Source organism: Panthera leo, chromosome B3, assembly GCF_018350215.1.
Source record: "Panthera leo isolate Ple1 chromosome B3, P.leo_Ple1_pat1.1, whole genome shotgun sequence".
Classification (NCBI taxonomy): Eukaryota; Metazoa; Chordata; class Mammalia; order Carnivora; family Felidae; genus Panthera; species Panthera leo.
This window is the reverse complement of record NC_056684.1, coordinates 102253796-102397974: the sequence shown is the minus strand read 5'-3', so window position 1 is coordinate 102397974 and position 144179 is coordinate 102253796. Positions and strand designations below refer to the sequence as shown.

Here is a 144179-nt window from a genome sequence, read left to right as displayed (position 1 = left end):
AAAAAAAAAAAATGAAATGAAATTGGACCCCTACCTTACAGCATACACAAAGTTCAACTCAAAATGGGTTAAAGACTTAAATTTAAGACCTAAAACTGTAAAACTTCTCCAAGAAAGTATAGAGGAAAAGCTCCTTGACATTGGTCTTGGTAATGATTTCTTGGTATCATACCAAAAACACAGGCAACAAAAGCAGAAGTAAATAAGTCAGACTACATCAAACTGAAAAGTTTCTGTACAGCAAAGGAAGCAATCAACAGACTGAAGAGACAACCTACAGAATAGGAGGAAATATTTGCAAATCATGTGTCTAAAAGCGGGTTAATTTTTTTTTTTTTACGTTTTTGTTTTGTTTCATTTTTTGAGAGAGAGAGTACATGAGCAGGGGAGGAGCAGAGAAAGAGGAAGAAAGAGAATCCCAACCAGGCTCCACACTGTCAGTGCAGAGCCCAACCCAGGGCTCAATCTCACAAACCATTGAGATCATGACCTGAGCCAAGATCAAGAGTCAAACACTTAACCAATTGAGCCACCAAGGTACCTAAAAGAGAGTTAATTTTTAAACATCCATTTTAAGTCTCATTCAAGGCCTCAATAGTCACGGACACATGAAGTATCTTCTTGTAAGTGGTGCAAGTGCATCCAGAACAACGTGGAGCCCACACAACATGGACCCAACATAACACTGACTGGTCAGGGTCCTGTTGCTACTGGGTGGAGTCTCCTGGCACCCAGTGGCCCCAGATCTCTGACCTGGGCTAAGATACAAGAAGTATGACCACAGTGGGGAAGGGAAAAAATAATAGAGGAAGTCCTTGACTTTGAGATGTGAAAAAAAGGGAACCAACCATATTTTTCTCTTGTGCACACAAGCACATCAGAGCATTCTAGAACTGCCATTCCTAAAATTAAACAGAAACCTTTGTTTGGAGATCAGCTCCAATGTGCCCATTAGATCTCAGTTCAGAGCCTCTTCTGCCTGTTTCCCCTTCAGAAGTCTCATAATGCATGGCCCCGGGGCCCATAGCCTTGTATCATGTTTTTGGTTTTTTTGTTTGTTTATCTGTTTGTTTATCTTTATCAGATTGAAGAATGATGCTAAACAACAATACTACCCAAGAGTGTGGGTATGGTTGGAAAGATTAGTGAAAGGTTTGTATTTTGGTTTGTGGCTCTAGTCATTGCTTGCCTCTCAAGCCGCCCGTTTCAATTCAAATTAAGCAGTGCTTCTCAGACTTGTGTGTGCCAACATGCTGTACGTGCAGCTGCTGCCTTCCGTCCATCACAGCTTAACTTAACCCACTCCAAGTTCCAGGTCAGCATTTCCTGATTGCATTCCTTGTCCCTGTCATGCTTCGAGCTGCCCTACTTCTAGCCATTCATCACCTAGCAATTGTCGCTGTTAGTTATCTCTCTCACATGACCAGTCCTGCAAAGTGTGCCAGACGGGGATGCCAGTGGGCTGCTGCAAGCCAGAATGTTGCCTGGGATTTGTTAGTGATCTTAACTATCATAGATAAATGTCACTGGCAAAAATCTCTGTTGAAGCTAAATGAAATACCCAGCACACTGAAGACCTATCTCCTTGTCTACAAAGTTAGAAAAGCATCCTTGATTCCATGCTTGGGCTGCCACAAGCTTGAGAAGATCCTTTAGTTCTGCTGTTACCTAAGTCTTAGGGTCATTGCAAGAACTGAATAAGTTAATTATATAAAGCAGTTAGAACAATGCCTATCACTGTAAGAGTCTTGTGTGTTTGTTATTGCTATTTTTCTGCTCACTCTGCTTAGTATGCTTACGTTGACAACTTCAGATCATTTATTTATTCCTTCAATCAATATGTACTGAGTACCTATGATGTTCTAGGTACTGTGGACAGTGATCCATTTCCTTTGTGGCAAGCCTTGGCATGGTCGTCTAGAAACCCCTTTGTACTCACAGCTGTGCAACTATGGAAACAATAAGACCTCAGAGAAGAAACTGCTGACCAGAGTGCCTAGGAAGACAAATCCCTAGGTAGCTTCTTTTGATTTCCATGCTCCAAGAATAGCCTAGGCACACAGAGAAGGGCATCTACTCGAACAGATACTCTTCCCCTCTCCCCACTTCCGCATTCACCCAGAAACTCTGAAATATTCTCAAGCAGGAGAGGAGGTTGGAGAGAGGACAGGAGCAGATAAAGAGGGAGGTATAAAGGAACCCTGCAAACTGCTAAGGTTATCTTTTTAGCCAATATGGCAAGCTGAAGGTGCAAAATAGAATTAAATTGATTTAGAGAAAAGTATTAGGGTAAAGCATATGAAATTGCTGATATTTGATAATTTTTAACCTAAAACACATCAGTTTCATATGGTTCATCCTGTAGAAGGTGCAATATTTCTTGTGCTTCCTGAGTTTGTAAAACAGTCATATCTGCCACACCTGTTTTAAATTGTTTACCTTGGAAAAGCTCAGGTATAAGAAATCATCATCATGAGAATTGGGCCTCAAATTGAAACATGAATACAAATCTGGGCTGTGTTAGAAATTTGATGAATGAGATCTCAGAAGCCCAGATAACAACATGTGGAAGGCTTATTTATTCTATTTAATAAACCAACATCAACTGATTGGATTATCTTACTTTAGTTCACCTTCTAGCTGGATCCTAGTAATGCTCCTTCACAAAATGGGTTTACTAAGATTTGGGGTCTCTAGAACTTCTCAGGGACCAGGGTAAATGATGGGCTATATTCCTTGCCAACGTTATTTATCCTTATTAATTCTTTACGTATATTCTTATCTGGTTGGATCCAGAGTTTAGATTACATATTTTTTAGAGGGTGACTCTCTACATCACCAAGAGTATTAACATTCCACTTAAAATGAACTCCAAAACATGTTCCACACATCTTAAAAATAGGTTTACTCAGGCAGTATGCCCAGTGGTCCTGCTGATCTGTCTCTTGCTTCAACGGTGTTTGGATGGAACAAACCCAGGGATGCCTCTTCTACCAGCCCCCGACCACCAACCAACCTTTTTTTCCAGTCAGAACCTTATCAGAGCCATCTTCTTAGCCACCCTCTACCTCCAGAACCAGCCAACATCCTATTTTGAGCTTAGCTCTTTATTACAGATCAACCATGAACTCCCAGATTCATCAGAATTATTCCATCCAGGTGGAGGCCACTGTCAGCTGCCTGGTCAACATGCATCTGAATACCTCCTACACCTACCTCTCTCTGGGCTTCTTTTTTGAGCACCGTGATGTGACTCTGGAGGGCGTGGGCCCCTTTGTCCTCGGGTTGGCTGAGAAGGGTTGAGGGCACTGAACTTCTCTTGAAGATGCCAAACCAGCATGGCAACCATGTCCTCTCTTCCAGAAGGTACAGAAACTGTCCAAAGATGAGTAGGGTAAAACCCTGGATGGCATGGAAGCTGCCCTGGTTCTGGAGAAGAACCTGAACTAGGTCCTTTTGGATCTGCATATCTTGGATTCTGCCCACGCAGACCCCCATCTTTGTGACTTCCTGAAAAACCACTTCCTAGATGAGAAGGTGAAGCACATCAAGAAGATGGGGACCACCTGATTCACCTCCGCAGGCTGACTGCCTCTAGGCTGGGCTGGATGAAGATCTCTTCCGAAGGCTCACCTTCAAGCACAACTAGGAGCCTCTGAAGACCAGCAGCCTTTGAGAGGCCCCTCAGGCATCCCCCAGGTGCCAGGGCTTGTGCCAGAGCCTCTCCCTGCAGCCACTAGGCAGATTTTTAACCACCCTGGAGCTCTCTCCCAAGCTGTGGACCAAATGGAAACAATAAAGTTTTTGCAGACACACACACACACAACAAAAACAGGTATATGCAATGTCCCAGCAAATTCTCCATGTAGGAATTTACTTGAAGAATATAATTAAAGACATACAAAAAGACATAGGTTTAAAGATTGTGTAAGAGAACAACTGGCACACTCAAACTAGGATAATTCAAGTGGGATTGATTTACAAAGAAATGGAGGAGCTGTAGGAAAACACAGGGGATGGTGCAGGTACCCAGGGCTTGTGGAGGGGCAGAACTGTCACTGTCCCTAGGCCCAGAGGAAAAGGACAAGGGAAGGACTGGTTATGAGAACTGGGAAGAGAGAATTGGCCACCTTGAGAATGTATCCTTCAGCTGAGGAGCACAGCCAGCTCTAGGAGACCTCACAAGGAAGGAGCCAGGGACTAATACCCTGATCTCACTCTTGGCCTTTTCTCCAGTCTCTTGAAAGAACTCTGTGTTGGCTGAACCTGACTGGAAGCCAGAGGGCAAAGGAACCAGTGAATGTTCTCCCTAAAGGAGAGCAGATGGGGAAGAGTAGAAAGTGGATCTAGTGGAATAAATGAGATAATCTGGCATAAAGATGTTCATTGCAGCACTGTTCACAGTAACGTAAGATTGAAAGGAGCATAAATGTCCCAGAAGACTAGGGGGAAAGTTGAACAATTTAAGGTATGTATACCAAATGAAGTGCTATGGAACCATTGTAAATATTGATCCAGAGCTCACAAAATAACCCATACAATGTGCTTTACCTTTTGTTTTAAAAATTATATATGGACACAGGTATGTGTTCTTCTATATATGCATACACAATACATGCACACACATTCATAGAAGAAAAGAGGTTTAGAGTGTATACATCAATATGTAAATGGTAGTTATCAGAGGGAGAATAGGGTTATAGGTAATTTTATCTAGGATTTGTTTTTTGTTTTTGTTTTGTTTTGTTTTGAGCAAGGCAAGTTTAATATAAAGAATTATTAACTATGGCAGAAGACTGGAGTAACAAGGAGTCATCTGGTAAGAAATGAAGAGAGCTGTAAAGAATATAAGCGGTACAGATACGAGGGGCAGCCACAACCCCCAGGTCTAAGAAGGCCCAAGGACCCTCCCCACCAAGAGCTGAGAAGATCTGTCAGAGAGGGTGTGGCCATGGGTTGGCAGGGAATTCACTGTGCTACGGTGTGGTCCAAACTTGCTCAAAATCTGCTCCCTAGGGTGCTAGGAAGAACTACTAATGGGAGGTGTCTTACCAGAACCATTCTGTTGCAAAACCACTGGAAGAGTAGGGTAGGTCTGTTGGGGAAAGTTTCTGGAACAAGGAGGGAAAATATCTTGTGTCTACTATGAAAGCTCCCTGTACTGGTCAAATTTAACATGTGTCAACTGGCAAAGGGAAAATATATAAGGACCCATCTCCATTTTTGCAGAATGGGGAATAAAGTTTGAATTTGAGGTTGAAAAGCAATAAATTGGTAACTGGCATTCACTCCAAACCTACCACTGGCATGTGAATACACGCAGATATGAGTATGGTTTTATAACCTGCTATTTTCTTGCAATAAATGCTGTGGGCATCTTTTCTTGTTAATAAATATAGATGTGCATCAATGTTTTTAATTATTAAATAGTATATATACACTTTGTTTTATATAACTGATTCCCTACTGGTAAACATCTAAATTGTATCTTATTTTTACTATTCCAAGCAATGCAGTGTTGAACTTCTTTATATGATTATTTTCTCACAATAAATTCAAGAAGTTGAGTCATTGGATTAACATTTCTGTGTTAAATTGGTAAGGGTACCTGTTGGGTACGTTATTTATTTGATTTAGCACAAAAAAAAAAAAAAAAAAAGCATTTTTCATTGTATGCATTTCTCCAGAATGTATGAAAAAATGCCACTTAAAACATCTGATCTGGTATCCAAGTCAAACAAGGTCAAACACCCGTGTGGTTCCAGAAAGAATTTCTCTGAGAGCTAGGTAGACTGGCCAAGAAAGCTAATTGTTAAAGATAGCACTCATTCTGGCTCTTCACTAAAACAGCATATAGGATCTTTTTTATTTTACTTTATTTGAGAGAGAGAAGACAAGTGGGGAAAGGGTGAGAAGGAGGGAGAGAGAGAGAAAGAGAGAGAGAGAGAAGATCTTAAGCAGCCTCCACACACAGTAAGCAGCCCGATAGGGGGCTCGATCCCACAACCCTGGGATCACGACCTGAGCTGAAATCAAGAGTCAGATGCTCAACCAACTAAGTCACCCAGGTGCCCCTAAAATAGTATATAGGATCTTTTAAATTAATAAACTGAAATTTTTAGATCAGTTTTATTTAGGTTCACACCAAATTGAGCAAAAGTACAGAGAATTCTCATTTACCCCCTGCCTCCCCCACATGCACAAACTCCCCTACTCTAACAACCCTCACCACAGTGGTACATTTTTTACAGTTGATGAACCTACATTGACACGTCATTATCACTCAAAGTTTATAGTTTACATTAGTGTACATTATATTCAGTCTTGGTGTTGTGCATTTTATGGGTTTTGACAAATGTATCTACCATTGTGATATACAGAATATTTTCACTGCCCTGAAAATCCTCTGTGTTTGACCTATTTATTCTTCCCTCCCCCCAACCCCTGGAGACCATTAATCATTTTATTGTCTCCATAGTTTTGTCTTTTCCAGAATGTCATATAGTTGGAATCACACAATGCATAGCCTTTTCAGAGTGGCTTCTTTCACTCAGTAACACGTATTTAATTCTCCTCCATGACTCTTCATGGCTTGATAGTACATTTCTTTTCAGCACTGAATAATATCCCATTGTCTGTATGTACAGTTTATCTATGTTGGTTGCTTCCAAGTTTGGGCAATTATGAATAAAGCTTCTATAAACACCCATGTACAGGTTTTTGTCTAGACATAAGTTTTCAATTAAGTTGGGTGAATACAAAGGCATGTGATTGTTGGATCATAAGAGAATGTTTAGTTTTGTAAGAAACTGCCAACCTGTCTCCCAGAGGGTCTGTATTATTTTGCATTCCTACCACCAATAAATGAGAGTTCCCATTGCTCCACACCACCAGTTAGTGTGGTCAGTGTTTTGGATTTGGGACATTCTGATAAGTATGTATTCCTATCTTGTTTCAATTTGTAATTCTGTAATGATGTACAATGTTGAACATCTTTTCATATGCTGTTATCATCTGTACATCTTCTTTGGTGAGGTGTCTGTTAAGATCTGTTGCCCATTTTTAAATTGGGTTGCTTGTTTTCTCGTTGAGTTTTAACAGCTCTTTGTATAGTTTGAATAACAGTCCTTTGTTGATGTATCTTTTGAAATATTTTCTCCTAGTTTGCAGCTTGTTTTCTTATTCTCTTGCCGGAGTCTTACACTGAGCAGAAGTTTTTAATTTTAATGAAGTCCAGCTTATCAGTTATTTCCTTCATGGACCACCCCTTTGGTGTTGTATCTAAAAAATATTATCACCTAAAATCATTTAGGCTTCTTCCTATATTATTTTGCAGGAGTTTCAGAGCTCTGCAGTTTACATTTAGGTCTGGATCCATTTTGTGTTAATTTTCGTAAAGGATATAAGGTCTGTGTCTAGATTAATTTCTTTTGCATGTAGATGTCTAGTTGTTCTAGCACCATTTGTTGAAAAGACTATCTTTGCTCCATTGTATTGCCCCTGCTCCTTTGGCAAATATCAGTTGATGATATTTATGTGGGCCTATTATTGGGCTCCCTATTCTGTTCCACTCATCTATTTGTCTATTCTTTTACCAACACACACTGTCATATTACTATAGCTTTATCATAAGTCTTGAAGTTGGATAGTGTCAGTCCTCCAATTTTGTTCTCTTTCAACATGGTGTTGGCTGTTCCAGGTCTTTTGTCTCTGCATATAAACTTTACAATTAGCTTGTCTGTATCCACGAATAATTTGCTGGGATTTTTATTGGAGTTGCAGTGAATCTGTAGATCAAGTTGGGAAGAACTGACCTCTCGACAATATCAACTTTTCCTATCCATGTACATTAAATATCTTATTTAGCTCTTATTTGATATTTTTCATCAGTTTTATAGTTTTCCTCATAAATACCTTATACATATTTTGTTACAGTTAGCCCTGAGTATTTCATTTTTGGGGGTGCTCATGTAGAGATAACATATCTTATTTTCCAAATTATATTGTTCATTGCTCATATATAAGAAAGTAACTGACTTTTATATATTAACTTTGTACCCTGCCACTTTGCTGTAATTGCTTATTAGTTCCAGTATGGTTTTTTTGTTGATTAAATTTCCAGCAGAATAAAATGGGGCTATTTTACTCCTATTCTCCAGCAAATATCCCTGCCAACTTTATTGACTACACTATCTGGATAACCGTATGCAACCTTCTCATTAAATATTTCTTCTTTACAGAGTTCTTCCCTAGTTCCTAGAGCAGTTTAAGAACCCTCATTTTATGTTCTTATAGATACTTGTTTTTATCATAATACTAATGCTTTACTTTCATTACTAATTAAAATTCTTTCTGCCTATCTGCAGTGTAAAGTTCTTGGAAATCAAGGACTTTGTCTTCCCTGTTCATCACTGATACATAGTATAGACCCTCAATGCATGTTTGTTGAAGAATGAATAGATGATTGTATCCTCCCTTCCAATCACTACGAAAAAGCTGAATTATTCTTTATTTATCATACAGACTCGAACTAGGAAACTGAAACCAGTTAAGTATTTAAAGCAGATGGAACTTACTACGGTGAATGGAAACATAGGAGATAGAAGAGGTCAAGAAGACCACCAGGAAATATAAGTTACCCCAGGTATTTGCAACAGTAGGAAGGTCTGAGGATTCTCAGGCTGGAGGGACAGTAGGAAGAACTGATATTATAGAAACTAGGGGCTCCAGTTCTGTAGGTCAGAAGTCCAAGTAAGAGTCTTGTGTTTAGAATCTCACCAGGCCAAAATCGTGGGGTCAGCAGGACTGCAGTTGATTGCAGGAGTTCTGAAGACGAATCTGCTTCCAAGCTCACTGAGATTGTTGGCAGAATTCAATTCCATGTGGATGTAGGATTGATGTCCTTGTGTCCTTGCTGAGTGTCAAACAGGGATGATTCTCAACATGGCTGCCTCCATGTCTCATGGCCCCCTGCCTCTATCTTCGAAGCCAGCAATGGCGGATCAAGTCTTTCTCATGTTTCAACCTCTCAGACTTCCCCTTCTGACTCATTTCTCCTGTTCCCAGTAAGAAAACGTTCTCTTTATTTTAAGTAGCGCTTTGAGCCCAACGCTGAGCTCAACACAGAGCCCAACACGGAGCCCATCGCAGAGCTTAATCTCATGACTCTGAGATCAAGAGTCAGATGCTTAACCAACTGAGCCACCAAGACATACCTGGAAATGTTCTCTTTTTAAGGGCTTCTGTGATTAGAGAGAATCCCTTTGGGTAATCAGGACAATCTCCCCATCTCAGGTCCATAACCTTAATCATATCTACAGAGTCCCTTATGCCATGTCTCATTTAACATTTTCACAGGTTCTGGGGATTAGGAAATGGACATCTTTGGAGCATCATTATTTTTCCTCCCATTGGCCAAACTCGGCTAAAACTCAGCTAAATTGATATAAGGGCCTAGGAAGTAGGCCTGCAGAGCAGAAGAATAAGTAATAGATTTGAAAGTAAACAGGCTTAGGTTCACCGTATTTCAAGATAATAACATTTTTTTCTTCACCAACTAGGGCTGGCTTAGTAGATAATTGGCCAGCTTTCTAGTTGCTGTCCAAAACAACGAATTAATCCCATTTACTATAAAACAAGACAAAACAAAACAGTGATAACACATCCTGCAATGAGATTAATTCAAACGATGCAATTGTCAATTGGCTTCCATAATCCTTCCAACTCTGTTTCTGAAATGGAGGTCAGTTAAAATTCTTATCTTCTGCAGAGAAATGTGGAAATGAGGGATAGGTCAGGCAGGGAAATGGCAGACAATTCCAGCCTTAAGCGCAGAGGTTGAAAGCAAGTCCCTGGGTGTACAGTATATTCTTGGCTCAATCTCTCTAGAGCAGGCCATCAAGATAAGTGCCAACTAACAGAGATTCCTGGAACCTTTGCTGCTGTCCCAGAAGACTCAGCCAACCACAGGCCCCAGAACTGTCTCCAGCAATGTCAATAAACTGCCACCAGTTAATATCAAACTCCAGCAGGGACCAGGATAGCACAGTTATGCTCCTAAACTTGTCCACCACCCTACAGTCATTTCATTGACTGAATAACAAGACTCTGCATTTTATACAGTTTAAGTTTCTGCACTCCACAAGCCAGAGAGGGATTATTTACAGTGTTACACTATTATTTTTAGTAAACATCCTCCCACATTTTCTTGCTTCTCATTAGTAACTCTGTATGGCAACAATACCTCAAAGGGAATAGCAACTCTGTTTTTTTTATTTTTTAATGTTTATTTATTTTTGAGAGACAGAGAGAGTCGGAGCATGAGCAGGGGAGGAACAAAGACAGAGGGAGACTCGGAATCCAAAGCAGGCTCCAGGCTCTGAGCTGTCAGCACAGAGCCTGACGTTGGGCTCGAACCCATGAACCATGAGATCATGACCTGAGCTGAAGTCAGACACTCAACTGACTGAGCCACCCAGGTGCCCTGGGAACATCAACTTTAAACTTTGTGAAAGCAAGGGAAAAACTGTTGCCAGTGATAGGACCAGCTCAGGAATGAGAACACTGTCGTCACACACCTTACCAGTGTTGTGAGGAGGAGCTCGACCACAAACACCCAGTTCCCCTCTGAGTGGAAACCTTTCTCAAGGGTCACACCACTGAAGAGAATCTGCTCTGGTCCGATTTTCATTTGTGCTGCCCCAACTCTACCGTGCCTTATCTGTCTCGTCCTACTCAGGTCAATAGTACGGTGTCACTTTCTCCTATTTTTGGTCTTTTGCATGAAGACTCAGTCTTTCTTTTATGTGGTTATTTAAAATTCACCTTAAGGACACTTCTTGAAGAAGTTTGTTTCCTCCAATACTCTGTACAAATGCAGACCTCTGTTACCAAATGCCCTAGGAATGATGCTTCTCTCCGTTCTCCTGGCCAAGGAGATTTCTCTTCCCTCTAGAATGACTTCTCTGCCTTCTCTCTTCAGTCACCTGAAGAATATGCTCTCATATTACCAGCCATCAAAGGGTTAACTTTCCTTTCATGAAAAGAGAAACTTTCTGATTGAGGTCTGAGCTGAAAACCAATGCCTCTTAGGGCAGGAACTTGTGTTATATGATCTTTAAAATCAATGCTTTGACATTTTTCCTAGCTGCTAAATCTTGGTTCTTTTTTAAATTTTATTTTAAAATTTACACACAGTAATATTTATTCTCTTTGTTGTACAGGTCTATGAATTTTGACAAATAGAGTGCATAACCACCACAGTTAACATTCAGAGTGGTTCCATAATCCCAAAAAAACTCCTTGATGCTGCATCTTTGCAATCAACCTCTCCCAACCCCTAACAACTACTGATCTGTTCTCAGTCCTTATAGTTTTGCCTTTTCAAGATCATTATATAAATGACATCTTATAGCCTGTTGAGTGGTTTCTTTCACTAAGCACAATGCATTTGAAAGTTATTCATGTTGTGTATATCAATAGTTCACTCCTTTGTGTGGTATTCCATTGTGTGGGTATTCTTTTCCTGTGCCTGCTGTAACAAATTACCATGGACTTGGTGGCTTAAAGCAAACAAATGTACTCTCCCATATCTCTGGAGTCCACAAGTCTGAAATCAGTATCCCTGGGCGTAAGTCAAGGGAGAGGCAGGACCTTTGTAGGCTTCAGGGAAGAAGACTTGCCTGGCCTCTTCCAGCCCCAGGTGGCTTCTAGCAATCCGTGGTTTATGGCCACATCACTCCAGTCTCTGGTTTTGTGGTTGCAGTACCTTTTCTTAGGTCTATCTGGAGTCAAATCTCCTTTCACCTCTCTCTTATGAGAATACACTGAATCCCCCCATCTCAAGACATTTAATCACATCTGCAGTTCTCTTTTTGCTACATAAGGTAACATTCAGAGGGTCCACATTTTAGGACATGGATACCCTGAGGGGTGCCATTATTCAACCTTTGACATATGGTTATGCCACAAATTATCTATTCAGTTGCCCATTCGAGGACATTTAGGTCATTTCCAGTTTGGGACAATTAAAACTAAAGCTGCTATAAATATTTGCATGAAGGGTTTTGTGGGAACATAGGTTTTCATTTTTCTTGGGTAAATACCTAAAAGTGGGGTTGCTGAGTCAAATCTTAATAGATGTTCAAGTTTATAAGAAACGGTCAAATTACTTCGAAAGTGGTTGTACCATTTCACATTCCCACCAGCAGTATGTGAGAGTTCCAATTCCTCCACTTCTTATCAGCACTTGGTATTGTCAGTTTTCCTGATTTTAGTCATTCTAGTAGGTGTTTAGTTGTATTTCCTTGTGGTTTTAATTTGTACTTCCCTAATGACAGTGATGGTGAGCATTTTTTCATGTGTTGAAATGTTAACGTTACATCATTTCATGCCCTCTCTCTGTTGGCTGCATTTTTACTTAGCTCTGTAAGTGTACTTTAGTAATGATGTAGAAATAATTAACCACTTAATAGGCAAAAATCTTAGAATTATTAACGCTTCATGAAATTAAAACTACCGAGTAATTTTCAGTGTAGAGGAATAGTAACCATCAAAGTGAAACAATACAGCAACCAAAAGCAAGCAACTGACCACAAAATGGGCAGAAGTCTGAAATAGATATTTTTCCAAAAAAGACATACAAGAGAGGTAAGTGTGCTGCAGGTGGGCCGGGTGGGGGGACAGGGGACAAAACAAAAAAGAAAAGAAAAAAATAAGACATAGAGATGTCCAACAAGAACATGAAGAGATGTTCAATATCACTAATTATTAGGGAAATGAAAATCAAAACCACAATGAAATATCATCTTGCACCTATTAGAATGGCTATTATCAAAAAGACAAGAAATAACTAGTGTTGGAGAAGATCTAGAGAAAAAGAAACCTTTGCAGATTGTATGTGGAATTTTAAATTGGTACAGTCACCAAGGAAAATGGTATGGAGATTCTCCAAAAATTTAAGATTAGAACTACTGTATGATCCAGCAATTCCACTACTGAGTATCCAAAGAATAAGAAAACACTGATTCAAAAAGACACATACGCCCCTATGTTCATTGCAACATCATTTACAACACACGCACACGCGCGCGCGCGCACACACACACACACACACACACACACACACACACAATGGAATACTACTCAGGCATAAAAAAGAATGAGATCTTGCCTTTTGCAACAACATGGATGGAGCTTGAGGGTATTAGGCTAAGTGAAAAAAAGTCAGAAGGAGAAACACAAATATTGTATGATTTCATTCACATGTGGAATCTTAAAAACAAAAATGAACAAACAAAGCAAAACAAACTCAGATGTAGAGAACAGATTGCTGGTTGGACAAAAGGGATAAAGGGAATCAATTGTAGGGTGATGGATGATAGCTAGACTTTTGGGGTGACCATTTTGTAGTACATACAAATACTGAATAATAATGTTGTATGCCTGAAACTTACATAATTTTTTTAACTGAGTCAATACAATATTCACAAAATATACCCAAGGTGCATGGTTAGTATGAGATGATTAGCAAGATGATTGATAAAGAGTATGTCTATAATACACATGTGGGGTTTTTTTCATCTTTATGAACCCGTTTGCATTAAGAATCTGTAGTGACTAAAATAATTCAGGAGTGTTTCCTTTGAAAAAGTGGGTGTGATATGATACATCTACCTCAGGAAGTCCATATAATTAGGTCTTCAGGGCATGCATGGATGTGAAGTCTAACAAATAAATTTGCTTTAAAGTAAGTTTCTTAACCTGGGAAAGACTTCCTCTGAAACTGCCAGAAACTCCAAATATCATCAGGGCCTGCTGAGGGACCTGGATAATAATAAGAGCCATTTGAATACAAATCAATCTTCTATGGAATGCCAAAACTCTCATTGACTAGTTCATGCATAAAATATGCATTCATGTTTCCAGTAGCTTCAGGATAAATATCCTGTGCCAGAGAAATAAAAGAGACAAGGCAACTACTTCAGGAGCCTTGGAAGATAGGGGAAGTGAAGATCTCAGTACAAAGGACTCAAGTGTAGAACTGCATTCTCTTTAAAGAATTACAAGAGTAGTTAGTTAGCAAGAATAGTAGAGGAAATGGTGTCCCAGTATCCTGGTCACATATGTTAGTGAGAATAATAATTACAATAACTATCTTTTATTACATGATTACATGTTTACACCATTATGCCAGACACTATTGTAAATACTTGGCATAAATTCATTCATTTAGTCCTTATGACCACCCTAAGAGTAGATATTATCTTCACCTCCTTATAGGAATGAGGCAACTGATACATAAAGAGGCAAGGTCACAATGAAGGATTAATAGTCAAATGAAGGTAGATAGTCTCCATTACATCAGATGACAGCTGTCCAGGAGATGATACTGTGTCTCCTGAGCCTGGATGATGACCAGCCTGACCTGTAGAGCTTTTTGAAATTATGATTCTCACGCCCCAGCCCCAGAGTTCTAGTTAATTGTTCTGGAATCTGCATTGCTTTTGCAGGTTTCCCAGGCGATTCTGAGCATAAGCTGAGTTACCAATATCGAGTCAGTTTCCCATTGGTAATTTAGCAATGCCTTTTTGCTGGTTTCAAACCACTCAGCCACTCAGCAGAGAGATCATACACTTTCCAAGGATCGTTATTAAGTTCCTCATCATGGTGATGAGGGTTTAAGACAGCACATATTCCAGATCTTAGATAAGTACTTTGTCAAAGGCAGGCTACTATTTTCTTTTAAAAGTTTGAAATATTATGAGTAAGAGTCAGTATTTGTATTTGACTCTCACATCATACTTCTCATATCTGAGCTCATATTCATTGAAAATTTATTTTCAGTGTTATCCATATTATACATCTATAATTTATTCCTATGGTAAGACTCATATTCTCATATTTATTCTAATGTTATGTTTCTATCCCAGACCTTGAACCCCCGACCTGAATATCAAATGGCATACTGGATGTTTCTTCCTGGACAAAGAGGCTCTGATTGAACTTGCCTGAAACAGATCTCTACACACCACACCCCAACCAAACCTGTTGCTTCTTCTGCATTCCCTTTCTTGGCAATTGGCCCCACCACCTGCTCAGTAATGCAAGCCAGATGCTAGGAGTCATTTGGACTCTACTCTGTCTCCCACTTGCCACAACCAACAATCACCTACATCTCATGGCCTCTCCATTCCCCTTGCCACTGTGTCACTTTGTGTCCTATCACCTCTTGCCTGTACACAGCAGTGGTCTTCCAGCTCCCTATCTTGGGGCTACCTTTCTGCTTTCTCTTTTTCTTTCTTTTTATTGGACAAAGTGTATACTTTTGGATCCAAGCTTACATGTTTTTTCAAGTTTATTTATTTATTTTGAGAGAGAGCGAGCAAGCGAGCAGGGAAATAGCAGAGAGAGAGGGAGAGAGAGAATCCCAAGCAGGCTTCGCATTGCCAGTGCAGAGCCTGACTTGGGGCTCAAACTCAGGAACTGTGAGGTCATGACCTGAGCTGAAACCAAGAGTCTGATGTTTAACCGACTGAGCCACCCAGGCACCCCCAAGTTTAAATTTTTTTAATGTTATATGTCTGAGTACAGAGAATAAGCAACTGTGTTCTGACTACTAATTTTATCCAAATCTCAACATTGTCATATTTGCCCTTTTATTTAGAGAAATGAAGATACACAGCTACAGATATAGATATAAATGTAGCTATAAATACAGATACCTAAGCCCACCTTCATTAGCCTGCCCCCATGCCCAAGTCCCTCCTTCACTAGCACATGTCATGAATTTGCTATAGTCATGTATACTTTATGCTTTCTCTAGATATTTATGAACTGATAAACAATTTAGAGCTTTGCTCTGTAGGATTTTAACATTTACTAAAATGACCTCATGCTATATATTCTCTCTGCAGCTCGCTTATTTCACTAGATTTTATTTTTCCTTCCTGTTGACACATGTTGCCCTAATTCATTCACTTTAACTAGCATATGGTATACATTCTGTGACTACACCACAATTTATTTATTTATTTATTCTCTGTTGAAGGCCGTTTAGGAATTTTGCCGCTGCAAACAGTGCAGCACGGCTGTCTTTGAACAGATGTTTGAGAGGCTCTCTAGGCTATATTCTCAGGAGTGGCATTACTTTCCTGCTCTCCTGAGCTAGGGAGACAAATCATTTCCTGCCTCCCTTTCTGTAATCTACACTGCTGCCGGAGTGATTTTTCTGAAATGCAAATCTGCACACCCGCCATTCCTCGATAAGACTTTCAAGGCTCCCATATCCTGGCCCTGCCTCCTTTGCCAGCCTTCTCTCCCACTCCCCACCCCAGATGCCCAGCCAGGGTCCCTCAGAATGACTCTCCGCTTCCCCTCTCCCACCCCCTTGCCCAATCTTCTCTCTTTCCAAGACGGCCCCATCCTTACCCCACACCCTCCGTCTTTCCTACCAGGAAATAATCTACTTGCTCTTCTAGGTCACCAACTCACTGAAACCTGCCCTCACCTGCCAGTGGTCACCGGTTTGAATCCCAGTTCCTCTACTTACTAACTCGGGTAAATCTTTCAACTTCCCTGAGCTCAGTTTTCTCATCTACCAAATGAAGATAATAATGCCTACCTCATATGCCTACCCTCAAATTTGATCCTCAATATAGAGCATTTCATTCATATAGTCTTTGACAATCAATGTTTTCTTCTGTTCATTTGTCATTTTTTAGAATTATTTCTTTTTGTTGCTGTTATTTATTTTTTACATAGATGCCCCCTCCCACCCCCAACTACTAGCACTCTGGGACCATGTCTAATTCACATTTATATCACCACCAGCACAGGGCCTGGTATAGAAAAGGCACACAATAGGGGCGCCTAGGTGGCTTAGTCAGTTAAACATCCGACTCATGGTTTCAGCTCAGGTCATGATCTCACGGTTCATGAGTTCAAACCCCACATCATGCTCCATGCTGTCAGTGCAGAGTCTTCTTGGGATTCTCTCTCCCCACCCCCTGGCCCTCCCCTGCTTGTTCTCTCTCTCTCTCTCTCTCTCTCTCTCTCTCCCGCTCTCTCTCTCAAAATAAATAAACTTTAAAAATGAAAAAAAGGAACACAATTTTTTAATATTTATTTTGAGAGAGAGACAGAGAGAGCGTGAGTGGGAGAGGGTCAGAGAGAGAGAGAATCCCAAGCACGCTCCACACTCTCAGTGTAGAGCCCTACCCAGGGCTTGATCCCATGAAGCATGAGATCATGACCCGAGCCAAAATCTAGAGCCAGACACTTAACTGACTGAACCACCCAAGAATCCCAGCACACAATAAATGTTAAGTGAATAAATAAATGAGTCTTTGGGCTCTCAGAGCTGCTAGAAACAAACAAACAAAAGATGTTTAATACTTTGTCATACATGGTATCTTATTTCCACCAAAAAATGCAAACTCTCATGACATAATTTTTGTTTTCTTTTCACTACCACAGCTTTTTACAAAAGCTCCCTGCCCCATTTCCTAGTGTTGGTAATGATTTATGCAAGCTGATCGGTAAATAGTATTAAAAGAATTTATTTTGTCACTTGGTTGTTGCCCAGGGAAAGGGTTTGCTATAAAAGAAAACAAAACCCCCAAAGCGTCATGGTTCCTTTGGTTTTGTTGCTTACTTACAATCTTATTGAGGCATGAATTAGTACTGAGAATTAAAATTTTTTTTTTAAAAAATGACAGTTTCCAAAAGCCACAGTTCTGTGAATGTAAATTCAACATTAGATAATACAAATACAGATGCTTCTGACCTAGAAGGGAGAGTGACTGGAAAGGAGGTATGGGGACAAGGAGATGACACTATTTCCACTTCCTTCCTCTGTCTCAAACTTCTTCAGCACTTAGAAATACACCTCACAATGGGATCCCCTAGGGCTTCTCAAACATTCTGTACGGCCAAGACCAGCATCTTCCCTTGGTTTCTGCTCAGTTGCCCTGCCCTGGCTGTGCTGCTGTCTTCCCACATACAGTGGCTCTCTCTGCATCCTTGGGTAGTGGGAGCTCCTTCCTCAAGCTGGTTCCTATTCTCTGCATACCCTACACCACCCCTCACAGTCATCCTGCCTCATAGAGACAGCTCTCCTGAAGCAGATTGCCACTCTAACTTCTGAAATTCGAATTTAATTAGACAGCCTGTTTTTAAAAAAATTTTTTTAATGTTTATTTTTGAGACAGAGAGAGACAGAGCATGAACAGGGGAGGGGCAGAGAGAGAGGGAGACACAGAATCCGAAACAGGCTCCAGGCTCTGAGCTGTCAGCACAGAGCCCAACGCGGGGCTCGAACTCACGGACCGTGAGATTATGACCTGAGCCGAAGTCAGGCGCTTAACCGACCAAGCCACCCAGGTGCCCCAGACGTCCTGTTTTTAATTGCTAATTCTGGTAACCCTAAACTGAGGGAGATCTCTTAATCCCAATAAATCCTACCCCAGCCCTAGGGTAGACCCAGTTCTAAATCACTCAGGATCTTCTCACCCCCCGCCTTGGTTCATGATTGGTCTCATATTGGTTTACTATCCAGTTATGATCAGTGAGATGAGGGTAAATCTACTGAGAAGAAATGCCTTATGAGAAAACCCTATACTTTTTCCTCTTCTTTCTGCTTTGAAAACAACAATCAGAGGTATAATAGTCATCTTTTCAGTAAGAGTCAACAAACATAAGGAAAAAGAATCACTAAATCCCGTGGTTCTCAAAGTGTGAGGTCCTCCAAGGACCTCAGGTTCCCTCAGGCCCTTTCAGGGGATTCTCAAGGTCATCTCTTTTCCAACTACATACCTGTGTGAGACCTGATTTCCCTCCTATACTCCAACCAAATGACCGACAAATTGACTGCAGAAGATCAGAGAAGCTACTTGTTCTTTATTAAGCCAGAGATTAAAGAAATTTGCAAAACAATGTGAATCTTCTGGCTGATTTTCTTTTTGTTTTGAAAGTATAGTTATTTTTCATAAAAAATATGTCAGTATGTAATGGGCTTATCATTATTTTCAAATGAATTAGTAAATAACTTTTTTAATTCATAAGTTCTCTTTCATGGTAAATATCAGGATATAACCCACATAAACAAAAGCCTTTGGGGGAGCTTCAATAATTAAAAAATATTTTTTTAATGTTTATTTATTTTTGAGAGAGAGAGACAGAGTGCGAGCAGGGGAGGGGCAGAGAAGGAGAGAGACACAGAATCCGAAACAGGCTTCAGGCTCTGAGTCGTCAGCACAGAGTCTGATGTGGGGTTCAAACCCATGAACCATGAGATCATGACCCGAGCCAAAGTTGGATACTTAACCATCTGAGTCACCTAGGTGCCTCATTAATTTTTAATAATGTAAAGAGGTTCTGGACCCAAAAGTCTGATGTCCACTGACCCAAACAGTGGTCCAACAACAACGTAAGCTGCTCAGCCAATGTCATTAGCCATAAACCTCTGGATTCTTTACAGTGAGGAAAATGAACCCCTATTTGTTTGACTCCTCTAATAAGGAGCTGATCACAACTTCAAATGATTTATGAGCTAACTCAATAATGAGTAGTCATTGATGAGGCATTATTTAAAACTGGTCAATTGAAAAGACAGTTTTAATCACTCATGGTTATTGATTAGTAATAAAATGAGGTAATAAAACAACAAGGTCACAATCATGTAAAATATGATTTACAGAAAGAAAGAACTGGAAAAATAGAAACCTTTCAAAGGCAAAAAAGGGTAACTGTAGAAGATTGGCCTCAGGATTTTCACTGACAGTTTCCCCACCTCCCGGGAAGTATCTCTGTAATAAATATTCAGTATTTACATTAAATACATAGTATGAAACACAGAATAATAAAACAAAGCATGTATCCCATAGTCCTGACCTAGGGAATTTACCTTGAAGGCTTTTAACATCTTATTTAGATTCTTTGATCTTGAAGCTTCTTAATTATGGTTAGTACATTTGTGCTCTTTTTTCAATTGCATTTGACTCTCTGAGCTCCTTAATTTTGACACATAATAATTACCTTATTGTAAAATACCTGTGGCTTCTCTTAAGCTCTCACCCTTTACACCTGTACCTTTGTTCACCGAGTATCCATTTACACAGTATTAGCAACACTTAAGTGTTGCCAAATAGTTACATGAAATATTCTTGATTCTTCTCCATTTTAAGAACAAAGGTCTAAGTTCCTGTCACTTCAACAACAGCCCCCCCAAAAAAGAAAAAAGAAAGCAAATACCTATAGTGCACATGCAGTTAGCAGTATTAAAGTTAATGTAAGATATAAATCTGGTCTCTATTTTCATGAAACTACTCATTAAGGTTTTTGGGCATAGAGAGAAGGATAAAAAATCTTGCGTTCAGCATTGCTATGCTTTCAAAAAACAGCTAACAGTACGATCTTCTGCCTTAGGCCATTAAACTGATAGACGTAAACCACTGTCAATGTGTTTTTACAGCTCCATGTTTGTTCTGGAAGGAACATACAACTATTGCATTCAAACTCTGCAAATGCTTACAGGTAAAATGTGGCAAATCTGGCATTATGTGAAAATGGTTGACTAGCTTTTTCTATTCAGAAAGCTCTATAGTCTTCAAGGACTGGGTTTTGGGTTTTTTTTTAATGTTTATTTTTGAGGGAGAGAGAGAGAGAGAGAGAGAGAGAGAGAGAGAGTGGGGGATGGCAGAGAGAGAGGAAGACATAAACTGAAGCAGGCTTCAGTTTCCGGGCTGTCAGCACAGAGCCCTACGCAGGGCTCGAACCCAGGAACCGTGAGATCATGACTTGAACTGAAGTCAGGCACTTGACCAACTGAGCCACCCAGGCACACCCTCCCCCCACCTTTTTTTCTTCAAGGACTGGCTTTAAAAGAGGAATTAATGGCTGCCTTTATTTCACATTCTAAAAGAATTTTCATAGAGAAGTCACACATCTTCCCATGTACTAATAAGAAAGTTTGGCAAAGCTGGACTTTTAAAAACTTGTCTCTTTTAAAAATTGCAGTAAAATACACATAACAAAACTTATCATCTCAACCATTTTTGAGTGTGCAGTTTAGCAGTGTTAAGTATATTCATGTTGTTGTGCGACCAATCTCCTGAACTTTTGCATCTTACAAAACTGAACCTCTACACTCATCGAACAATAACAACCCGTTTTCCCCTTCCCCCAAGCCTCTAGCAACCACCATTCTGCTTTCTAGGAGTTTGATTATTCTAGACACCTCACAGAAACCAAATCATACATTACAATTTTGTGACTTGGTTTTTTTAGCATAATGTCCCCAAGGTTCATGCACATCGTAGTATGTGTCAGAATTTCTTTCCATTTAAAAAACTTCAATCTTCTATTGTATTGTTGTAAAGCCCGATTTCGGGCTACTTTGGCATCAATGAGAAGGAAGAGAGAAATACTGTTTTGAAGCAGTGCTCTCGTAATCAACTTTTAAGTAAACTATGCAAATATGTACATGTACAGGGTATGTGTGTACATTATAATGAACACTTATCGAATAATGAAGTAAAGAGATACTCAGAAGCAACCTTTAATACTTTATATATTTTTTGAAGATCTAATTGGCTTTATTAAACAATGGATGAATCGGACAGCACTTCATCTGGCAAGTGGAGAGGCACTCCCCAAACTTTAATACTTTAAATAATGCAAGGATTTGCTATGTGGAGAGGAGAGACACTAAAAACCTGAAGCATCCCATCACAGACATGTCCCATCACCTCCCCAAAAGGGCAGTATAGAGACTGCGTTTTTTCTGCCCATAGGTGGCCAACCAAGAATGGAGGTCTTGGTAACCCTGCTTCCTCTACAGACTTCCTTTTCTGTAAAGTTTATATGGAGGAGAGTGGTCTCAGGGTTCCAACAGAGTTATTAAGGGACACCTGTGTTTCCAAAACTTATCAGCAATTCATAGCTTTGTGCATAATTAGTCCATTAGCATGTTCAGGATATGAAAAAGAAAATTCATCAGATGATCAATTATGAATTGTTAGATTGAATTCTGTGCAATTGCCAATATTTTACTATTTTGACATACAAAAACAGCCCTTCCACATCGTTCAGCTTAATAAAATCCTACTTCTTATTTTCTTCATCTATCAGAGAATTAATGAAAAATGCGTGTTATTGTAAAACAAAAATCTTAACTAAGCAACAGAATCAGGACACCTGGTTTGCATCCTGGCTCTGTCTCTTTGTGATGTGTGGACTTGGGCAGTCCTAACCTTCCTGGGCCTACTCACAGGTACAATGCAGGTAAGAATTCCACTCTCCGAGGGTGGGGAGGTGAGATAAGATACTTCAAGTGCTTTTTTTTTTCTTTTTTTTTTTTTTTTTGCCTTTTTTTATTTGAGAGAGAGAGAGAGCGAAAGCAGGGGAGAGGGACAGAGGGAGAGACAGAGAGAATCTCAGTCTCCAAGCTCACAGTGGAGCCAAGGTGGGGCTCAATCCCATGACCCTGGTGGGATCATGACCTGAGCCGAAATCAAGAGTCTGATGCTCAACCGAGTGAGCCACCCAAGATACTTCAAGTGCTTAGCAGAGTGCCTGGCACTTAGTAAGCTCTCAATTAGTGCTATGATAGCAACAAAAATCTAAAAAGTTTCACAGATGATGGCTCCTATAAGGTAAGGTAATTTTGAATATGAGGACTGGACTCCATTTTGCTACTCTAAGCGGAGAGACTCTGAAATCGCCGCAAAGCACAGCAACGACCACAAAACTCGCAGTGAGTTCCCAGCACATACCCCAGCACCTACCGCTCTCCTCTCTGGAGCACATGTCCTCCAGAGATGGAAGTGCCAGAATGGCCTCTCAATGCTGATTTTTGTGTACTTCCGTGAGAGAATGCCCTAGACTGTAAGGACGAAATGACTCTCAGTTGCGGTTTTTCCACTTTCTGCCTCTCTGGAAATCAGCTGGCTTCTGCTTGCTCCATTTACTGTGTACCAGCCAATACAAAATGAAATGCTCATGTTGTAATTTAAAAATTAAGCGTATCCCAGAGGATAGCCACGCGGGATGCACATCAGTATTTTAACAAATGATCTGCGAGTCCAATCACAGGAATGGTTTAGAATTAATCTGCTCCTCACTGCTCAAAGGCCTCAAGCCCTCTCAGAAGTCAGAACTTGTCAAATGAGGAAATGAAGAAACTGCATCACATTCAGCTAACTGCTTCATTTGTGGTATAGGGCAGGGCTAAATTTTCTCACTGAGGCCCTTTGTGTTAGCTTAGCACTCATATTAGTATATTACAGGACTATGGAGGCAGGGTGCCACAGTCATTAAGGAGAAGAGTCTCTCTAATGGGCCTGGGTTTGATTTGGCCTCGCCACTTACTAGCTGTGTGATGCTTTGAGAGTTATTTGACCTTTCTCTGCCTCTATTTCCTTAGATGTAAATTAGAGAAAATAATGGAACCTATCTCATTATTGGCTGTTGGCAGGATGAAATGACTATATTCAAAGCACTTAGAAAAGTGCTGACAAACAGCAAGTATATTACAGGTGTTTACTCCTATTGTTGCTCCTTTCTCATTTACACTTTTAATGTGGAGACAGATCCAGCTATATATAATGTAAGTTTTTAATATTTCTTTTTTTTTTTTTTTTTAAGTAGGCTTCAGGCCCAGTGCAGAGCCCAACATGGGGTTTGAACTCACGACCCTAAAATCAAGACCTGAGCTGAGATCAAGAGTCAGATGCTTGGGGCACCTGGGTGGCTCAGTCAGTTAAGTGTCCAACTCTTGATTTCAGCTCAGGTCATGATCTCACGGTCCTGGGATAGAGCTCTACCCACAGTGCACAGTTTGTTTAAGATTCTCTCTGCCTCGTCCTCTGCCCCTCCCCCACTCACATTCTCCCTCTCTCTCTGTGTCAAAAAAATAAAAAAGAAAAAGAATTTCATTCCTTTTTACAATTTTTTAAAAATGTTTATTTATTTTTGAGAGAAAGAGAGACAGAGCATGAGTGGGGCAGGAGCAGAGAGAGAGGGAGACACAGAATCCAAAGCAGGCTCCAGGCTGTCAGCACAGAGCCAGATGTGGGGCTGCAACTCGTGAACCGTGACATCATGATCTGAGCTGAAGTCGGACACTTAACTGACTGAGCCACCCAGGCGCCCCAGAATTTCATTCCTTTTTATGGCTAAATAATATTCCATTGAGTGTATGTACCATATTTTGTTCATTCATCTCTTGATGGATGTTTACATTAATTAATTCCATCTTTTGGCTACTGTGAATACTACTGCGTTAAACATTGATGTACAAGTATCTGTTTGAGTACTTGTGTCAATTGTTTGGAGTGTCTGCCTAGAAGAAGTGTAATTCCTGGGCTATGTGGTAATTGTATATTTCATTTTTTGAGGAGCTGCCTGCCATACTGGTTTCCACAGTGGCTATAATACAATTTTACCTTCCTGCCAACAATGCATAAGTGTTCCAATTTCTCCACATCTTTGCCGACACTTACTATTTTCTTCTTTAAAAAATGTTTATAACATGGGGCACTTGGGTGGCTCAGTCAGTTAAGTGTCCAACTTCAGGTCAGGTGATAATCTCACGGTCTGTGAGTTCAAGCCCCATGTGGGGCTCTGTGCTAACAGCTCAGAGCCTGGAGCCTGCGTTGGAGTCTGTGTCTCCCTCTCTCTCTCTCTCTCTCTCTCTGCACCTCCTCTGCTCACACTCTGTCTCTCTCGCTCTCTCAAAAATAAATAAACATTAATAAAATAAAATTAAAAATAAATTTTTAACAGCCATCCATTAGGATGTGAAGTGGTATGTCTTTGTAGTTTTGGTTTGCATTTTCCTAATGGTTTGCTGACCTTGAGCATCTTTTCATGTGCTTATTGGCCATTTGTATATCTTCTTTGGTAATTTTTTACATACAGATTTCTTAAGTATTACCCCTAAGTAATATTAATGAGATTTAATCTATTACCATACAGTAAGTTCCTTTTACTAGGCCTACTACACCATATGTATGCCTGACATAGTTAATAACAACCCCAGCAAGGTGCTGTATTCTATTCCTCACTCAGCCAATTATGATTGAGATGGCCAAGATGACAATGGTAAGGAAGTCTCTTGAGTGGAGGGAGTCAAAAGGGGAATTTTCCGGGCGGCCCAAGACTGAAACTTGTTCTCTTCCTGCTAAAACTGTTCCAGTTGCCATAGCCCTTGCAGAAGGCGATTGATGGCTGCCAGAATTCAGGGGCATTTCTTGGCAGCTGTAGCAAGGGTTTTGCAGAATTAGAGTCACATGTATTATAACAAGAGCCTTAAAAATACAGTTCTTGGGTACGCTGCACTTTAAATCTGCACTCTGAGCCATTTCACACAGGGGAAAAAAGGATTCCCTGCAAGGAGGGCTGCTGCTCTGACAATAGAAAGTGATGCAATCATCACTGGATACAGAATAGATCTGAAGACAGGTACAGGCAGATCTGAAGACAAACAGACAAGAGAATGGCTCAGAACCAAGGCAGATACATTTCCCTTAGCCACAGCTGCCTTAAGGTCTCACCAATATCTAAAGGATACAGGACTCCAGATTAATTTCTTCATAAATTTATTTATCAAATATGAACATGCACCTACTATGTGACAGATGCTGTTTTAGGCTCACAGTGGTGAACAAAACAATTCCTTAAAATCTTAGCACTTACATTTTATTGGAAGAGGTAGAAAATAAATGAGCAAAAATATATGCTTGAGGGCGCCTGGGTGGCTCAGTCAGTTGAGCATCTGACTTCAGTTCGGGTCATGATCTCATGGTCCATAAGTCCGAGCCCCGCATCAGGCTCTGTGCTGACAGCTAGGAGCCTGGAGCCTGCTTCAGATTCTGTGTCTCCCTCTCTCTCTCTCTGCCCCTGCCCACTCATGCTCTGTGTCTCTCTCTCAAAAATAAATAAACGTTAAAAAAATGAAGAAAAAACCATATGTTTCAGCTGGAGATAAGTACTATGCAGAAAATAGAAAAAATTAGAGTCATATTTAATTATATCTGTAAATTATAACTCTATACATACTGTATAGTTATACCTAAGCTATATACGCACATAGATTATTTCATAATATGGATTCAATAATCTCAACTAATCTTCCTCTTATCTTTCAGAGCCCTAACTAAAGACTGTCTACCAGTATTAAAGAGAATAATCTGAACCCGAAAGAGCCAGCCTATGCCCACAACATGTGTGCCAAGCAAGCAACCCTCTCAGAATGGAGCCTGATATGAAAAATAATCAAGTAGAAGATGCACTGCTAAGCGAGAAAGGAACAATTTGAAAATAAAAGAGTCGGTTAAGCGTCTGACTTTGGCTCAGATCATGATCTCATGGTTTGAGCCCCATGCTGGGCTCAGTGCTGACAACTCAGAGCCTGGACCCTGCTTTAGATTCTGTATCTCCCTCTCTCTCTGCCCCTCCCCTGCTTACGCTCTGTCTCTCTCTCAAAAATAAACATTTAAAAAAAATTTTTTTAAATAGTAAAAAAGAAAATAAAAGAGTCAAGGGGTGCCTGGGTGGCTCAGTTGGTTAAGCATCCAACTTTGGCTCTGGTCACGATCTCACGGTTCTGTGGGTCTGAGCCCCGTGTCGGGCTCTGTGCTGACGGCTCAGAGCCTGGAACCTGCTTTGGATTCTGTGTCTCCCTCTCTCTCTGCCCCTCCCCTTCTTACGCTCTGTCTCTTTCTCTCTCAAAAATAAATAAACATTTTTAAAAAAGAAAATAAAAGAGCCAAGAAAATGAGAAGACTAGCCATTGACAGAGAGAAAATATTTGCAAAAGACACATCTGATAAAGGGTTATTATCCAAAATGTACAAAGAATTCTTAAAACCCAACAATAAGAAAACAAACAGCCTGATGTTAAAAATTAACAAAAGACCTCACCAGACACCCTACCAAAGAAGATATACCAATGGCAAGTAAGCCTATGAAAAGATGCTCCACATCATGTCATCAGAGAAAAGTAAATTAAAACAACAATGAGATATCACTACTGTGTAGGAAAAACTCAATTCTCTTCCTGTGTGTCTGTTTTCCTCTCGTACTACTGCCACACTCACAACACTGACATCAGGTGTGTATTGGGGGGGGGGGGTGTTTTCCCAACTAGGCAATTCTCTGTGACACCAGCCGAAAGTCCTACAATTGAACTCAAATATGACACTATTTCTCTGGAAACAACATCAGCTCCCACAGCACCACCTCCCCCCAACTTCAGATTCCAATTGCCAAGATTGGATTTTCACCTGTGCTTCTGATCCATTGGCTATAGACCAGAGGTTCTCGCCACTCCCTCTTTGGGTTCAATTAGCTTGCTAGAGCAGTTCACGGAACTCAGGAAAAAATTTACTTACTGTTTGCCAGTTTATTATAAGAGGATATGATAAAGGATACAGATGAACATCCAGGTGGAAGAGATTCATAGGTTAAGGAATGTGGGAAGAGGAGTGGAATGTCTTCTTGGGGTACCACTCTATTCACACCTCCGTGTGTTCACCATCCTGGAAGCTCTTTAACCCACACACTTTTGGGGTTTTTATGGAGCCTTCCTCACTTAGGCATGATTGGTCATTAACTCCATTTCCAGCCCTTCTCTCCTCTCTGCAGAAGGGGGGATTGTGCTGAAAATCACAATCTTCTAATATGGCTTGACCTTTCTGGCGACCACCTCCCTTCCAGAAACCCACCAAGAGTTGCCTCACTAAAACAAAAGATGCTCCTATCACCCAGGAAACACCAAGGGATTTAGAAGGCTAGTATCAGGAATGGGGATAAAAGAGCAAATATTAGAACAAAAAGTGCTCCTAGTGCTCTTATTACTTAGGAAATTACAAGGGTTTTCAAAGCTTGGTGCCAGGAACTGGCATGTGTATATATACATATGCATATATACATGTGTGTATATATATACACACATGTATATATACATATGCATATATACATGTGTGTATATATATACATATATGCATATGTGTGTGTGTGTGTGTGTGTGTGTGTATTCCCTCCCCATTAGATCACAGCTATATACCTATCAGGATGGCCAAAATCCAAAACACTGACAGCACCAAATGCTGTCAAGGATGTGAGCAACAGGAACAGAAATCTAGTGGGAATGAAAAAATAGTACAGCTACTTTGGGAGATAGTTTGGCAGTTTCTTACAAAACTAAACATACTCTTACCATAAGATCCAGCAATCGCATTCCTTGGTATTTACCCAAATGAACTGAAAAACTTATGTCCACACAAAAATCTGCACATGGATGTTTATAGCAGCTTTTTTCATAATTGCTGAAACTTGGAAGCAACCAAGATGTTCTTTACCAGGTGAGTGGATAAATAAACTGGTGCGTCCAAACAATGGGACATTATTCAGTGCAAAAAAAAAAAAAAAATAGCTATCAAGCCTTAAAAAGACATGGAGAAAACTTAAATGCATATCACTAAGTGAAAGAAGCCAATCTGAAAAGACTACATACTGTATGATTCCAACTCTCTGACATTCTGGAAAAGGCAAAACTAAGGAGAGAATAAAAAGATCAGTGATTGGCAGGGGTTAGGGGAAAGGGAGGGATAAATAAGCAGATAAATAAGGGGAAAAAGCCAGAAGATTTTTTAGGGCAATGAAACTATTCCATATGTATGCACTACAATGGTGCATACATGTCATTACACATTTGTCAAAACCTGTAGAATGTACAACACCAAGAGTGAACCCTGATGTAACTCTGGGTGATAATGATGTATAAATGTAGGTTCATCAATTGTAACAAATGTACCACTTCAGTGGGGGATGTTGATAGTGAGGGAGGTTATGGGACAGGAGGGAAGAGGTGTATGGGAACTCTCAGTACTTTCCACTCAATTTTGCTATGAACCTGAATTTGCTCTAAAAAATAAAGTTTGCTAACAAATAACAATGACAACACAGTGCCTGAATTCCTGACCAGCATACATAGAACATTTGAGATTTCCCCAGAAATGCACTCCTGAATATGCTGACAAAGAACTCAGAGAGAGAGGCAAATAATGTGTTTAACTGATTGGCAACAAGGATCATACAATAACGAATACCCTCTGCCACTCTCTGTGCAGCAAAGACTGTTCTAAAAGCTTTACATTAAGTCTTCATGAACAGCCGATGAGGTAGATAGATAGTCACATAGCAATTATCTAAAGTAAAATTTCACTTAAAAACCAGTACTGAGATTAACACACTGTTGTTAAGGATGGAAGAAACAGACTCTGCCATGCCTAATAGGCTCCACTTTCCCAAAAGGCTGTTTGACACTATATGATCAATATTTCACACCCCTTGGCCCAACAGGTCTTGTTCTAAGAATGAATCTTACTAATATACTCACACTTAATTACAAAGGATATGTGTATAAGGATATTCATTGTAGCGCTATTTATAGTAGACAAACTGTATATACCTACCAAAATGGCTAAGATAAAAACAACTGACCATACGAAATGCAGGCGAGCATGCATGTATTGTTGGTGAGGAAACAGAGTGGTATAGTCACTTTGGAAACCAGGTGGAGAATTGCTAAGTCAAACATAAACTTGCATAGAACCCAGTAATCCCACTTCTATATGTTTATCGAAGAGAAATAAAAACATGTCCACGTAAACACCAGCATGCAATAGTAGCAAATTTATTCATAATTGCCCCAAACTGGAAATAACCCAATGTCTTATGATTGGTGAATGGATAAAAAAAATTGTGGTATATCCATACAATGGAATATAACTCAGTAATAAAAGGAACCAACCATTGATACATGCACAGATAAATCTCAGTTGTGTTGTGCTCAATGAAATAAATCAGACTCAAAGGCTACACCCTAAATGATTCCATTTATGTGATATTTTGGAAAAGGCAAAATATAACAACAGAAAGCAGATGAGTGGTTGCTAGGGACTGGGGATGAATGCAGGGGACTGTCTACAAAGCTGCCCTAAGGAGCTTCTAGAGTGATGAAACTCTGATACATCTACCAAATTCATAGTGTTGTGAACATAAAAGGGAAAATTCACTGCATGTATTACCTCAATCATCTTGACTTTAAAAAAAAAATACTGGAAATATCAGTATCTTCAGTGAGGGATTAAGTAAATTATGGTATAGACATAAATAAAAGATTGTGGCCCTTCTAAAGAAGACGGAGTTCTAAACATATATGTAAATAATTACCAAGGTGGGTAGATTAGAAATGTTTAAAAGCACAGTCCATTAGACAGTGTAGTATGTTACTAACAGCTTAAAGAAAGGGGAAAAACTAGGGGTACCTGGGTGGCCCAGTCAGTTAAGGGTCTGACTCTTGATTTCAGCTCAGGTCATAATCTCACCATTCGTGGGATTGAGTCCCACGTTGGGCTCTGTGCTGACAGTGCGGAACCTGCTTGGGATTCTCTCTCTCCCTCTACTCTGCCCCTCCCCCATTCATTCTCTCTCACTCTCTCTCTCTCTCTAAAAATAAATAAACATTTTTTAAAAAGAAAGGGAAAAACTAAGGTTCTGTTTGCATATAGGTAGGATACCTCCGAAAAGATATATAGGAAAGTACACACAAAAATTGCCCCTGGAGAGGAGGACTGGGTAACCAGAAGTCAGTGGTCAGACAGAGACTTACTTTTTAATCCATAGACTAATTTAAAGTTTTTTCTTATGTGCATGAAAATTTTAAATTTAAATTAATTTTTTTTTTCATTTACTATGCACCACCCAGCTGAGTGCACATGCAGCTTGATGGTGCCTCCTCTTGGCCCCATTGAGTATTTCTTTCTTGTTGCCTGGGGCCTCTCTGGGACACACTCCAGAAGCTACCTGTAGGAGTCCTCTCAGCCATGTTGGCATGCTTCATTCTGGAAATGTGAGGGACTTAACACGGCCCCAAATGAAGGAGTGGTGGGAGCCAGTGACTCATCCACATCTGCGGTAGACATTTCTGAGGTATGGTCCACAGAATTCTGTAGCGGGTCTCTACTGGGATTGAGCCCCAGTCGCCCCGAGTAGGAACCGGCTCACTAACTCACCATTGCATTCGTTTTGTCTCCTACCTTACTTATTTCATTCTTAGAAGAAACTCCCCTCCCCACTCCAGCTTCCTGGAATTCTTCCCCAGATGAACTACTTGCATACAAAATATGTAAATAAATAATACACATGGAATAATCTCACATTTGTTTTAAATTATAATTAGAATTCGTTAATCTTAGCATGTGCATAGAGAGAAGAAAATTAACAGACTTGGCAGATTTGCCATGTGGTTCAGATTGAAGGCTCTGGAATCAGGGTGGCTGGTTTGAATCCTAGCTCTGGCATTTTCTGGCTGTGACCATGAACAAGTTAACCTCTCTATACTTCCACTCCTTTATCTGTAAAATGGGGAGACTAATAGCATTTCTCTCACATGGCTGTCTGAGTGTTACACCTGAAGATGCATGTAAATCACTTAGAGCTCAATAAACAAACACATAAATAAGCAAATACATGTTAGTTAATACGATTTTCCATTTTCTTAAGGAAGGTAGTCATTAAGGGGACTATATATGTCTGCAATACAAATATTTTATAGCATGAACGTTTTTTGTAATTAAAAATTTTTTTTATAATTAAAAAAAATTTTTTTATAATTAAAAAAAAACACTTAAAGAGTAGGGAGGGGCTATGCAAAGTGTATTCCTGTTTGGGTCTCCCCTCTGTTCTAACCTTTGCTGCTTAAAAATTGGCCTGCAGAAGAGCTGCAGCTTTTCCGGGAGTTTGTTAGAAGTGTGGAATTTAGGGGTGTCTGGGTAGCTCAGTGGGTTAAGCATCCGACTCTGGGTTTCAGCTCAGGGCATGATCTCACAGTTCGTGAGTTCAAGCCCTACATTGGGCTGATGGTGCAGAGCCTGCTTGGGATTCTCTGTCTCTCTCTCTCTTTGCCTCTCTCTCTCTCTCTCTCTTTCTCTCTCTCTCTCTCTCAAAAATAAATAAATAAACACACACACAAAAAAAAAGAAACGTAGAATTCAGAACACAGCCCAGACCTCCTAATCAGAAGCTACTCATGACCCAGGTTATTTGGCCCAAGTTATTTGAAGCATAACAACATTCTCTATGACCCTGTGACCACAAAAGAGTCAAACCATGATTTTACTACATGGAATTCACATTATTTAACAAATTATGAGATGAAATAACACCTTATTTAGTTCTCTCTCTCTCTTGCTCTCTCTCTTTTCTTTTTTTTAACACAAGCTGGGGTTACAGCCTATATTTATCTTCAAATAAAATGTTGAGGGGCACCTGGGTGGCTCAGTTGATTAAGCATCCAACTCTTGATCTCAGCTTAGGTCTTGATCTCAGGATCGTGAGTTCAATCTCCATGTTGGGCTCCACGCTGGTGGAGCCTACTAATTAACTAACTAACTAAATAAATAAATGAATAAATAAAATGTTGAACCAAATAATAGCTTTGAAATTAGAAACAGTATCATTGTTTAGACCTATAGATGTTTTAACTCTTACTGGATATCATTTTTCCAAAATTTTATTTTTCTGACTGAATTAACTTTTAGAAACTCTAAAATGGGGGTGCCTGGGTGGCTCAGTCAGTTGAGTGTCTAACTCTTGATTTCAACTCAGGTCATGATCTCATGGTTTGTGAGTTCAAGCCCCTCATCAGGGTCTGTGCTGACAACACGGAGCCTACTTGACATTCTCTCTCTCTCTCTCTCTCTCTCTGCGCCCCCCTTTTGCTCTCTCTATCTCTCAAAATAAATAAATAAATAATTTAAAAATATATTAAAAAATAAAAATAAAAAAAGAAACTCTAGAACATATTTTGGTGATCATTTTAAGTGCATTGCATAGAAGTTACCAGAATTCAAATGTTCTTGAAAGTCAACAATCATCCCAATAAAATTTTCATTTCCATTTTATATAAAATTATGTTGAATACATAATGTGTTTCTATTTTTATTTTAAAAATATATTTTGAATGTAGATGTGTGTTTGTAGGTGAGTACACTGTGTTCACCATGTGAAAAAGTCTTGTAAGATGTATGTTTTAAACTTGGCCCCCAAGGGACTCCTGGGTGGCTCTGTCAGTTAAGCATCCAACTTTAGTTCAGGTCACAATCTCACGGTTCGTAGGTTCAAGCCCTGTATCGGGCTCTGAGCTGACAGCTCAGAGCCTGGAGCCTGCTTCAGATTCTGTGTCTCCCTCTCTCTCTGCCCCTCCCCTGCTCACACTCTCTCTGTCCCTCAAAAATGAATAAACATAAAAATTTTTTAAATAGGTAAATAAACTTGACCCCCAAATCTTTGTTATTTTTCCCATTGATGGTGGGGTCCCCTTTCTCTTGAATCTGGGTGAGCTTATGGTTGTTTTGACCAATAGAGTATAGAAGAAGTGACACTATGTGGCTTCTGATGTTAACTCATAAATAGTCATGGATCTTCTGCCTGGTTGTCTTAGAATGCTCACTCTCCAGAAGTTCACTCTTTTTCTAAAAAAATTTTTATTTATTTTAAGTAGGCTCCATACCCAATGTGGGGCTCAAACTCACAACCCTGAGATCAAAAGTCACATGCTCCACTAACTTAAGCCAGCCAGGCACCTCCAGAAGTTTTCTCTTCTCAGAACCCCCTACCATGCTGTGAAAAGCCCAAACCACACACACACATAGCAAGGAGGTTGAATTTCGATGCACAGACTCCAGTCAGAACCCCAGCCAAGTCCAGCCTCCAGTCCCAGCACAATCAGCAGACCTGTGACTGAAGAAGTCACCAGATGATTCCAGTCCCTGCTAGTGAGTCACCAGCAGTTCTCTCAGCTGAGGCCCAGGAGCAGAGACAGCCACTCCACAGTCCTCTGTCTGAATTCCTGAATTCCACACAGAATCCACATGCATCATAAAACGTTTTATGCCACTAGGTTTGGGGTGGATAATTATATGCAGAATAAACAACTAAACAACAGATGACTAAATGCCAAAGTATAATAATGGGATTGAAATAGCTTTCTTCTTTATATTTTCAACTTCTCTGTGTATATATATATGTATATATATATATATATATATATAGGCCAAACAACGTTTTATAAAGAATCTCAGGAATAATTACAGAAATACTCAGAGGCCTGCTCTCTCCAAGCTTGCCTTCAGCTCCTTATTCAAGGTCTCTATCCAAGAGAAATTCCAGAAAGAAAACTCCAAAGAGAAACTCTGAAACTCCAAACTAAGAATGGAAAAACGTGAAGATCAATCATTGGATTGCATAAATGACCTCGAAGTTGTTGTTTTTACCCACATTGAATTTACTTTCTCTTTTCTTAAAAACCCAAATGATAAAGTTTATTTCTTCCCAATTTTGAAGAATACCTAAGAGTTGTTGAGATGAGTGATTCCTACTGCTCAGATAGCAAGAAGAAAATTACAAACGTACGTTTGGCATAGTAAAGGCCACCAATTAATTATACAAACAAGTTGGAACAAGCTCAAATTATGTGAAGAATGTGTACAAGCCCGTAAACTGACTTTAATTACTACCCAAGCTATGCAAAGAGGGGAATTAGTGGATCAGGTTTGAAGCAAGAGCTTGGTAGATTTTTTATATTTAAAAATAACTTACACTTGGTAAGTCCTTAACAATTTAAAGATCACTTTCAGATAGGCCATCACGGTAAGCCTCCCAACAACCCCAGTATTAGGAGAGACATTTTAGAAACTTTTAGAAACTGGGAGTGGCCCGAGGTCATATAGCAAGTAAATGGCAGCAGTTATCAAACTCGAGTAATCTGACTCCAGGGAAGAAAACGCTTTTCATCAGATTTTCCTGTGAACACACTCTTCTTTCCACAGCATCTCCAGATGTAGGAATCCACCAACGGGGAAGGGAACATTTTCTGCTCCCCAGTGTGTGGGCTGAAATTAAAACCCCATGTATTGTAAGTCAGTCAGGGTCCTGGTCAAAAGTATAAGAAAATGACTTTGGCTGACTTAAGAAACGAAATCTATTGAAAGACATTGGGCATCTCCTGGACAATTTGGGATTTATACTCATACTGGCACAGGGACCATAACACTGCAACTCACACCCCATCCCACTGACACTGGACATCGGACATTGTTGCCAGAGACACTGTTCCTGCACTCCTAAAGGCTGCCAGACAACATTCTGCTGGATTCCTTCTTCACACCATTATTTTCGTTTCAAAGTCTGGGGTGTGTGTCCTGATTGATTGGTGCGGTGCCTCTGCTCTGGCTGCAAGAGGCTCAAAAAGGGCACTTCTGGGATTTTCAGCTTCTAGAGTGAAAGCCTGACTCTGCCTCACAAGGATGCAGATTTGTCTGTAACAGGAAGTTCAGAGGATGGAAAGACAAAAGAAATCAGTGGCCTCTGCCCATGGTGAGGACCTCCTATTCCCTTCAGAAGGAAATTGGAGTTGGTGTGGATGTTGCACCCAAGTGAACCTGCTAACACTTTGTTTGTGCAAACAATGACTAGATAATAAATTAATGGCTATGTGATTTCATTTTCTTTCTTTTTTTTTAATTTAAAAGAAAAATTTTTAATGCTTAATTATTTTTGAGAGAGAAAGAGATAGAGTGCAAGCGGGGGGGGGGGGAGGCAGAGAGAGAGGGAGACACAGAATCCGAAGAAGGCTCTGAGCTGTCAGCACAGAGCCCGACACAGGGCTGGAACCCACGAACCGTGAGATCATGACCTGAGCTGAAGTCGGACACTTAACCGATGGAGCCACCCAGGCTCCCCTAAATTTTTTTTTTTTTTAATTTGAGAGAGAAAGGGAGATCGAGTGAATGAGCAGGGGAGAAGGGCAGAGGGAGAGAGAAAGAAAGAGAGAGAATTTTAAGCAGTCTCCATGCTCAGCACGGAGCTTGACACAGTCTTGATCCCATGACCCTGGGTTCATAGCCTGAGCTGAAATCAAGAGTCGGATGCTCAACCAACTGAACCACCCAGGAGCCCCAATATGATTTTATTTTCAATGGACAAATAATAACATGTCAGTTTTAAAAATGTTTTAAGATGTTTACTTATTTATTTTGAGAAAGAGCATGCACAAGCAGAGGAGGAGCAGAGAGAGAAGGATGGAGAGAATCCCAAGCTGGCTCCAAACTGTCAGCACACAGCAGTCATGGAGCTTAATCCCGTGAGCCGTGAGATCATGACCTGAGCCGAAACCAAGAGTAAGCTGCTCAACCCTCTGAATCATCCACACACCCCTTAACATGTAATTTTAAAAAATTTTTTAAGTTTATTTATTTATTTTGAGACAGACAGAGACGGCGCAGGTGGGGGAGGGGCAGAGAGGGGCAGAGAGAGACAGAGAGAGACAGAGAGAGACAGAGAGAGAGAATCCCAGACAGGCTCCATGCTGCCATCACAGAGCCTGATGTGGGAGTCAAACCCATGAAACCGCGACATCACAAGCTGAGCTGAAACCAAGAGTCCAATGCTCAACCAACTGAGCCATCCAAGCACCCCAACTTGTAATTTTTTAAACATCATCCATCAGGCATCTTCAGGGGCAGGTTTACTATATAAAGGTAAAGAAGGATAAGCTTTGAGGCTCTCACAGGGGCCCTTTCCAAAGTCTTTTATGTAATTCCGTTTTTGCAATTTTGTATTCTTAAAAAGAGACCTACAAATTGTATAAGCTTCTGGCCTGACAAAACCTGGATCCGCCTCCAAGAACTCTACTAGGTACTTTATGTACATTAGCTCTAATTTGCACAACTACACAAGGTAGGTAATAAGGTTAGACAATTTATCACCATTTGTGATCACCTGCCACACACACACACACACACACACACACGCACCCTCTTTTTTAAAGAGGTTCCTTTGTTTTTTTTTTAAAGAGGGAGGTTCCTTTGTTTGCCGAGGTTGTCCAGTTCAACTATATTTCCCAGCCTCCCTTGCAGTTATGTGACTCAACCAGCTTTTGCTGCATAACAAATAACCCTAAAACTTGGCGGCTTAAAATAATGTGGCACACATGGAGAGGCACCACTCAGATTCTTCTCCAAGTGAAGACTCACTGCTTGACAGGAAGAAGTAGAGTTACTTGGCAACTTTCAAACAGTCATTCTCATCTCAGGTTGGTACCGATCCAGTGACAGAGCAAGGTTGTGGTCCAGCCATTTCAATCCAGTTCGAGACTTGGCTAATGGACAATCTTTACTTTGGAACTCCTTGATGGAGATGTGTCGGGAACATCACGCTCTGATGGCCACCCCCAGCCAAACCCTGCTTCCTACCCTTTCCCTCTCACAGACATTTTGTATGTCAATTTCATCTCAGCATCTGCTTCCTAGAGAACCCAACTTTCAGCAACCATTTACTGAGTTCGTAATTCTGTGGGCCATCAGTTTGGGCCAGGGTCAGCTGGGAGGGCTCATCGCTGTTCCACATGGTCTCTTGTCCTCCAGCTGGGCTGCTTGGACTCACTCACTTGTTCACGTGGCGGCTGGAGAAGATTACAAGGGAGAAAATAGAACCCTTGAAGTCTAGGCTCTGAACGGCTTCAATAATACCAAAATCTACTAGCAAAAATAAGTCACAAGTCCAAGCCAGATTCAAGAGGAACAGAAATAAACTCTACCTCTTGATCAGAGGAACTGCAGAGTCATACGTTCATGCAGAATGATGAATTGTAGACAATTTGCAAACTGCCACTTTTGGTGTAGTCAAGTGATTAAGCTGTCACCAGTAAAATGTTAGCAGAAATGAAATGTGCAAGACTAGGTCTTCCGACACAGAGCTCTCCCTCCTCCACATTCTCTTCTCCTTTCCCTCCAACTGGAATCCATCCGATTTTATTACGCATGGCATGTGATATCAATGCAGAGCAAAGTATTAGGAAGAACCTGGGTTCTTGAATATCCTGCCCTGCTGAACAGGATCATTTACATCCTAGCTGTTAAGGGACAGAGATGGGGGCGGGGAGGGAGGTGCACAGACATACAGACAGATAGAGAGGCAACTTTTAGACCACTGCTTTGGAGTATCTTGTGAATACCCCAACTAATGCATATGAAAATTGATGTAGGCACTGAAATGTGGTGGAAAGTAAAAATGTTTAGGAGGACTTTCAGAGAGCCTTACTGTATGTTGTGTAACATAATCCCCTTATTCTTTCCTAAGTAACCTTCATTCAAGGTCTTCATTACTTTTCAATGCAGATTTTCACTCTCCCACCCCAATAAATGTCAACCTACTGACCTTAAGAAAGCCCAGGTCAATGAACAAGGACTATTTGCACTTTTACTCCGTTTTCAGTCAGGGACACTGAAGTTACATAGCAAATAGCTGCTAAAAACAGTATTCCAATATTGACTTATGAGATCTCAAACCCACTTCCCACCTGAACAGTTATTAGCTTTATTTTTCCCTTGTAAGTATAACAGAGGTTTTATTTTCTGTGTTGTCATCTTTAGAGTGGGTAGAGAAGCCTCTCATTCTGTCCAATGCCAGGTAGTGGTCCACAGGGATGCATTACAGAAATGTGACCAGGTCTCCAAGACTAATATTCTCTTTGGAGAAAGAGATGTAAGAGAACTCAGCCAAGCATCCTTTTGCCAAAATTACTCTTAGATAAAATTATGACTCACTTGGAATCTTTATTAATTAATTCAATGAGGGAACAGCCAGACTGATGCCATCTATGCAGTATGACAAAGGTGGTTCATGCTTCAGCCACAGATCAGAAAGGAATAAAAGCAGGTTTAAAAGTAGCAAAACACTTTAGCAGTCTCTCAGTCTTTTGCCAGGGTCTTCGCTTCTGCCCAAAACTGTAATACATTTAACAGTATTTGCATATCCCTTTGAGCAATATATTTATATGTGTGTGTGTGTGTGTGTGTGTGTGTGTGTGTGTGCATACATGCAAAGGATTATCTGGAAAATATAACATTTTATAACTGTACTACTAGCTCAAGTATTTGTATCTTATTTAGTATCTTATTTAGTATCTTATACTTTTCTGCAACTGAGCAGGAGGGAAAAAAAATCTAATGCCTGGCACTAAATTTTGCTTTCCGGTTCCCAATAACAGTTTTAAATCTCAGGGCTTAAACAGCAAGGGATTCAAAAAGAAATTTATATGCATAATTAACTACATAACTGATTACACTTGCCTGAATATCACTTGATTGGTTTAGTGTTTCTTGAGTGTAAGTTTCCAAGCAATAGTACATTTGGTGAATTGGAACAGGAATAAATAATGATAAGAAATTTACCAACGGCTAAATAAAAATAAGATTTTGCAAACATCTTCATATAATTCAAAACTATGTCCACAGAAGTAACTCTGTTGTATATTTCACGTAAAACATTCCAAGTTACAATGCTGTTGGAATTTCGCACAGGCAAATACTGAAAGTTAGTGGCTCTTCACTAAAACTTGAAGCTGGGAGGAGCTTCACACAGCATCTAGTCCAGCTCGTTGTCGTATTAAAGATGAAGCAACTGACTCCCAGAGAGGATTATCAATGATTTCAAGATTGTTATCTTTTTGCCCACCTTTATAAATCATCCCTCTATCCTTAGTGCGTGTATTTGAGCATTTTCCTAATTAAGTATTGATATAAAGAAGATGTGAAATGAACACTAGATGCAAAAATGATCTCAGAATCATAAATAAAACTATCTCCCTATATCGTTAAAGAGTATTTAATACAATGTTCTTTCCACATACAGGGTTTTATCTCTGCCTGGCACGTAGTGGAGTCTCCGTATCATTTGAATCAGCAAATTCTTCCAGCCTAAAGACAAAAGCAAAGAAAAACAAATTCACCCAGCATCCACCTGCGGGTTCCTTGTGGAGAGCTCTTTCTTTCCACCCCACCTGGCCAGTGCTGCTGTTCTACAAGTCTCCATCTGAACATCACTCCCCAGGAAAGCCTTTGCCTCCCTCAATCTCCAGTCACAAAACTGGGGTATTTGTAGTTGTACTTATTCTTCACAGCCTCGATCAGAATTTCATCTTGAATTATGCATGTAAATATACATTTCATGGGTCTTTTTGCCACAAAATCAAAAATTTCTTATCCTTTACCATTGTACCTCTAATCCCTGGCACTCACATTGCTTCATAATAATGTCTCTGTAAACCTGTGCCCAATATGTGAATAAAAGAATGAGCGCATGAGCAAATGAACAAGCAAACAACCGTGTGGCAAAATCACATTTGGCTAGACAGACCTACAAAAGAATATACAATTTGTCTTTCCTTGAGTTGTTTAAAATGAGATAGGGAAGGAAGTAAAGAAACCAATCATGACGGACACCTGAAACTCAAGAGTTCCAGCTCAGAGGCAAATACAGGCAAAATTATAGCAAGGAAATAAAGTCGTGCCAAAGAAACATATTCAGGAAAATGGCTATGGCAGTACTTTTAAAAAAACATGGTAAACCTGCCATTTCCCACAATAAACAGGAGCAGTTGACCCTTCAAGCAGCCCCAACAGTACTGAAGTAGCAACAGCATCTTGCCCATGAACACATCTTGCACATCCGTTCCCTGAATGCACAAAGGGTAGTCAGTCTTATGCACGCTTTTCTTCATCCTTCTGTGTTGGCAACTGTTATGTAAGGATTGAGGAGGGGGCAAGGACTGTCTTACCACAATTTTAAAATGAGATTCAAGAGTCTTAAGGCAAAATGTTCTTGAAAATCCTTCATAGCGACTCAACCTTCTCATTGAACAACCAGCCAAAACGAACTCAAATTCATGGCTGTCTCTATCAAAATAAGTGAGGCAAGAAATTAGAACTAGCTGTTCAAAATGAAGTCAAAAGCTTCAAAAGCAAAAAGGAGGGATGTCTGGATGGCTCAGTTGGTTGAACATCTGACTTCAGCTCAGGTCATGATCTCACGGCTCGGTTCGTGAGTTCGAGTCCTGCATCAGCTCACTGCTGTCAGTGCCAAAGCTATCCCACTCCCTCTCTGCTCCTCCCCCGCTCTTCCTCTCTTTCTCTCTCTCTCAAAAATGAACATTTTTTTAAAAAGCAAAAAGGAGAGGGGCGCCTGGGTGGCTCGGTCGGTTAAGCGTCCGACTTCAGCTCAGGTCATGATCTCAGGGTCCATGAGTTCGAGCCCCGCGTCGGGCTCTGTGATGACAGCTCAGAGCCTGGAGCCTGTTTCAGATTCTGTGTCTCCCTCTCTCTCTGCCCCTCCCCTGTTCATGCTCTGTCTCTCTGTCTCAAAAATAAATAAACGTTAAAAAAAAATTAAAAAAGAACTAATGAAAAAAAATAAAATCTTTAAAAAAAAAAAAGCAAAAAGATGTAAACCCAAAATTAAAGGCTGTGACATTAAACAAAGAAAGCAAAAGTGGGCTATACTTTCATGAATTATAAGAAGAAACTAAAGGAAGTGGCATACAATGGTTTATGTACACTGTTTAACATGCATCTTGCAACTGGAAGAATCACGTTCTAAGGAAGAAACATGTACCAAATGAAGCTTTTAGCATCAAAGCCCAAAGCAGATTCATTATAGCAAGGTTTCTGGACACAAGGATCAAAGACAGAATCCCCAAAGAAGTAAGGTTTAGGGGACTCCTTATATGAATAAAATGAGTATATCACAAGAGACATAAAATAAAAAAGATGAATATGGTAGTGATAACCTTCTGAGGAATGTGATATAGTGGAAAAAGTTTGGCTGTCGATGCTCAAGGTACTTAGTGTAGTGAAATTAAGAGGGAAGAGGAAAAACCAAAATGAAACAGCTGGCAAGGAGGCAAAATGAAACCAAATGTACATGAGTAGTCACTATAGCTATATTTGGGTCTACATGATACCTCTGGGCTTCTGGCTTAAGTTTTATGAAAACCCTGTGGATAAAGATCTTGATTCAGAAACATGACATTCCTTCATGGTTGAAAGTTGATTTGTGTGTGTGTTTTCCAATGCTTTGTAAGCCATCGAGCATTTACTGACCTAGGATAGATAGCCAAAAAGATAATCTTCTAAAAAGGTAATTTATTGGGGAGCCGTCCATTAAGCATTGAACTCTTGATTTCAGCTCAGGTCATGATCTCACTGTTTGTGGGTTCAAGACTTGCGTTGAGATTCTCTCTCCCTCTCTCTCTGCCCCCTCCAACCTCACTCATGCATACACTTGCACGCATGTGCACTCTCTAAAAAAAAATTTTTTTTTAACGTTTATTTATTTTTGAGACAGAGAGAGACAGAGCATGAACAGGGGAGGGGCAGAGAGAGAGGGAGACACAGAATCGGAAACAGGCTCCAGGCTCTGAGCCATCAGCCCAGAGCCTGACGCAGGGCTCGAACTCACGGACCTCGAGATCCTGACCTGAGCCGAAGTCGGACGCTTAACCGACTGAGCCACCCAGGCGCCCCTGTGCACTCTCTCTAAAAAAAAAAAATAAATAAACATTTTTTTAAAGGTAATTTACCTTTCTTGAGATTCAAATTTAGAAGTCCCCACTGCTAATACTTTGATTCAGAAAAAATAACAGTATCTAACAATAAACCAATAGTTTAGTTAGAAGAAATTGTTTCAGAATTTTAAATGCTTAGAGTGGAACAATAGTGGTTTAGACCAGTGCTCCTCAAACTATCTGTGATAAGGATTTCTCTAATCTGTTGCAGATTGATACTTTTGTAAAATACAAAAAAAAAATTAGAAAAATAAAATGAGAAACAAAGACATACTACCCACAAGAGAAACATCAGACAAATCTCAATTAAGGGACATTCTGTAAATAACTGACCGGTTCTCCTCAAAACTATCAAGGCCATCAAAAATAAGAAAAGTCTGAAAAACTGTCACAGCCAATAAGAGCCTGAAGAGGCATGACAACTAAATGTAATGTGGCATCCTGGATGGGATTCTGGAACACAAGAAGGACCAACAAAACAGAAAAGTTCAGACTAAGGAAATCTGAATAAAATATGGAGTTTATTAACAATGATATATCAATATTGGTTCATTAATTGTAACACATGTACCACACTAAAGTTGTGATGTTAATAATAGGTAAACTGAGATGGAAATGCTCTGTACTACTTCATAGTTTTTCTGTAAATCTAAAACTGTTCTAAAATAAAAAATACACTTAAATTTTTAAAAATTCAGAGACGTGCAAAGTACAAGCTCCCCAATTTTTAAGTTATTACATTCAACAGACATAAATGTTGTTGAATCTCTAAGTGCTGTAAAAAGTTTCTAAGTTCTTACTCTCAACTTCTGGACTTATTTCATTATAGACTGATAATGAACAGTTCATGGACTGGCACTAGCCTAATATGGACCACACTTTGAGCAGCACTGGTCTAGACCAGTGCTTCCCAAATACCATGGTGGAATTTTCACGGGGTATACAGCTAATGAGAAAAACTAGGATAGTGAATTAATTTTTCCACAATGCTAATATAATTTGAGGTAGAAGATCATCTCATACCCTGAGATTATCTCCTTTTCACATATTTAGAGTTCTACTGTTCCCACATATTTGTGCGTGTGTTTGTGTGCGTGTGTGCACGCGTGCACATGCACGCGAAACAATGGAGAGAGTAGGGGTTAGTTGTTTTTGTTTCGATCCCTTTGACTACAGATTATTGAAGAGTGGCCAAAACAATAAACATAGTTATCATTTTTCATAAAAGAAGCCTGCACTTAAAGGACTTCCAAGGTTGAGAAATCCAGGTGCTATGATCCCAACACAATTCCTTTCATCTTTGCACTGTGCTTTCCTCAGTGTGTTGTCTGTTCCTTTACACTGGTTTTCCTCGTGGTCCCAAGATGGCTGCCATAGTTCATCCATGAGAACAACATGTTCAAAAAAAAACAAAACAAAACAAAAAAAAAGGCTGCCAGTGATGATTTACAGTGAAACTAAAGAAGCTTAAGCTTTAGAACCCTTCACTTCCACAGGCTCTTTCAAAGGCCCTGGAAAACACCCTTGGAATGCCATCACATGGTAATATATTTTTGTAAGCTATAAAAAAGCAAAACAATGTTATGAACTTTTTCTTAAAGAGGGCCCCCCAAATTGTATAAATTTCAAGACCTATAAGCTGGATCCTACCCTAAAGAGCATTTTTTCCTTCCTGTATCTCTCTTTTTAAGAGTAAAAAAAATCTTGGGGTGCCTGAGTGGCTCAGTAGCTTGAGCATCCCACTCTTGAGTTTGGCTCAGGTCATGGTCCTAAGGTCCTGAGATCAAGCCCCTCCTCCAGCTCTGCGCTGCCTGTGGAGCCTGCTTAGGATTCTCTCTCTCTCCCTCTGCCCCTCTCCCCTGCTTGCACTCTCTCTCTCTCTCTCTCTCTCAAAAAAAAAAAAAATCTTTCCCAGAACTTGTGTGTTATATCTCATTGGCTAAGACTAAGCCAAGTCTCACTCATAGACAAATCATTGACAAAGGTTGGGGTTACATAATCAGCCTATACTAATCAAGATTCACTTCTTCCTTCAGGGGAGGAGCCCAATTTAACTTGAAGCTGCTGGCTATGAGATACCTGAACAAAATTGGGATCCTGAAAACAAGGAGGAGAAGCATGAGTAACTTTTGTGGTTTTCCCAGTCAGAGCTCTTTTACATGCAACTTTCTTCACCTGAGAAATCATGTCTTACATCTGTGAGGCTCCTTACTCCTTCTATAGCTCCCAGAAACCTGGGGATTTCTCTGGCAATCTCTGCAAGGCCCTTGTCACCCCTCGAGGATATTCTGGATATTCTGTCAGATAGTGTGTGAGATAGGTACCCATACCTCTTTCTCTTTTTTCACATCTACGTCTTGGGAAACATGCGGTCAGTCTTGGCTCCATTAAACTTTTGTTCACAACTAGTCAGCTCCACCATCATCCTTTAGATTTCTGGAACAGAGTTTGTCTCACTAGCCTTGGGTTGAGAGGAATCCACCCACTAGCTCCGCTCTTTGGTAGCCGTTGGGGAATGCTCATCATAACTCTTTCTCAACCTGTCTATACTCTGTGTGGGTGAAGTGTTGAAGAGCCATTTAACCCTGTGCTAGGCTCCACTATTTCAGTATAAATTAATCAAACTAAATAAAATTAAAAATTCTGTCACACTAGCCATATGTCATGTTCTCAATAGCGACATGTGACTAGTGGCCACCACAGTGGAAAGCACAGACAGAACATTTTCATCATTATAGAAGGTTCTATTGGCTCTTGAACACAAACTTTAAAGTGTCTGCATGGTGGTCTCAGAATTTTTGGTATCTGAAACTTATCATACCTTAAAGCCTCAACAAAACCTAACAAACTTCCACATACACTTAAAATGTGAGACATATTAATTAATTAAATATAGCTTTGTCATGAATCTTGTTTCATGCATAATAATCATTGTATTCTTAAAATTGTAAATACGTTACAAGGACTACTTCTATCAGTTTATTTCAGCAATCACACACATGCACGCACACACACACCCTACTTTTCCATTTCTCTGGAGAGCTCTGACTAATACAAGCTCCCTTGGTGACCTCTGGGAAGGTAGACCCCATGCCCTGCTGTACAGCATTTGTCCAGGTCTGGAAGTGACAGGATGAACCAGGACTCCCAGGCACAAGGCGGGGTTGGTCTGGAGGCAGGATAGCAGCACGGAGAGTGACTCAACTTTCAGTGAGAGGCTAGTCAGACCCAAGAAGCAGAACCAAGTGGACCACAATGAAGTTGGGTGGCTTTGGCTGTGGCTAAGGTAAAATAAGGGTTACCTTATAACTGAGGGTTCCGATGTGACATCTAAGGAAATCTCAGGAGGAGCAAAACATATGTCTGATAATGACATATCTAGACTAACTAACTTCAGGTGTTAAGTCAAGTAGCCAGATTGTCAATGTTGAGAAAAAAATAGCAGGATTTGTTTTAGAAGACTGAATTATATACAATTGGCTCACCTGCTAAAGCCTTAAATGTTCACTAACTCTCGATTCTTCAGACCTTTAGGAGATAAATCAACGATGTATTATTTGGCATATTGTAACTCATATTCAAAAGCTGCAACAGGGGCACCTGGGTGGCTCAGTCAGTTAAGCATCCGGCTTCGCTTCAGGTCATGATCTCGTGGTTCACAAGTTCAAGCCCCTCGTCAGGCTCTGTGATGACAGCTCAGAGCCTGGAGCCTGCTTCAGGTTCTGTGTCTCCCTCTGTCTCTGCTCCTCCCCCGCTCGCACTCTCTCTCACTCAAAAATACATAAACTTTTTTTAAATTAAAAAAGCTGCAACAGTGAAACCATCACTTTCAGATTTGTGATGGTCAGATTCTACTGTGACCAAAGAATGAACAAAGAATCCATTTACCCTCTCTCTTAATCCAATACATTCAAATTTCATTTTTTTTGCATGTGAAATGCTACAGTGTTAGCATCTGAGGCAGTCCTAAAAATAGTTTTCTATTTCTACATGACAGACCACTCCAAAACCTAAAGGCGCAAAACAACAATAATCAGCTGGGGCTGGCCCTGGGACACCTGGGTTCTCCACATGGCCAGTTTAAGAAGGAGCATTTCAAAGGGATAGAAGTGGAAACTAAAAGGCTTCGTTAGGCCTAGGATCACACTCTTCTGTCTAAACCAAGTCATAGGCCACCCCAGACTTAGTATGGTAGGCAGAATTTCAAGATGCCTCCTATGATCTCTGCCTCTGGGATTGCTCCCGTGGTGATGTTACGTGGAAACATAACACCATTTGTTACACGGCAAAGGGATTTGATTAAGCTTACTAATCAATTGACCTGAAGATAGAGCTATTATCCAGGTGGGCCTGACCTAATCACATAATCCCTTTAAAAGCAGAGATTTTTCTCTGGCTGACAGCAGCAGGGCCTGTTAGAGAGATCAGAAGTGTGAGCGCAGTTCCGTGAAGGGGAGGTTCTCCATTGCTGAGGTGGTGGGGACACATTACAAGGACCTGAGGGTGGCATCTAGGAGCTAAGAGTGGTCCCTAGACGATAGCTGGTAAGACAGGGGGATGTCAGTCCCGCAACCAGAATGAAATAAATTCTGCCAACATCCCACGGGAGATGGGAAATGGATCTTTCTCTGGTCAAACCAGAGAGGATACAGCTGGCCCCACCTTGATTTCAGCCCTGCGAGACTCAGAGCAGAGGCCCCAGCTGAAATGCTCAGGACTATTGACACAAGGAAACTGGGAGATAATAAATGTGTGTTGTTTTAAGCTGCAGTTTGTGGTAATTTGTTACACAGCAAGAGAAAACTAATACAGAGGGGACAGAGGTTAGAACAGAGCTCGCCTCCTGGGGAGAGCAGGGGCAAAGATTATCGCAAATGGCTGTGGGATGGAGATGCTGTTGTTTGAGAGCAGGGGGTCCACGTCAATCCAGATAATAGCTAGGATTATCTGAAATAAAAACCAACACCCACTGCTATTCTCGGCCACCTATGGTTGTGAGTTTGGGTTTTCTAATTGAGTAGAAATAGAGAAGAAACCAATGTGACCAAGAGCTAAAGTTATCCATTGTCATGCTGGCTTGACAAAAATTGCGTACAACAGAAATCCTCTCACACATATGAAATGATCACCATACATTTTGAATATTATTTTTTATTTTATTAGCGAGCAATCCTTAAAAATTTTTCACCTGAAATGTTCATTCAACAAGCGTGCTAAACACTGGTAAGGGGCCCAAGGAGGCGTAAAGCGTAAGAAAGACTGCCTTATGCATGTCTATAAAATAATCACAGAGAAAATGGTCTCATGTAGCATTATGAATTGTAAGATTTTAAATATCAACTCACTGCTGAGGGTCCTTAAAGCCAGAGGCTTTGCCGTACCAATAACTAATATATCTCACAAGAGCTTAATACTCATTCACAGCGAGGTTATGCATTCATTAAAGGCAATTAGAGACACAAGTCATCGCCATTATATTTATTCTCCTAGAGATCTCAAATGGCATTCATGTGCCAAAATCTAAAAACGTACCCTGCCACTAAATGCATAAGGTCAATAGATAATTCATAGAAATTAGAATAAAAAATCTCTATCCCTAAAATTCACAGAAAATTGGCTTTGGGGTTGGGCATAATGATCAGAATAATGATTGACATGCATTGAGTGGTTACTGAGTTCTACGAGCCACGCTAAGCACGTAATTCCGCTCTAACCTCATTACAGGCACACCTTGTTTTCTTGTGCTTCGCTGTTTCGCACTCCACAGATACTGCATTTTGGAAGATTTGTTGCAACTCTGCACCGAGTAAGTTATCAGCGTCATTTTTCCAAATGCATGTGCTCACTTTGTGTCTCCGTTCAACTCTTTGGTAATTCGCATAGTATTTCAAACTTTTTCACTCTTATATTTGTTATGGTGATCTGCAACCAGCGTTTCCGACTCACTGAAAGCTCAGATAATGATTAGCGTTTTCTTTCTTTAGCAATGAAGTATTTTTTAATTTAGCTATATACGTTGTCTTTCTTGACATCCCGTTGCACACTTAATAGACTACAGTATAATGTAAACAGTTTTTATATGCGCTGGGAAACCAAAACATTCATTTGAGTCTCTTTATTGCTACATTTACTTTATCTGTGGTGGTCTGGAACTGAACCTGGAACATCTCCCAGGAACGTCTGTACTACTGTCTTAGTTTTAGTCCATTCTGGCCCTTTTAACAGAAATACCATAGACTGGGTAGCTTATAAACAACAGAAATTTCGTTCTCACAGTTGTGGAGGCTACAAGTCTGAGATGAGAGTGCTATGCACAAGGTCAAGTTCTGGTGACCCCCCTCGTGGGTTGCAGACTGCTGACTTCTAGTTGTACCCTCACATGGCAGAGAGCAGAGACAGAAAGCAAGCTCTCCCATGACTCTTCTGAGGGCACTAATCCTCTGTTAGATGACCTCATCTAGCAACCTCCTACAGGCCTCATTTCCTAATACCATCACATTACGGGGTAGGGTTTCAACATAGGAATTTGACGGGGATGAAAACATTCAGTCCACAACAACTACCCTGAACTATAGGAATCATTGTTCCCAGTTAACTGATGAGAAATATGAGCAAAAGACATTGAGTAACTTGCCCTGGGCCCGTGATGGTGCTGTAGTTCCAATCTGAGTATGTGCAGGAAAGATTCCATGGTCTGTTGGAAACAAAGGGCCTCCAGAAAGGGCTGGAAGTGATACCTCCATTGGAAGTAAAAAGATAAACTCAGAGAAGGGAGAAAATAGGCAAATCAGCAAGAATTCTGCAATTGTGATTCATAGACATCTGGGGTAGAGATCATTTACCTGATCATGAAAGAAAAGGACAGCTCCTGGAACGTCAGCAAGTGCGTCAGAGGTCACAGTGAGATTAGTGAAATGACTTTTCAGGCATCAAAAACTAACAGGCAGATTTTCACATCTAAACTTGAACAGCAAGCAGAACAGAGAGAAAAAGAGGGCTGAGTTTATAGTTTATTTCAATTAAATATATTGCTCTTAAATTCTGTCATAAAGATTGCATTTCAGATTTCAGTTCTCTTGAATTCAGAGAGGAGGGGTTATACCAACTCAGTCATAGACATAAGATTGTTTAAATGAAACAATTGGGGCAAATTTGTACTGATAGGGGAAAATACAAGAATTTCTTCCCATTTGTAATTCCTAGGGATGCTGACACCAAACCTTGCTATGGCTGATGCAAGAACATACTCTCAGAAGACTGATGGAAAGTTCCAAATGTAGCACAAGGGATGGCCACCTTTTTTTAAGTGTTTTTTTTTAATGTTTATTTATTTATTTTAGAGAGAGAGATCACGTACACCTGTACATGAGAGGGGGCAGGGCAGAGAAAGAGGGAGAAAGAGTCCCAAGCAGGCTCCACGTGGAGCCTGATGCAGGGCTCAGTCTCATGACTGTGGGATCATGACCTGAGCTGAAACCAAGAGTCACACACTTAATGGACTGAGTCACCCAGGAGCTCCAGATGGCCACTTTTATTAGCAAAGATGAAAAAGAGAATTTAAAACAGAGTTCTATTGAACTTTTATCACCTGGGGTAAGTTCAGTTATGTCAGCTGACCTAGACAGAGCTCACCATAAACTCAACAGTTACCTTAAATTGGCTACATTTGTTTATATAAATATTTAATGGATGAGATCACAAAATACTTTGCTGATATATTCTACTACCTACCACAAGCTTCTGAAATTAATCATTTAGTGAATCCCACAGAACTAATAAGTGTTTCTGTTCATTCAGTTCTCTAGAAGAGTTTGCACTGAATGTTTGTTAGAGGTTGTCCTCAATATTATCTGAACCTGTTGTTTTCTTTTTGAGAATTTCATTTAAAATAAAAAAATCCATATGTTTCAAGGAATCCTCATGGGTTTTTTTGTTTGTTTGTTGTTGCTGTTTTTAGTTAACTTTGGTAAATTCATTTTTTGTAGACATTTGTTTTTATTTGTTTTAAAATTTGTCATGAAGTGTTTTTCCTGAATTTCCTTCTAATCACTATATTTCCTTGGGTTGTATCCCATTTATTATTCCCAATATGGTATTTTGTGTACTCTCTTGCCCTTTTAAAGTTTATTTATTTATTTTGAGAGAGAGTGAGGAAAGGGCAGAGAGAGAGGGAGAGAGAGAATCCCACAGAGCCTGATGCAGTGCTTGAACTCATGAACCATGAGATCATGACCTGAGCCGAAACCAAGAGTCAGATATTTAACTGACTGAGCCACCCAGGTGCCCTTTTCTCTTTTTTAAACTAATTTTCCAGAGGCATATTAATTTTATTAGTTATGTCAAAATTTTGCACTTCTTAATCCTTTTTAAACTTTGCTTTCTATTTCATTAATTTCTACTCTATTCCTGATTACTTCCATACCTCTACTATTACTGGGTTTATTCTATCATTACTTTTATAACTTTTCAAATAGCTTCTTAATTTATTAGTTTTTGGTCTTTTGGCTTTTTTAAATTATCAATTTAAAACTATAAAATTTCCCTCTATTCATTGCTGTACCCGAGTCTCCAAAATTGTTATATGTAGCATTTGTTTTTATTTTTCACGTCTACATTTTTTTCAATTTCCCATTATGATTTCCTCTTTGACCTGTGAATTATTTAGAAGTACATTTAAAATTTGCTAGCATATAGGATTTTCAGGGTCATATTTTTACAAAGTGATCTGAATTTTAATTGCATTGTGGTCAAAAATTGTGGTTCCAATTCTCTAAGATGTATTACTACTTGAATTGTGGACTATTAAGTAGTCAAATTTCATAAGGTTCTGTGTGGCATGAAAAGAATGTGCATTCTCCAACTGTTTTATGGGGTTTTATATATGTCCATTAGATTGAGCTTGTTAATTGTCTTATTCATAACTTATCTTTACAGATATTTTCATCTACTGTGTCTATTTATTACTGGGTAAGTGAGCTAAAATCTCCCGCTATAATAGGGGATTTATCTATTTCTTTTTGTAGTTCTATTAATTTTTGACTTATATATTGCAAAGCTGTGTTATTAAGTGCATATAAATTTAGAATTGATATAAACATCCTTCTGGTTAATTTATGCATGTGTGTAATATATATTATATACATACATACATACATACATATGAATGCATATACATAGTCACACACATATATATACTTGTGGTAGCCAGCTTCCAAGATAACCCTTATGATCCCTCCCTTCTGATATTCACACCCTGTGTAGTCTCTTCCCACACTATACCAGGATTTATCTACATGACCAACCAAATATAGGAGAAGTGATAGTAGATCATTTCTGAAATTAAATTGTGAAAGAATGTGGTTTCCATTTTGGATGCTCTCTTGTTCTCGCTCTCTTTCTTTCTCTTTTTCTCACATCTCATTCTCTGTGGGGAGCATTCTGCCATGTGCTAGCAGCCTTATGGAGAGACTCATGTGGGAGGAAACTGAAGCCTCCAGTGAATAGTCAGCAAAGAACTGAGACCCGCCAGCAATCATGACAGTGAGTTTGGGATGGGATTCTCCAGCCCCACTCCAGCCTTGAGATGATTGCAACCTCATGGGACGCTCTGATCTAAAACCTCCCAGGTAAAGCATTCCTGGATTCCTAATGTCATCTTTAAACAGGGAAATACTACAATTCCAAACAAGCATCATGAAAAATACTTGCCAACCCCTTTCAAATTTGAACAGAAATGATGGTGAACACTGACAGCCTTGCACCTCAGGCAACATATATGTACTTCTGAGAATAAATGATAGTTTCAAAGAGTCTTTAATTAAAGCACCAAGATGGAGGGATATGAGGAACCCATGGGAGAAGCAGTAAGTGCCCTTAGGGAGACACCAATTCTGCACTGAAAAGCTATCCCTGAGGAGGGATGGCTGAAGGAGAAACCCTGATAGCAATAATTTGTATTATCTATAATCTTGTCTGGTAGTTGAGAGAGAGTTTAAGAGATTTTCCAGAGGTGGTTTAAGGGACTTACTATATACCATACTACCCTCCTGAATGCCAAATATGAAGAGTATATGAATGCTTAGGAAAGAGGAAGTCATCATTATAGGAAGCTGAAGACTGCCCAACTTCACTGTTCACTTCATACCTCAACTAGCTTCTCCCTGTTGGTATCAGAAATAAACCATCCAGGGGCCCCTGGATAGCTCAGCTGGTTAACATCCGACTTCGGCTCAGGTCATGTTCTCACTGTGTGAGTTTGAGCCCCACATCGGGCTCTCTGTTGTCAGCATAGAGCCTGCTTCAGATACTCTGTCCCCTCTCACTGCCCCTCCTCTGCTCACTCTCTCTCAAAAATAAATAAACATTAAAAATATTAAAAAAAAAAAAAACCATCCAGGCTTTATGCATATATACTGTAGGAAGAAAGTAAAAAAGAATAAAAGAATGTAATCAACCTACAGGTAAAGAATATAGAGGGGCGCCTGGGTGGCTCAGTCAGTTAAGCGGCCGACTTCAGCTCAGGTCACGATCTCGCAGTCCATGAGTTCGAGCCCCGCGTCAGGCTCTGGGCTGATGGCTCAGAGCCTGGAGCCTGCTTCCAATTCTGTGTCTCCCTCTCTCTCTGCCCCTCCCCCATTCATGCTCTGTCTCTCTCTGTCTCAAAAATAAATAAAACGTTAAAAAAAATAAAAAAAAAATAAAAAAAAAAATAATATAGATGTAAGAGGAATTATCCAAGATAATAGGAACAGTTCAAAAAACAATAAAGGTAAAAGGCAAGTCAGACAGCCCTGAGGGGAGCAGAGCCCGGGGGAAAACACTGGAATAGATATAGAAAACCATGACTAAAAACACTACATGAGAAATGAAAATGGAAATAACACAATCAAAAACACAGTAAAGGACATAATTGACAGACTTTTTCAAAACCCCAGAAAGATATGGGAAGGGGCAATGATACAAAATATACTGGAAATGATAGACACTGAAGTCAAAGGAGATCTAACAGACACATAATTGATATTCCTGAAGAATAAAACCAAATGAGTTTTTAATTTTTTCCCCAAAAAGTGACAGGAGAAAATTATTCCAAAATAAACGTTTGAATCTTCGGACAAAAAGCCATAACATGACCTAGGATGCCCAAATCAAAATATATCCTAATGAAAGGAAAAGGACCAATCTCAACAGAGAAAAGCAAAAGTTATATACAAAGCAAAAAAGAAAAAGTTACACACAAGAGAGAAAAATATGGTGGGCCTCAGACACACCACAAAATCATCTACTTCAGAAGGCAGTAGAACAATGCCTAGGGGGTTCTGCAGCAAAATGTGACCTAGAAATTTGTATTCAGCACATTTGCTCTTCATACAAAGGCAAAAGATAGACACTCTCCAGCATGAGAGAACTGAAACAAAACAACACCTACATGCTCTTCTTGAGAAAGAAAAAAAAAAAATGTTGATGACAAAATTCAGTCATCCAAGAGAGGGCAGAATCAAAACAAAGCCTTCATAAATAAAGGGGCCCATGTAAAATGACTGGTAGTGAGTATAGACTCTGATGACAGACTATGTGGGCTTGAATCACATCTCTTTGTGACCTAGGATAAGTTATTTAAGTTCTCTGTACGTGAGTCTCCTCATTGTAAAATGGGAACAATAGTCTGATTTAAGTCCTAGGGTTTTCTAAGACTTCATTTGGCCCATGTATGTAATGTACTTAGAACAGTGCTGGGTGCAGAAAAAGAGCCATGAGCTCTTTTATGTATAAGCTAGTATTTCATTTTAGAAATAAGGCTAAACAACCATGAGGGCTGTTGCTACAAATCAGAATGTTGGGTGTCTTACAGAATTCCTGAGAAGGCTGCAATGTTAACAATGTTAACAGCTTCATAGCTAAGAACATCCAGAAGAATGCAAGTCTGGTCTGGTGACGACAGGCCCACTGCAGCAGCCAAGCACCAGAACTGGTCCATTACAAACCAAACACGAAGAGATGCACTTCTATGTGAGTGCTACTCTGCTATCCCAGCGGGAGGAAGGAAAGTTTCTTCCTCACCCTGGCAACAGCCCCGCCAATGAGAGACAGTCACAGCTCAGCCAATGAGAAGCCACTATACTTAGAACTCTAGTTTACCCCAATAGATTTTTTGTTTGTACCTTCCCAACTACCCGCCTCTCCTGTATAAAAGAGCTTGTTTCTCTATTGTTGTATGGGCTTTCCCAGCTTGCTTATCTCCGGTTGCAATTCTCTGCTATTCTTGGATAAACCCATTTTTGCTAGTAAAATAAACTGTTTTATTTTCAAGGTTAAAAGTTTATTTTCAAAGTGACATCAATAACATGTCCATACTTGAGGTGCAAGAGAAAATGGGAGGTATCTGTACTTCTAACTTTGTAGAGGCAAGTGGGCTCTGTCTTCTACCCAGAGTCATGTGGAAGAGAATTCCCCAAGCAACCTGAAAGAATGATATGTCTCCTCTACAGTAAAATAAGAATAACACTTGGATTAAGAACACGCCAAAAAAAAAAAAAAAAAAAAAAAAAAAAAAGAGAGAGAGAGAAAGAGAAAGAAAGAAAGAAAGAACATTCAGGTGTGCCTGGGTGGCTCAGTCAATTGAGCATTGGACTCTCAATTTCTGCTCAGCTCATGATCTCAGGGTCATGGGATCAAGCCCTGCATTGGCTCCATGCTGAGTGTGGAGCCTCCTTGGGATTCTCTCTCTCTCTCTATTCCTCTGCCCGTCACCCATGCTCATGTGCTCTCTTTCACTCTAAAAAAAAAAAAAGCATGTGAAGGATATACAGAACACCTGGGAGCAAATGCTCTGCAACTGTGGCCAAGTTAATTAAGCTCTAGGAGCCTCAGTTTCATTTGTAAATGGAGATAATAATAGTACCACTCTCAGTGCTGTCGTGAAGATTAAATGATTTAATTCATTAAGTGAGTTAATTCAAGTGCTCAGTAAATGTTAGATATGAAAAGAATTAGTCTTCTTCTTTACATTCCACTCCTTCACTGCCCAATATCAACATACACCTTTTTTCCACATACTTGTAGTCCCCAAAGTGTTCTTACCTAACAAAATTAAAGTATCCTTATGGAAGCAAAAATATATTCATTCCTTCTTTAAAGTCTCAGAGCCTAAACCATTGCCAGGTCCAGTTTTAAGTACAGGATGTCTGGGAGATATCTATTTCTCTTTTGTTCCATCACAGCCCTTATTAATAGCCTATAGCATGCAAACTAAAATTTAAAGTTAACTGCCTCCCATTTGCCCTGTAAGTACCTGTAAGGGGAAAGTGGAGAAGAAAGGGAAATTGAAGTACATAAACATATCCGTGACATAGCAGAGGAGAAAACACGTGTTCCTGAAATTGTTCTTACTTCTGCAATGTTGTATAAATACCATAGTTGGTATTTTTTATTTATTTCTTGTGTTCCCTTGGCTTTCTACCAGCCAGCTATCTACCAGCATCTCAGCTGGCCTTTTTTTTTTTTTTTTTTTTTTTGGTGATGAAGTGAACCAGACCTTAATTTCTGCAGGATCCAAGCCTTTTACCGTCCAGTTTCTGTCGAGTTACTGTAGCGTTGCACTGACTGGTACCATGGGCAGTGGCAGTGGCAGCACAGGAGGAAGCCCGCTGGTTCCCCTGAGCCCCACGGGTAGCCCTTCTCCCCTTCACCGTGAGCCAGGTGTGCTGATTGGATTATCTGGAAGCAGATACTGAGGTAGAGCCTGGGGTGCAAGGTGTTTGTTTAGGGGATCAACACCCGTGATGTTAAGAGAGCAGAAGCAGAACTGAGCCCAAGAATCACACTGCAGCACAAACCTAATGCCAGCCTGGTGGGGAGCTCTGGAAAGAGCATTGCCACACAGCTCTGTCACCGGCTATTCCAGGAACGATGTGGCCACAGGCGAGCTGGCTCTCTGCTGATAGTTGGGAGGACCTGATAGTTGGAAGCTGTCTGCTAACTATACTGCTCCTAGCACGGTGGCAAGTTTTTCCTTCAGAGAAGGCTGGGGGCTCATGTCCTTGTTTTCCACAGCAATTCCATTTCTCTTCAGGAGGCGGGCACAATCATCCCATAAATGTTATAAACGGTCTTTTTTTTTTTTGGTCTGTTTGCTCAGTGGCATGTGGAAACCTCACCTTCCAATCCATTAGAGCCATTGTTGTGTCTGTTGGTAGAAGCATTCCTCCCCGTGGGCATGAGGCAAATCACTGAGCTTTGAAGATAGGCAATGAGAATTTTCCAGTTGGGTCATTGCGTGTAATGGTCAAAGGTGCCTCCTCGATCCCTTTGTCATTTGGAGCATACAGCTCCAATATTGTAGTTTTAGGAAAACAGATGGACGTGCTTACATTATAGATGTGTCCATCTGTGTTTAAGCCAAATTGTGGCAAACTGAATTGTGTTTTAAAAACATTCAGGGAGCTTATAATGTACAGGAAATTGTTCTGCAAAAAGAATATTATTTTTATTAATCACCCTCTAACTTCCCTTTTCCATTTCTCTCTACCTCCAGCAAAAAGAATACATTTTTTCAATTAACTTGTTTGATACTGAGTTTTAAAAATAATACACGCCTGCACTGTTAACCACAATGTAATATCCCATAACGTTTCCTGGAAATAGTGGTTTCTTACTCCTAATGAGATAACTAGGGCTTATGAAATTATCCCAGCAGGAGGTAATAGAAATGTGAATGTTAAAACCTTTCCATTAACGAATGAGAAAAATTAAATAAAAGTTCCCATCAAAGGGCCCAAGCACTTAATCTCATTAAGAGAAATTCACAGTAGCCTGAAGAGTTAAGTGGAGATATGTGCATGATGACAGTTGACTACCCTGGAAAATGGAGTGTTTTGGAGCTTCAGGAGTAAAATGAGTAAATGTCTTAGAATCATTATGATTTGACTTGAATTTTAATATACTGTGGTTATTAAACAGACTTTAAATTCCCCTTACCTTGGTAAATTCTGTTTTTGCGATGTTCTGTAGTGTTTGTACATTAATTCAACACTTCAGATCAAGGGCTTATAAAATACTGCCCTTCCCCCACGATGCTCACGATCTCATGGGCATACAGAAAAGTAAATAAAAAATTATGATGGTGCCCTAATAGAGGTATGCACAAGATTGCCTGAAGGCGAGCCACGGAGGGTAGTCAGGAAAAGGGGCGCATGGACTTATCACTCAAGCCAGACTGTGAGGCTGTGTAGGAATTACCAAGAACCTGCTTCATTTGTTCCTTCAACTGTAAGAATGCTCCTTCAGCTCGCCCTGTGGGAAATAAGAGTTCAGCTGTCTTTCACCCCTACCTTGTTGTCTGCCACTCCCTCGAGAAGCTCCTACTGTAATTTTGGTTAGATCAACTTCCGTATTTACATCATAGTCACAACATAAAGGCCATTCGTAGTTGAGCCGTTTGGCATATCAAAACTTTTCCTTATTATTTCTCTCTCCTCATTTGCTTGATTTTCAGCCGAAAATTCTGTTTGAGTCTCTGAATCTCCCCTCCACATGTGATATATCAGGTTTCGGATTGATTGCCTTTTCATCTCTCCTGGAGTCTTATGATCTGTTCCCAATCCAAACCCATTGCCCTCCATGCCGGGGCCAGCAGCACAGATTGCAGTGGGCCACAAACTGGGATTTCCCATCATGCCCAGGCTGAGGGTTCCACGTTCTCTCTCCTGGGTTCCCTATGCCAGTTCCTTCTCTCTTCACTTACCCCCTCATGTTGCGAGGCACATCTCCTGTCATCTCAAAAACGTGTGTATAGGAAGTAAAATTGCTGAGACCTCTCACGCTTGGAGAGAGGACTGGGGAGCAAAAGTTGGATTAGAGAGGAGCATGAGGACACTTTGGGGTGAGATGGATGTCTTCGTTATCTTGTTTGTAGTAATGGTTTCATAGTTGTACATATACAGGCAGAATTCATCAAATTGTGTGCTGTATATTTTATGTCAATTATATCTCAATCATGCTGCAAGAAAATAAAAAGCATATAAAATTCAAAAAACTTTAAACTTGTATTGTCAGCAAGTCTGTGACAAAACAGATGTCGTCCTGTTCCAGAGCGCAGGAGGGAATACTAATGTACAATCTCTGTGGGGAGGAATTTGACAATATCTAGCCAAACTGCAAATGTATTTAACCTTTGGCTCAGTAATTCCACTTCTAAGAATCTGTACCAAACATACCCTGGCAGAAATGTGAAATGATGCCCACAAAACTCTTCATTGAAGCACTATTTTGAGCAGCAAAAGACTGGAATCAATCTAAATGTCCATCTGCAGAATATTGATAAATGATGGTACAGCTACATAATGAAGCACTACTCAGTAGTAGAGAAATCAAGAAAGTCTCAACATCTTGCCATGGAATGAACAGGATGTATTATGAAGTGAAGATATCAAGTTATGAAACACTGAGGATATTGTTACTTTTTGGTCCTGGAAATTCTCTATATCTTGATCTGGGTGGTAGCTACACAGGGTGTATGAATATGCAAAACTTCATTGAGCTGTGTACATTTAAGACTAGTGCACACTGCCATCTGTATATTAAAATCTCAATTTAAAATTTACAAAAAATAGATGAGAGCAGATTGAGTAGAGTGGGAGAAAAGGAAATGGAAACAGCAAGATTTTTGGCCACGAAGAGGAAGCACTAGCTGGAACAGAATAGAATGTTGAATATAATTTCCTCCTTCCCTCTGTCCCTCCCTCCCTCCTTTCTTCCTTCTTTCCTTCCTTCCTTCCTCCCTCCTTTCCTTGCTCTCCTCCTTCCTTCCTCCCTCCCTTCCTTCCTGTAATGGGAAAGACTCAAGCAAATGTAAAAGCTGATGGCTGATGAGCAAGACCAGTTGAAAAGTAAGACTGACTGTATATAAGAAAAAGAAAGTAGGGGCACCTGGGTGGCTCAGTCAGTTAAGTGTGGGACTCTTGATTTCGGCTCAGGTCGTGATCTCACAGTTGTGAGATGGAGCCCCACCATTAGGCCTCATGCTGAGCATGGAGCCTGTTTGAGATTCTCTCTCTCCCTCTCTCCCTCTGCCCCTCTGGCCCTCTCCCCTGCTCGCACTTTCTCTCTCAAAAAGAAAAAAAAAAGTATAATTGATAGCATAAGGTCCTTGGAAAGTTGGGAGGGTGTGGGAATGGAAGTACAAGTGGAGGGATTGTCCTTTGATGGAGGAGAAACATATCCACCATCCCAACAGGGGAAAAGGAGTCTCGAATGAGGGCAGCTGTAGGAGGTGCAGGACTGGGCACACCAGGCACACTGTGCTCTGTAAAGGAGCTAGGCCGGTAGGGCATGCAGTGGGAATGGAGAGAGGTGGTTATACAAACCAGAAAGTAAGAAGAGTTTAAAGTAGTATCACAAGAAGGTGGGAGAGTAAGAAGTGTGTTGACAGGAAATACGGTGGGATTATCAGATATTAGGGGCCTATTTGAGGTTCATGATCCTATAGCTTTCTCCAGCAGGGCTCAGAGGAAGCAGAAAGCTGGATTCATCCACAGTTGGGGTTTTCCAGCTGAGTACAAGTAAGAGATAAGGGGGTTTAGATAACTGGCCAAGCGTGATACTAAAATGATGAATCATTCAGTCTAAGGTGGTTAAACAGGGAAGTAAAGAAATCAGAGGGCTACTGATTAAAAATAAACAGAGGTGCTGAAAGGATTGGAGTTTCAGTTAGGTTGGAAGGTGGTTGCAGTGGGACTGGTTGAAAGCTGTGAGTCAGCGTTTCCCAGTGTGTGCTGAAGAGTTTTATCAGATAAATGGCTCAGGCACTAATAATGCATCATTAAGATTCTGAGATGTCTTACATCACAGAAACCTGTTTACCGTGTTTAACCAAGAACTCCCTGAACCCTTGAATTACTAAACCTTTCTCCGTGTAACATCTATTAACATTTTTCTAAGCCAGTGGCTCTTCCAAACATCCTTTAGCAAGGATGCTTTGTAGGTCCCATGCTGAAACTCTCACATTAATGGGATGAAGTGAATAATTCACACAGCATGTGATCATTGTTTTTATATCTGCCTTAATGTATTTCAATATGAAAAGATGATTTTCCTGTTATAAGTATGTATAAGAGTACAACATATTTCTAAAAGGTTGAGAGGGCTGTGGCTCAGGAGGCGGTACTGTTGGGTTTATCTTATTCCACTGTGAAGGTAAATAAAAGACAACACTATTTGGGTGCCTGGGTGGTTCAGTTGGTTGAGTGACTGACTTTGGCTCAGGTTATGATCTCACGGTTTGTGGGTTCAAGCCCCACATCGGGCTCTGTGCTGAACGCTTGTTTGGAGCCTGGAGCCTTCTTCAGGCTTCTTCTTCTTCCTGGGTCTTCTCTCTCTGCCCCTCCCTGCTTGTGCTCTGTCTCACTCTGTCTCTCAAAAATAAATAAATGTAAAAAAAAAAAAAAAAAAAAAAGACAACACTATTGTGTTGGATAATTAGAGTCCAGATTTAACCACTAAGATCACTATCTTGGTCTGTGTTAATAGACCTAATTTTGACCGTTAAGCAGCCTTCTGTTAAAACGAATTACATCCCAGCTGCAGAAAAGATATTGAATAAGAAAGATCCTGATGTTAATGTGTATTTCTATTCTTTAAACCTCATAATAAGATTTCTACCATATATAGTAAGAAGAATAAAGAATAGCCATTAAAATTTGATAAATAGAAAAGGTCTCCATTTTCCTTCACTTCATTTCTGCGACGTTTAAGAACATTAAAGAAGGAGGTATCTGATGTGAACTGAATTCACGTCTTTGCTCTCCATTCCTGAGGGAAGATTACTCTTGCCTACGTCACTGACATTAGCCTTGGCCAATGAAATGTGAGTGGAAGTGACAAGCATTACTTAAAAGTAGCTTTAAGAGTCAGCGCATGGTTCAACAGGATCTATTTCCTTCTGCCACTAGGCCAGCAATGTTCCGGATACAGGCTGCTCTGCCAGCCTGTCTCCCTGAATAAAGGTGACACAGCAGAGCTTCTGCTGACCCTAAAGGACATGTGACATCAGCAAGAAGTACCAAGATTCAAGGGTCGTTCATGACCACAGTATAACCCAGTTCGTGCTGACTGATACAGAAATCACATTCCCCACACTCTGTTCATTTCCCCAAACTGGCAACTGTTAGTGAACAGAGAAAGAAGCCATCACCAGAAGCATAAACTCCCTCCACACAATGTCTACAAGTGTGGTGGCACATGGGCTTCATTCCTCATGTCAACTCTACTGGACTCCTAACAATGACCTGAATCAATTCCATAGAGAAGGACTCTGAAGCCGTGTCCTTTCCCAGCAGAAAAAAGGTTATCACATTTATCAGTATGTTTTGTAGTGGAAGGAAGAATAATAAGCTGTCCATCCCTCACCTGTGAGTCACAGCCTATGTTCACCTTTATTTCTGTTTTTTTTTTTTTTTTCTCATTTTGGTTGGGAAGCACTTTTTAATGCACTCAGATATAAATAGAAACTAGTTGACAAAAATATTTAGATCAATAAATAATTTCATTTCATTTACCGATGAAGGGAATAAAAAAATGTTCCTATCAGAGCTGGCCACAGAATTTCCCCTCAGCCAGAGAAGTGTCTTTGTGAGAAACATCTCAAATGGGGCTTTTAGTTATCAGGATGGTCCTGTATAGGCCAAGTCTGGAGGGTTTGTGGAGAGAGGAAAATAGTTAAACTGTTTTGCTTCAGAAACGCACAGTAATTTTTGGAGTTATAACTGGATGAAACAGGAAGAAGCAAGGAGAGGTCCAAGAAGAACATCGGAAGGGATCCAGCAACATGGCAGGAGGCTGGGGGAAGAGGACCCCAGGAAGTTCCCCAGAGGATGGAATGGCTGAGGAACTTTTAAAACCAAGATGGTTAAGGAGTGCCTGGGTGGCTGAGTTGGTTAGGCATCCTACTCTTGATTTCAGCTCAGGTCATGATCTCACAGTCATGGGGTCATGGGATCAAGCCCTGCATTGGGCTCTGCACTGATGGTGCAGAGCCTGCTTGGGATTCTCTCTCCCCCTCTCAGCCCCTTCCCTGCTCACGTTCTCCTTACTCTCTCTTCTCTCTCACACACAAGCATTAAAAAAAACAAAACCTGAGATGATTAAATATTCAGTTGCGAGTGTTTTGCCTTTCCATTCTGTCAGGTAACACCCCTGGCCCTGACACACACACACTGTTATGGATTGAACTGTATCCCCTCCAAATTCACATGCTCAAGTCCTAACACCTCTGACCTCAGAATGTGACCTTATTTGGAAATAGGGTTGTAGCAACGAAGACAAGGTTACACTGGAAAAGGGTGGGCCCCTGTTCACATATGACTAGCGTCCTTCTAAAAAAGAAGAAATTTGGATACAGACCCACACACAGGGAAAACACTCTGTGTAGAGAGGAATTATATTGCCATAAACCAAGGAACTACCAGAAGCTAAGAGAGAGGCTGCAAATGAATCCTTCCCTCCTGCCTTCAGAGGAAGCATGGCCCTGCTGACCCCTTGACCTCAGACTTCTGGCTTCTAGACCTGTGGGACAGTAAGTTGCTTTTTAGTCCATTCTGTGTTACTTCGTTATAACAGCCCTAGGAAGCCACGTGCACAGGCATGCGTGTACACACACACACACACACACATATTCCATGGCCCAAATCCTCAGTGAAGTCTGAAGCACACACAGCCACAAATACTGGCATAATGGGGCCTGAGGGTTTGTTAGGAGTCCAGTGAGCAGATACTATCTGCAGAAGGAACAGGGTGTGCAGGAGGCAGAACACAGAGGCCAAGAAAGCAGTGCAGAGACTAGTGGCAGAGGGAACACAGACTCCTTCTATACACCTCACCAGCTAGAATTCTCAGAGCTATTGGAAAGTATCTGGGCATAAGGGCTGGGCATTTGAGACAATTTTTACTAAATCACAAAGGACCAGAGGAGCTCAGCAAGCTGGGGAAGTTAGAAACATCTAGTGGCTGACATCTGGCTCACACGACTAATGATGTCAAGTAGGTGTCTCTGGTTCACCGTCAGTGAGTAGCATAAAAGTCACGAGCGATTGAAAGAAAGTGGCTCATTGCACCATCCCTGAAAAAGAAAGCAGCCCCTGCCACAGTCCAGGCTGCCCTGTCCTTGGCCTAATGCTCATTATCTCCTGTGCAGCGATAACAAGTTTGCTGCTTTGTGGGCTTTAGAGGTAAGGGGGAGAGATGAGCTTGGTTTAATGCCTGCTGACTCATAAGACACAGGGGCCCTGCCCTGCCTCTGATGCAACGTGTGCACTTGATTTGGGGACGATTTCCGTTTCTTCCCTAGCAGGGAGAGGTTGCTAAGGAAGGCCAGCTAAGCATCAGAGATGGAGACCTAAGAACCCTGTCTCTGCCACCAGGGAGGATGTGAAAGAAGAAGGAGCAGGTACATTCCCTGCTAGGTTTTAGCTCCCCTTCTAGCTCCTCTCCAGGCCAGCAAGCTGCTGAAAAGCATTAGAGCTGCTGCTGATTCCTATCAGACAGGAATTACACCGAGCACAGCCAGCCTTAACGAAAGGCTGCTCATCCTACGTTAGGCATTAATTGGATGCAAAGGTGAGTCAACAACTTTGCCTTCTGCTCCTCAGGCAGAGTGCAGTCCAGAAGGGACGGAAACAAGGAGATACAGGACAAGGTTAAATAAAACTCAGGCCAAACTGGGCGAACATGACATGGTGCAGGCATTCAGAAGAAAAACTCTCTTCACTGTGTCTTGGGAGATCAAGGAGGGCTCCACATAGAAGGTGGCCTCTGAAGGGTAGGAAGAATTTCCAGGGCAGAAAATCTGGAAATGATATTTCCAGCTGAGGGAATGGTAAGAGCAATGATAACCCAGTGCTTAGTCAGAGCCTGGAAGAAAGAATAGTTTGGAAACTAAAGATGAGGAGTTTTGTTTTGTATTTTGCTCCTTTTTTTTTTTTTTTTTTTTTTTTTTGTTAATTCCATGCTCAGGAATTGCACTTTATTCTGTCCCCAGTGAGGAAAGTAATGCAGATTTTATAAGGTAATCTGTGTTCTAGAAATGTGTCTGCAATTTACAGATGCAATCAATAATTAACGCCCCCATTGTATGCCCAGCATTCTGCCAGGCACCGCGAGGCCAAAAGGAAAACTGAACTCCCTACTCTAAGAGGCTATAGTCAATTAAAGAGAGAATGCACAGACCCAGAATCAGAAAGAAAGCTGGGAGCAACACCACAGAAGCAAACTGGCTGCAGGAACTCAGTGATGGAAAGCAGACCAGGAGAGGCTTAGTGACGTGGGGCTGAGCCACAAGCAAAGTTTAGGATTGAATTGCAGAGAGAAGGGAGAAGTACCTCCTGGGAGTGAGCAGGAGAAAGGTGGGACAAATGCAGCATGAAGAGAGGTGGGGTTAGAGTGGTAGGCCTTGGGTCCTGAGGATATCGGCCTGGGTCTGGAAACTAGAGAGTTGGAACAGGGGTCCTAGCGTCACCGGTATTGCAGGCAGTACCACTGTGATGCTGTATCCAGGCCATTTCTTTTCCCTGAACCAACATAGAGATCAAGGCTACATAAGAGGACCCATTTTATTCATCCTTTCCAATACAATGACACCTAGAGATGCAACCAGACAACTGCAGACTGTAACCTGATGCTAAAACACACTTTAGTTTCCTTTGGGAAACAGCCCAAGTTTATCAGCCTAGAAAATTCTCAAACATTCTTGAAGCCCATGTCCAGGAAGTGCTAGGTCAGTGCCTGGGCTCTAGGAGGGACCAGGGAGACATGATGATCCAAAATCATGTCACAAAGTGAAAAGGCAGCATGCATCAGGGAAATCCTGCACATATGCCAGAAACTGAATTCTACCATTTTAGTAGCACTGACAAAAAATAATCTCCTACGTAGGAGGCAGTGTGGTATCTGGGAAAGTCCCAAGGTTGAATCCTGGCAGCACCACTCACCGTGTGACCTAATTGCTTTGAGCTTTAATTTTATCATCTGTAAAAAGAGGATAATAGCACCCGCCTCATGGTTCTGACATGAAGAAGAAATGAGATAACATAGGCAAAGCGCCTCGCACGATAAGTAAGCCCTGGGTAAAGGCTGGTTCCTCTTCTTCCCCTTTCATTCGTTCCGGATTCTAAAGCCAGATGAAGAGAGTGTGATTTGGGGAAACTATCGAAAGGAATATGATGCTAATGAGAGTTGAAGGTTCAGACCACATTAAAGGTCTTCAGGGCACTGGCAATGTCCAACTTCTGACATGACTGGAAGATTTGTATCTGTTCCAGATGTCACAGCTTGATCAATGCCGCCTCTACATTACCCTTAGCATCAAATGTTAAGACGGGATCTGTAACAGAATGCTGGAGTGAGGCCAGCGCGGCAGCCCTGAAACCCTGCCTCCTGTGCCCAGCTCAGGCAGAACAGGAGCCAAGAAGAGGTGACTAAGGGTACTGAAGCCGTTTCTAAAGGCATAGCTCACATAGGAGGAACAGGGCAGAGAAGGCAAAAGAAAGGTTCCCTAAGATTCCAGGAAAGAAAGTCGTCTACATGGAGCACAGCTTGACTGCCAGAAAGCCAGGACAAGTTAATAATCCAACTTGACAGGCAGCCAAAAGACTTAGGATAGCTCATTTAAAGTGTGGGTGTTCGGCATCCCCAGAAGACAAAGATGCATAAACAATAGCAGGTAAAATATGAATCAAGCTACTTAGCAGGAGTCAGATTGAGAATCTGCTGATTGCCAAGTGTCTTAGATTCCTACAGGATACTTTCCCTCTGTCCCTTCTCTTCATTCCCACTGCCCTTGCGCTAATTCAGGCCCACATTACCTCCTGCCAGCTCAGGGACACCTTGATTCTCTAAATATACAGCACTCATCAAGTTCCTTATTGCTCATCAAGGAAAATCTATCTAGATTTCCTAACCTGACATTCAAAGCCTCCATCATGTGACCTTCGCCTCAGAAAGCTATCTCCCTTTCAGGGTCCTTGTGCTTCAGGCAAACCAAAACAGACACTCAAACCTCCGTATTTTTTCGTTTTGCTGTCTTTGCTCGAGCCAGCGTTTCGGAGCAGTTCTCGCACACCCTCACATCCCCAGGGCTGCCATAACAAATTACCACACACTGGGTGGCTTAAAACAATAGAAATTAATTTTCTCACGGTCCTGGAAGCCACAAGTCCAAAACCAAGGTTCTGGCAAGGTTGGTTCTTGCAGGAGGCGCTGAGAGAGAATTTGTTCCCTGCCTCGCTCGTAGTTTTCGATGCCTGCCTGTATCCTTGGCATTTCTCGGCTTAGAGCTGTCAATCTCTGCCCTCCAGCTTCATGTGGCCTTCTCTTTGTGTGTCTGAGCCTGGCATCTCCCTCTGTCCTTCTTTTATAAGGACACCTATCATTGGCTTTAGGCCCCACCCTCTGTCCATGGCGACCTCATTTTGAGTTCCTTAACATAATTACATCTACAATAACTTTTTCAAATAAGGTCACATTCACAGGTTTGGGGAGGGCGTGTCTTTTGGAGGGGCCACAATTCAACGCCCTACACCCTTCAAGACTTTGTTTCTCCTACCTCCTCTGGAAGTATGCCCTGATGCCCATGCAGAGGAAGTGATCTTTCCCTCCCATAAACTACCAGGACATTGAACTGAATTCTGCTTGGTGTTATTGTGTGTTTGTATGTAGGGCTCACCTTTGCGTGTGTTGCCTAACCTCCCCAGGCCTCAGTCCCCTCATCTTTGAAACTGAGATGATCATTACACCTACTTACAGCATTGTTTTGATAAAAAAGGGGTTTCAAGGAACTTGAAGAGTACCTGGGGTAAGTAAATCATCACTGAGTGCCGTTATTATCACTATTATTGTTGCTATCGTCTTCCTTACCATGTTGTAAGTTGCTTATAAAGACTGGCATCTCTGGGGCACCTGGGTGGTTCAGTCAGTTAAGCATCCAACTCTTGGTTTCAGCTCAGGTCATAATCTCACAGTTCGGGGGTTTGAGCCCCACATCGGGCTCTGTGGTGACAGCACGAAGCCTGCTTGAGATTCTGTCTCCTTCTCCCTCTTCTCCTCGCCTGCTCACTCTCTATCTCACTCTCTCTCTCAAAAATAAATAAATAAACATTAAAAAGAAAAAAGACTGAAAACTCTGCATCGTTTATGGTGTCTAAGGAGGGTCTTGCACAGAGTATTGGATGAGTGACCATGGTGTGGGGGGATGACAGATAAGTTGTTTTGAAATGAAATGCTCAACGCAGACACCTGTCTGGAAATGTTCCAAAGGGAGTGAGCCCCCTGCCCAATTCTCTGTCAGCAGTGGTATCGTCCCCAAAGACAGAGAGTCTCTTCTTGGTCACTGCTAAGACATTTCTGCCAACAGTTCCTGCCTCAGACTTACACGAAGCACAACTTGCAGAGACACCACTCAGTGGCCTTTCTGAGGAAGCACAGCATATCCAAAGGAGAATTCATTTTCACAAGGAACATCGTTTGCAGATTTGTCATCATGGTAATTATATTTTATTATTCCCATTATACCTCTTAGCATTAACTTCACTCTGAAATAGAAAGAAAAAAAGGGTGGAGGAGGGGCTGACTCCTGGTTTAAGGGAAGAGTGACTCAGTGGCCCTAGGGAGCCTTCTCTCAGGAATTGGGTAGGTGTGCTGACTCACCTCAGCCTCCAGCTTGCTCCCAAAGGTTGCTCCCCTCGAGGGCCTCTCAGGGGCTGTGGAAGCTTTCAGTGCAACTGCACCCACAGCATTCTGTCCCCCACATAATCCCAGGGGCTACCTTATAAAGTTGCCTCCTACAGTCTCTTGACGTATGGTTCTGACTTTTGTTTTAGAATCCTCTGAAGTTTTCCAGAAGATTTTCACTATTACAAATGAGGGCTAAAAGTCACCCCCACGTGGCTGCAGATAATATTCTAGCAACCCCACCACACTGACCAGGCACTGTACTCCGTGCTCTACTGATTATCTCTCATGTAATACTTACCATGACTTTAGGGTTAGCTCCATTTCACAGGGGGAGAAAGTGATGTTAACAGATGTCAAGTAACCTGCCTAGAGTCACAATCCTTGTGCGTGATTAGGCAAAGATTTGAACAAAGTTCTAACTCTCAAATTCTGGCTCTTAACACACTGTACTCCCTGCCTCCTAATATGCACCTGCTCAACAGGAAAGACAGATTTTCTCTCTCCACAACTGCAAAAATGAGGCCCACTTGACACGGAAGTGCTGAATGAAAATAACAGTCTCCTTGCATTTCCCAGGTTAGAAACATAGAGGCCGAGCGTGCACAGATGAGCAAACAGTCGCGATCTCGGAAGTTTACTTTTTTACCTAATAAATGTAAACGTGTTCCAAGTTTCCTGAGAATGCCTATCAGAATTAAGATTTTAAATGTTAATCCTCGGGGTGGGGAAGACGGTATTGGAAATTCACTCCCAACTTGACTCTAATTATGTAGAATACAAGTACAGGCACGTACAAAGTTTAGTTCGGTGAGAAGACTGAAGCCGAAATCCGTATATGTACTTTGCTGAGCAAATTCTGTAAAACCTGAGCTGTTGTGCATGGCAGGGGGCCGACAGTTGTCCTCTGGGATTGGACTGCCCTGGATGAATTCAGTTTGACAAATGGTAAAGCAACTCTCTTCTGCCCAGACTCAGTGCTGATGGACTCCGTTCCATTTTCATGGAACTGCCAAAAGTGTGCCCATAAATAATCCTTCTTATTTACAATATGCTTTTAAAAATAACGTGTTCTTTATTGTAGAAACCCTCTAACGGTAGACGTCCATACAGAGAGAAAAGAATAAGGATTCATCAAAACGAGAAAAGGAACTTGTGAAATTTTAATTCTTGGCTTTAATTTTACATGAGATTGAGCCATTTTCCTGGGAAAATGACAATACAGCTGGTCTCTTTTACATTCGGTGCACAGTACCACCTGAGAAGAAATGCACTAGTGTCATTAAGGGGGAACAGTGGTGACGTTATCATTCAAGATTTTCAGGGGACTGAGATCGGTGAGCTGCGGCTGGGGTGACTAAGAAGGCTGTTTGTGACAATGCTTCATCACCTCCTTGATTAAGCCATCACACAGGCTTCTTCCCAAACGCTGGCATTGATGCTGCGTATCCAACGAGAAGGGGAAGGCTGGGTTATTGTGGGATCTTTTTATTTCAAATGATGACCGAAAGGATAAAAAGTCACTAAGTTTTGACCTCAAAATGACCTTCAAGCAATGCTCTGGTGCACTTTCATATTCTCGTGTATAACATCCCTGTTAGGAAACTTACAGCTCAATGTAGAGATTAATTGCAATGAACCTCCACAGCTCCTAAGACAAAAAGAAGGCTCCATCTAGAAAAATTGCCACAGATCAAAAATGTTCTCTCCTAACATGGCTTCAAGAAACCTAAAAACATTTATGAAAATCCTTGTTTTTCAGATTTTTCCTAGGTAGCAAAATTGCTTCTCACATATAACACCCATCAAGATAGCATGAATGTGGATTACTGAACAAGCACTTTCGGTTGGTTTAGCCACAGTTAGGTTGAATCTCCTTGTATAAATATGTGCAAATGCATTTGCGTTAATTGGTACAGTGACTAATCCTATATTTTGGAAGTATCCCTTGGTCTTCTGCCACAGAGAAATATCCACTTTTTATTTTAACTGCTAGGGGATGCATGGACCCCTTTGTTACCTGATTCCAAAAGTTGTTTGCTCCCCAACCAGAAGATAATCTACAGAGAGAAAAGAACGCCCCCTAGTGAAACAATGTTTCCCAACATCCCTTCAGCCCTGAAATTCCATCTTCTTCCTGTCAGAGAATAAATAATCTGGCCCCAATAGGGGCGATTGCATTGTATTTTTTTTTAATTTTTTTTAACGTTTATTTATTTTTGAGACAGAGAGAGACAGAGCATGAACGGGGGAGGGGCAGAGAGAGAGAGGGAGACACAGAATCGGAAGCAGGCTCCAGGCTCTGAGCCATCAGCCCAGAGCCCCACGCGAGGCTCGAACCCACGGACCGCGAGATCGTGACCTGAGCTGAAGTCGGACACTTAACCGACTGAGCCACCCAGGCGCCCCTGCATTGTATTTTTTTATGTTTATTTATTTATTTTGAGAGAGAGAGAGAGGATGAGCGGAGAAGGGGCAGAGAGAGATGGAGACAGAGAATCCCAAAGCAGGATCCATCCAACCTGTCAGCACAGAGCACTGCACAGGGCGCCAACTCACAAACTGTGAGATCATGACCTGAGCTGAAACCAAGAGTCAGACGATTTTACCCACCGAGTCACCCAGGCACCCAAAAGGGCGATTGCATTTTAGAGGCCCAGTGCTCTTGATTGTTTGACAGATGAGATGAATTTATTGGCTCCAAAATGTTTTTAAATTCCAAAACTAAATTAGTAAATCTGATTAAATGTCTGCAAAATGGGACATATCAACTGGTCATAAGCAATTCAACTCTTAGAGATTTATAAATTACATTTAATGTGGGATATTGGTTCATTTTAATATTTTCAATAATGAAGGACAGGGCCTATTAAAATAAGAGTTAAAGGCCTACTCTCCAGAGTTGACCTCTCTTAAATACTCTTCATAGCTGTTGGCATGAGCCATCTAAGTCTTGACATTACTCTCTTGAAGACGTTAAAAACAATACTTTAGTGGCACCTGGGTGGCTCAGTCAGTTAAGCCTCCAACTTCAGCGCAGGTCATGATAACACAGTTCGTGGGTTCGAGCCCCTCATCAGGCTCTGTGCTGACAGCTCGGAGCCTAGAGCCTGCTTCAGATTTTGTGTCTTCCTCTCTCTCCACACCTCCCCCACTCACACTCTTTCTCTCTCAAAAATAAATAAACATTAAACAAATTTTTTTTAAAAACAATAATTCAGGGGTGCCTGTTTGGCTCAGTCAGTTGGATGACCAACTCTTAATTTCAGCTCAGGTCATGATCTCGCAGTTTGTGAGTTCAAGCCCTTCATCAGGCTCTGCCCTGACATTTGGAGCCTACTTGCAATTCTCCTTCTGTCTCTGCCCCTCCCATGCATGCAGTCTCTCTCTCTCTCTCTTTCTCTCTCTCTCTCTCTCAAAATAAATAAACTTAAAAAAATTAAAACAAACAACAAAACAGTATTTTATACTTTCAGAGTGCTTGCTAAAAGCTTACACATACGCCCATTAATTCATTTAATGTTCACAACAGTAAATTAAGAAAGAATAACTTGAATAAGGTTATTTTGTTTTCCTTTTTCTTTTTTTTGCCAAGGTAAAAAATATAAAAATCTGAAGAAAAAAATCAGAATCAAGCAGATCAACAAACACAGTTCAAATGAAACAAACTACTAATTTGAAATGGCATATGTAGACTTTGGTGGGGAACAACACAGCATGAGGCTCAAGAGTCAAATACTCTGAACAGGAGCTGTGTTACCAGGGACAAGTTACCTCCCTTCTCTGTGCCTCTGTATCTTCAACTGTAAGTGGGGATAAAAGAGTACTTACCTAAAAAGAGTGTGGTAATGTTTAAATGTGTTCATGTCTGAAACACTAATAGTGTTTGGCACATAATAAGAGTTCAGTGAGTGCTAGCATTTAATTATTATTTAATCAAACCATATCAATCTTTGATTCTCAGAAATACAATTTAAGATTTTGGATAAATTAACCCTCAGTGAAACAACTAAAAACATCCACCCAACAGTCATGCCTGTTTTATTCTAAAACTTTATTCAGAAGCAATTTCAAACTTAGAAAAAGTTACAAAAATAAAAGTGGTACAAGAACACTCATGTACTTCTTACCCAAATTTGCTTATTGTTAACATTGTATTCATTTGCTTTACCATTTACCACTGCAGATCACTGCAAATCTGTGTCCCTACTTCTCATTTATAATTTATGATGTATCACAAGTTTTGTGGCTTAAAACAACACCATGTATAAGTCCACAGTTGTATAGGTCAGAAGTCTGGGCCCAGCATTACTGGATTCTCTGCTCAGGGCTTCCAGGGCTGAAATGAAGATCTTGACCAGGATGAATTCCTTTCAGGGATTCCTTTCTTTCTTGTTGGCCAAATTCAGTTCCTTGCAGCTAGAGGAGGAGATCTCCATTTCCTTGCTGGCTGTCAACTCTGGGCCACTCTCAGCTCATACAGGTCACCCACCTTCATTGAGACATATCTCCAGTCATCTCCAGAGCCAGAAACGGAGAACCTCCCTCATAGTAAAACCTTCTCAAGCTTTGAGTCTCCCACACTCCTAGTTCCTTATAAAGTCTCACCTGATTGGGACAGGCTCACCCAGGATAGTCTTTCTTCAAGTTGACTGATTTAGGACCTTAATTAGATCTGCAAAATCCCTTCACAGTGGCACAGTAGATTGGTGTTTGAATAACTGGGAGAAACTGTATGCATCAGGGGGTGGGAATTTGGGGAGCCATCTCAGAAGTCTGCCTACCACATATGATGAGACCCTTTATAATTCTATGTATTAGTTTGCTACGGCTGTCATAGCAAAATAGCACCGACTGAGTGGCTTAAGCAACAGAAATCAACTCTCCCACAGTTCTGGAAGCTGGACATCCAAGATCAAGGTGTCAGCAGCATGTTTGGTTTCCTGAGGCCTCTCTCTTCAGCTTGTAGATAGCTGCCTTCTCACCATGTCCTCACATGGCATTTTTCTCTGTGCACATGCATCCCTGGTGTCTCTCTTCTTATAAGGACAACAGTCATGTTGGATTAGGGCTTTGACATATGACTCTGAGGGAGAACACGATTCATTACATAAGAGTCTAATAACAAAACCAAGAGCTAGTATTTCAGCTACAAGACAGGTATCGTGCCAAACATTTTTTGTAGGCATAATTGTAACAAAATTACATGCCATTATAAACCACTATATAAAATTCAACTTTATCAAAACGTTTCCTATATTCTTGATTAGAAATTCCGTAAGATTTCTATTGTGATCTGATAGAGCCATAATGTGCTTCGCATGCTCCATTTTTTTTCAATATATGAAATTTATTGTCAAATTGGTTTCCATACAACACCCAGTGCTCATCCCAAAAGGTGCCCTCCTCAATACCCATCACCCACCCTCCCCTCCCTCTCACCCCCCATCAACCCTCAGTTTGTTCTCAGTTTTTAAGAGTCTCTTATGCTTTGGCTCTCTCCCACTCTAACCTCTTTTTTTTTTTTTTTTCCTTCCCCTCCTCCCCTCCGCCTCCTCCCCTTCTCCCTTTCCTTCCCCTCCTGGGTTTCTGTTAAGTTTCTCAGGATCCACCTAAGAGTGAAACCATATGGTGTCTGTCTTTCTCTGTATGGCTTATTTCACTTAGCATCACACTCTCCAGTTCCATCCCCGTTGCTACAAAGGGCCGTATTTCGTTCTTTCTCATTGCCATGTAGTACTCCATTGTGTATATAAACCACAATTTCTTTATCCATTCATCAGTTGATGGACATTTAGGCTCTTTCCATAATTTGGCTATTGTTGACAGTGCTGCTATAAACATTGGGGTACAAGTTCGCATGCTCCATTTTGAGGGCAGTTTCATTCACCAATGAATTTTGTTGATCATCTATGAGCTTGGTACAGAGACACAAAGATGAGCAATTAAAATTCCTGCTCTCAGAGAGTATAGTCGAACAGGAAAGACATATTTTGTGTGTGTCTCCTGCACATTTTGAAATATCTTACATAGAAAGTGTCAATTCTATTTATAGAACCATCCTACACATGAAGTTCTTATGAAAGCTGAAGCATTGAAGATTAATGATTTCAGGAAAGGAAACTCTGGGGGGGCGCCTGGGTGGCACAGTCGGGGCTTCTGACTCTTGACTTCCGCTCAGGTCATGATCTCGTGGTTGGTGAGTTAGAGCCCCACATGGGGCTCCTTACTGGCAGTGAGGAGCCTGCTTGAGATTCTCTCTCTCTCTCTCTCTCTCTCTCTCTCTCTTCTCTCTCAAAATAAATAAATAAACTTAAAAAGAGAAAGGAAAATCCGAATATTTGATTTTTGTATTATTTTCTTGAGCTGCCTCAAACTACAGCAGCAATTCAGTGTATGTAGCTTTATTTTTTAATTCCAGTAGAGTTGACACACAGTGTTGCATTAGTTTCAAACTGTATGTAGTTGTAGGCTGAATTCTGTGAGTGGAGAAAAAAACACCTGGGATTTGAGGGTGAAAAGCAATCATAACATAAAAGTACTGCACCTGATTGGGTAAGCATGTTTGAAATTCCACTTGCTCTGTTCGGGAGAGAAAAAGACATCCCTTAAAAAGAGGGGTGGGGATATCCTTTGTTTTCTCATTGGCCAACGTGTTCACCTTTTTTTTTTTTTTTCACAATGCTTTTTATTAAAAACTGTTTTAAGATAGGTAAAACTAAATTCATGCAATTCACAATACTTCTTGACAGTCTAATACACATACGGGCACTAAACACATTATTCATAAATTGATCACTCCCTGTCTCAGTCCTTCAGCACAGAATCCTGAGGATTACAGGGATACTAGTTGATTTCTATCTATCTATCTACCTATCTATCTATTTATTACATTTAAATCCAAGTCAGTTAACATACAGTGCAGTCTGGGTTTCAGGAGTAGAACCCCGGGATTCATCTTACATATGTCACCCAGTCAGTGCTCATCCCTAAAAAATGCCCTCCTTAATAATGCCCATCTCCCATTCAGCCCACCACCCCCGCCCCCACCTCCCTTCCAGCAACCCTCATGTGTTCTGGAACCCTAATGTGTTCTCTGTATTTAAGAGCCCCTTATGGGGCCTCCTTCTCTGTTTTTGTCTTATTTTTCCTTCCCTTCCCTTCCCTTATGTTCAAAGCTTCACATCCTTTGCTGCTAACACGGAGACCTCTGCCCTTTGGAGGGCAAGGCAGCCCTTGGCAGGTACTGGAGGAAATCTCCAGATTTGCAGGCCAAGCGGCTTCTCAGCTGTAGGCGGAGTGCGGTGATTGCACCCAGGCGAGGGCCCCTTCCCTGCGGTCTCCTCGCACGCTCCCCTCTCTCCCTTTCTTCTAGTGACCCGTGGGCAGGCGGCTGAGTTCGGGTGCCCTCTCTGGCTCTTCACATGGCTCCCACGGTCTGCAGCGGCTTGGACCGGGTGGAGGCGGAGGCCCAGGGGAGGGACCTGAGGGGCCCCTGCCCAGCCCCTTCACGCCCCGACCCCCAGCTCGGCCCCGCCTCGCCATTTGCGCCCGCGGGGCTGATAAATGGCCTGTGCGCCACGCGCGCTCAGTCGGGCTCAGCTGCAGCTCAACTCGCCTGGGCGCTTCCCCCTTCCCGCCTCTCAGCTCTCCTAACGGTGGGGCCTCCACCCATGGAGGAGGAGCAGACGTACCTGGAGCTCTACCTGGACCAGTGCACCGCCCAGGTGAGCCCGGAAGCTGCCGCCACTGTCCCAGAGGACAAAGCGCGTCCCCGCCGGGTTGCTGAGCGCCCAGTCCCCAGCCCAGAGGGTTTTGCCTTAATGAAGGCTTAATGAAGAACTCCTAGCGACCGTAAGAGGTGGGCTTGATTGTCCTCCTCTTTATGTTGAAAAATAGAAGCTTCCAGAGGGGGAATAACTTGCCACGGTTGCCAACCAGAAGTGGAACCTGGCATAGTGTGACTCCGGAGCCATGGTTCGATGGCCCCATCACGGTTATAAAGACGCAGACACGGAGAGTTTGCTTCTGTGTCTCCAGTAGCGACCCCTGGTTCCAAACTGTCTCTGCTAGGACAAACGTACGCGGGAAGCGTTGATAGTACACTTTCAAGGGGGTAGCAGCCTTGGATGCTAAGAACAGGCCTCAAAAAAACAGCCTCGAGGTGGCTAGGGGTGGAGTTGGTGGTCAGCGGAGTGGGGGGTGGGGGACAGACAAGGGTGGCCAAACTTGAATTGGAAACACCTGTGGCTTCTTTCAGTTCGCAGTTAAGTTTTTGGTTTTGTTTTTTTTTTTTTTATGGAAGGCATCTAGGTTTTTAAATTAAAAAAAAAATGTTTATTTCTGAGACAGAGCCTGAGTGGGGGAGGGGCAGAGAGAGAGAGGGAGACACAGAATCAGAAGCAGGCTCCAGGCTCTGAGCTGTCAGCACAGAGCCCGACTCTGGGCTTGAACTCAAGAGCAGTGAGATCATGACCTGAGCCGAAGTTGGTTGCTTAACCGACTGAGCCACCCAGGCGCCCCTAATTTTTTTTTATTGAAGAAAAGAGAGCAAGGAATCTTCAAAAAGAAAGGCAAAAGGGCAACTTTCGGGGGCAGGGGGATTTTTAAAAAGAAGACAATTAGCACTGAGGTAGAAGTAGTGAAGCCTCAGCGTTTCACATAGCAAATGAAAGCCCATGCTAGAAAGAGGAGTTGATGGTTCTGCAAAGACAGTGTAACAAAACATTTCTTCTGATGCAAGGCCAAAGATGCCGTGAATATGCTGTAAGTACATCCTCTAAAGTGTGTTCCTAGGGTAAACTTGAAAGGAGGCTGTCAAGCTTCCATTGCCATAAAACATCCTCCTTGGATATCCTGTTGGCATTGCCTCAGGAAGCTGGGTTGCCTGGGTGGGAGCTTCCTCCCAGCTAAAATGCCTTGAGGGAAGAAGGAGGGGAGGGAGACCCCAGAGTGTTGCAGACAGTAGTGCTTTGGTGTAAACTGGCTGATGAGATAGATCCTTTCCAGCTAGTAAAGGAGAGGCCAATAAAACAATGGGGAGGAATCCAGGCCATTGTCCCCACCTCACTTTTCTTAAAGTCCACCTGTGGGTGAGGGTAAATGGGGAGAATTACATAATTCAAAATGAAACATAGTGCAAAATCTTATTTCAAGAGAATGACTGCATTCTTCTAAACAAGTGTTTTCTTTGAACAATTAGCCACCCCTGCCATCTGCTGGACTTAGAGTAACAGAACAATTCAGTAGGATCTAACCAGTTTGTTAGCTCGAGGTAGCTTTGTCACCAAGAAGATCCAACATGAGACGTTCATGAGTGTTCATTTATTATAAGTCTGATCTTCTAACGGATGAGGTTATCCTGCAAGCAGTGCTCAAAGTCTAGAATGTAGGTCTGCAACTTGGGCGAAGCAGGTGGCAATGTATGTATCAAGGTAATCGATTCTTTTCCATAAAAGAGCCCATGAATTTTACATTAGCTGTTTCCTTCAGTTGCACACCTCATTCCCTCAGTTGATATTAATAGAGGTTGAACAGCCTTCCCTGGGCTGGAAATACAATACATTGATTTAAACTATTCTTGTCATTTAAATTTCAATAACTGTTTTCCTATTGTAAATTCATGAAACTAGAACATTTACTCATCTCTCCTTTGACTAGAAGGAATAACCTTAGGTCTTCAGTGGAGTATTGATTAGCACTCACTACTCCATCTTAAACTTTGTTCACTTTTCTCTTTGAAATAGGAATTTAAAACTCTAAAAAATACTTAAATTAACTAAAGTTTATAATCAACTTACGGCATACAGTAAATCTATTCAAAGTACATACAAGTTTTAAAAATTATTTTGTCCATTGAGGCATTTTATTTACACGTATATATTACATCTCTAGAAAAAGAATCCCAGGACTTTCCCTCCTGTGTGTTTTCGTCTGTCTTCTTCATGGTCCATGATGCCAGCTGAGGTTGTCAGTACAGTGAAACCAAGCTCTTTTCTACAAGCTGGTGGGATGGGAGGAGGTCATTCTGCCATTTTTCTAGATCTGTGAGTTGTCAAATCTGGGGCTGATCTCTCCACGCTTGTTTAACCTGCCTGTGAGGTTCACAACAATTTTCCCAGCTCTGGGATCATCAATGATTTCAAATTCGCCGATGTAACCATACTTCATCATCATAGTTAGGAACTGGTTGAGGACTTTGGAACATGGCCTAATAAGGACCTGGTGTTTGCCTCTCCTCTTTTCAACATTGTTCATGCTCTTGAGAGTTTCTGCTAGGACATTCATGCACACCATTATGGAGGCACAGAAAGAGGACTCAGAGTACACACAATTTAGAGTATGATTGCTGTTTCCTTTATTATAAAATTACAGTGGTAACTTCCTACGGATCTAATGTAGGAAAAATATTTTATGAAAAATGCTGTCTCTGCATTTTAAGATCTACTTTCCTGTTTCTGTTAAGTGTGCTATAACTCTGTAATATAACTTAGTGATACCTTATGGAAGGAGGCTTGGAATGACTAGAAGCTATCTTGGATTGCTTTGCATCTTGAACTTGCTGCCTGCTAGCTGTAGTGGTATCCTTTTGGTGTGACGTGCTATTCTGTTTCTTGCATTTTGTTTTGGAAATGGCCTAGGATGATCTTGCTGCACCTAGGTCACCGCTGCTCAGCCCAGTTGTACCTGATGATGGGTACATACCTAATACATCCAATTCAGAGACTGTGTTTAATGCACATCTTCAAGAAGTCAAAGGAGCATCTGGCCATTTCTCATCTGTGGATCTTAGCTTCCTACCAGATGAACTTACCCAAGAAAGTAAAGACCAGAGTGTTATTAGAAGCAAGCAGGACATCGAAGAAAATGGTAAAACTCAAAGTCAGCAAAGTAGGTTGTCATTACCCAGAGAACAGGACATTGGTCTGGGGTTAATCAGTGACAGCACTTTGTCAAAGTCCCATTCACAAGCATACCCTGGTGATGCTGACTCAGACCAGCCCTCTCCTGAGAAACCAAACTCCACGCCTCTGATGTCCATAACTCCCATGACACCAGTGACCCCTGTTTCAGAATGTTCTGGAATTGTGCCTCAACTACAGTAAGTTGTTTGTGTGTGTGTGTGTGTGTGTGTGTGTTTAATGGGTGAGCTCCTGGTTATACCGTTTATGTTCTTGAATGTGAGGACAACTAATTTCAGAATAACAGTGTGGGGAAGAGAATTTTAGATTTAATTATTCTTTTTTAAAATATTTTTTTAATTTATTTTTGAGAGAGGGAGAGACAGAGTGTGAGCAGGGGAGGGGCAGAGAGAAAGGGAGACACAGAATCCGAAGGAGGCTGAGCTGTCAGCACAGAGCCCCATGCGGGGTTCAAACTCACAAACCATGAGATCATGACCTGAGCCAAAGTCGGGCACTCAACCGACTGAGCCACCCAAGTGCCTTATTAATTATTCTTTTATCAGTTTTTAATGGATTGTGTCTTTGACAGTTTGATTATCTGTTAAATGAAGTACCAATTCTTGATCTCCTAAGAGAGGGTTAAGAGTTAGTATATACATTCTTAAGGATTATATTGTTTATACTAGAGCACTGTAATTGCTGAGAATTGTGGTTGGGGTAGGATAAACACAAAGAATATAAAGATGTAAAATTGGATTCAACTTGCAAATTGATTTAGGATTATGCTTGCTATTTTGAGACATGGTTTTGAAAAAGATTTAAAGCTTGCTTTTATTCAGCTAGTCACGACATTACAGAAAAAACTATTTTAGTACTTCACTTTGGAATTTTTACATTTTACTAGAGTTCTTCATGATACGATGTATTTCACATTGAGAATAATTCTAGGAAGTTGCTAATAGATACTTATGAGATGAGGAAGTTAATACATTTTAATTTTTTTACTTCTTGTGTCTGATGTAATTTTCTTTTTTTTCCATTTTTTTTTAACGTTTATTTACTTTTGAGACAGAGAGAGACAGAGCATGAATGGGGGAGGGTCAGAGAGAGAGGGAGACACAGAATCTGAAACAGGCTCCAGGCTCTGAGCTGTCAGCACAGAGCCCGACGCGGGGCTCGAACTCATGGACCGCGAGATCATGACCTGAGCCGAAGTCGGACGCTTAGCTGACTGAGCCACCCAACCGCCCCTCTGATGTAATTTTCTAAGTTGACTTCTTTCTTCAGGAATATAGTTTCCACTGTAAACCTGGCCTGTAAATTGGATCTGAAGAAAATAGCTTTGCATGCAAAAAATGCAGAGTATAACCCAAAGGTAAGATTTCTCGGTATTTCATTCAACAATTAGCTTCTGTTTAGATTTACTTCAGTGCTTGCTTTGGCAGTACATATACTAGATTTACTTCATATGATCATGTTATTGACTCATTCCTTTGGTATTGTTTTTTTATTAAAAAATTTTTTTTCAATTACATTTATTTATTTTTGAGAGACAGCATGAACGGGGGAGGGGCAGAGAGAGAGGGAGACACTGAATCCAAAGCAGGCTCCAGGCTCTGAGCTGTCTGCACAGAGCCTGACACGGGACTCGAACCCATGAACTGTGAGATCATGACCTGAACCAAAGTCGGACACGTAACCTACTGAGCCACCCAGGAGCCCCGTTTTGTTATTGTTTTTAAAACAGGAAAAAAATTGTTAGTGCAGAACTGTTGACAACTCAAGGGATTAATTGCCTCATTGTCTGTTTTGAAGTTATAAAAAATAACCTCATTCCCTGTGCTGAGTAAAGCAGTGGTTGAGCGGTTCCTAAAAGTTAAGATTTTTCCCTTGTCATTCAAACAGATTTTTCAGTATGACCACTTTGAGCCTGCAAGGATGCTAACTTTCTTAAAATGCCATCATATTTCTGGAAATAGTTTTTTCTAAATGTTGTTCCACCTACCTGACACGTACTTTTCCTATTACAATTTCTCTTGTTTGAGAAAGCTGAATTGTTTAAAGTGTGAAGTTCAAGCTTCTACTTACTCCAGTAGGAGTCAGGGATTTCTTTTCCCTCAAAGTTTAATAAAGTCTACTCTTTGTTGTGTCCTGCCAAGGCGAGGCATCCGATTTTTAATGGCCTATCAACCTAAGAAGTAGGTTTGTTCATTCAGTCAACACTTAGTAATTTGCTGGTCTCTGTACTTATGAGTACAGAGTAAGATCTGGTGCCTACTGGGGAGAAGTTCACCATCCTGGGTGGTGGAGGATTTATGGCGTATCTAACGCCGTACAGAAGTTCCTACATAGAAGGCCGTACAGAGTTCCTACAGAGGAACCCAGTGGACCTTGTGAGCATCAGCTATGTATGGATTAAGTTGTTTTTACTGTTTTGGTAGTGTTCTTGCTGACATCTGAGTTTAAATGTACTTCAATACTACCCAGATATTTCCTTTTCCCCTTTCATGTAGGGGGCTATGATGAGCACAGAAACACAATGATAAGCTAGGATTCGTACGGCTGCATCCATGATTGACCACACTATTAAGTCAGCATATTTAAGCATATTTTATTGCCCATCATGCTCAGTGCTCCCTCATTTTATTTTTGTGTATAAGATCTATCCAAACTTGGACTTGATAGCCAGAGAAATTCTGGCTTGGCACTTGAGCTATCTTAAGATAGCTCACCTTAAGGTGAGGGCATCACCTTAAATGTTGGAAAACATTCACAAGATTCAATCGGCTCTGTGTGGTGCTGACTCGGGGTTCTTTCACTCTCTGTCAACACTTCAAATCTGAAATTTCTAGTCCCACCTTGGTTCTGTGGAGGAGCTCTGACCCAGGGAACCTGCAGTCTTGCATACTACCCACCCCGGTTTCCTTCCTGGCTTAATGGGGGAAGATGAGAGCAGGAGAAGGGAGTGCGTGTGTAGGACCAGAAGGAGGAGCAGGTCTTTGGTGACATGTCAGTGTGGCAGCCCTCCCTTGCATCAGTACCACCTGAAGGGCTTGCCCATGCTGCTCATGTGGGGGAACCGCACTTCGAGAACTACTATGGTAGGCAAGAACTTGACAAATATATATATTATATATATATATTTATATATATACTAGTGGCTACTAGTATATTATAGAGTCTTGGCAAGCCTGTAACATACCTCATACTTCTCCCCCTCCCCAAATATTCTTTGAAAGAAGAAGGAAGTATTTCAAGGTAAAAAAACACAGCATCCAATTAGTCATGGTTTTAAATCTCAACCTTACCATTCCCTGTGTAATGCTGGAAGCTGAATAACCACTTAGTTTCCCTGTGCACTAAATGGTGATAATCATGGACTCAGTTGAGATCTAGCATGAGGATAAAGGTGACAAAACTTTTAAACCTCTTAGCATTGGGCTTGAAATATAACAGGCATTCAAATTTTAGCTCTATTGTTATTATTCTTACCTGTTTTTTCTAAGTACATTTTAGAATCATGATTGTTTTTGTTAGCATTAGCGCGGGGAGAATAGACCCAGACATTTTTTCCCTTTCCCATCCAGAATCAGTTTATTCAAGACCGATTTCATGTCCGGCTCAGCTTTTCAATTGGAATAGTGTTATATCCTGGCAGAGGCTAATTGTTCTTTTGACTTTTGTGTATAGAGGTTTGCTGCTGTCATAATGAGGATCCGAGAGCCCAGGACCACAGCCCTCATATTTAGCTCTGGGAAAATGGTCTGCACGGGAGCCAAAAGGTATGCGGAACCACCTTCACTGTTATCAGACAAATAGTTCCGTATGTAAAACAAGGAAGGATAGTATTCATGTTCTAAAACACATAGTAGGAACAAAATACTTTGCTAAAGAGTTAAGTTCATGAAATGCCACGTAATACTGACTTAGGTGTCATTTTGCAGTTCCCCTGTTAAAACTGAAGGGACTTAGCTAGGCTGCTAGAACTTGTTCTTAAGGTGCATTTAAAAACTATAGTGGGGTGCCTGAGTGGGTCAGTTGGTTGGGCAACCGACTTCAGCTCAGGTCATGACCTCACAGTTTGTGAGTTCGAGCCCTGCGTCAGGCTCTGTGCTGACAGCTCAGCCGGGAGCCTGCTTTGGATTCTGTGTCTCTCTCTACCCCTCCCCTGCTCACACTCTGGGTCTCTCTGTCTCTCAATAATAAATAAATGTTTAAAAAAAATTAAAAAAAAACTATCGTGGTGACAAAGCCTGTTATAAGCCTGGGGAAGTAGTTATTGTATATTTTCCTCATTGCATATAAATGGAAAGAACTTTTTAAAGGAGGTAAATTAGGCACTTCTTGACCATTAGCTTGAGCATTAGCTCAGGAGGCAACTCTTAAAAGGCTTGTTTTTTTCTTGGATCTCCTGCAGAGGCAGCCCTGTACTGATATAGATCCTTTCATCATGAAACTATGGTAGGAGCTGCTTTTCCCTCTAAGTGTTAGAAGATGAGTAGTAAATTGTCCACCTGAAAGGTTGTATGAATTTCTCCTCACTCTAGAGATGCATCAAGTATTCATTTTCTTCAAACAACACTGGGTGTTAATATTTTTTATATTTGTGTTTTTTATGTTATTTATATTAAATTTTATTATAATTGTTATTAAATATATATTTATATGTTTATATTATATATAATATATATATAATATATAAACTGGTACAGTTGACACAATGTTACATTAGTTTCAGGTGATTCAGCAAGTTTATACCTAATGCTATGTTCACCATACCATGTTACCATCTGTTCCCATACAACGCTGTTACAAGGCCATTGATTATATTCCTTATACTGTGCCTTTAATTCCTCTGACTTATTCATTCCATAACTGGGAGGCTGTGTCTCCCACTTCCCTTCACTCATTTTTCCCATCCCTCAAACCCCCTCCCCTCGGGCAACCATTGGTTTGTGCTCTGTGTTTCTAGGTCTGCCTCTGCTTTTTATTAATTTTTTTAAGATTCCACACATAAATGAAATCATATGGTATTTGTCTTTGTCATATGGTATTTATTTCACTTAGCATAATACCCTCTAGGACCATCCATGATCTCTCAAATGGCATGATCTCATCCTTTGTTATGGTTGCATAATCTGTTGATTTGTATACCACATCTTCCTTATCTCTCTATCAATGGACACTTTGGTTGCTTCCATATCTTGACTATTGTAAATAATACTGCAGTAAACATGGGGGTACATTTATCTTTTCAAATTAGTGTTTTTGTTTTCTTTGGGTAAATACCCAATAGTGGAATTATTGGATCGTATGGAATTTCTATTTTTAATTTTTTGAGGACCCTCTATTCTGTTTTCCACAATGGCTGCACCAGTTTACATTCTCACCAACAGCGCACAAGGGTTCTTTTTCCTCCACATCCTCACCAACACTTGTTATTTCTTGTCCTTTTAATTTTAGCCATTCCAACAGGTGTAAGGTGATGTTTCATTGTGGCTTTGCTGTGTTATTTCCCTGATGATGGGTGATGTTGAGTATCTTTTCGTGTGTCAATTGGTCATCTGTGTGTCGTCTTTGGGAAAATGTCTGTTCAGGTCCTCTGCCCATTTTTTAAACAGATTTTTTATATATTTTTTTGGTGTTGAGTTGTAGAAGTTCTTTATATATTTTGGATATTAACCCCTTATCAGATATATCATTTGCAAATATCTTCTTTTATTCAGTAGACTGCCTTTTGGTTTGTTGATGGTTTCCTTATTGTGCAAAAGTTTTTAAAAATTTTTTTAAACATTTATTTATTATTGAGAGACAGAGAGAGACAGACCATGAGCAGGGGAGGGGCAGAGAGAGAGGGAGACACAGAATACGAAGCAGGCTCCGGGCTCTGAACTATCGGCACAGAGCCTGATGTAGGGCTCAAACTCACGAACCATGAGATCGTGACCCGAGCCAAAGTCAGATGCCCAACCGACTGAGCTACCCAGGCACCCCTGTGCAAAAGTTTTTACTTTGTAGTCCCAATGGTTTCTTTTTGCTTTTGTTTCCCTTTAGGAGACTGATCTAGAAAAATGCTGCTATGGCTGATGTCAGAGAAATTACTGCCTGTGTTCTCTTCTATATTTTTTATGGTTTCAGGTCTTGAATTTAGATCTTTAATCAATTTGAGTTTATTTTTGTGTAGGGTGTTAAAAAGTGGTCCAGTTTCTTTTTCTTTTCTTTTTTTTCCTTTCATGTAGCTATCCAGTTTTCCCAGCATTATTTATTGAAGAAACTTTATTTGCCCTGTTGTATACTCTTGACTCCTATAATCTATGACTCCTTGTCATAGATTAATTGGCCATGTATTTGTGGGTTTATTTCTAGGCTCTTTGTCCATTGATCTAAATGTCTGTTTTTTGTGCTGTTTTTGTGTTTTGATTACTACATATTTGTAGTTTATCTTCAAATCTGAAATTGTGATGCCTCTAGCTTTGTTTTTTTTTGTTTTTCTCAAGATTGCTTTGGCTATTTGGGGTCTTTTGTGGTTCCATACAAATTTCAATAGTATTCTAGTTTTGTGAAAAATGTTGGTATTCTGATAGGGATTGCATTGAATCTATAAATTGGTTTGGGTAACAGGGACATTTTAACAATATTCTTTCAATCAATGAGCATGGAATTTTTATCCATTGGTTTGTGTCACCTTCAGTTTCTTTCATCGGTGTTTATAGTTTTCAGAGTACAGGTCTTTCACCTCTTTGGTTAAGTTTATTCCTAGGTATTTTATTCTTTTTGGTGCAGTTTTAGGTAGAGTTGTTTTCTTAATTTCTCCTTCTACTTTTTTTTTATTAGTGTACAGATACACTACCAATTTCTTGGTGTTAATTTTGTATCCTGCTACTTTACTGAATTCATTGATTACTTCTAGTAGTTGTTTGGTGGATATTAAATATAGTATCATGTCATCTGCACATGATGACAGTTTGGCTTCTTTACTAGTATGAATACCTCTTATTTCTTGTCTGATTGCTTTGTTTAGGACTTTCAGTATTATGTTGAATAAAAGTGGTAAGAATGGACATCCTTGGCTTGTTCCTGATCTTCGTGGGAAAGCTCTCAGTTTTTCACCACTGAGTGTGATGTTAGCTGTGGGTTTTTCATATATGGCCTTTATTAGGTTGAGGTATGGTCCCCTAATCCCACTTCGTTGAGAGTGTTTTTTATCAAAAATGGATGTTGAATTTCGTCACTGGTTTTTTTCAGCATCTGTTGAGATGATCATATGATTTTTATCCTTCATTTTGTTGATGTCATGTGTCACGTTGATTGATTTGTAAATATTGAATGCTTCTTACATCCCCAGAATTAATCCCATTTGATCATCATGCATGATCTGATTAATGCACTGTTATATATGGTATGCTAATATTTTGTTGAGGATTTTTGTATCTATGTGACAAATCTATTCTTAATCCACATTTTCCCCTACCTGTTTTTACCTGTTCTTTATATGTATCTGGGTAAATTTCTGGGCTGTCTCTTCTGTTGATCCATGTATTCTTGGACCTAGAAGTCTCCCATTAAAAAATTTTTTTTTTTAATCTTTATTTATTTTTGGGAGAGAGAGTGTGAGTGGGGGAGGAACAGCAGGAGGGAGACTCAGAATCCAAAGCAATCTCCAGGCTCTGAGCTGTCAGCACAGAGCCCAACACAAGGCCCGAGCCCATGAATTGTGAATTCATGACCTGAGCCAAAGTTGGACAGTTAACCAACTGAGCCAGCCAGGCACCCCCATAAATCTCCCCTTTTTAGGTCCTTATTGGACAACTCTGCAAGGTATCTGCAAGGATGTTCATTTCAGCATTGTTTAAAAGGGGGGGGGGAGACAAATACCTGATAATCTTTGATTAGATCATTAAATTATATTTAGCTATTAAAACATACACATTTTGAGTTGGAAGGATGTCACATTGTGTTACGCTGTAGGGGAACAGGAAACTAAATTGTAAGTTTATTATCCAACTTTCACTTTAAAGTATGCTTATATTACACACACTTTCATGAGTATCTTTCCCTATCTGAATTTATTTGGTTGCCAAAATCTAATGGTGAAAATTCAGATAGTGAGTTCAGATAATGAGATACTTCTTCCCCAAATCTATTTGGTTCTTGAGTCTTGAACAGAGATTTGTGAAATTTTGGTTAGTCTAAGAGCTATCAGAATTATCTCCAAAAATTTATCCAAACCTCTTCTCTTTAGTCGTAATTATTGGAGTTTGCTAGTGAAGGTTACCTGTATTTGCACAGGGAAAGTACACAAACGTCAAATTTAATCAGTGGTTATCACTGACAATTTAATCAGTGTCACCACGACTGGTTCTTACTCTATTTTCTAATGTTTGTACAAGAACATGTATGTAGACTTTAACCATAAGTTGTTTGGGAATTTCTATGTCCTATTGACAGCTGATTTCCAACAAAACTACAGGGCTCCCCAAACTCTTAAATTTTGACCTTATAAACATCAGCACTATGGGAAACATCAGCAATACAGCCAGTTAGGCAAATGTATGTTTTCAAAATTGAGACTGTATTTATTTCCTTGCTAACTTGGAGACACGGCCTTGGCAGGGACATCTCAGGAGGTAGAAGTGGGTGAGGAGAAGAAATGTGGAGTGAAATATGTGATGTAATTAATACACTTAAGAGGGGCAGTGTTGTGAAGGCTCTAGATAGGAAAGAGAATGGAGTGCTTCCTTTGGTCCAAATGTTCAATCTGGCTCTTCCAGGTGCTTCTGATTTTCAACATAAAGATGAGGGTGGAGTTCACATGGTTCACCCACCAGGTTTCCATTCTGTTTGACAACCCCTGCTGAGACTCCTTGTTTTGTTTTGCCAATGACCAATGAAAAGCACGTAATGAAAAATAAAGCCTCACTTCTCAAGACTTGACACTCTCTGACGTGGATTTCAGGCTGGAGCAGGACAAACACTTAGAAGAATATGGCCACAAAGTGGAATAAATTTCTTCCTTTCTCATTGGGGTGTGAGTTGAGTGATAATTCTGTGAGAAAGCCTGAGCAAAATCTGTTAGGTTTTGAGGTATTTTTGTGCTAAAAAAAAAAAACCAAAAACAAACAAATTATATATAATTTGTCTCATAAAGAACCTGGTCCTGATATCTTGTCTTTGCTACCCAATTGGCATACCTCTTACTTCATGTTGATTTTTTTTTTTTTCTTTTTGTATGCATGTATCCGAATTTTTGTTGCTGTTGTTCCCATCTACAGGACACAAACTTTTAGACCAGATGGATGGTTCTCAAACTTGACTGAGCATTAGAATCTGGAGGGCTTGTTAAAACATAGACTGCTGGGCCCCAACCCCAGAGTGCTTGAGGCTGGGACCTGAGGCTTTGCATTTCTAACAAGGTGCTGATTCTGCTACAGGTCTGAGGACACACTCTGAAACCAGTGAAATAGTTAATTTTATCTTCTAGCATTTAAAACAATTAGAAGAGAAAAATAGGGGCACCTGGGTGGCTCAATTGGTTAAGTGTCCCACTTCAGTTCAGGTCATGATCTCGAAGTCCCTGGGTTCAAGCCCTGCATTGGGCTCTGTGTTCACCGCTCAGAGCCTGGAGCCTGCTTCAGATTCTGTGTCTCCCTCTGTCTGTGCTCCTCCCCTGTTCATGCTCTGTCTCTCTCTCTCTCTCTCTCTCTCCCTCAAAAATAAATAAAGATTTAAAAAATAATTAAAAAGAGAGAAATACCCTATATGTGTAAGATGACAAATGAAGATGGAAATGTGTTTCTGAATTTGGTTTTTACTGGGTGCTAGGGACAAAAGTAGGGGAGGTTGGTCCTTGTCCTCAGCATCTATAGGTGTGTAGTATACATTGAAAGACCAACATGGTACAGATGCTAAAGATACAATCAGGGAAGTGTGTGAACACAGCCCAAGCAGTAGAGGGGACATGGTGATTAAGACCTCTTTAAATACATTTGCCCCTCCCCAGTGAAGAGCAGTCTCGACTTGCTGCGAGGAAGTATGCTCGTGTGGTGCAGAAGCTTGGGTTCCCGGCCAGATTCCTCGATTTTAAAATACAGAACATGGTTGGAAGCTGTGATGTGAGATTTCCCATCAGGCTGGAAGGTTTGGTGTTAACCCATCAGCAGTTCAGTAGGTATGACGGTTATAAAACTTTCTGAGTTTCCCGAGGTATTGAAGTTGTATTACAGGCAGGCTGCTTACATAGTGTATCTTTCAGAGAAAGTGTTGTGCTTTTTTTGTTGTTGTTTTGTTTTTTTTAAGACTGTAGGTAAAAGGATTAAGATGCTGTGCTTAAGTCTTTACTGGTTACTGTATGTGTTCAATCTTCTGAAATAGTGGGTCTCAAAATTAAATTGCATAGTAATCACCTGGACAGCTTATTAAAGCACTTTCCTGGGGCGCCTGGGTGGCTCAGTCGGTTGAGCGTCCGACTTCAGCCCAGGTCATGATCTCGCGGTCCGTGGGTTCGAGCCCCGCATCGGGCTCTGTGCTGACGGCTTGGAGCCCGGAGCCTGTTTTGGATTCTGTGTCTCCGTCTCTCTCTCTGACCCTCCCCTGTTCATGCTCTGTCTCTCTCTCTCTCTCTCTCTCAAAAATAAATAAAAACATTAAAAAAAAAACAAACACTTTCCTGCCTAGGCTGCATCATCATTGATTTTTGCCTGAATCTGCAGTTCCAACAGGCTCACAGGTGATGTCAGTACTGCTTGCCAGAGGCTTGAGACTCCCTAGTGTGCAGATTTCTGAAACAGGCACACTCAGCTTGGCAGGGGTGGTGGCGATGGCTGGGAAAGAAGCAGTATGAGATGGGTAGGCAGGGTGGAAGGGGCTGATGACTGGCAGGGGAGAAAGGGTCAGAGAGAAGATGGAAAAAGAATGGCCTAGCACATTCTATGAAGGCAGTCCTACCTAGTTTTTGTCCTATTGAGTTTGAGGGGGTTTTACATGTGTGTAGCTATGGCTCCCACCCTACAATTTGTTCGTTAGTGGAGTCCTGGGAGTATCTCTAGCCTGCTTCTTCAAATGTAACTTCCCAGTTCAACAGCAAATGTACCAGGTCTGCTTTCCTCACTTGCATTGGTGCTTCTCCCAGCCTGTTCAGGCCCTCGGCAGTGATGGAGGCTGACTGGTCAACACCAAAAAGCCCCCTGCCCTGGGGCATATATACCTGGCCAAGGCCCTGTGAGCTGCTTAGAATCACAGATGCTTCGCCTTCGAGTGATCATTCGCATTTACAGAGTGAATAGGGATCCTATAGCTGTGCTGTCTCTGACATTTGTTAGCTTTCTTTTTCAGACATGGTCTGAACAGCTGTTAAAAATTGCTTTGTTTTTTCCTAGTTTTTCAAAAATCTCAGTTCATTCTGAGATTTAGCTTTTAGGATATTCTTCAGGCTATGTTGATTTCCCCTTGACTGTATTTTCCTTTTTCCTCTGCATTAATTTTTTTCAACATATGCTTATTGGATACCTATGATGTTACCATTGAGTTCAACTGTGAAGCACCCCATGCAGGAAACACTGCCTTTTTAGGTGCCTTTCTCATTCTTCAATCTTGGGAAGGGTTGTAGATTAATAGCAAAGCTTTGTTTTTAAGAATCTCTTAACACATGAGGCATCTTTTCTTCCAGATTCTCAACCATGGGCCTCTGGTTTGTCTCTCAACCAACTTTTTCTGATGAAAGATCTCTGCCTGGATTCTATGTCTGTATTAGACTTACCACTCTGCTTTCTGGCCATTTAGGCCTCTAAAATGATGTGTACAATTTCTCCCAAATTTCACTTTATTTCTTTTTCACCAACATTGTCGTCTTTGTAGGTCAGATTTATTTTTTTTTTTTTTAATTTTTTTTTTTAACGTTTATTTATTTTTGAGACAGAGACAGAGCATGAACAGAGGAGGAGCAGAGAGAGAGGGAGACACAGAATCTGAAGCAGGCTCCAGGCTCTGAGCGGTCAGCACAGAGCCCGACGCGGGGCTCGAACTCACAGACCGTGAGATCATGACCTGAGCCGAAGTCGGACGCTTAACCAACTGAGCCACCCAGGCGCCCCTGTAGGTCAGATTTAAGTCTAGGGTAGGAGTACCCCTTGTCACTACTTGTGCTTTCTGAAAGATAAAATTGCCAGTAGGGGAAGATGAGAACTCCTCCTATGCACTGATTTCAGCCACTTGGAGTGGGTCCATTACTTGTTCTGTCTTCCTTCCAAAGCAGTTTTAGGATCTCATCCATCTTTTTTTTTTTTTTTTTTTTTTTTTAACGTAGCCAGAAAGCCTGCATTATATTCCCACTACTATCTATTTCTAGTCTTATCCTTGTCTCCTCCAAAAGTTTGCCACTTGGGCTCCACCCTTAGGATATGGATTATAGCTCCAATGTGTGGACTGAGGGCATTGAGGCATGAAAACACTTCTTTTTCAACAGTTTGTATCTTTAAAATGAGACCTCTCTTTAATTGTCTGCAACCCTGTCAGGGAACCATGGCATATACCAGTCGTAATTATTAGGTGAAGTTTGCCCATGTTAAAACCTCAAGTTCTTTTCATTCTCCTGGATCTACAAATTTGTGTATCAGCATCTGATACCGTAAGTATCCCCTAGTTACTGGGCACCTCCTCTGTCAACATTTCTATGCCATAGTTGTTTCCAGTTTTCTCTGAACATTGTTCTCCCTTCCTTTACTTTCTAAATCAAAGATATCGTGATAACAAATACTAAGTGACTAATATCTAGGAGGCTACCGTGTAGCATATGCTATGGTGATCATGACAGTCATTACAGCCATGGTCCCTTGCCCTCATGGAGCTCACTGTCTTAAAGGGAAGACAGAGAAGCTAAAATTAATATGGTAACTATGAGGGTGAACACCCCTTGGAGTGCTATGGTACCATTAAGCAGGATATTTCACAGGGTGGGGGGAATATGGAGGTCAAAGTTCTTATGGGAGGTAACACTGAAGCCAACACTTGAATGATGAGTTGAAGTTGGGTTGGCTAAGAGATTGGCAAGTGTTAGTTATTCTTTATCCTCATAAAATTCTGTCTCTAACCAAGTCTCTTTTCTTTTCCCCTGGCCTTAACCTTCCTTTGAAATGAGGCAGAGAATAAATAAAATGAAGTAGATATCTTACTGGAAGTTCCTTATGCTGGTATCTTAAAACTATGGTTCTGAAAGCCAATTGCAGTTTGCCGTCATTTATATACTGAAGACTTTGGTTTTCTTGTTTCCTTTCTAGAATGCTAAGATTCTGTTGGAAGGGGAAATGGAAACATTTCTTCTGTGCCCCTAGCTTTCACTTTCTTGGCTAGAACTTCATAGCTCCCATACAAGTTTTCCAGGGTTCCCGCCAGTATCGTTGTCTCCCCAGGGTTGAGAAGTGGTAAGTGAATAAAGTCTTAACAGGCTCTCTGCACGAAGAGTGATGTCCTAGGAAGACAAGTCCACCCATAGCAGCCTCCATACACTTCAGCAAATGGTCTCACCACTGCAGTGCATCTTTCTAGTACCAATAAGAGATTTCACATCTGCTGTTGTAGGAGACTTACTCATTGAAGAATGGAATGGAGTTTTTCTCTGTGGTCTGGATTTACCCTTTAAATGCAAAGATTTATGTGTGTTGTGTTTCATTTGTCAAATTTCTTCTTTTTCTTATATCTGTTCTTCATTAGTTGTTGCTTTTATTTCCTCAGCCTCCTCTTAACTTTTGACTTCTTTTTTGAAGTCTCTTCAAGACTTTTCTAGGAGTCTCTACTTCTCTCTGCCGGAGCCTGGAGAAGCAGTTCTTAGCCCTATCATCCTTCTACATTTGGTAGTAAATACAACTGAGTTACCATTTATAGGAACAAATCCTAAAGTTTTTAAAGTTTTTCTTTTTTTTTTTTTTAAAGTAATCTCTGCACCCAACGTGGGGTTTGTACTCACGACCCTGAGATCAAGAGTCCCATGCCCTTCCAACCCAGCCAGCCAGGTGCCCCACAAATCCTAAATTCTTAACACTTGGGACAGTTTAGTTTTCTTTACAGCACCTTTCCAGAGACAAATGATAGTGGTCTAGAGAATTTTTTAGGTTCTATCTGCTAAAATTGTTAGCTTTAGCAGTTTATAAATGTGTATAAAATGTGCTCATTATTGAGAAACTTGGAAAACTTAGAAAACACATTTATGTATTTTTATTGATAGGTTTTTTTTGGAAAGATGGAAAACATTTAACCAAGAAGATTTTAATACATTAAATTTGGTGCCCTAAGTTATCTTAATTTCTAATAGCTTAGGATGATCTGCACTTTGAAAAAATCTTGGGACCAAAGATGAGTTTTGTTCTTGACTCTACCGTAAGAAATTGCCTACGGCACTCCAGAGTACTTCTATTAAGATGGCCAATGGGGCGCCTGGGTGGCTCAGTCTGTTGGGCGTCCAACCTCAGCTCAGGTCATGATCTCACAGGCCGTGAGTTCGAGCCCCGCATCGGGCTCTGTGCTGACAGCTCAGAGCCTGGAGCCTGCTTCAGATTCTGTGTCTCCCTCTATCTCTGCCCCTCCCTTGCTCATACTCTGTCTCTGTCTCAAAAATAAATGCAAACATTAAAAAAAAAAAGGCCAAAAGTTCTTGGTAAAATAGCTTCAATATTCTGGGTCTTGAATATTATGGGAAAGTGGTTGAATAGTACTATTTTTAACTTTTCCCTTTTATATCTTAACAGTTATGAACCTGAACTTTTTCCTGGCCTTATTTATAGAATGGTAAAACCACGAATTGTGTTGCTTATCTTTGTATCTGGAAAAGTTGTGTTGACAGGTGAGTTCTAAGATTATTTTCTGACTTTCCTAAAATTCAGTAGCTGTGTGTATGCTTTGCTTTTCCTCTTAAATAGCTTTGTTCACCATTATAAAGCCTTGCTATTGTAGAACACCTGGAGGAAAAAAATGAAAAGTAGAAATGATTATAACATCACCCATTGGTCTCAATATCCAAAATGATATAACTTTTTTTCATGTTTTTATTTTCTTTTTATATGTATATTTATCTTAACATCCTTAACATCCTCTTAGAATACTTTTAAGAGTTGCACAGTATTCTTTTTTTTTTTTTTTTTTAATGTTTAGTTTTGAGAGAGAGAGAATGACAGGGTGTGAACAGGGGAGGGGCAAAGAGAGAGGGAGACACAGAACCTGAAGCAGATTCCAGGCTCTGAGCTGTCAGCACAGAGCCCAATGCAGGGATTGAACTTGTGAACCGCAAGATCATGGCCTGAGCTGAAGTCAGTGGCTTAACCAACTGAGCCACCCAGGTGTTCCTCGGCTACAAATGTTCTAACAGAGGGGTCATCAAACCTTTTTCTGTAAGGGGCCAAATACTAAATATTTTAAGCTTTGTGGCCCATAGGGTCTCTGTTGCAACAACTGAACTCTGCCATTATAGTATGAAAGTAGCTATAGGCATTACCTAAAGGAAAGGGCTCTGAAATGTGAATTTAATATAATTCATATAATTTACATGTGTCATGTAATATTTTTCTTCATTTGATTTTTTTCCCCCCAATCATTTAGGCCATTGAATTTAAAACCATTTTTAGCTCACACGCTATACAAAAACAGGACTAGATTTGGCCAACAGCCTGTTTCCTACTTCTGTTCTCACACTTTATCATATCAAACTTATTTTCCATTGCCAAGCATTTAAATGTTCTTTCTTTGTTTGCTGCTTATAATGGCACAGACTTTGGCTATTTTTATGTGTGGAGAATTATATTGTTAGTGTGGATGCTCAGAAATGGAACTTTTGTTTAAGGATATGACTACTCTTAAGGTTCTGAATACAAATTATCAAATTGTTTTTTAAAGGGATACACAATATAGTTCTCCCATATTCTATGTTCTTAACAGCAATAATTTAAGTATCAACCCTCAGTAATATTCAAAACAAAAATGGCATAAAAAAACTTTTACTTTATAAGTGAAAATGATCTCATTGCTTTAACTACATTGGCAATCAGAAACAAATTGATGACTTTTCTAAGATAGTCAAGAAATAGCATTTTGTCTTTTGTAGACATTGTGTACATGACTTAATCTTTTTTGTCTAGTGTTTTATTATTTTTTCCCTAAGGATTTGTATGAGTTTGCCATAATATTAAAAGTAATTACTCTTTGTTTTATGCTTATGGCTTTTTCCAGTTGACTTATTTTTACATAAACAAGGGTTTTTTAAACTCTTGAGGTAAATGGTTGAGATTCTTTCCATACCATTCTACTGAAGTTTGCTACTCTTGTCTAATTTTGTCTTACTTTTTACATATTTTACTTTTCTGTTCCAAGATGAATGCCAAATTTATATAGCAGGGGCCAAAGTAATTAGGACCCACCCTCACATAGCCAGCCAGCCATCTTACCACTGCATATTACTCTACTTATTCTTAATTTGTGATCATTCCATTTGACCTTTATATATGGGTCTGTTCTCTAGTCTTGCCTTTGCTCCAGAATTCTGTGATAATCCTATTGTATATATTACTATTGTGGTATAAATGTGCCTTAATTTTAGTGGTCTTTATTTCTGCTAGGGTCAATTTCCCCTCTCAGTTTGCTTCTTAGCTCCTCTTGAATATTTAGTCTTCCAAATAAGCTTTAGAATTTTTACAAAATCTTGTCCCATCTAAAAAAATTTGAGATTTTTGCATTACCTGAATTAATTTGGGGAAAAATGATGAAGTCCTCACTCAGCATCCCAAAACATGGAATTTCTGTTCTTAAGTCTTCTTTTAGAACTCTCAGTAAAGTTTTATAGTTTGTTTTACTGTAACAACTAATGTGTCTTCAAAGTGAGGAAAGCCTGTTTGGAATTCAAGAACGTTTTGAATACAGCAAAGCTATAATTTCTCAGATGCTGCCAATTTAGAGTCTAAAATAATGAAGACCTCCTAGTGACTGAAGTTTACTTCTGTATATCCTAAAGGAAAGGGGGAAAGTCTGCCAAGTAAATTGAATAGTATAAATACTGGAGCAAACATATGCCGTACTATATATGCCCTACATATGCCCTACATATAGAGGGGACAAACTTTTCAAGACCTTTGGAAGATACTTTCATGTACATGCTTATATAATTATTAATCAGTCTTATTAACAGTGCCAATTGACAAGTACTATAATAGGCTAAATCTTTATTAGGAGTACACAAAAACAAATCTCTTTAAATATCTTTCATTAAAACCAGCTTGGGGTGCCTGGGTGGCTCAGTCGGTTAAGCGTCCAACTTCAGCTCAGGTCACGATCTCGCGGTCCGTGGGTTTGAGCCCCGCGTCGGGCTCTGGGCTGATGGCTTAGAGCCTGGAGCCTGCTTCCAATTCTGTGTCTCCCTCTCTCTCTCTGCCCCTCCCCCGTTCATGCTCTGTCTCTCTCTGTCTCAAAAATAAATAAACATTAAAAAAAATTAAAAAAAAAATTAAAACCAGCTTTCCTACTTACCCCAATTAAAACAAACAAAACTTGTAGGTACACATTTGCTACAAGTTTCAAATCACACAAATAAACAATTGTCCACACGTTATACTGAAGACCATGCAATACACTTCCCTTAAAATTTGTTACACATTCAGCATGTAGAACAAACAAAGCTAAATTTCTCCATTCTTGCAAGATGTAGATCATCACTTTTGTGAAGGGGAGCGGGGAGGATGAGATGTATTAACTGAAGTGCCCACCACCTTCAGGTACTCGCTTTGTCCCTCAGCTCTTTGGATGTCTGTGCAAACACCTGTGGTTTTGGGGGGTACCTTCTCCCTTTTCCTTCTTGTCAGATGAAGGAAAGAGAAATACTTTTAGTGGTGAGAGGCAGCAGGTGTGGTGGCTAAGAGGCTGGGCTCTGGAAACCAATGGTCTAATTCAAACCCAGGCTTTACCATTTATTGGCTGTATGACCTTGGGTGAGTTTAAGTTCTCCACCTTGATTTCCACATATGTAAAGGCCGGTGGCCATAGAAAATACCTGCTAAATGCGAGGAGGCAGAAAAGCAGTGCCTGGTGTATGGTAAATGTGGTATAAATGTTAGCTGTTATTCCCTTGGTGAAAGCCCAGTCTCATTTTTTCCCCTAGCATTGAAAGATTGGAATTTTGCTGTGATGCCTTGCCCTGATGATAGGAATATGAAGTCTAAAGAGGCTTTGGTCTATGGTCTAAAACGCCTCACATGTATCTCTTTCCCTCTAGCATAATGGACTTCTTAAGAAGCTGGGTTTTTGTTATGTAGGGTCACTCTCAATCAAGCAATTCTTGGAAATGAGGAGGTCAGAGGGCAACATAGAAATGGCAAGACTTATTAGTGAGTAGGCCAGAGAGATAACAAGATCCCTGTCAGTGGTTACCAGGAATCCCCCAACAATAGCAAGTTAGTATGTACTGTAAAATGTGTACTTTGAAGGGTTGAATGCTATTTTTAACAAATTGTAAGACTTTCCCTGATGTAGGAATAGAATTGGAAAATCTAAGTAGTATTGGAAATTGATATTTGGGCTGGCCAAGGGGTAGGAATGAACTTTTAAACCTTATTACAGATGGTAGATATTTCATAAAGTTCAGGTGACTACCAGCTACACATACTGGACGGGAAAGCAAATATAATACCCTCCCCCCACTGCCTCACCCATGGCCGGAATCGGCCCTGGGGAAAGGAGACAGACAAATTATGTGCCACTGGCTCTTACAGAACCAGATGATAAACTATGTGTACTTGGACAAGCCAGCCATCCCAATGTCCCTAACCCTGAAGCACATTCTCCTAGGACCGTAAAAATAGCTTAGATTATAAAATGATATGGTTTGCAGAGGACTTCTTACAACATTCACTCATGTCATGCTTTCAGCTGCCCTCTGAGAAGGCTGTTGTCCTTATTTTACAGATAAGGAAATGGAAACTCCGAGGTTAAACAATTTGCCTGTGATTTCAAATCTAGTTAATGGTAAAGCTGGTATTTGGGCTCATATAGTTTGATTTCAATGCCAGTCCTTTCTTCATTATGACAGCCACAGAATTTCCTCCTCCATCACCCTGGTCAGGAACGGTGTTTATCCCCAAAAGTGGTGGTCATTTTCTCCTGCAGGAAAAGACGGAGAGGCCAGGCACCTAATTGGAGCCTGGTGTTTTAAATTGGGATGTCTGATAATAGATTAATAGGACTAGAGGACCAATTTGGGTTCCCATAAAGTTGTGATACCAATATTTCAGCGAGGAAATATTTGACTAGATTGACCAAATCCCCTCATTGAAATACCCAGTTACAACTGCTGGCAAAGTTTATTTGGTGACTTTTAGATGGGACACTGGATACGTGAGGTCTTCACCCATAGCTGTTATTCATGATTCAGGGGAACTTCAGCTTCTTAGGCCTCATTTTCCACATAGGAAATGAAAGAAATTGTATTAAAAAAAAGCTCTTTTGTGTCTACTGATGTTATTCTATCATATAAAATAATGATCACTGTCAATGTCTGTTCCCTCCTGGGCAACGGGCGTGTTTTGCTCTTCAGGGGATGCCAGAATGCTAAACTTGTTGGCGCTTGAAAATCCTCTTAGGTATGATTTTTTTTTTTTAATTTACATCCCAATTAGTTAGCATATAGTGCAACAATGATTTCAGGAGTAGATTCCTTAGTGCCCCTTATCCATTTAGCCCATCCCCCCTCCCACAACCCCTCCAGCAACCCTGTTTGTTCTCCATATTTAAGTCTCTTATCTTTTGTCCCTCTCTTGTTTTAATATTGTGTTTGTTTCCCTTCCTTATGTTCATCTGTTCTGTATCTTAAAGTACTCATATGAGTGAAGTCGTATGATTTTTGTCTTTCTCTAATTTCACTTAGCATAATACCCTCCAGTTCCATCCACGTAGTTGCAAATGGCAGATTTCATTCTTTTTGATTGCTGAGTAATACTCTATTGTATATATATATATATACCACACTTTCTTTATCCATTCATCCATCAACGGACATTTGGGCTCTTTCCATACTTTGGCTATTGTTGATAGGGCTGCTATAAATATTGGGGTGCATGTGTCCTTTCAACACAGCATACCTGTATCCCTTGGATAAATACCTAGTAGTGCAATTGCTGGGCTCTAGGGTAGTTCTATTTTTAGTTTTTTGAGGAACCTCCATACTGTTTTCCAGAGTGGTTGCACCAGCTTGCATTCCCATAGGTATGATTTTTAAGCGTTGTGAAAAACTGAAGTACATAGTTATCTTGAATGTCGGACCTAGATCCTCCATTTCTCAAATATAAAAAGAACCTTGATTTTGGTGGGTGGGGATGGAGGCTGAATGGGTGGGTGAGTGGGTGTTTGCTGTATCTACTATACTTTACTGTCTCCTGTTAAGAAAGCTTTCACATTCAAATGTACCTAAAAGGGGGAAAAAGTCCATCAAATCAGAGGCAGAATTTTTTTTTTTAATAAATGTTTCCCCAACTCACTGTTTGGTTTCTACAAAACAACCACTTTAGAAATGAAAATCTTAGTGCTGTAACAAAAATTTGAGGCTTAAGGGATTTTTCCTGCCCCAAAGGTACAGAGTTTCTGTTACCCATGTCAGTAGTTTCCCCTCGTCCCCTTCCTTCTCCCCACCCCAAGTCTTTGAGGGTGGAGACTCACATGCAGTAAACTCCTTGGAATAAGTAACTTTTTGTCCTTGTCTCTCAAAAAAAAATTTTTTTTAAGCTTATAAGGACTTCATCTTTGATTCTTTAACATTTTTTAAAATTTTGAGGTGAAATTCACATAATATAAACTTAACCACTTTAAAGTGAATAATTCAGTGACATTTAGTATAGTCACAATTTGTGCAACCCCGCCTCTATCGAGTGCCAAAACATTTCCATTACTCCAAAATAAAATCCCATATCCTTAAGCAGTTTGCTCTCCATTCCTCCCTCCCTTTAGCCCTTGGCAACCTCTGTGGAATTACCTACTCTGGATATTTCGTATAAATGGAATCATACAGTATGTTACCCTTTGTGCCTGTCTTCTTTCACTTAGCATAATGTTTGTTCCTCCCTACCCCCGAGAGAGGCGGGGGACAAAGGCTAGAGAGAGAAGGAAGAGGGAAAGAGAGAGAATCCCAAGCAGGCTCCAAGCTGTCAGTGCAAAGCCTGACACCGTGCTCAATCTCACAAAATGAGACCATGGCATGAGCCGAAACCAAGAGTCAGACACTTAACCAACTGAGCCACCGAGGCACCCCTGGCATAATGTTTTTGAGGTTCATCCACACTGCAGAATATATCACAACCTCATTCCTTTTTGTGGCTAAATAATCCATTGTTGGGGGCGCCTGGGTGGCTCCGTTGGTTGAGTGTCCCACTTTGGCTCAGGTCATGATCTCACAATCTGTGGGTTCGAGCCCCGCATCGGGCTCTGTGCTGACAGGTCAGAGCCTGGAGCCTGCTTCAGATTCTGTGTCTCCTTTTCTCTCAGTCCTCTCCCACTCATGCTCTGTCTCTGTCTCTCTCTCAAAAATAAACAAACATTAAAAAAATATTCCATTGTATGTGTATATTACATGTTTATCCATTCTTCTTTTGATGGACACTTGGGTTGTTTCCACTTTTTGGCTATTGGGAATAATGCTGCAAGGAATCCATGTGTGCATGCATATTGTTGGAGTATCTATTTTCAGTTTGGGGACAAATACCCAGGAGTAGAATTGCTGGGTCATCTGGTCATTCTTAACATTTTTGAGGAACTGCCAAACTCTTTTCTACAGTGGCTGAATCATTTTACGTTCTCCAGGAAGAGTCTTTATCAGCGTAAGCTATTTTCCAGTTCTCTTCATGCTAATAAGAGAATTAACTTGCTTCCTGCCAATGACAGCAGATAATAGTTTCCCAATTAGCTGAGAGCTCCATATGAACATAAGTACTACCAGTCTAGAACCCTTAATACAATGTGCCTGAATAGCTTTGAAGGTGGAAGCAGTTGGTAGCAGTGAGTGGTGGTGAGAGATAGATGAGCAGGGCCTGACTGCTGTCTCTCAAGGGTAGGGACCTTGTCTAATTCATGTTTTTATCCATTTTAATCCCTAGGACAGTTACAATTAAACATCTTTGAAACTGCAGACTCTAAGGAGTGACAGTGGCACAGTTTTCCTCCTCTAATAATCTCTCCTTATACAATGAAATGTAAAATTTTTGCTGCAGTTTGTCTCACTCTGTTAGGCAATATTAGGGAATCAAGGTGTCAACTAGACATGAGGGGATCCAAGGAAGTCCCTTGTGCTGGCAGCTAAGTGCCCACAGGTGCTGACAAAAGTCATGTTCTCTGGTCATGTTCATGGCATGCTGAGAGATAACATTCCATATTTCATACTCTGTGAGACTAAAGATGAACTGATACACCCACACAGCAAAGTACTAGAAAGCTCTGCTCTAGGGTATGTGTTCATGGGAATGTGGCTGTCCTCACCAAATTCTTTTGTATTTACCAAAATGTCACTTCTCAGGTAAACCTAAAGAGATATCTTCATATTAAAGGTAATTGGAGGTGACAGATGAAATTTTATTCTTAAAACAATTTTGGTATTTTTATATTAAATATTATATAAACTTGGATTTCTTTATAGGTGCCAAAGAACGTTCTGAGATCTATGAAGCATTTGAAAACATCTATCCTATTCTAAAGGGTTTTAAAAAAGCCTGAGTACGTCATTCAACCATTCAGCATCTCATAATATATTGGTTTGAGAATGTGCATAAGCCCAGCACACAAACACACACATTTTGACTTTATTTGTTAAAGGATGATTCTATATGAGTATTCATGCCTAAAAACTAAAGAAACTTCTTTTTCAAAATGACACCCATATTACTTTGAAAATTGAACAAGTAAACTTTTCAGAATTTGAGAGATTTATGGCCTTGCTAGAATGATAATCATGTTTAATCATCAAAATGTAATGTTCTGCTAGAGATGTAGTATATTAACATGTTCCCCGCAAATATATAGCAATATATAGAAATTTCAGGGGCGCCTGGGTGGCTCAGTCGGTTAAGCCTCCGACTTCAGCTCAGGTCACGATCTCACGGTCCGTGAGTTCGAGCCCCGCGTCGGGCTTTGGGCTGATGGCTCAGAGCCTGGAGCCTGCTTCCGATTCTGTGTCTCCCTCTCTCTCTGTCCCTCCCCCGTTCATGCTCTGTCTCTGTCTCAAAAACAAATAAACGTTAAAAAAATTTAAAAAAAAAAAAAAAAAAGAAATTTCAGATAACCGCATAGGCTAGATCATAACTGCAACATCACATAGCAGGATAGAAACTAATGTGTCTATTTTTTTTTCCTTTTAAAATATCTTTTTGCTTGAAATGATAGAGGAAATTATTCCTCTTGTTTAAAAATAAACTTTCAGGAACCATTCAGGTTTAGTGTAAGCTCTATTTTGAAAACAGTTTAGGGACTTCTTTTTTGTATGTGTTTATAATTCTGTGTCATTGTATTACAATAGACCAGATAAAACTAAAAGAATGGAGCAAAGGGTTCAGATTCAAGACCTAAAGAGATTGTGGAATCCTCAGAATTTGATGGAGATGTGCAGGTTGTCAGTGGGGGATGGGGCTAACAGGACTCAAGACTCTTGTTCCCAAGTGCTCAGGGATTGTGTCTTTCACCAAGATGAGTAAACAGATTTGTGAGGAGGAAGCGTTCAGTTTCTGACATACTGAGTTTGTGGTGGCCACTGTACATCACTTTATGCCTCCTAGGGAGTTGTGAATCTTTAGGTGTGGAGCTTGAGAGAGAAGTCCCAGCTAGGGAATCCAAGGGAGTCATCAGTTGACAGCCTACCAAAATAATCCTGGAGAGTCACTTGTCTAGGTAAATTGACCTATAAACACACTTTCCTTTTTTTTCCTTTTGTAGTTTGGAGGCATTTTCAAACACTAATTATTCTGACTTCATCCTCCGAGCCACCCTATTTATCTACACAGAAAATAGTCTGGAGTAATCGAATTAGGTTAAATTCTACCTAGTTCAAATTTTCAGAGCATGGCCCAGAGTAGAAGAATGTTGGACATTAATTTAAAATTCAGTTTTCAGAAAGATAACTTTGATTTCTTTGGATTGATTCCACTGGTTCGCTATTATCAGTAAAGTACTGTCAGATTGCTAACAGATTACTGTTAAACGTATTTTTAATCCTCCCAACGTTTGGTAGGTACTGTTAACTATCTCCATTTAACAGATAAGAACACGAGTACAGACCAAATCACAAAGCTATAGAGGAGGTGAGTGAGCCGAAATACAACCTCTTTCCAAAACCCAGATTCCTCGCCCAACTTTGTTTGCTGTAGTTTTAACCAAATTTAAAAGCATCCATAGCGAATTAAAGAAATTCTCTGATTTTGTTCCCAGCCCGTTTTCCCCAAATCCCTAGGGCATTGTGTTACTATTTCTTGCACGAGTTTGTGGCGTTAACTTGTAGCCCTGGCACGATCGAGCGGATGATGACATTTTGTTTGGCTGACCCGCCCCTCTAACACCATTCTCCCCGCTGGGGGCGCGCTGCCCCTCAAGCCGTAAGGAAAAGTTACAGCGCCTCCCGCCAGCGGGCCTGGCAGACAGCTCTGAGAGGCTGGGCGAGGGGCTCGCGGGGATCCCGCCCGCCCTCTCGGCACCACCCCAGGCCCCTCCTCCTCGCCCAGGATGCACCTGGTTGAAAACAAAATCCCACGTGACTGGCTCTGCTCTCAGGCCATCATGGCGTCTCCCAGTGGGAAGGGAGCCCGGTCGCTGGAGGCTCCTGGCTGCGGGCCCCGGCCGCTCGCCCGGGACCTGGTGGACTCCGTGGACGACGCGGAGGGGCTGTACGTGGCGGTCGAGCGTTGTCCGCTGTGCAACACCACCCGCCGGCGGCTGACCTGCGCCAAGTGCGTCCAGAACGGCGATTTCGTCTACTTCGACGGCCGCGACCGGGAGAGGTACGGCAGCCGCCCCGGCTCTATTGTTTCTTTCCCGAGTGTCTCCTCCCGCTCGGCGAATAGTGAGGCTTGAGCCTGGGGCCCGGGTCCGGGGCCCGGAGAGAGGGGAATGGGGAGGGTGAGTAGCTGCTTTGCGCCGGCGCTTTGCTCCCAGGGGTCAGGGTCGGGGGTTGGGGACCAGATGAGGAAGGTCGCGGTTTCCCCGTAACCCACGGGAGAAGAGACCCCACGGTGCTCCTGGGTACTAAAGATAAAGGAATAGATGGTGACTCTGGATAAGTCTTCCCCTATTGCTCCCATAGAGTTGGATTCTCGGCACTTTGCTGCACTTCCATTCAAAAGCTTGGTTTAACCTTTATGTTCTAAAGCACATTCATTCTCTAGAGGAGACACCAGACGAGAATCAGATAACTGGTTAAGAAGGATTCGGGGCCGTGATACCCTGTGTCACAGCTGGACCTTGTTATGAGACACGCTTACTCTGATGTATAATTAGGACTAGCTAGTTGCTCCCTTTCCCCCTATGCCTCCAAGGATGCTAAGGCTTTTGGCGATGTGTTTTGGCTTCTGTAAAAATCCAGACTGGGAGCCACAAATCCTTAGTTAAGAGAATTGAATTTAGGAACATGTTTTGGCCTTGTTTTGAAATCTAAACACAGAGCTACAAGTCCCTGGTTAAGATAATTGAAAAATTAGTCTCATTAACTGCAGGGTCTCAACGTTTGTTTCAGTGATTTAGTGTCATTGATAGTAAGAGCTTTTTGAGTGTGAAAGTTCAGGTATTAATTCATTTGTAACAGCCCAATATGTTATTACCTCCAACTTACTCTTGAGGAAGCTGCACAGTAAGTGCCTTGCCTTGGTCACACAGATAATGAGCATAAGAATCAGAATTAAAATCCAGGCAGCATGAACCCATATATTGTGCACCTAACCACTGGATTGTACCACCTCTATATTTGGAAATATTTTGAGCTCCTAGTATTTCTCTGATAATAAATGGAGTTTCTCTTTTGAGATTTGTGTATCTTTTTAGTTCATTGCTATGTCTCATTGATGCACTTGATGACTTTAGAAACTGCTGGTGTAATAAGTGATAGCTTTAAAAATGAAACCAGTTGCTTTCTTATAAGACTACTAGGCATGCGATGGAAATGTCTAACTGATGGAGTTTATCAAGGCTTCAGTTCTGGACTCTCTTCTCTGTCTATACTTTTTCCCAGATACATTCTCATGAATGCTAAAGACTGCCAGACTTGTGTCTCCAATCCAGACCTCTCTGAAATCCAGTAAACAGCTGCCTACTCAACATCTGTCTCTAAATTTGTAATAAGTATCTCCATCTTAATATGGCAGACTGAACTCATGGTTTTCCATGATAAATCTCTTCTTCCTCCCATGCTCATCCCAACCCAGTAAATGGTCATCTCATTCTTTTTTGATACAGGTCAAAAAACCCTGCCAGCCTTTCTTGACTTCTCTCAAAGCCACCATATCTAATCCCATCAACAAATCCTATTTGTTCTTAAAAACCTGTCTAAAACTGACCCTTTCACTAGCTCCTGGTCTGATCTGCCAGAGGATTATTGACTCTTGAGTTTCTGCTTTCCACCCTTGCTCCCTTATAGTGTAATTTCCTACGTATTGCAGCTGGAGTAACATTTCTCTTCCATTCTTCAAATCTTCAATCTTGGAAGGGTTTCCTGTTTTACCCAAAGTATTAAAAAAAAAAAAAGGCAAAGTCCTTAACAAAAGTTCCATGTTGTCTCTTCTTCTCTGATCTCCTATTTTTCACTTAACCTCATCTGCTATACCACCCTGACGTTGCCAGTCCTCAAACATACCAAGAACACTCCTGTCTCGGAGCCATTGCAGTCTTACTCAAACTGCCAGGAACTCTTTTCTCCAAGAAATCTTCAGCCTGCTTCCTTTGTATCCTTTAGGGCTCTGCTCATACATTGGAGAAACTCTAACCATTTAATTAAAATAGTAACCTCTTTTTCCACTTAACCCGCTTTGTTGTTTTCTTTAGCACTTAGCAGTATCTTAATGGTTTATATATTAATTTGTCTACCTGCCTTCCCCCCACCCCCACCCCAGTGATGGAAGCTCTGTGAAGATGAAACTTTACCAGTTTTGTAGTCTGCTTCACATAATAGAAGCTTAATAAAGATTTGTCGAATGATTGAATGACTATCCCTTTTTCCTAAACTTAGTCTGATCCTAAACCATTTCATGATTACCCATCATGATCCATTTGTTACTAAATCCAGAAGCTTAGGAGTTGAGACTTTCCCTTTTTTCTTATTCCATGTATCCAAATCATTGGCAAGGCTATTTTATCTGCTCCAAAATAGATCCTGAATTGGTTTACTTCTAGTCCAGACAGCCATCATTTCTCTCCCAACTGCTTATTGATTTCCTTTCATTTACACATACAACTCCTCCACACAACAGCCACAGTAGAAATGTAAATCAGATAATGTCACAGTTTTGTTTAAACTTCTCAGTGGCTTTCCACTGCATTTAAAATAAAATTTCAGCTCCCTAATGTGGCATTTGAAGCTCCACTTGATTTGTCTACTGTTTATCTTCTAACTTTGGCTGTAAGTTTGAGTTAAAGTGTGGGCTTTGGATTCATGCTGCATTGAATCGAATCCACACTCTACCACTTGCTGTGTGATTTTGAACAAGTTTCTTAATATCTCCTATGCTTGTTTATTTCATTTTGAAAAGGGGGAGGGGATCCTAACTTCATAGGTTTGGTAGTGATCATGTAAGGGCATGCATTAAAGTACTTAGTGTGATGTCTAGCATATATTAAGCACTCAGGAAAGAAACTTCTGCCGTGCTCCTTCATACTTCTCCATAGTCAGGGACCTTCTCTCAAATCCTCAAACACATGAAACTTTTTCCACCACTGGGCCTTTTCCCTTACTGCTCCTTGTGCCTGAACACTTTTCCTCTTGATTGCCACTTTGTCTTTCATGTCCCTACTTAAAAACGTCACTTCCTCAGCAAGGCCTTCCCTGTCCTTTACTAAGGTAATTTTGCACTTCCGTCTCTCCCCATTCTTTTCTGTTGCAATATGCAGTTCTTTCATGGTGCTGAGCATGATACAAAATGTTGTTTATTTGAGGAAGATATCTCCATCCAGAATGTAGTTCCATGAAGGCATGAATTCTGGTTTTGTTCAGTCGGATCACCAGTGCTTTGTGCAGCAGCAGTGGGTAGTACATAGTAGGCATACTGTTGAGAGAATGGTAAAGGTAATACCACTTTAAAAATGGAGGTAGAAATTTCTTGCTAAATCTGAAAATTAAAGTGAATTTTCAGAAGAGGAGTGTGTAATAGTGGGTTTCTTTTTCTGACTAAGCAGAAATACCAGAACCATTCAAAATTTAGAGATAAAAAAGGCATTTTTTTTTTTTTTAAATAAAAAACGGCATTTTAGGGCTCAGTGATAACAGGACTGCCGCAGTGGTCTGCCTAGCTAGCTTCGCTTCTCCCACCATCTCTCCCTTTTCCCAACTGTGCGGTCCTTAACAAGTGGACTGTTTTGTTTTGTTTTGTTTTGTTTTCCTTTGTTCCCAGAACAGTGCCCTGTATCTAGTATGATGTAAGAATCTTTTAAGACCCAGGACCACTGTCCTAATAGTCAAATCATTCTTAATGAGCTCTCAATGGATACAGCTATCTCCATAAAATATCCTGGCAAGTTACAGAGGAGAAAGGTCTCTTGCTCTCAAGGATTTACACTTACTACTAACAAGCCTTCAATTGTGCAGGTCATAGCTTGATTGTGAGATATTTCACTGTCTTCAGTATTATAAAACATTTTTGTCTTCTTTGCCTTCAGACTTTTTTCCCCTTTACTTTATGAAAAGCCCCTCACTAACTGTGGGAAAACACTTGGAAATAAAATATGGACACTTACAACACAGTTTAAAAACACTTGTTTAACCTCTGATTCTTTTCAGCAAATTAGCCAAATTAGCTGTGCGTACGTAGATCTTGAACATTACAATGCATATCAAAATTCTTGTAAATGTGTTTTTTTCAGTTTTTGTTAATAGACTAGCTAATTGTAAAGGTTTTAATTGTGCAGTTCAAAGAAAATTAGATATTAATGAACAATCTACCTCACCACAATTAGTTCCTTTGACTCCTAAGAAGGGAACATGTGTCTTTGTATAACTCTGTGGACTAAATGAGTTTGGCGGGTAGATTGATTGAAAAATATCTGAATGATTCTTTTTCTGTTAATGTTCAGTGGGAAGACTTAAAATCTTGGTATCCTCACCAATGCTATCCTTTCCTCACCCCCCACCTTGGTCCCATTCCTAAAACAATATCCACTTTTTTCTCTGATTTTCATCTGCCTTTTAGCTTGTGAGCTCCTTTTTTTTGTTTGTTTGTTTTAAGTTTATTTATTCTGAGAGAGTGAGTGAGGGAGGGAGGAACAGAGAGAGAGAGAGAGAGAGAGAGAGAGAGAGAATATCCGAGCAGGCTCCATACTGTCAGCACAGATCTTGACACAGAGTTCAGTCCCACAAACCGTGAGATCATGACCTGAGCCGAAATCAAGAGTCGGATGCTTCACCAACTGAGCCACCCAGGCGTGGCACCCAGCTTGTGTGCTTCTTTAAGAGATGAAGAGGAATGATATTAAGCAGTACTCTCAACACAATCTTCTTTGGATCTTGTACTGGTGAACATTTTTAAATTATGGGGCTTTTTATGGGAACATAATTTTCTGGTGTACATAATTTGACAGCAAACATAATACTGTTACCCAATAGATAACTGACAAGTTAAGTAATCTTTCCACTCAAGACTGGAAAGAAATTGGTTACCAGGTTATGATAGGTGTAGGAATGGGACGGGAAACATAATCTGAGTACAACAGACAACATAGCACTCCAGAAAATCTGCCTGTAGGTTTAGGAACCAGTTATCTTAACTTGGATCAAAAAAGATATTTATAAGCATATGGCTATTGCTTTTATAAGTAGGTTTTCAGGAATGATGTGGCATTATGGTCACTGATGAGTTTTAAGAATATATGTTGTGCTTTTACCAGGAAACAAATAGGGGTGCTAAAAAGAGTGGTGGGATAAAAGATGAGCAGAAAATCCTAGATGTTACTGAAAATTTCAAGGGGGAAGACACACCCAACATCAAAAAAATTATTCTTTAGATATTTCTGTTCTCTCTCCAGGATCTTTTTGGTTGTCAATCATTGTAGCCTATAAGAATGTACTGTCTTGGGGCGCCTGGGTGGCTCAGTTGGTTGAGCATCCGACTTCAGCTCAGGTCATGATCTCACGGTTTGTGAGTTTGAACCCTGCATTGGGCTCTCTCTTGTCAGTGCAAAGCCTGCTTCGGATCCTCTGTCCCCCTCTCTCTGCCCCTCCCCTACTTGTGTTCTCTCAAAAATAAATAAACATTAAAAAAAAATCTGTCTTGAAGGGGGCACCTGGGTGGCTCAGTCAGTTAAGTGTCCGACTCTTGGTTTCTCTCAGGTCATGATCTCATGGTTGTGAAATTGAAACCCATGTTGGGCTCTGCGCTGGCAGCATGGAGCCTCCTTGGGATTCTCTTTCTCCTCTCTCTCTGCTCCTCCCTCACTCACACGTGCATGCACGCTCTCTCCCTCTAAATAAATAAATAAACTTAAAAAAAAAAAGAATCTACTGTCTTGAGAATTCATTTCTGCACCCACGTTTGTATACCTTCTTAGCAGAACAAAAGCTCTACGGGTGGCTAAACACTCCATCTTTAGATAAGAGTTTATCAACCTTACTGCTGTTTATGTCCTTCAGAAAGGGTCTCAACTCCCATCCCATGCAGCTTATTAATTGTATTTGTGCCAACGTCTGTGGGTCTGCTGAGAAAAATACAACTTCTGTTTTCTGTCAGTGTCAATGGCTGCTCTTTCGTTATGCCTTTTAGAATTTATAAAAGGCTTTCACATAATCTTGTTTGTTCCCTACCGCAGACCCATGAGTTATTAACCTATTTTCAACATGAGGCAATTCAGAGTATTTGTATCTTACTCCTGGGCTATGCTAATTCTTAAACTCACTTCCAGATCTGAACTATATTTTTATATATGTAGTTTATTTTAATACATTAGTAAGATTAAGTACAAAATCACTCATTGCAGCGAAGAAAAGGGAAACTAACATGTATTACACGCTAATAAGTTCTACCTTATGTTCGCATTTATCTTATTTAATCCTTGCAACCAAGTAGGGTAAGCTTTATTCCCATTTTACAAGTGAGGAAACTAAACAGTGGTTTCGTTTCTATTTTCTTTTAATGACTTAGCCTTCATTCCCACTAGCGGAGTATATTTTTACTGTATTTTCTCATATTCTAACAAAAGAACCATCCTGATCTGGACCACATCTTGTTTTGTTTTGTTTTGTTTTTTTCATATTACATTTGTCAGTAAACATCGTACCCTTGTATGCCTAAAGAATTTAAGGAAAAAAATTTGGTGACTAGTAATTCTTACTGGTTAGTATTTTAATTGAAGAAGTATTTAGTTCTTCAACCATCTCTACTTGTATAAGGGAGATTGCTGTGTTCTCTTTCCCAGGCACAGGCTGTACTCTCTCACTTTTGCCTGGGAAGCCTCACTGCCTTATTTCTAGAGCCAGAAATTATTAATTCTTGTAACAAACCTAATGTCCAAATCAGAGATGGGGAGTCTTCCCCACCAGTGACCTAAAAGCTATTCATGCTCATTTCCCCTTTTAGATTTAAGGAACCCAAGGACTATAATCTGTCTCAGGAGACCTAAGAATTTAGGTACTTTTAGGGGTTTATGTATATATTTTTATGGTGTATGTGATCCTCTAAGGAGCATGAGAAATTTTGATTAGCATCTTTTTTTTCTGATTATAGACGTACATGTGATTATTGTAGAAAACTTATAAAGTACAGAAATACCTAAAGAAAGAAACACTTTATCTGTATTCCCACATCTCTGTTAATAATTTGTTGTATCTCCTTCCAGCCGTGTGTGTGTGTGTGTGTGTGCGCGCGCGCGTGCGTGCACACACGTGCGTGCTTAATACATTTTTTCATTTGGAATCATACCATGTGTACATAGTGTGTTGTGCCTCCACCCCCCCCCCCCAACATCTCCTAAAACACATGCTCATGTCTTGTCCTCAAAAATGTTACAATGTCCTGCATGGCAGTATAGTATCATTTAATAAATCATTCTCCTATTGAACATTAACATTGTGTTCAATTTTTGCTGTTGTGACTGATTTTGTGATTGGTGCCTTCAAACATAAATATTCATCTCATCTCTAATCTATTTCTTTGAACTGCAATAGCTGGTTCAAAGGGTTTAATATTTTTTAAGTCTCTCAACTCCATATTTGAAAGGTTATTATTATTTGCCTTTCTCAAAATTCATTAGTATTTCTCAGACTTTTCTGTTGCCATATTCTTGGGCACAAAGATCTCTAGGATGAGGGTAAGCACTGGGCAGGCAGATGGAGGGATTAGAGTTATTTTAGGAAAGGATATGCTTAGGACATAGTAAGTACTCTAAGTTATGGGTGTTATGAGGATGTTATCACCTAGAATTAACAGAATTAATAATATGGATCCCTGATAGAGTACACGCCCTCGTGCTGTTTTCTCGTGGTATGACGTAGGTTTGTGTGAATAGTCTAGCCTGTGAATAGATCCACTCAGTCGCCCATGATGGTCTGTGGCCCTGGAACAGCGTGGAGTGACGGGGCTCACTCTCTTGACTGATGCCTCAGCAGCAGCACACTCCTAACCCTGTTATCCTACCTGCTGTGTTGAGATGCGTTGGTGCGGATAAAGTAGCTCTTTGCCTTGTGAAACAGCAACATTTCCTTTGCTTTTAATGCCTTCCTTCCCTTTGCAGGGCCGGCTCTAACCCATCCCCAGGTTAGCCCAGACAGGCGTAATGCCCCAAACTGGGCCATGTGCCCACTCTGGTACCACCCGGGTGCTGTGTGACCACGGGCTCCTAATTCTCATCACTCTCTGTTGCAGGGGGACTGTTTGAAAGTCAGTTTAAGGGAGTACTTTGTTAATGGGGGAAAAAGATCATAGTTGCAAAAGTATGGAAGAATTTAGGAGACAAAGTCCATTTAAGGAAGTGCTTTTTTAGGGAAAAAAACAACTCAAGTTTTGGAGGAATTTGGTAAATAATATACAAGGTATTTTTAAATTGGGAGAGAAAATATAACAAATAGTGTTGTAAAAGCCCTGGTGCTTGGTACAGGTTCACTGGCAGACTCCTTTCAGAAAACAATACAAAACTAGAGTCATTCGACATCAAAATAATTGCTAAATGTATCTGTGTAAAAGTTTGGAAAGTTCTCTAAAGCAGAAACATAAGTAGGCAGAAAGCATATTGAGAAAAAATAATGTCATGATGTTGGAAAGAAAAATGGCTAATTTCCCTAATAGCCCTTAAAAAAGCTATTAGAAAAATGAACAAAAGACATAGGGGAACAATAAAAGAGAAGTAAGTAGTCAATAAGGAAAAGACATTCCAACATTTCTAATAGTGAAATAAAGAAAGACAAATAAATGAATTATGAACTATCTTTGGGGGAAGGGGTAGGAGGCCGATTAATTTAGTAAAGACTAAAAAGAAATGTGCAGTCTTTGGAGAGAGTGAGATAAAACAGGTTCTGTTACTCCCTGTTGGTGGGGTTGTAAATTATATGAAATGATGGCGAGGAAATTTAAAGCCAACTGCCAGAATTTAGCATGTAAGTATTTGACCCAGCAGTTTATTTTATTTATAGGAATTTCTGAGAAATAAAAGCTTTTAAAGATTTGTGCACTAGGATATTCACTTATAACATTACTGATAAAGAGTGAAAATTCAGAAATGATGCCCATGTTCATCAGTAGGAGTTCATATAAATAAACTATAGGATGTCCATTCAGTGAGATTCTGTGTGTTTGTTAAAGATTGAAATTAGTGTGTATGTTCTGACCTGGAAAAAGACCAGATATTTTACGTGATCAGCCCTCCTTGAAAGGCAGTACATAAAACATTTCCTTCTTCCCCCCTTCTTTGGTAAAACATGTATCCTTAAATCTAGTTGAGTGTGATGATTGTATGAATCTTTCTACCTCTTGGAAACCAGATTGAGAGAGCACAAAATTGTGGAGTGGATTTTTTTTTTATCTTTCCATCAGTGGTGTGATGGAGAATGCAGAGAACGGATGAGTGTGCAGATGAGCAGTTGAAATGCTGACCTGGCCACATTCCTTGATCTCATCCACTCCACTGTTTAGCTTTGTTAACACCACCTATTTTTAATTTCCTTCCTGAAGAATAACATGACTCAGAAGTGTTTGATACAGTAGGAATTGTTATCTTTTGTTTATTATTCCTGCTGGCAACTGCATATTTACATTTTAAGTTTGTTTTTAACAAAGCCCAAGAGAACCAGCTCAGTATAAGGCTGGGCACGGTTGTTTGTCTTCCCAATTTGTTTTAGTGCCAAGTGGCATTTTTACAACAGATCTGAAAGAAGAACTTTTATAGTCTCTAAAAGCAAGATTTCATCCTCCATGTCAGTCATTTGTTTGCCTGGTCTGATGAGTCTTGTAAATTTGTCATCTTCAGGTTATTAGGACATGAATCACCACGTAGCCTCAGTGAGGTAGAAGTAAATACCATTAGTTTCTCATTTTTGATACATGGAAATGGAAGCATATGTCAATAATGTGTCCAAGAATACACAGTAATCTATGTAATTAGATTTCTTAATATTCTGGAAGATGCTTTGCTGTAAGTTGCAGACACAGACTAAATGCCTGATAAATTAACTGGTCAATCTATGGGTTTGTCTAGATTCCATACTGGTTTTGGAGTGTTCTAGTACTGTTTCAAGTCTAGTAGTAACTACTACCTTACTCGCCATTGCAGTGCTGTTGGTACAACTTTCTGTGATGATGTTTTGTATCTTTCCCGTCAAGTAGGCTAGCCAGCAGCTGTATGTGGCTATTGAAATATGGTTAGTACAACTGAAGAACTGAATTTTTTTGATTTTAATTTAGTCGAACAAATGTATAAAATTACTTGATTTGCTTTCTTAACATATATTTTACATTTTCAGTGACTATTAAATGGTAGGGTCATAATTAGAATTTTTTATCCCTTCTACTTTTTTCTCTTTTTAAAATTGAAGTATAATTAACATGCAATGTTATATTAGTCTCAGGTGTACAACATACTGATTTGACACTTCTATTTATTACTCAGTGCTCATCGCTGTAAGTGTAGTCACCATCTGTCACACCATACAATGTTATTACATTATTGACTATGTACTTTTCATCTCCATGACTTATTTATTTCATAATGGGAAGTTTGTCCCTCTTAATCCCCTTTATTTTGCCCCTCCACCCCGACCCACCTCCCCTCTGGCAACCACCAGTTAGTAATCAGTATTTAAGTATTTTCTTGTCTGTTTTGTTTTCTAGATTCTCCATGTAAGTGAAATCATACGGTATTTGTCTTTCTGTGTCTGACTTATTTCACTTAGCATAATTCCCTCTAGGTCTATCCATGTTGTCCCCAAAGGCAAGGTCTTACTCTTTTTTTACAGGGGAATAATACTTCATCACGTATATTTACCACATTGTCTTTATCCATTGTGTATCAATCCCTTCCATTTTGAAGTAGAAATGATATTTCAGACTCCTTTTAACCTGGATGATTTTAAGGAAAGAGATTTCTGGGGCTGTTACTATTCTGTTGTTTTCATTTAGGCTAGGAATTTGGGAGACAGCCAAAAGCCTAATCTTGGACTCCATACTATGTTACTTACTATAGCATATAGCATTAACATTGTTTTTTTTTTTTCTTTGAAAATAGCCACTGTCAACTTGTTTAAAAATCGGTTGTGTGACGTTAGTCCTATGATTTTTTTTTTTTTTAACCCAGATCCTTATAATGCAGCAAGGCACGTTTTAGGTATTCTGTAGCACATGTGACTGGTGACTACCTTAGTGAATAGCACAGATCTAGAAGATCTGAATGACACTGTTAGTCACCTTCAGCTGGTTGACCTTTATAGAACACTGTATCCAACAGCTATAGATACATATTCTTTCTGGTGCACAGGGAACTTTTCACCAGGGCATACCAGATACAAGGCCATAAGACCCTCTCAAATCAAAAGATTGAAATCTTATAGAGTATATTCTGTGACCACATCAAAATAACAGAAAACAAGAATAAGTTACCTAGAAAAGCTCACATATCTGGAAATTAAGCAATATACTTCTAAATAACTTACAGGTCAAGGAGGGAATTTATGGAAAATTAGCAATTCCAAACTAGATGATGATGAAAATATACCCTATCAATAATTTGGGGGTTAGGGTGCCTGGGTGATTCAGTTGGTTAAGCATCCAACTCTTGGTTTCAGCTCAGGTCATGCATGATATCATGGTTCATGAGTTCGAGACCCACACTGGGCTCCGTGCTGACAGTGCAGAGCCTGCTTGGGATTCATTTTCTCCCCCTCCCCCTCTCCCTCCCCCTCTCCCTCTCCCTCTCTTCCTCTCCCTCCCTCCCCCTCTCAAAATAAGTAAATTTAAAAACTTTAAAAAATACTTTAACTTTGGGGGTTTAACTAAATATGACTTTATATGGTCATATTAAAAAGAGAGGCTTAAAATTGATGTAAATTGATCTAAGTTTCTACCTTAAACTGCAAAGAAAAGAAAAGAAAAAAGAGGGGGAGCAAACTAAACTCCAAATAAGGGAGCAGGAAGAAAATGATAAGGATAAGGGTGGAAGACTGACAGAGAAAATGAACTGCGTGTGATATCCCTTCCTTTTGATAACTTGTTCTAAGTAACTTGTTAGCCCATAATGACTGGCAATAAAATTAGTAAGGAAAAAATGTTATACTTTAAAAATTATAAGGAACCAATTTATAGGTGAGAGCAGGATTGAATTAAGCTAAATAATTAAAATCATGTTTATATTAGAAGCCTTAGTTTCCTTGAATTCACATTCACTGTAGTGCTCTGATGTGCCTGTTTTAGAAGATAATTTAACCTTTGGGGTGGGGCTTCTAGACATATTTTATAAACCCGTGAAAGAATTTTGCTGACTGAGCCAGCCAGGCACCCCTAAACCCATGAAAGAATTTTATTTATCTTTATTAAAAAAAAATTTTTTTTAACATTTATCTTTTGAGAGACAGAGCACAAGTGGGCGAGGAGCAGAGGGAGACATAGAATCTGAAGCTGTCAGCACAGAGCCCGAACCCACCAACCATGAGATCATGACCTGAGCCAAAGTCAGACGCTTAACCAACTGAGCCACCCAGGCACCCCTATTTATCTTTATTTTTAAGGTTGACTTACTTATTTTGCATGCACAAGTGGGAGAGGGGCAGAGAGAGAGAGAATCCCAAGCCCAATATGGGGCTCGAACTCAAGAACCTCGAAATCATGACCTGAGCCCAAGTTGGATGCTTAACTGACTGAGCCACTCAGGTGCCCTTCCCATGAAAGAATTTTAAAGCTGAGAATTTGAACTTAGTTTGGAAATGAGCAAATGGCATAAGCAGCTGTGTGTGCACCCGACTGAGAAGATGTGTACTTACTTTCAGGACTGTGACATCTCCAAATGACTCTGCAGAAATGATTGGCTCTCAGGGGTTTGCAAAATCTCACTGAACTGAAAAGAATGAATATTTAAGGGGTGCCTTGGTGGCTCACTTGGTTGAATATCCAACTCTTGATTTCAGCTCAGGTCATGATCCCCAGGGTCATGAGACCGAGCCCTGTGTCCATCTCTGCACTGAGCTTGGAGCCTACTCTGGCTACTCTGGATTGTCTCTCTCTCTCTCTCTCTCTCTCTCTCTCTCTCTCTCTCTCTCTCCCCCTCCCTCCCTCCCTCCCTCCCTCCCTCCCTCCCTCTCTGTCTCTCTCCGTCTCTCTCTCTCCGTCTCTCTCTCTCCGTCTCTCTCTCTCCTCCCTCCCCTGTGTGTGAGCTCTCTGTCTCTAAAATAAAAAATAAAAATAAAATAGAAATTTAAAGAATGAACATTTAAATAAGACAATACATTTTTTTCTTACAGGTTTATAGACAAGAAAGAAAGGTTAAACCAACTTAAGAGCAAGCAAGAAGAATTTCAAAAAGAGTGAGTTTCCCTTTTGTTTTTCCATGTGTGGAGGTTCTCTTGTCACCCTGTGGTTTAATTCAGTGCTGTGGTATGCAGATATATGGATTGCTAACTTGCTGAAGTAAGGATACAATTTCAAAGTATGGAAGAGCAGTGCAAATGGAAGAAGCAAAATAGGAGAGATTATCAAGTTCCTAGAAAATATTGGGATCAGACCCAGTGCCTGGTACACAGTAGGCACTCAGTGACTAGACGGATGAATCAAATCCCTGGCCCTAATAATTGATGTGGGGCAAATGGGTCCAGAACAGTAGGCAAATAAGTGTCCTATAGGGCATCACCCCTTCCATTTATCTTTCTTCTTCAGGATCAGCGTTTTTGCAAATTGTGGTCTGCATATCATCTACATGCATTAGCTAATGTTCCTACCTTAAAAATGCAGATTCTTGGAATCCTATCCTCAGATACTCTGACTCACTGGGTGTGGAGTGGGGGAAGGCGCTGGAATCTGAGTTATTAACATGCACCCCTGATGAATCTCCTACTCTCTGGATTTGAGAATCGTCTTGTAGAATCTTCTGTCCCAAACTGACCCAGTCGCTTTCCTCCAGATGCACCCCAGGTCTAATGAACACATTTGTAAGCAGATAAAATCTTCTGAGACTCCCCACCTGACAGAAACCTGCTTAGATTTATTTAAGTCATTTCTCTAACTTAATCACAGGAACTTCTGTTTCTTCCATAGAACCTTTCACCCCACAGAACAGATTTGTACAGATGTCAGGTTGTGCCGTTTCTTTAGAAACTGAACATCCACATTTTATATCATGAATACTCTTGCAACTGTTATTAATAATTATGACTGATGGAAATGATTGATTATGACTGAGGACAGAGTCTCTGGTTGTTATGGAAATTTACTATGAATGTTTACAGAAACGTTCTGGGCAGTATTAAAAGTGTAAAAAGTGAGGCACCTGGGTGGCTCAGTCAGTTAAGCGTCCGAACTCTTGATTTCAGCTCCAGTCATGATCTTACAGTTTCATGAGTTCAAGCCCCACATGGGCTCTGCGCTAACAGCTTGGAGCCTGCTTGAGATTCTCCCTCTTTCTCTGCCCCTCCCCCAGTTGTACTCTCTCTGTCTCTCTCAAAATAAACTTAAAAAAAAATTTTTTTTTTAAAGCACAGAAAGAAGGAGGTGACGAAAAAAATTAGAGAATGGGGAATTTGGAAAACATTTTTAAATGCCCAAGTTCCGCTTTGGTATTTCCAGCCATTTTGAAGAAGTTACTTTAAAAACACATCGATTTTACATTTTAGAACTTTACAAAATTTATTATTGTCTTTTCTCTGTACAGGGTGTTAAAAGCTATGGAAGGAAAATGGATAACAGATCAGTTGGTAAGCTGTAAGAAGTATTTAAAGAATACTCTTTCTATGTGAGGTTACATGCTTTTAAGTTGGTAGTGCTTAAAAATTCATTTTGAATTTAAATGTATTTTGATCATTTTTTGGCAGTCTTCTATTTGAATATATTTGTAGTGTGGGCCCTCACATATTTTATCTAGATACCAAACACCGAATATTGGCAGTTAATTTTAGAGCCATTATAAAGGATAAGTATCAAGTCTGGTATTGACATAGGAATACAAGAACCATAAACTGTCCTTTTTGAAAAAAAACTTACTCATTGTAAATATACACTCCCTACATGGATTGCTGATTAAATGTGAAAAGTAAACTCCTAAAAATATTAAAAGAAAATATGGGAGAGTATTTATGTACTCTGCAGATAAGCAGGCCTTTATAAGCCATAAAGGAAAACACTTTGACAGACTACATAAAAGTTTAAAAGTTCTGTGTGTTGGAGACCCTGAGCAAAATGAACATAAACTGGGACAGAATGAGTACAACGTATGAAAATAGGGAGTTTGATTAATAACACTTTTATTCATTGTTGGTGAGAATATATACATTGACATATTTGTTTGGAGGATAAGTTGGTGGTTTGGGTTTTGTTTTTGTTTTTTGTTTTTTATTACACATGTGGTATTTAGCAATCTTCCTCCTAAAACAAATGCGTGAATACAGGGATTAATGGATAGAGAAGCTGATTGACTACTGCATGGGTAGTAATCCATAAATAACTTAAATGCTCACCAGACAGGATAAGATAAATAATGGATACCGTGTAGTTGTTAAAAAAGAATGTGATCAATCCATATGTGTTGATACGGAATGATGTCCAGGATAAATTCTTTAATGAAAGAGCAAACAAAAAGGCTAGAGTAAAGTATGATTCCATCTGTGTATGTGTTTTAAATACAAATATACTGTAAAAAAAATCTGAAAAGATACGTATTAAACTTTGAGATTACCCTTGAAGAATGGGAAGGAGTCAAGCTAACGATCATTTTATTTTTTCTCTTCTGTGATGTTTACTTTTTTTCACAATAAGCACCACTCATAATTTTTCAATAATACTTGAAGAATATATGTGATATAAGTGAATTCTTATGCTCTGTTATAGAAACAAAGTACGTCATATAGAAAAAGATCGTTAAAGGCTATTTATAAAGAATCCTTCCATTTCCATGTTTCTAAATTCCCTGTACTGTTTTCTAGTTTTCTATCAAAAACTTCAGTACTGGTTCTTAAAGACTAATACCCTATAAAAGTGAAGACATCTCATTGCTATTTCATCTCTCAATCCATCCATCAGTCCCCATGAATCTGTTTTCAAATGTCTGTCCAGCAGAGAGGTTAGCACTTCGCCAGCTGGACTATCTCTGCAGTCTGCTCTACGTCTTATACCATCAGGATTAAGACCAGTGTTAAACACCATAAACATTTGAATGCTGTTTTAAGCTTTGAATTATCCACGTTTACAGAACAGATAATCATATTTTTTTTAACTGACTGCCAGGTTGCATTTTTACGGATCTTTTATTTACCTTAGGGGAAAAAAACTTCTGTTTTTATTGAGTTTTTTATTATTTTGCAAGTAATAGTTGCTTATTGTATTAGTGAGATAATACAGTGATGTTAATGGTCTCCTCAGGGAATAGCATAAAGAGTTGCAAGCAGTATAGTAGTGGAATCTTCTGTGGTCTGTCTGTATCTATACTCACCAATATGGTAGCCACACGTGGTGTTGAACATTTGACATGTGGGTGGTGTTGAGTAGGAACTGAATTTTATTTTATGTAATTCCAAATTACTTTTAAATAGCCACATGGGATCACTAGCTATATATTGGACTGAGCAGGTTAAGAGAATATCCTGAGAATATCCTTCACCATTTTTCTCTGTCCTCATTAACACATAAAAGAACTATGTGAGAGAGGGAGGCAAACCGTAAGAGACTCTTAAATACAGAGAACAAACTGAGGGTTGCTGGTGGGGTCTTGGGGGGGAGGGGCATGGACTACTAAATGGGCGATGAGCATTAAGGAGGGCAGTTGGGATGAGCACTGGGTGTCATATGTAAGTGATGAATCACTAAATTCTATTCCTGAAATCATTATTACACTATATGTTAACTAACTTGGATTTAAATTAAAAAAAACTATGTGAATTTCTTTGTCTTAATTTCCTACAGAATGACATTTTTTTCTGTTTTGTAATCCACCATTGTTAGTTACAAAAGTTATAATAAGTATAATTATATTGGTCTTTTCTTCATTGTGTTTTCTAAGATATGCTTCAAAATAATAATGATCCTGGGTAGATAATCATATTCATCATAAGAGACCAACATTTGTGATATTTATTGTATATATATTTTTTTAAGAGATGGAAAATAATGTCCTGCAAGATGAGGATTGAACAGCTAAAACAAACAATATGTAAAGGAAATGAAGAAATGAAGATAAGTAAGTAATTTGCCCCTCTTCTTCTAGACCTAATAAAGCGCCAGTGTGGAATTTTGTTGGATTAATAAGCTAGAGAGAGAGAGAAAGAGAGGAAGAGGGGGGATGGCAATAGCAACCTGGAAAGGTTTCCTGCTTGCCTTCCTCCTCTTGTAAAACATTTCTGTAAGGATTTTAAATAAATAAATATATTTATATATTTTTTCAAAGAGATGTTATATATATACATGTATATGTATGTATAAAACTACTTTGAATACACTACTTCTCTCAGTTAAAAAAATTAAGGAATATGTATTTTGCCTTTGCTAACAGGAAGCTTGGTACTCAGTTATAATTATTAGTTCATTCCAGAAGCACAGAATATTGGCTTTTTCTCCATCAGTGAGTCTCATACACATTTTAATCTGTATTAATCTTACATTATATTTGCATATATCATACTTTATCATAGATGGTTGTCAAAATTTAGGAGAGCCCTCTTAGAAATCTTGTATCCTTAGAAACATTACATGTATTTTTGAAAATCAGTGTTTAAAGTTCAGAGTGAGTCACCATCATACCTCATGAATCCCTTTCTTGTCTGCTCGTTGCGTTCAGAAGCAAGTATTTTATAGTGGTATGTAACAGAGTAAAAGCTTCCTTTGAAAATGTCCTACTAAGGTGCTCCTGTGGCGTTTCACAGGGTTACTAGGCTAGAATGGCAGGCAGCCTGGTGAAGAGGTGTTGAACATGTGGACAGCTGGTGACCCACTGAGCTCCATATGCATCTCCAGAGGCTCTGGTTCAGGAGCAGTGTAGAGACTCGTGACTTAACATTGGTTCATCCTCTTTCCACACCCTTCCGTGATGCTCACACCAGGGGTTTGCCACCAGGCATCTGTGAGCCCCCTGAAATTGCTGGAGTTACTGAGTTTGTGCGTTTCCCTAATGAGCGAGTTTGACTTTGATCAGCTGATTTTAACAGATTCCTAACTCCCCAAAACAAAATCGCCACAGAGATTTGGTACTAAACGCAGTGGGCCTGCCTCCTACTGTGGTACCTGCTGGAGACGTGGCCACAGTACAGCAAGCTGTGCGTACGCTGAGCAACAGGAGGCCTGGGCTCACCTGGACCACGAGTTTGGCCTGGCGTAGGCGCAGCGTGCCTTTGTTCACTGGTATAGGGGTGAGGGCATGGAGGAAGGAGAGTTTTCTGAGGCCCTCGAGAAGGATTATGAGGAGGTTGGTGTGGATTCTGTTGAAGGAGAGGGTGAAGAGGGAGGAGAGGAATACCAGTTACCATTCTTTTCAGCCCTGTGGCACATCACACTCAGAACTTCAACATGGGCTGACAGGCAACAAAGCTTTCTGGTTAGATTGTCTTCGCTTTTAACTGTGATCATGTCTTACTTTTCCACGTGTGCCTGTCACATTTTTCCATCACGTGTCGGAGTAAGGGCTTTAAAAAGGAAAACATTAAATAAAAGCAGTGGGCCCTGTAACAGTGGGTTCTCTCCCTAGCAAGCCATCGGAGTGAGGCTTGTGAGGAAGCCACCCTTGTGAGGTCGAGAGAGAGCCCTAGGGCCCACCCTGGGCGTGAGAAATTGAAATCTCACGCATGGGGACTGCGTCAGTGGTTCACAAACTGTCTGGAGTAAAAGACCAGTTTTTTCCTCTGTGGTGTCTAATCTGTCATAAACTGACACCAGTACTTTTATAAAACAATAAAATACTGGAAGCATGATTGGACACTTGGATATCATGGCACTGGCATATTGCCACGTGAGATAGGCAGTATCTGTAGGCTAAACTTACTCTGTATTTCTGTACTTCTCTTGTCTGGCTGGTAGTTTACTGATGGGCCCAGATCCATAGGCCGCACTCTTGAGTAGCCCTGCTCTGGGTGGTACTGCTGACCTACCAGGGTTGGGAACCACAGATGAGACTCAGAAAATTTTGCAAACAATTTTAAGAAAGTTAATGGATTCCAGAAACTATGCATGGTCTCAAGTTCACAGATTAAGAGCTTGCTACCCAGTAGATAGTATATTTTTTTTAACTTTGTTGTTGAAATATCACAAATATTCATAAAAGGTTATATGTTCTAAACTATAGAGCCTGATGAATATTTCTCTGGAATCTTTTATGTGTCATGATACAGAATAATACATTATATATATATATATATATATATATATATATATATATATATATATATACACACATACACACACACACACATATATATATACATATATATATATACAGACACACACACACACACACACACACACACACACACACATATATATATGAACCTTGAATGAAGGTTGAGTTGATCAGTGCTACAGACTTCCTTATCCAAACAACCAAGAGTAGATGACAGAAAGAGCATCGAAGTGCTTTTATGTTTAGAGGAGATGGCATGGAGAGAAGGACAAGTGAAACTCTTGAGTGCTGAGTCTGCACTAGTGCAGATTAGGTGACTGATGATTTCCTGCCACCTGTGGAGGATCTTGGTATTAAGTTCTAAACTGTTTTTAAAACGTCTGACCACCATATGGCCAAACATTCGGTTGAGCACTTGGCAAAGAACTCAGTAGAGATCATGAAAATGAATGAGCATGCTGGAAAATTAGTGTGATGGAACCAGAAAGACTTAAACATTAGAACATCCACACTGAGCAAGAATGGTAAAGAGAATGTGCACCTAAGGAGAAGTAAAACTGCAAGAAACTTTATGGCTACAGTGAAATACCTAGTGGTTCAGTGGGCCTCAGTCAGAGGACGTGTCAAACACGTATTGGATGTTTATATTTTAGTCAGAGGACAGCAAAGCTTTGGTTGGATCTGGTATAAGGAACTAAGCCGTGTGCCATAGGTGACGTACCCACAGTGCCATGGGCCTCTGAAGAGCAAGAGGTCTGTGGATCATTTATGGAGGGGGGCCTCGATGAATGAGAAAAATTTGGACATTTGAGGAATAGAAGCTAATAGCATTCCTAGAGAGACATTGATCTGAACAGGATAGGAGTGAGACCTCATAAAGGGAATGATGACTGGTTCTGTATCCATGCATGTGTGCATTTAAATAGTTCCACTTTGGAGAGCCTGGGTGGCTCAGTTGGTTGAGCATCCAACTCTTGATTTTGGCTCAGATCATGACCCCAGGGTTGTAGGATTGAGTCCAGTGTCAGGCTCTGCACTGAGTGTGGAGCCTGTTTGGGATTCTCTCTCTCTCTCTCTCTCTCTCTCTCTCTCTCTCTCTCTCTCTCTCTCTCACCTTTTGCCCATATCCCCTGTTTGCGGTCTCTCTCTTCTCTCCCTTTCTCTCTCCGTCTCTCCCTCCCTCCCTCCCTCCCTCCCTCCCTCTCTCTCCCTCTCTCTCCCTCTCCCTCCCTCCCTCTCCCTCCCTCTCCCTCCCTCTCCCTCCCTCTCCCTCCCTCTCTCCCCCTCTCTCCCTCCCTCTCCCTCCCTCTCTCCCTCCCTCTCTCCCTCTCCTTCTCCCTCTCCTTCTCCCTCTCCCTCTCTCTCTCTCTCTCTCTCTCTCCCTCCCTCCTCTCTCTCCCTCTCCCTCTCTCTCCCTCCCTCTCCCTCCCTCCCTCTCCCTCTCTCCCTCTCCCTCCCTCTCTCTCCCTCCCTCTCTCTCCCTCTCTCTCCCTCTCTCTCCCTCTCTCTCTCTCTCTCTCTCTCTGTCTCTCTCTCTCTCAAATTAAAAAATAGTGTCACTTTATGGAAAAGGTCTGGAGTGTCTAGTAATTGAATGAGGCTTGAATGAAGGGTGTGCAGAAGGGAACAGTGGGGTATGTGCCGGTGTGGGGGTGGCCTCAAGGCCAGGGAGGTCAGTCTGTGTTTGGCAGTGGAGACCTGCCAGGCACTGGTTACGGTTGAAGAAGACTGAGCCAGTGACAGCATGGAGTGGAGCCAGGCTGGAGATGGAGTTTGGGTGAGAGTTAATAAGACTGTAACAGTGGGAATGAAAAGAAAGCCCTAGATCTAAGGAACTGTCATGGAGTGATCAGCTCATGGAATTGACCAGCAGGGGACTGACTTGGGCAGTGGGCGCGTCAAGTGTAATCATTAAGTAGAGAACCTAGGTATCAAGATGAGGCTTTTGTGGGAAAATGATGAGCTTGATTTTGAACTTGTCTGACCTCCAACATTGTTTCTAGCGTCTGTCTGAGATTTTACAACTTGTTTTTGCCACTTTAGACAGAAGTTTAGCCACAACCTAACACTCTAGCAGGTCTTAATCCCAAACCTGAAGGAGCTCCGTGAAAAGACACACATCAGACAGGATGAGCATCTGTCTCCTTTCTTGGTTGTGTGGCTGGGCTTTTGTTGTCTCTGCGGAGCTTCAAATGTGGCATAGAATAGCTGCTTGCTGGACAGGAAAATCAGATAGCCAATAAGTTTTTCAAACTTGCACTAGATACCTTTTCTGCCCAACGTGGTTATTCTTCAGTGCTTACCATAAGTCAGGTACTGCCTGGTCTGAGCTTAAACTTGATAGCTGTTGAGTGGTTCTTGCAAATGATGACTACAGATGGAGACCCAGAGTCCTTTTAGTGGTGGTCCACATTGATTTATGTGTAAAATCTACTTAAGCTGAACTCTCAGTTTCCATTTAGCTTTATCTAGTTAACCTGAATGAGCTTTTGCTTTCAGTTAAACTGCAGGAAGATGCTTAGGCTTGTGTGGTGGGTTCTGCACTGCCCAGGAACTATTTGTAGTGATAATTGTTGCATGTGATTTATTTATTTTAGATTCCGAAGGCCTTCTTAAAACCAAGGAAAAGAATCAGAAGCTTTATACTCGAGCACAGCGGCATCAAGAGAAAAAGGAGAAGATTCAGAGGCACAACCGCAAACTGGGTGACCTGGTAGAAAAAAAAACCATCGACTTAAGGAGTCATTATGAGCGTCTGGCAAATCTTCGGCGATCTCATATATTAGAGCTCACCTCTGTCATTTTTCCAATCGAGGAAGTAAAGACTAGTGTGAGGTACGGTGAGTCTTTTGACTCTAGGAATAGATCAGGTTCCAAAGATCAAGTATTTTTCAAATATGTCAGCACCTCATTTATTGGGTTCATTCTAGGGTCATTGGCTTTCCTGGTAATGAAACTGAAGTCTTATCTGCTTCAGCAAACAGTACACGCTGCACGAAATTGGGGAGGCAGCCAAGGTGAAGGGCGGTGGCCCTCAAAAAAGTGGGGCGCTTGCTTGTTGACTGATCCGAGCCTTTTCCTGGTAACTAGCCACCACGGTCAAGCATTGGATGCTAAGTTTAGTCTTAGGCTGTAGTGCACGGAGACCCTCTGGAATCACTGGATGGACAAGACAGTAGTTCCCCACCTGGATGTTCATTAGAGTCACCCAGGAATGTTTGAAAAATACAGGTTCCAGAGGATACAACTTCAGCCTCCCAGTCCATCTCCCATTACTTGTATTTATTTATTTTTAACCTTCCCCAGATGATGATGAGGTTTGAAAACTGCCACTGAGGAGTTTCATTTGCTTTCTCACTAACCATCAGGCTCTTCAAGTTGAGGATTTTCCTCTCCCTTTCAGTTGCCCTCACTTCCCAGCACCCTTCCCTGGACCGTCCGTGGACTGTTGCTAGTTAGGACTATTACTATTTTTTGCTCTACTTTACTGTATCCTTTTAGCTCTTGCAGAGTTAACTTCCTAAAAGCCTAAAGGTCTGGTTGTTGCTTCTGACTTGAAAACCTGCTCTCTGACTCATACCAAGTAATTTTTCATTAGTAATAGTTGTTAAATATGAAAACAAAAAGGCAGATTCAAAATAGAGCAGAACAGAAAGTTCAGAACTAGACTCTAAGGTAGCCTTTTGGGTCTAGAATTTGGGTTGTCTAGAAACCTCGAGCACAGCGGCAGGGTTGCTTGGGTGGCTCAGTTAAGTGTCCGACTTCGGCTCAGGTCATGATGTCACATTTGTGAGTTTGAGTTGGATTATCTGTCTCCCTCTCTCTCTGCCTCCCTCCCCCCACCCCAACACGCATGTGTGCGCTCACTTGCTCGCTTGCTCTCTCAAACATTAAAAAAACAAATAAAAACGGGTGATCAGGTCTTTGGGAAGGAAAAAGCTGAGAAAACAGAAATGTTATGCTAGATTCTTTTTTTTTTTTTTTTTTTTTAAGTTCATTTTTTTAGTAATCTCTATGCCCAACATGGGTCTCAAACTCACAACCCCAGGATCAAGAGTCCTATGCTCTTCTGACTGAGCCAGCCAGGTGTCCCAATGCTAAATTAGATTCTGATAGGGGTGACTGGGTGGCTCAGTCAGTTGAGTGTCTGACTTTGGCTCAGGTCAGGTCATGATCTCATGGTTTGTGGGTTCGAGCCCCTCATCAGGGTCTGTGCTGACAGCTCAGCCTGGATTCAGATTCTGTGTCTCCCTCTCTCTGCCTCTCCCCCACTCACACTCTGTCTCTCTCTTAAAAATAAAATAAAAAAAAATTAGATTCTGCTAGGCGAAGATATCATTGTTAAAACACATTACAGTAAACAGAGACACTGTCTTTTTGTTTGGTTGTTTGTTTGTTTGTTTATTTTTGAGAGAGAAAGAGACAGAGTGTGAGCAGGCGAGGGGCAGACACAGAATCGAAGCAGGCTCCAGGCTCTGAGCTGTCAGCACAGAGACCGACGTGGGGTTCGAACCCACGAACTGTGAGATCATGACCTGAGCCAAAGTTGGATGCTTAACCGACTGAGCCACCCAGGCGCCCCAACAGAGACACTGTCTTAAGACACTATCTCAGATTTTAGGAGACTAAGAAGACGGACAATGGCATACAAAGTTGCAAAAGAGAAAACATGGAGAAAAACTTTCTCCTCTGTGCCTGTGCTGCTTAAGTCTTGTGTAGTAATGTGTATTATTATATGCTACGACTTTTTTTAGGCGGATAGTTTTGAAATTATTCCTATAATAAGATACCTTGTTCATTCACATTTCTCAAACTTCCTTAAGTGGAAGAAGGAAGTAGAGGTACAGCTGAGAACTGGCAGTGGTGCCCTCACGCCCAGTCTTCCCCGTGCCAGCCAGGAGGAGTTACTTTGCAGGTGCGCTGTGGCAGGAGGAGAAAGGATTGAGAGCCACTGGCTAAGAGAACAGAACCTAAACTTAGAGCAGTACGGAAGACTCTTCCCAGTCTGCCAGTTTCCCACCTACTTTTCCAGCACCATCTCCTGGCACTTCCCTCGTGAATCCTACACACAACCACACTGATCATCTCCGCTCCCCAGACACACTGTGTTCTTCCACCATGGTGCATCTGGGGCTGCTTGGATCTGTCATTCTGTTCTTCTCTTCAGGCCGGTCATTCTCAAAGTGTCGTCTGTGGACCTCTCAGGGCGTCCGTGCAATCAGAAGTATTTTTATAATAGTAACACTGTTCCTTTTTCACTGTGTTGACATTTGCACTAGTGGCTTGGAAGCCATCATGGGTAAAAACTCTGGTGCCTTAACAGATGTCTAGGCAGGGATAACCAGCTGTGTTACTAGTCGTTGAATTCCACCATGTACTCGCAAGTTTTGAAAAAGTGTTTCCCATCAAGAATGTTCTTGATGAAGCAGTAGAAATTATTATTTTTATGAATTTTATTAAGTCTTGACCCTTGTGTACTCATCTTTTTAATAAACCACATGATGAAATGGGAAGTATGCAGAAGCTCTTTTGCTCCTTACTGAAGTGCCACGATTGGCTTAAGAAAAAGCACTTGAGTGAGTTGCAAGTGGAACTAGTTGGTTTTTTCACGGGACCCTATTCTCACTTGACAGAACATACGCAAGATCTGGGTGTTCAAGAGATTTCCAGAAGTCCTGACCAGCAGCGCTGTGCTGTGCTGTGTGTTTCAGCCCGTCAGCGGACAGTGTCACTCTTCACTAATTTTCTTGTTTGGAAAAGTACAGACTTTTTTTTTTCCCCTTAAAAATAGACTATGATAGGGGCATCTAGGTGGCTCAGTCGGTTGAGCGTCCGACTTCGGCTCAGGTCATGATCTCACAGTCTGTGGGTTCGAGCCCCGCATCAGGCTCTGTGCGGGAGCTCAGAGCCTGGAGCCTGCTTCACATTTCTGTGTCTCCCACTCTCTTTGCACCTGCCTCATTTGTACTCTATCTCTCTCAAAAAATAAATATTAAAAAATTTAAAAAAAAAACACAAAAAATACTGTGTTAACTTGTAATAGGCTTATTATTTCCAAATGAATTAATAATTTAAATTCTTTTCTGATTTCTAATACAAGTAAATATCCGTAGATTTAACCCACGTACACAAAAGCTCTTTGGGGTCCTCAAAAAATTTTAAGCATGCGAAGGGGTCTTGAGACCAAATCGTTTGAGGCCTTGATACTTGAGGCCCTAGCTTTGGGTGGCATCTTTGCCACCCTGCTGGGGGCTTCTGTGCCACAGCTGCTTTGAGCTTCATCTCTGATAGAATGACTTACCTCTGTATGTCCCACTTCGCTTCCTTGTGTGTGCATCTTCCATCGTTCTGTGTACGAGGCAAGTATCTTGCATGCTCTTTAAAACCTAGTCCCTTGATATCTGTATGCATGTTCTGATTTTTAGAGATCCTGCAGATGTGTCCTCAGAGAGTGACAGTGCCATGACCTCCAGCACTGTGAGCAAGCTTGCCGAAGCCCGGAGGACGACTTACCTCTCCGGGAGATGGGTCTGTGATGATCACAACGGGGACACCAGCATTAGCATTACAGGGCCTTGGATTAGCCTTCCCAACAACGGGGACTACTCTGCCTACTACAATTGGGTAGAAGAGAAGAAAACCACACAGGGGCCTGGTGAGAAACAAAATAGTCTCTAAAAACTTTTATAAGTATATATATTTTTGTAATTGAGCTAGAATTGACCTAACAAGATGAACAGTTTTAAAGTGTAAAAAATTCAGGGACATTAGTACGTTCACAGTATTGTGCAGTTACCACCTCTGTTTAGTTCCAGAGCACTTTTATCACCCCAAACGGAAACTCCAGGGCATGAAACTGTCTCCCCCGCCCCCTCTCTTCCCAGCCCTTGGCAACCTCTACAGATGATCCTAACTTACAGTGGTTCACCTTAGGATTTTTTGACGTTATGGTGGTATAAAAGCCATACACATTCAGTAGAAACCACGCTTTGAATTTTGATCTTTTCCTGGACTAGCGAGATGTGGTACATACCCTCCCGTGATGCTGGGCACTGGTGGCCGTAGCTCCCAGGCAGCCACGCAGTCATGAGGGTCAGCAGCTGGTAGACGCACTGATGACTGTTCGGTGTTTCCCTTTCTGTATGGTATTTAGTACGTAGCATGAGATAGTCAACACTTTATTATGAACAGGCTTTGTGGTAGATGATTTTGCCGAGCTGTAGGCTAATGGAAGTGTTCTGGGCCTGTGTAAGGCAGGCCAGGCTCTAAGTTATGGGTGTATCAAGGCACAGCCCCATCATAAGTCAAGGAAGATCTGTAGTTTTGTTTTTCTGTCTCTATAGATGTGTCTGTTTTGAATATTTCATAAAAATAGGCTCATATATGTGTGGCCTTTTGTGTCTCGATTTTTTTACATAGCATGATGTTTTCAAGGTTCATCCATATTGTAGCATGTATTAGCATTTCATTCTTTTTATAACTGAATAGTATTCTATTGTATGTAATGTGGATATACCACCTTTTATATCCAGTCAGTGGATGGATTGAAATATTTTTTAGATATTGCACCTTTTAGGGGACGATATTGCTCTATTTATATAAAAGACTTCACTAGTTAGTATATTTAGCGTGTTGTGAATCCCGTTTTTAGAGTTTCTTTGTAAAGAACTTGTTTTTAGCAGGCCTACATGGAGATAGAAATACCCTAATAGAAAAACCCTTAAAAACCCCTATAGGTTTCTTTGGTGGAAAGAAGATTGTTCATTTAGTCATTTAGCAAATGTATAGTGAGTATGTGCTTTCTGTCACGCACAGTGCTGGGTGCTGGTGACACAAAGGCGATGTCACCGAGACGGGTGTAGCCCTTTGCCTTTCTGTGGGTAGAAGGACAGGAAGCAAGCACTGATCAAAGGCATCTTCCTGAGTATGTGTCCTGGACAGATCCAGCACCATTTGTGGGGTGGGGCTACACAGGAAGGGACTGCTTTTCCATAGGGCAGTCAGGGGAGGCCACTCCGAGAAGGTGACACTTAAGTTGAGCATTAACTGACTGCTTTGATAAATAATACCTCCTCAGGTCCAAGTAGTTCAGACTTTAATTTCATTTATGTTGTGCCTGCTTAGGCCCATATGCTTAGGTTACATTCTACTCAGCACAAAACCATAAATGATGAGACATTAATGTCTGGCCATGAACCTTTTGTAAGTAAGGATCAAAACATAACCATCAACAGCATAATGATTAAATTACAAATCATGAAACCTAGGTTCATTGGTATTTTTTGTTGAAATTAAAGTTGTTTGTGTATGATTGTTTTTCTACTCAGACATGGAGCACAGTAACCCCGCTTACACGATCAGCGCTGCGTTGTGCTATGCGACTCAGCTGGTCAACATTTTGTCTCATATACTTGACATAAATCTTCCCAAAAAGCTGTGCAACAGGCAAGTAATTAAAGGTGGCGACGTCATCCTTATCTTAGATCTCTTGTGTTCCTGTTGTCTTCTTATTCTAACTAAACCAAAAACAGGAATTTAAGTATTACTAACTGTGAAAAACTGAGATTAATTTCAAAAGCCTAACGTGCAAGTTTGCTTCAGTATCTTATAATTGCACATGAACTCTTTAAAAAGACCACAGAGAATTCTCCCACTTAGAAAAATAATTGAAAGAAAACCCAGGATATCCAGAGGGTATGCTCATGTGGAAGAACTGGGTAAATTGTGACACTTAGGTATTTTTTTTCAACTTTGTAAAAGAAAAAAATATGGTTTAAAATTAAAAAAAAAAAAAAAAAAAAAAAAGTTAGAGGTGCCTGGCTGGCCCAGTCGAAGGAGCATGTGATTCTTGATCTCAGGGTTGTAAGTTCGAGCCCCATGTTGGTTGTAGAGACAACTTAAAAATAAAATCTTAAAAAAAACAAATGTAATGGTTTACAATCTACTCAGTTCCTACTATGACCTTCCTACCCCTGTCCAGTTATCCTTACATTTCAAACCAATGTAAGTCTGTATTACCATCTCTCTCCTCTTTTAAACAAAAGGTATTATACTATACTAAGGTGTTTTGCACCTTGCTTTTTGAGTGTTTAATAAATATTTGAGCCTTGTTCTGGGCACTGAGCGGGTACAGTGGTGATGAAAACAGAATCCCTGCCCGAGTGGCACTTTATTCTAACAGAGGGATGAATGATAAATAAGGGGTGTGTCAGATGGTAATAAATACTGTGGAGCACATTCAAGCGGGGTGAAAGAGTGGGAATGGGGAGGTAGGGAAATGCTTGTGCGTGAGCGGGCAGGTGTGTGATCACCTGTGACCCTGAGGGAGGAGGGGAGCAAGCCATGGGGGTCCCCGAGGGAGAGGCTACGGGCAAAGAGAAAGCCCTGCGGAGAGTGATGGTGGAGGTGCACATCTGGTGGGCCTCGGAGGGCCGTTGTGAGCCTTCGGCTGTCCTGCATGGAGTAGACAGCAGAGGCTTCTCCATGTAAATGTGCCAGGATCTTACCAGTCCCCTATTTATACTTCATGGAATAATCTCGTACATTTGTCATTTCATTACTGTTCAGAAATTTTTCAGAAGCAGAATTGCTTGGTTAGAGGGTGTATGCATTTGTAATTTTTATAGATGGCGGTGAAATTGCTCATGAGGGCAGTAGTTGATTTTTAGAAAGTTTCTGGTTAGTATAGCTTATAAAGAGGCAAAGGAAATCCAGTTTTGTACTGAACTGTAGGGTAAAATACACTCCTCAAAATAGATATTTTAACATAGAATTCCCTCAAAAAAAAAAAATATGAATTGTGTGTTTGTTTTCCAGTGAATTTTGTGGGGAAAATCTCAGCAGACAGAAATTTACTCGAGCAGTGAAGAAACTGAATGCAAATATTCTTTATCTCTGCTTTTCTCAGGTATGAAAATACACTGTGAGCTAATTTTTAATTTGATACATGGTTGAAAATATTAATCAATTTTTTGCTTTTTCTAGCATGTAAATTTAGATCAGTTACAACCACTGCATACTCTCAGGAATCTCATGTACCTGGTTAGTCCGAACTCTGAACACCTGGGCAGGTAAGAAGGGTGTTTGCTTTTTTCTAACTGGTGGTGGTGTGAATACTTCTAAGGAGAGTTGTATGTGTCGGCAGAGTACAGGGGCCTGTCCCCCACCCCCAGAGTCTCCAAAAAGGATAAAAATAATCCAGTCCCACACAGGAGGAAACCAGAGGCTAATCCTGTTTGCATCTTTATGGTCCTTAAAAAATCATTTCTCAGAAAATTAATATCCAACATTTTTAACACCTAAAACAAAAAGGAAGAACCCAACTGTTTCTGGAGCGGGGCCTCCTGATGCTGTCCTTGGAGACCAAAAGCCCTGTCTTTGAATCCACGTCAGTTTCTTCCCAGCCCCGTGGAGGGGTCTACCCCATTTCCTGTGCATTTGCTTTCATGCCCGCTCGCTCCTCCCACCATTCTTCCCAATTTTCTTTTGATCTGGCCACCATTTGTTGGATGTAAAACTTGTTAGAAGTTTATGGAGTGAAGTAGTTTAAAATCTATTAGCTTAAAAACAGGTGTCAGTAACAAAAAACACCAACCAGGACTAGTCATTGGGCTCTTTCTAGTCTCTCAACCCATAAAAGCAGGACACAGATGAGGCTTTTCTTTGGTGTCATCCAAGCGGCCCTCTCTGAGCACTTCTTCCCTTGCTCTTGACGGTCTCCATGTTTCTGCAGATCTGACTTGGTTAAGTTATTGGCACTTTTGAAAGAGAACAAAGAAAAACAGAAGGTGGGAAAGTTATTTTGGGGAGGCCCTTTCCCATGTTCATTTGCTTTGACACTGGAACCAAGGCTCAAGGGGTACCCACTCCACTGGCCAGGATGTCTGGCTTCCTCCACGTTGCAGTAAACTTTTGTGGTGATCTGCCCTTAACCACTGGCTTGTGTATCTCCCCCCACCTAAAACAGTAACTTTCCTAAGACATAGAACTCTTTGGAAAAAGCTATGTACTCTCTCCAGGAAATAGCACACACACCAGAATTTTGTGCCGTTTTATAGGGGAGTTCATGCCCCTCACCTTACATTCCATTTATTGGTTCACGAGCCACACAAACCTGTTAGAAATCCTCTCCAGTTTTAGTGGCTGATTTCTGTGGGTTTGCTTGCCACTCTCTCTACCTTATTTGTAAAGGGTTCAACATTAGGATATTGATCCTTTGTAATAAGAACAAATATTTATTGAGCCAGTATTTATTGACACTGGGCCAACTGCCTGACATGCCTTAAATCACAAGTGGGATTATTACTCCTATTTTACAGAGCGGGTGGAAACTGAAGCTTAGCACGGTCAAGTAATTCATGCCCATGGTCACAGAGGCATGAAAGTAGTGGAACCAGGGTCCCAGCACCCATCTGACTCGAGAAAGTAGTAGACACTCCTGCTTTTTAACCAGTATATACTACTTCATCACATTAATGGATTAAAGAAGAAAAAACATGTGAGGTCAGCTTGATAGATGCCACAAAAGCAGTGAATAAAATTCAGTTCCTATTAATAGTTAAAACTACTTGCAAATTAAAAATAAATTATAAACAAATATCTATAGGTATCTACCATAAACCTACAGAAAAGGCTATGATGACATTTTACTTATATAGATGTTTGATAAAAGAATTCCTCTCTAGTCGGGAATAAACAAGGATGCCTGTTATCACTGCTATGTTAACGTTGCTCTGGGGGCCTAGGTGAGGCAAAACATTTTTACAGAGAAGTAAGCTATGTTTATATTGGAAAGAAACTAAATTGACATTATTGTAGAGGATATGATTACTGAACTGGACACTTAGGAGAACTAAAACTATTAGAAATGATACTTCAGAATGGTGACCGGATTCAAGGCCACCATACAAAGAGCAGCTGCTTTCTTATACGCCAGCAACTAGTCAGAGGATACAATGAAAAAATGAAAAACAAGATTCCTTTTATTGTAGCAACAAAAACTATGTATAGGAATAACCTTTACAAAATATATGCAAACCTATATGAAGGGAATATGAAACTTAGAATTATGCAACACACATTTCTTGAATGTTTGCCAGGCACTGTATGAGGTGTGGGACTGAATGAAAGAATGCCTGAGGCAGTGAAGACCCTTAGGATTGTCTAGAAATAGGAAGGCTGAGTATTATAAAAATGCTACTTCTCCCCAAAAGGAAACCTGATCAGAATTTCAACAGATATTTATTGGAACTTTGACAGGCTAATTCTGAAGTTGAACTAGAAGCACAGTCTGCAAGGAAATTGTGAAAAAGAATAGTAAAGGATGAGCTTGGCCCCTTTTAACGCAGCATATAAAGGTAATGAAAACAAGGTGCTGTTAGCATGCAAGTAGGTGGAGCAGTGAGACGAGAATAGAGTCCGGAAGCAAACCCTGTATATGCAGAGAATAGGTGATGGGGCAGCGTGCTGTGTCAGATGATAATAGCTCAATAATGGTGAGCTTAGTTGGGTATTCATACAGGGAGAAAGTCGAATTCATACCACATTCCACCCAGATGAAACAAAGACCTTGTTTTATTTTAAAAAAACAAAAACAAAAAACCTAGAAAATACCTAGGAGAAAAGACAGTGTTTTATAATCACAGGGTGGGGAGGGAATTCCCACACAAGCCGCAAAGTCCAAAAACCATGAAGGAAGGAAAAGAGTTACATATTTTACTATGTCAAACCTCTAAATGCCTCTGGTAGAATACCAGATACCATACACAAAGCTAAAAAGACAAGCAACACATACCCTTTGGAATCTATATAGCAGACAAGGGATTCAAATCTAGACTACTTGAAGAAATCTTTCAAAAAAACCCCTTCAAATCTGTAAAAGAAAGGCAAACCTAATAAAAAGTAGACAATGGATTGATATAGGCAATTCACACACAAAAAATGCAACTGGTCCATATTCAAATGAAAAAAATCTTCAGCCTCAACTGAGAATAAAGAAGTGTAATTCAAAACAGCTCTCCAGTTGTCACCCATCAGTTTGGAAAAATGGAAAGGACTGATGCTACTCAGTATTGGTGGTGGTTCAGAAAAACAGGCACTCTTCTACTTGGGGCAGATTTCTTTGGAGGGTCTAAAGCTTTCTGTGGACTCACCCTTGAGTCAGTGCTCCAGTTAGCACCAGGGGGCTCTGTCTGACGGAAGTCTGTGTACACAGCCAGGCTCATGACATTCGAGTCTGTGGTCTTTGAGCCAGGAGGAACTAGAGCTTCAAAAGTCCTCTTTCACACCTGCCTCAGCCACAATCAAGGCTTTGGAGAGATTGTTACTGGAACTTGGGTGGGATTTTCTGTTTCCATTGAGATCAGCTGAACTGAGGATCCCATCCAGAATCCAACATAAACTTTTTTTTTTGAAATACAAACTTGCAAATATATTCAAAATTGCAAAAAATAATAGTAGTACAAAGACATATACCCTTTACCCAGACTCACCTTTGTTACTGTTCTACCCTGCTTGCTTTAAATCATTTGTGCGATCTCTCTAAAAATACACACACTTTTTTTTTCCCTGAACGCTATGAGGATAGGTTATGTATGCCTCATGGCTCTTGACTCCTAAATACTTCTTCATATATCTCCTAAAAATAGGGATATTTTCCTCCTTGACCATAGTACAGTTACCAACATTAGCAAATTTCACATTGATAACAATATTTTAATCTACCGCCCATCTGCCCATTTTGTCTGTGGACTAGATTAATGTCCTTTATTGTACTGTCCCCTCTAGTACAGGATCCAGTCTAGAGTCTGGTGTTGGACTTAGTTGCTGTGTTTCTTTAACCTTCTTTAAATCTGGAACATGCTCGTAGCCTACTTTGTCTTTTACAACATTAACATTTTTCCCTTTGTTTTAATAGAACTTTGATTCTGAATTTGATGTTTTCCTGTATTGAGACTCTAGGAATTCTGTGCATTCTAGGCTGGAACACTGCCTGGGCAGGAGTGTTCCCTGGACACTCTGGAGGCCACAGTGGCCTCCTGTCCCCTCATTGGTGATGTTAATTTGATCACCCACTCAGGATGCTTTTTACCTTCTCCACTGCAGAATTCCTGTATTTGTCTTTTCTTGCAGCTGAGAAGTAGTCCGTGGAGAGACAGACCATGCAGTTACCCTGCTCATTAGAATTTTCCCCAGGATTTAATATCTATTGATTTTTCTTATCTCATTCAATCTTTATCATGATGGCGCTTACCTTAACACATCATTATCGTCCAAAGTGCACAGAGTTTATTCTTGAAGTTATATATTCTGTCAGGTAATATTTTTGAAATAAGATAGTTTGCAAAAGAGACTTTAAAAAAACCAAAAAGATCATTTTGTTGCCTTAATTGGTAAGAATAATTCCCTGCAGCATCATGAAAAAATTAGTAATCTTTATTCTCCAAAGACATTAAGCATAAGAGACTTAACTCTTTGCTAGTTAATTTTGTATAATATGTGTGGCTCAGGGTATGCTGGGCAACAAAAATTGTTCCAACTGGCCGCTTTGGGAATCATTGACTGCTTTATGTTTCAGTTGAAGTACTTAAATGAGCACCCATCCATGCCAAGTAGACTCTGCCCTGTGAGATTCCAAGCAGAGAAGTACCCAAGTGGTTTCCAGGGGAGCTCTGCCTGGAAGAAGTATCACCCCCCCACACACACACACACACCTCCCCTTGTATCACTTCTGCCTGTCCCCTGGGAAAACCTTTTAGGAGGGGGGTCTGGGGACCGTGGCAGTCTCCCACCAATTGGATAAGGTGGCATCAAAGAGGAACAGAAAGAGGCTGTGCCTCTGAGCTAGCAGAAAGGAAGGCTTGACATGGCGCCCGGTGCTGAGGCCCCTGGACAACAGAGCTCAACAGGACAGAATGAGAGAGCCCTGTGTTTAGGAAAGGGGGTAACCCAGCTAACATACTTAAGTTGTAAACAGTTTTAGTAGGCAGCCACCATGAGAAGAGAGAGGCAGCTCTCTGGCAAGCTGAGGCCGGTGGGACTGACTGGAAGGCAGACGCTGGCGAGGAGGAGGCAGTAGTGAAGTAAGGACCTGAGCTGGAGGGACATGGTAAGGATTGTAAGGGGACTTATCTGGTGATATGAGGGAGGAGGCCCGCCTGGCTTGTTTTGAGACTGGTCAACTGGCTCAGATACCTGAGATGAACCTGAGAGATTAGCCCTTGGATGGAGAGCTCTAGCAGGCAGTGAGGCTAGGAGGAGAGGTATCAAAAAAACAAACAAAAAAAAAGAAAACGAAAGGTAAGGAGAATCTTTTAAGGAAACAGGAAAGGGATACTCTGCTAAGATGCTGGTTTCAGTAGTTGTTGATTTGAGAATCAAGCTGCAGGGGGAGGTAGAAGGGTTGTGAGGAGAGTCTCCCAGTTCCTGCTGCCTTCACCCCTTGCAAAATTACCCTTGTCCTGGTAAACTTGGGAGCCCCTGGTCTGAGGGGCTTTTTGAAATGTAAATTGCTCCCAGGAGACCAAAGGGAAACCCTGTGGTGCATCTTTCAACTTAGTATTTGTATAAAGCCCTAAAAACAGTGCCTGGAACAGAAATGTTAGCTGTTACTCTTGCTGTGTTTCAGCTGGGAAGCAGGGTTGTCTTGGAGGAGCAAAGGCTACCTGACCCTGGAGCAAGTGATTTGGAAGGTGCGGGTGTAGTGAGGTGCACTGGAGGCCAGCGCTGCGCTTTTTCACAGAGGCTGTAAAGAATTTTGGGCCATAGGCCAAAATGGCAGGCCGTACTCTAGGGTATTTCTCATTTCTGTTATTTTTGCTAGCCCCTGTCATTTTCCCCAACGTAAATATCACTGAAACTGTTAAATGAACTGAGGCCTGTGTCCTTATCTTGGGGGTGGAGAGAGAGGCCGTTGGAGTTGGAGGGACTTGGCCCCACCCCATGGATGGCCACAGGGAAGAGAAGTGGGTGGGTGACTGTGCTCACCCCCCCACCCCCCCAGCCAAAGAAGGAAATGGCTCTTCTGAGGCAGGAGCTGACCGGCACTTGAAAGGGGCAGGGGGAAAGCAGCAGCAGAGCTGGGTGGGGTTTGCTGACACAGTTCCACCGTGGTGCTGAGGAGCTGTCAGAGGGCGAGGCCTGAGAAAGGTTACTAGATTTGGAGATGACGACGTCATTAGGGACCTCTGGGGAATAGTTTTCTCCTAAAATATAGTGTAGAAGTAGGCAGTATTCCAGATGAATACAATCTAAATAGTTATATCTCATTCTGCTATAAATGTGTCCCTTGAAAATTATGGGATATCTTAAAATGTGTGCAGGAGCCTGCTGATGACACCCATCCAAGGGAGCATTGCTAACATGCATACAGCCGTACCATTTAGTTCTTTTGAGTCATAGGAACACAGTAATTGGAGGCTTCCATAAGGCAGAGAACATCTGTACGGTTTTTTCCTTTACATTTATTTCTTGTTCCACCAACTAATAGAGTATATATCAAGTGACCGTTTTTGTCAGAATTGTCTCATTAAAATGCATCGATGATACAGTAGTGTAAAACAGGGAATTGTACTTTGGACCAGCATGGTTAGTCTCAGTGGTTTGGTTTTTCCCATCCAGGATCTTCACAAATCAAGTAGGTAGAGTTAAGGAAAAGTGTGGTATTGTGGTTTTGTTCATCACTTGGATGGCAGTTATTTAGGTAAAGAAAAACTCAATTATAGACCAACAGCGAGCACAGTGCAGACTTGGGAAACAGGTGGCGTGGTGGTTCCAGACCTCCTATCCTGTCAGGCCTTATGTCATGTGTTGTCACAATGCTGGTTGTCTCTTTTTTTTTTTTTTTTTGACGTTTAGTTTTGAGACAGAGCGCCAGTGGGAGAGGGGCAGAGAGGGAGAGAATCCCAAGCAGGCTCCATGGTCCATGCAGACCCCGACTTGGGGCTTGATCCCACAAACCGTGAGATCATGACCCGAGCCGAAATCCAGAGTTTGGACACATACCGGCCAAGCCACCCAGGCGCCCCAACAATGCTGGCTGTCTTAAAGACTCCTTCACTGTGTGTGCACAGGTCGGGACCCTTTGAAGTGCGAGCAGACCTCGAGGAGTCCATGGAGTTTGTGGACCCCGGCGTTGCCGGGGAGTCAGATGAGAGTGGCGACGAGCGCGTCAGTGACGAGGAAACCGACCTGGGCACAGACTGGGAGAACTTGCCGAGTCCCCGGTTTTGCGATATCCCTTCCCAGCCTGTGGAAGGCTCCCAGAGCCAGAGCAGCCAGGTGTCCCCGCCCATCGCGAGCAGCAGTGCCGGTGGAATGATCTCCTCCGCCGCAGCCTCGGTGACCTCCTGGTTTAAGGCTTACACTGGACACCGCTAATGCACCCGGACCAAAACATGCCAGGTTTGCATCAAGATAGTTGTTCTTCCACTATGTTCTAGTAAACTTTATGTATTCAGTTAAAATAGTGCCTGGAACAGAAAGAGATTAAACCATTGTGTTTTTGGTAAAGCAGGGAGACAAGCATTTCTGTTTATCAGATGGCCGATGGGAGTGACCCACATGCTTATAGTAGAACAGCAGGGTCAGAGGTCCTTCTGCCCAGACCAGTGTTGGTGGAAGAAAGACCAGTGTGTGTGTTCTGTTGAAGCAGAAAATTCACTTGGGCTCCCTTCAGTCACAGGCCACAGGACCCACGGATGCAGGTTGACACATTGGTCCTTGTGATGCAGAGACTGTTCCTGAACACTTCACATTTTAGAGGCAGAATCACAAGGAAGTGATTCTTGATGATCAGGACTTGCAAGATACAAACTGTTTCATATGCGTTTGTTCTTATGCCATCATTTTTTTGTACAGAGAACCAGCAGGCAATTTGAAATACTTGATTTCTTTAGGATTTGGTCATGTTTGGTTTTTAGGTCAAGGATTTTGGTTTGTTTGGAAGGGGGGGGGTGGTGTTTTGGGGGAGGGGAGGGGTAGTTTGAAAATTATCTCATTCATGCTGCTGCTGTCGTAGCTTGTCAGACATTCCTGTTTTTGTTTATCCCCACACACCAAAGAAATGAAGGTCTTTTTTATTTTTGGACCTATATCCACGAACAGAAGAATTCCCAGCTGCAGTGATGGCCTGGAGATTTAAAAACTATTTTCTTACATTCTGAAGGGAATTAAGTTCATTCTCAGATTATTGAATTCCTACCATCTACACTATGTGCATTTTGAAACTGAACTTTTCTTCTGAGTGAAAAATAAGTTATTAAGGTTGTTCCCTTATGTAAGTGAAATGCCTGCCTGGGCACAGGTTAAAAGCCACTTAATTAAATGGCCTCTGGTCATTCTTCTGGTGTCCCAATTTCTTTCTAAGGGATTCAGTAGGTGGCAGGTTTTCCAAGAGAAAACCATCCTGCTTGTTTTCTTAGAGGTCTTTGTTGCTCTAGGGACACTGTCTTCACTCAGAAATGCAGAGCAAATCGTTATAGCTGATACTATCCTCTATCGTGGGGAAGGCTCTGACAGAATTTTTCCTCACCAGGAGATCATTTTCAGCTAATGTGTCTGTCTTGTCATTCTCTTAGTGACAATCTTATAAGAAAACTGTAGAGGCATTATGTACAAATATGTAAGTAGTTTTTTATTTTTAATAATTGCAAAAAAAAATCCTATGTAACAACTACAAAAAGAAATCCTATGAAAAATTCCTAACAGGCATTATTACCATATCTTGTTAGTGTGATTAGCATGACAGTACCTCAGATAAATCATTCAGAGATTTGCCCTAGCTTCTTTTCTTCTTGTAATTATCATAGTTGATACTTTGCCTCCAAATCCGAGGTGCTATATAGCTTTTGCTGTTGGTATATTTAGTGTTTGGTAGAGTTGCAGAAGAAGGGTGTTTATTTCTATCCAGGAGTCACAGGTTCCCAGACTCTCTGGATTTTCCACTTAGGAAACGTGTGGGTTCTCAATAGCAGGTGTCTGTTTTAAGTGCTCAGCTTCATGATTGCTGAGCTGGCATTGTACCACGCAGGTCTGAAATTCACAGAGAACGGGTATGGCAGACTTGAACAAATACCAAATGAACTTAAAATCCCATGAAATGAGGGTTGTCTAGGCATTTCAGACCCTCAAAAAGAAGAGCTTAGTCTCCAGTTTTGGAAAACACATTTGGGGCTTGGGGATAGAGACAGGACTGCAGCTAAAAGATGCACAGTCATGGTTTTGCTCAAGCCTCTTACGAAACTATGAATGGGAGATTGAGCTAAAGAATAGAATCCAGAGGTCAGAACTCATATCTAGAGTAATTCAACAGAACTTACAAGAATATGGGAAATTAGGGATTGGTAGGGTATATTTTGTTGTTTATATCAACTAGAGGCACTTTATTTAGGGTTAAATGATCAAACCCTTTAGTGGTTTCGAACACCAACATACTGGCTTACACTGCTGAGATATTTTGGTTTTCATTATTTTGCACTGGATCCACCCTGTAAATATTCTTAAATATACATTTCAACCACTGTTTTTTCCTACTCTCTTTGCTGCTCATTAAAATCTTTCATGTAGGTGCCAGAACCATATGTAAACAGCTTTTTAAAAATTGAAGCTGGTATTTTTTTTTTTTTAAACAAAAGCCATAGAACTTGGTCATGTTTTCCATATAAAATGATTTGTCAAAACAAGGTAATACTAATAAAAACCTACAGGCACCAAATAGGCTGCTTAAAACGGTCTGTTACTTTTTTTTTTTTGTAATGGAATATAACTAAGAGAAGTTTTGCACATCTTTAAGTTAAGGGGAAAAACAGTATGTCAACATTGGGTGTTGTTGGACAGGATTCATTTAAGGATTCGTGTTTCGATAATTTGGTAAAGAGCATTCAGGAGCATGCTGTTTTTAAAAGAACTACAGTGTCTGAGAATCTCCTTGTGGTGTCATGTTGCAGGAATTTCCCATTACTCTGTGACTTCCAAACCAGTTTGAGTCATAACAAATGTTTTCTAAACTTTTATTGTATTATTGCAATAAATCTTTTAACAGTACTTTGCTAATATGTATGTCTTTTTCAAGCTCTGATTGCTGGTTTCTATTGATACATCAAGGGTAGCAAGAATGAAATTTAACTGAAATACTTCATACAAATTATAGGGTAATCTTTTTAGAATTTTTTGCTAGGTAATGAAAAAGGCCTGGTAATCTTAAAAATTAGAGCTTATGGTGGTATTAACAGTAACCGTCTATCTTTAATAAGCTGGGAAAAACTAGTTGCTTACCAGTTACATACTTTCTGGAAAGATGCATCTATGATGCACATGCCCTGCGGTGACTTGGTGTATGTAGCACAGCAGCAGCTCCGTGGGAAGGAATGCACAGGGGCCTACAGGGTGCCCATATGGAACCTGCCCAGACTTTCTTCAGGACAGGAGAGAAAGAGAAATGTCAGAGGTTAGAGGCGATCTGTTGAGTTGAGAGAAAATGCAGATAGTTTTGAAGAATCACTCTTCCCCTTTTCCCCCACCCCCTTTCAGGTTAGATCCTGGAGAAGAGTGATTACTGGGGAACTGCTGCGTGGTTCGTCCTATTGTTTCACCTGCAGAAAGCTACCAGGTAGCAGGAGGAAAATGGGCAAGGAGACAGAAGGGTCCCAAACAGGGCACGCGCTTCAGTGCCAGTGCCCTTCCTCCTCCTAGTAACACTTCCAAACACGCTCCTCCTATCTAGTGTATACTGCTCGGAGGTGCCCAGCCCCAGAGCTCCATCATGACTGATGTGGGAATCAGGGCAAAGCAGATAGGAAGCACTAAGGATAACTTTATCCTTAGTAGTTGGGTGGTCATTAAAAGTTACATCAACAAGATGTACCAGGAATTTGAAACTGGGCTTTGGGCAGGTCACCTGAACTTCAGCT

At 40.8% G+C, this 144179-nt stretch overlaps 2 protein-coding genes and 2 pseudogenes across 2 annotated transcripts; 3 read left to right on the top strand and 1 right to left on the bottom strand.

Moving 5' to 3' along the window:
• The first annotated feature begins 3123 nt into the window (after nucleotides 1-3123).
• Nucleotides 3124-3649, top strand: LOC122221342 (annotated as a pseudogene).
• Nucleotides 3650-75846: 72197 nt separating this feature from the next.
• On the top strand, nucleotides 75847-101808 carry TBPL2 (TATA-box binding protein like 2). The gene is made up of 7 exons (XM_042940638.1): nucleotides 75847-75912; nucleotides 78826-79286; nucleotides 80377-80464; nucleotides 82780-82871; nucleotides 89090-89257; nucleotides 93825-93919; nucleotides 101732-101808. The coding sequence occupies exons 1-7, from the start codon at nucleotides 75859-75861 to the stop codon at nucleotides 101806-101808; spliced, it is 1035 nt and encodes a 344-aa protein (XP_042796572.1). The 5' UTR covers nucleotides 75847-75858.
• Nucleotides 78076-78499, bottom strand: LOC122221340 (annotated as a pseudogene).
• A 2033-nt stretch (nucleotides 101809-103841) lies between the features above and the next one.
• ATG14 (autophagy related 14) lies at nucleotides 103842-143313 on the top strand. Its single transcript, XM_042943320.1, has 10 exons — nucleotides 103842-104078; nucleotides 117206-117268; nucleotides 118609-118651; nucleotides 121044-121125; nucleotides 125871-126108; nucleotides 129699-129928; nucleotides 131601-131718; nucleotides 133090-133180; nucleotides 133258-133343; nucleotides 140343-143313. Exons 1-10 carry the CDS (start codon nucleotides 103858-103860, stop codon nucleotides 140647-140649), a joined length of 1479 nt encoding a protein of 492 aa, XP_042799254.1. The 5' UTR covers nucleotides 103842-103857; the 3' UTR covers nucleotides 140650-143313.
• Nucleotides 143314-144179: the final 866 nt, after the last annotated feature.

Excerpts from the sequence above, each read along its gene's own strand:
- ATG14 (XM_042943320.1), top strand. The coding sequence starts at position 103,858 with ATGGCGTCTCCCAGTGGGAAGGGAGCCCGGTCGCTGGAGGCTCCTGGC. Across the intron at positions 104,079-117,205 it reads GACGGCCGCGACCGGGAGAG|GTTTATAGACAAGAAAGAAA; the intron begins GTACGGCAGCCG and ends TTTTTCTTACAG. Across the intron at positions 121,126-125,870 it reads AAATGAAGAAATGAAGATAA|ATTCCGAAGGCCTTCTTAAA; the intron begins GTAAGTAATTTG and ends TATTTATTTTAG.
- TBPL2 (XM_042940638.1), top strand. The coding sequence starts at position 75,859 with ATGGAGGAGGAGCAGACGTACCTGGAGCTCTACCTGGACCAGTGCACC. Across the intron at positions 75,913-78,825 it reads TGGACCAGTGCACCGCCCAG|GATGATCTTGCTGCACCTAG; the intron begins GTGAGCCCGGAA and ends GAAATGGCCTAG. Across the intron at positions 80,465-82,779 it reads ATGCAGAGTATAACCCAAAG|AGGTTTGCTGCTGTCATAAT; the intron begins GTAAGATTTCTC and ends TTTTGTGTATAG.